The 118,899-nt window shown below is 45.6% G+C and overlaps 2 protein-coding genes across 5 annotated transcripts; one reads left to right on the forward strand and one right to left on the reverse strand.

The window, feature by feature from the left end:
- The first annotated feature begins 13,092 nt into the window (after positions 1-13,092).
- SLC4A5 (solute carrier family 4 member 5) lies at positions 13,093-92,142 on the forward strand. Of its 3 annotated transcripts, XM_074341345.1 has the most exons (26): positions 13,093-13,171; positions 18,125-18,295; positions 26,162-26,291; positions 46,103-46,263; positions 47,089-47,244; positions 47,958-48,053; positions 51,215-51,270; positions 54,496-54,653; positions 55,079-55,166; positions 55,978-56,132; positions 56,454-56,660; positions 58,353-58,527; positions 60,356-60,489; positions 61,155-61,426; positions 65,808-65,866; positions 68,281-68,481; positions 72,293-72,406; positions 73,685-73,846; positions 74,604-74,782; positions 76,052-76,124; positions 82,125-82,193; positions 82,815-82,988; positions 85,197-85,352; positions 86,892-86,976; positions 88,074-88,141; positions 89,757-92,142. In XM_074341345.1, the coding sequence occupies exons 1-25, from the start codon at positions 13,093-13,095 to the stop codon at positions 88,106-88,108; spliced, it is 3,345 nt and encodes a 1,114-aa protein (XP_074197446.1). In that variant the 3' UTR covers positions 88,109-88,141; positions 89,757-92,142. The 3 variants fall into 3 exon arrangements, with proteins under 3 accessions (XP_074197446.1, XP_074197447.1, XP_074197448.1); XM_074341346.1 differs by lacking the exon at positions 73,685-73,846; XM_074341347.1 differs by lacking the exons at positions 13,093-13,171; positions 18,125-18,295 and adding an exon at positions 22,774-23,148.
- A 399-nt stretch (positions 92,143-92,541) lies between these two features.
- MTHFD2 (methylenetetrahydrofolate dehydrogenase (NADP+ dependent) 2, methenyltetrahydrofolate cyclohydrolase) lies at positions 92,542-105,021 on the reverse strand. 2 transcript variants are annotated; one of them, XM_010952440.3, is made up of 8 exons: positions 104,862-105,021; positions 99,259-99,443; positions 97,955-98,077; positions 97,385-97,537; positions 96,671-96,778; positions 95,376-95,468; positions 94,858-94,983; positions 92,542-93,687 (listed from the first exon to the last, which is right to left on the reverse strand). In XM_010952440.3, the coding sequence occupies exons 1-8, from the start codon at positions 104,972-104,974 to the stop codon at positions 93,524-93,526; spliced, it is 1,065 nt and encodes a 354-aa protein (XP_010950742.1). In that variant the 5' UTR covers positions 104,975-105,021; the 3' UTR covers positions 92,542-93,523. The 2 variants fall into 2 exon arrangements, with proteins under 2 accessions (XP_010950742.1, XP_074197449.1); XM_074341348.1 differs by lacking the exon at positions 104,862-105,021 and adding an exon at positions 103,506-104,151.
- Between the last annotated feature and the right edge of the window lie 13,878 nt (positions 105,022-118,899).

Consider the following 118,899-nt stretch of genomic DNA (forward strand, 5'->3'; position numbering starts at 1 on the left):
GCCAGAAGCACTCTCCTCCCTGTGTCTCCAGATATTGCCAAGTGCCCCTGGGGACATGTCTGACTGAGAACCACTGGGTCCAGCTTTCCTCTTTCCCCAAAGCCAATGCGTGGTTCTCCGCTGTAACCACTGTGGTGTGAGGAAGGCCCCCAAGCATTTATCCTGATTCTAAAGCCAGCTGGGTGAACCAGTCTCCTTGGCAGTAACATGGAAAGAGTTCAGAGGGAAAGGACGGGAGAGAAAAGGGATGAGCAGAGCTGCTCTCACCATTTTTTGGCTCACAAAACTAAATCATGGGGAAGGGGAGGGACAGAGTTGGCCACAAACATCATGGGGCTAGGTCTCTCTCTCCTTCCCCGTTCTGTCTCTCAATCACTCTCTCTCTGTCTCTCTCTGTCTCTCTCTGTCTCTCTGTCTCTCTCTCTCTCTCATGCACACACATACACACACACACACACTTCTGCCATTCTGTGTATTGGCTTTGTTCTCTGCCCCTGAAGACAGGCTTTCTCCAGAGACAGAATGGAGCTTAGTGCTGGAGGAGAAGGTTAATTCCTGGTCTAGAATAAGAGGTGTGCAGGGCAGGAGCCCGAGGCCATGGGTGTCAGCAAGGGAGGAGTGAAGGGACTCATCATGCGGTCCAGCCCAGAACGGGGCATAAACGAAGCCACGAGGGGCTGGTGGAGAGAAGAGGAAGGAGTCTGAAGACTTGAGGTCTTCGTCGTGCTGCAAAGCAGGAAGGAGCGTCAGAGATTAGGAAGCTGTTCGTTACGAGCCACAGCCTTCAGCCCACTCTGTGAATATTTGCTCTTTCCCAGAGATGCAGACTCAGAATCACAGGATGACAGAGTCTGAAGGACACTTAGAGACCATTTAGTCCAATCAGCTCCATCGAGGCTCTGTCATCAACGTACCAGCACTGGAATCTGAGGGTGACGCTTGCCCCCAGTCCTTCCCTCTAAGCCTGGCATCCTTCTAAACTTGGAATCAAATGAGGAATAAGACACAGGAGTCAAACAGCTAGAGATGAAAATTGCTTCGTAATGGATAAAGCTGATTGAAGACTTTGGTTTAGAATGTACAATCACAATCAGGCTTCCTAATTCTTTCCCCCAGAATCAAACTTATCTTCCCGGCACTGGAAGACTCCCTACCTGCAGGACAAGAACCTGCCCTGGGACGTTTACACCTAAGAGAGGAGGAGAGGAGGGCAGCTCGGACCTTCCCTGGGGCAGGCAGTTCTCAGAAGGGTCTGAGTCATGCACACGCTCATTTTATTCTCCCAACTTCTTCAAGCCCAAGAGCCACTCATCATCCACTAAGTAGGAGTGAGTAAGGAGGTAGAGAGATGAGTTGAGGGTACTTTTCTGAAAACTTCAGAGAGGATAGAAGCTTCTTTGTAGGGAAGAGTAAAGTGCTTGGAGGGAGAGATGTGAGCTCCCCTTAACAAGCCACCATTTTAAAACTGCCAATTCTGCTCCAAGAAGACTGAAGCCCAGAGAGGTAAAGTGTTCTCTCGAGGTCACACAGCTCTGGGGACTGAGTAAGGTTCCTAATGCCAAGCTTTTATCATTTCATACTTTTTTAAAAAATTTGTTTGTTTTTTATTGACATATAGTCAGTTACAGTGTGTCAATTTCTGGTGTACAACATAATGTCCCGGTCACACATGTATATACATATATTCATTTTCATATTCTTTTTCATTAAATGTTATTACAAGATATTGAATATAGTTCCCTGTGCTATACAGAAGAAATCTGTTTTTAATCTATTTTTACATATAGTGGTTAACATTTGCAAATCTCAAACTCCCAAACTTATCCCTTCCCACCCCCTTTCCCTGGTAACCATAAGATTATTTCCTATGTCTGTGAGTCTGTTTCCTTACCATTTCATACTTGTAATCACAGAAAGTCAAGGTCATCCAGGGTCATCAGCATAATAGTAACAAGAATCTCCTCCATCATTTAGGAGATCTTCTTGCCCCTTCCTCCGTCACCACTATTGCCTCCACATCCTCCATGTGCACCTCATCACCTCCATTTACAACTCCACCACCTCCATCTCTAGCTCCACCACCTCCATTTATGCCCAAATACCATAGTGCCATTCCTACCATTCCACTTACCATTTCCACTTCTACCATTCTCTCCATTTTACTACCCACCCCCTTTTTGTTAGTAGGCACAGCACAGACCATCTGGGTGGAGAGGCAGATATGAGCTAGAAGTTTAGTCTTCTGGTCTCCAGAAGTCTTTAAGATCTTTGAGATCAAAGATCTCCGTAGCTCATGATGTCCCCTGATCCCTCCAAAAAGATCATCTTGGAAGATTTTATGAAGGCTGTGATGGTGACACATAAGTACACATGGCTATACACAAACTCATTAACCACAAGTACAAACGGCTATGATTTCTAAGCATGTCCTAATCTGAGAACTGCGGATTTAGGTACCTGCAATGTGACACATGCATCTTATTGGCATCTCAGTAGTCCTCAAAGCTCTAATGACCTAAAAGTTGAAGTCATTTGAGTGAGCCGCCAGCCGGGGTCACCCCAGTGTGGAATACAGAACCCAGGCCTCTGCAGGCTCCTAGAAAGTCTGCCACACGTCTATAAAATGGGTGGCCCTGGGGCAGGATTGGATCATCTCTAAGGTCCTTTAGACCTCCACCTCTAAGACAGAATCGGAAAGGGTCTGGGATAGGAACCATGCAGGGAGATAAACCAGCATGTAAAAATCCAGGCTGAACCAGCACGGCCGTATAAATCACCAAGTTAAAATCCAAGAAGAAACTTGGAGTGAAGTGTCTGCCTGTGATCCCGGGCAGCTCTGTTCAGACCCTGTACCACCCTGGTCTCCCAGCCAGGCAGGCGTCAGCCCCTTGCCCTGCAGGGGTGTCCCTTCCCCCACCCTGGTCACATGGCTGGCCCCGCCACTGAGCCCCGCAGGTCAATCTCCAATGCCCCAAATACTGCTCAGCCTGGAAATCACAGCGCGACCTTCTTGTCACCCAACAGCAACAGAACGAGTGACTCTGGCCTCCCTGAGATCCGGACCGTGCTTTCCAGGGCTAAGAGCGTGAAGGTAAGTTCGCAGCTTGGAGCTTCAAGACAGTAGACAGAGCTGTGCAGAAAAGGGCAAATGTGCTTTACAGTATGAGCACAGAGTATTTAAGAGTGAGATTCGTACACACTGAGAAGGAGAATACCATGAAAGCTGGTATCCTTCCAATGAGCGTTAGATATTTGCCTTTCTTTAACAAAATTATGGTATATTAATCATCCTGGTGCCTTGAGTTCATTGGTCTGGGGCACAAAACTTCACACCAGATTATCAGCAATGGTAGGAGACTCACTCTGACAGCCTGGTGAGTTAGTTCCTTTTTGTTCTCATCTGATGGAACTGAGACCCTTCTTCTTCCAGGCACATACGTGTCTATCATCTTTGCCAAAATTACAAGATGGGCTTAAATATTTATGAAATAAGCAAAAACCCTGAGACTTGCTTCTTCCCCAGAAGCTAAGGGAAAACAGATTACATCTGTGAATGTAACACCTCGGGATGGAAACGGAATAATGGCTAGCCTTTCATTACACATTTCTGTTGTTAGGTTTTTGGATATAGTACCTGGTTTGTTAATGGGTAGTTCGTTAAGGAATATTTTGTTTATTTTTTCTTTCCTCCCCTGGCGCATGCGTGGTTGGGGTCTGCTAAGCCCAGAGGCAGGGGAGACACTACGGGTGGTGAGGGTGGCCTTTCTCTGGCTTCTAGCTTAGTTTTTTAAAGCCCAGCGTGAGCCCGCGTTATTCTTGTTAATTCAGTTCACAAGCTAATCCCAGATGAGCCCTCAGGGAGGTCCTTTCCTGAACCATTTTGGGCTATCAGAGGGGGTCACTGCCTACCATGCTGGTACCCACATTCTTTGATATAAGGTCAAATGGCTTAAAAGATGAGGCAGAAGGAGAAACTCCCAAAAGGTCGACTTTTGATGAATGTGGCACAACTTTTTGTCTAGTTAGTTTTTTTCCAGAGACATGAATGTCTAAACTTGAGGCTTTATTATCATATTTTGCATTTCTTCCCTAATAATTAAGCTACTTTGTTTTGCTTGTTTCCAGTGTCTAGTGCAAATGTCTAAAACAAAGTGGATTGGTTGGAATGAATTGCTGCGCCCTTGCAGATGGGAGGTGTTGGGTGGGGCTGGAGGTTGGGAGGTAGGGAGTGGGGAGTGGGGTGGGTGGGGGGAGTGTTAAATGGCAGGTGATCCAGTCACTAGGGTTTTGATGGTCAAAAGGCGGGCTGTATTACCGCCTCCTTGCTGCAGTGGACATGAAGGCTGCTTGGGCAAGGGCCCTGAATGCTCGCTGGTGTGGTCCTTAGCCTTACAGGCTTAAGGCATTGGTTTTGTCAGTAGAGTCTGGATTCTCAGAAACCAGATTTCACGCTGGTGGCAGGGGCAGTAAAGTGAAATGAGGCCCTTAAGTGACTTGGGACAGAAGAGAATTTGGTTTGATCCCTCACTGTAAAGCCATGCTCACCCCTGAGGCGATTTATGATCTGAAGGTGGTTGGGAGAATAATGGTGCGCCAGCTGGGCAGCGGAGGGGCTGGCCTGTGAAAGACTGCGGTTACGAGTTCTTTCATTTGCTACATGCTAGGGCTGCTATGTCCTAACATGATTCTTTCAGTGACACATTGAGATGGATGATTGCACTGGTTCATGCTCCTTGGATGCAAGAAACTCAAATCAGCTGAAACTAGCCGAAGAGAAAGGGGCGTTTTGTATAAGGCCATTGAGAGGGTTTGTGGGCAGGAATTCAGCCAGACCTCAGGAAGGGTCTGGAGCCCAGAAGTGGATGGCTTCTTCCAGACCCCCTCTATCTTTTGTTTCTTTCCTCTTCTTCCTCCTTCCCTTCCTCTCTCCCTCCCTGTCTTCCTTCTTTTCTTGGGTCCCAGAATTAAAGAATCCAATTTGAATCTTGGCTCCACCCTGCCTGGCTTTGTGACTCAGGGAAAAATCACTTAATTCTCTGAATCTCCGTTTCCTCATCTAGAAAATAAGGTTCAAAATTATGCACATCACTGAATTTTAGTCAGGATTAAATGAGATTATGGAAGCAAAATATCTGACATTCAATTAATCTATATTATGTGAAGTGGTGGAGACGGGACTTTTTTTAAAATTTATTTATACATTTATTTTATGATATCATATTTTTAAATTGAAGTATAGTTGATGTACAGTGTGATATGTTACAGGTATGCAATATAGTGAGTCACAAAGTTTTAAAGGTTATAGTCCATTTGTAGTTAGTGTAAAATACGGGCTCTACTCCCCACGTTGTACAGCACAGCCTTGCAGCTCATTTTATACCTGACAGTTTGTACCTCTTAATCCTCCACCTCCATCCTGCCCCTCCCCCTCCCCTCTCCCCGCTGGTAACCATGAACTAGTTCCTTCTCTACATCTGTGAGTCTGTTTCTTTTCTGTTATATTCACTAGTTTGTTGTATATTTCTTTAGAGTCCACATGTAAATGGTACCTTGCAGTATTTGTCTTTCTTTGTCTGACTTATTTCACTTAGCATAATGCCCTCCAAGTCCATCCGTGCTGCACACCAGAAACTAATACAACATTTCAAATCAACTGTACTTTGATTAAAAAGCAACCAACCAACCAACCCACCCATTTAAAATATGGGAAGAAGAACTGAACAGAAATTTTTCCAAAAGAGGAAATGCAGGTGGCCCACAGGAACAGGAAAAGTTGTTCAGCATCACTATTATCAGGAGAATGCAAATCAAAATCACAATGAGGTATCATCTCACACCGAGACAGAACTTCTGTTTCAAAGGTTAGGTCATGATTGGGAATTTTTCTGATGGGCCATGCAGCTGCCAATCATAGCAGCAGTTAATCTAAACATTTCCCATATGGTCAACACTCTGATTGAGTTGTTTTAAGTGAATGGCTTCCTTGGAAGATGATCTGGGGCAGCATGGGTTCTTCTGCACACTCCTGGAAGGGCCTCTCTCAAACTGTGAGGAGGTGGGATCCAGCACAGAGGAGGTGAGGGAAAAATGGTCTCAGCTAGTACAGAACTGGGAGGTATGCCTCTGTCTGAATTTGAGCTACATTGTAGCACCATCCTTCTATCGTTCTGTAGTCTTCATCTCTATTTGCGTCTGTATTGTCATTTTGTGTTCAGTTTTTTGCTTAGTTTCCAATCTGAAAACCCACAGAACTTCAAATATGAAAAAAAAACATATTTTTAAAACATGCTGGAAAATTCTATTTCATTTATATTATTCAGGAACTGTTGATTGCCAATGTTTGAAACCCAATTCAAACAGGAGGAAAAAATTAAGTGAATTTATCAGCTCAACACAAGAGAGGGCCAGTTCAGAATTAACTGACTCAGGGCGTTACAGTGTTATCGGTACTGCATCCCTCCATAAGGCAGGCAAAATAACAACCGCCAAGCTTAGCAACTTCACGATGCCACAGCCAGAGGCAGGGCCAGGCAGTGTTTGTGGCTGGCTCCAGTGGGAACGTCCTGGGGAGAATTCTGATTGGCCCAGCTCTGGGCGTGGAGATCGTCCCTGAACCAATCCCCGTGGCTGGGGACTGGGGCGTGTTTAATTGGCCAGCCTAGATCACATGACCTTGCCCTTTGTGCTTGGAGGCTTCTCCACAAGAAAGAGGTTTTGTTACTCAGCGCCTCATGCGACGTCTGATGAGAAGGATACCAATTTTCAAAAAATCTCCAACATATTGGAGTCACTGGTGAGTTCTCACTAAGCTTACCAGTTCACAGTGCCCAGTTTGAATGGAAAGATGTGATTTGTTATGTGTGTGAAGCTCATGTGAAGCAAACTAACTCCATGTACGGTGATTCAGTTTAATAGAATATATAAATTGGGAGTTATTTCCTTAAAACAGTGGCTTCTCAAAGTGTGATCCCTGGATCGTTAGCAGCAGCACCAACCGGAAATTTGTTGGAAATACAAACTGTCAGCCTCCACCCCAGATCTAAAATCAGAAACTCTGGGGTGGGGCTGAGCAAGCTGGGTTTCAGTCAGCCCCCTACGTGGCTGTGATGCCGGCTTAAGTTTGAGAACCACTCTTTTAAAGATTTTTGTTTTGTTTTGGTAGTTCTTCTGAATAGTTTAAACATGATTCAGTTTGAACAAATAGATTTAACCATAGATTTTCAGGGGATACAATTATCACATAAACTGAGAGCATGTATTAAATTATTTGTCATATTAAATTATTTGGCCTAAAATGCTGAAAGTAAAAATAATATATAACCATACATTTAAAATCAAGTAACACATGTAAGAGCTTATAATAAAAGGCAGCAGAGCTCCATCCCAGGTTTGCACACACCCTTCAGTTCCAATTCCCAAAGGCAATTATTTAGAATTATTTTTTAATTGAAGTATAGTTGATTAATTTCACGTGTACAACATAGTGATCTGATATCTTTACAGATTATACTCCATTTAAAGTTATTATAAAATATTGGTTATATTCCTTGTGCTGTATATTACATCCTTGTATTTTATTTATTTTATACCTAGTAGTTTGTACCTCTTAATTCCCTTCCCCTATCTTGCCACAACCCACAACCCATCTCCGTACTGGTAATCCATCTCCCCACAACCCATCTCCCCACTGGTAATCACTAGTTTGTTCTCTGTATCTGTGAGTCTGTTTCTGTTACTTTATATTTATCTCCATTTGTTTTACTTCTTAGCTTTTACATATAAGTGAAAGCATACAGTATTGTCTTTCTCTGACTTTCTTCGCTAAGCATAACACCTTCCAGGTCATTTCATGTTGTTGCAAATGGTAAATTTTCATTCTCTTTTAGTGACTGAGTAATATTCGATTGTTTGTATATCTTGGCTATCCAAGGTAGCTTTCATATCTTGGCTGTTATGGACAGGGAGGTGCACATATCATTTTGAAATCTGGGGATCTCAGGGCTTGGAACCGTGCTTCTGTTTCACTCTTCCCCCAGTGTGTTGGTTTTCACTCTTTCCCCGGTATGCACACCTTGGTTATATGTTGGGCTGGGGCTGGAGGGATCGGTACCACACCACTGAGATGGCCTGCCTCCTCCCTGTGCACAGGGATGTGCGCTTCAGCATGGTGGTCTCTGCCCTGGAGCTGGCTTCACTCCCTCTAGGTGTGCAGGTCCTAAGCCGACTGCTTCTCTTCCCTTTCTATTGGACTCCATGTGGAGCTTTCTTTACAACCTTAGTTGCAGAAGAACTATTTTGCTAGTCCCCAGGTCAAGTTCAGAGAGATTTACTCTATATATAGTTTTAGTTTTGATGTGTTCATGAGGGGAGGTTAGCCAAGAGTTCTCCTACCTGCCATCTTGATCTCTCACTTGGAATTCTTTCAAGTTTTTTGGTTGGTTACCTACATCATCATCATCATCATCATAAATCTTTTGTTAGTTATCAAAGTTAGATATCAGCCACCTATAGGTGATTATTTAACTACCTTATACCACAACTATCTCCTCTTCTTTATCCTCCTAATGTAGATATATTATCACTGTTTTTAGTTAAAAAATTAGTGTTTATATTTTTATGATTATGTACCATAATCACATTCTTTTTTTGCAGTTTCAATTTTTCCCTGATGTTTCTAATTGCCTTTCTTTTTCTTTGCACTTTCTTTGCCATTTCCCTACGTTGTTCCAAATTCTCAAGGAGTGTTATCAAATGTCTTTAATTTCATCTTTTCCTTGGTGGTTCCTTTTGAAGCCTCATTGTTAGCTCTTTTGAGAACTGACTTCCCCCTAGGGCTACATTACAGCTGTCATCCAGGGACCTCCCTTCATCAGCCTCCTGGTTGGGCCCTTCTCTCCTGGATCCCATGGTTCATGGAAGTAACATATTTAAACAACTTCCTAGGAAGTTATGAGAGAGAAGTCAAATTGTTTCTTGCATGTCCAAACATGTCTTCCACTCTGACTCTTGACTGGTACCTTGGCTGTGCAGAGAACGCTGGGTTGGAAACCATCCTCCCACAGAATTTTGAAGGCATTGGGCCATCATCTTCTCTCATATAATTTGCTGGCGAGTAGTCATCTGATAGTCTGAATTTTATTCATTTTTAGGTGATTTGTTCCTGGTCCTCTAACTCTAAAAATTTTTAGGATTTTTCTTGCCTTTACACTTAGTATTCTAAAATTTCATAATGACATGTCAAAGTGTAAGGATTTTTTTTTCGCCCAATCATCCTTTCCTTGTGTAAAGTAGTCAGTTGGCCCATTTTGTTTGAGACTTTTATGTCACAGTATTGGGGAGTTCTCTTATTTATTTACAAAAATTAAAAATTTAATAGCAACATATTTAAAACCTATAGAATGACAGCTATTCATATATTACTGTCCAGAATTAGCAAATGTTAACCTTTTATCATATTTGCTTCATAACTATATCTGTGTATCCAAAATATCAAAGGTACAGCTAAAACATCACAATTAAACCTTACCTCTCCCCAGAGTAACCTGAAGTTAGTATGTCTCATGCCCCCTGCATGATTTTATGTTTCTATTACATATAAATGTGGCAGTAAATAATATTGGTAGTGTTTTGGTGTTTTTAATTTTTATATAAATAACATCATTTTGTCTGTATCTTTTTACAACTTGCTTTTTTATTCATTGTATTTTTGAGATTTATACAGGTTGATACACAGAGAGGTAGTTCATTCATTTGAACTCCCTAAAGTATTCCATTATGAATCAGTCAGGAAGGCCTTCCGCTAAAAGTAACAGAGAACTTGGCTAGCAGTTTAAATATACTACGTAGATTTTTTTTTTTTAATTTTCACATAACGGAAAGCCCAGAAATCAGCAGTCTGGAGCACAATGATTTTATCAGGAGCCCAGGTTTATGCTAGCCTTCTGCTTTGTCCTTAGCTCGTGACTTTGGTCCTCATATCTGTCACATTGTTATTGCAAGATGACTCCTTCATCTAGAAGTCCCATGTCCAAGGTCTGTGCAGGAAAAGGGGGAGGCTAAAGGGCAAAATATGCCTTCCAGCTGTCTGTTACTCTTTATCAGGAAAATAAAAGTTTTCCTGGAAACCCTGCCCAGTAGACTTCCATTTAAATCTCATTGGCTTGGTAGGGTCCCATGACTAATCCTAAGATTAGTTACTGGCCAGGGGCCATCAGATTGTAATGAATGGTTTAGACAGATCACCTGAGCAAAATGGGATTCTATAAACAGGCAAGAAGAAGAGGGGATGGATGTTGGAAAGCGTAGCAGACGCTGCTAGATGAACACTCAGTGCCCTTGCGCACTGTTTTCCTTACTAACAGAACCCAGTCTCATTTGCCCAGGAAATACTTACTTTCCCAGATGTCCTGGGCCACACAGGGAGGCCTGTCAGTGGCATGGTGATGCGCAGTTCCATTAAGGAATTTACCAGAGGTGAAGTATGGGAGTAGAAAGGAGTTTATTAGGGTACGCTGTCTTAGACAACAGTGGGCCACACAGGCGAGAGGTGCCTGCATGAGCACTGAGGGCCAGGTGTTGGGGTGTTTTATAAGGTCGGGTCACAAGGCTAGACTTGTTGAATGATAGACTCACAGTGGGCAATTGGGTGGAGTCTTCAACATTTAGTTGGATGTCTCCAAAACGTCAGAATCTTTAAGTCGTCCAGTCTCCTTCATGTAAGTACCATTAGGATATTCTAGGAGTCAAGTGGGCAGAGGGATGAGTGGCTAACTGCCATACTTAATCCTTTCCCCCCAGTAAAATGACTCCTTCTTGCCCTCAGCTATCCACAGCCTCCTGATTTAATCCTTCCGTCTTCTGGGGTACGCGAGGCCTTGTAGGAGACTGAGCCCAGGAGAGAGATCTGAGAGTTTACCTTACATCTCATGAAGATTTTCAACCAACTTTCCTGTTTTCAGCCCCACCCTCTGTCCTGGTGTTCAGATGTTTTGACTGCCTCCAATGGCCCTTTCTCTACTTTTGAGAACAATTTTATATGTTAGAGACTATGTCATCCTTGAAGGATCATATAAAATAATTTTTTTAAAAAACTATCTGCTTCTGATGTTTATTTTTCCTTTAATTATAGAAAATTTTCTTTTCACATAATAAAATAGAAAAAACGTGATGACCCTTTTGTACCTATAAAGCAGCTTCAACAATGATCAACACATGGCTGGTTGTGATGTCTTTCCCACAACCATTTTAATTAATTGTTATTAGTTACTCCTGGTTTTCTAATTCTTTAAGGTTTTTGATGATTTCTATTATTTTTCTGATAAAGTATCTGTTTATTAGCCTTGTGGCTAAGAGCTGTAGTTTCAGAAACAGACAGTCTGGGTTTGAATCTCTGTTCCCCCATTTTGGCAAGTAATCAAGTCAAGTAATCTCCTTTTTCTCAGTTTATGTGCCTCAGTTTCCTCATCTGTAGAATGGGAATAATAACGTTACTTATCTCACAGCAATGTTGAGAAGATTCAGTTAAGTCACACATGCAGAGCAGAGCATTTAAAACAGCCTGCACACTGCGACAGTAGCAATCATTATTATCTAAGTTAAAGTGTATTGAGATGGACTTTTTCATGGTATTCACTTATAATTTTTAAATTCTGTACTGTTATTTTTAGTTACATTCTTTTTCATTCCAAATGTTGTTTACTTACAGATATTCTCTTTTCATCTTGATTAGTCTTGCACGGTTTGCTTATTTTAATAATCTTTTCAAATAATTGCCTTTGTATTTATTAACCATCTCTATGTGTGACTGTTTTCTCTTTCATCTTTTATATTTACATTCTTCTGCTTTCTCTTCCCTCTTGCTCTTTTTCTAGTTTCTTTAGTTGAAGGCTCAACACATCTACTTGACTTCTCCTTCCCTCCCTCCTTCCCTCCCTCTTTCTTTCCTTTCTTCATTTCTTTCCTCCTTTCTTCCCTCTTTCTCCCTCTAAGAATGTCACATCCCACACGTTTCAAGTTGTAATTGTTGATTTAAAAATATTTAGTAATTTTCATTGTGGTTTCCTGTTAAACCCATAATTAGAAATTACTTTTAGTTTTCAAATATATATAATAGATTTATTACATACATATTTATATATTTATTTATAAATACTTACGTATTTATTTATATGTACAGTCATTCCATGGTATCTGTGGGGGATTGGTGCCAGGGTGGCCCCTCCATACCAAAATCTGCAATGCTCAAGTCCCTTAAATAAAGTCGCATAGCATTTGCACGTAACCCACCGCACGTTTTCCAATGCGCTCTAAATGATCCTTAGATTACTCATAATACCTAAAAATAGACGTACTTTGTAAATAGTTGCCGGTGTACAGCAAATTAGAGTTTTGCTTTTTGGTGCTTTCTGGAATTTTGGGGGAATATTTTCGGTCTGTAGTTGGTGGAATCCATGGGTGCAGAACCTGTGGATAATAGTATACAGTTTTCTTTAAATTACAGAAGTATGATATAGATTATTTGAAATTTACTGAGGCTTTTCTGTGACCTAGGAGATGTGTTCTCTTCGTAAATGTTCCATTTGTACTTGAAAAAAAGGTGTGTTCTCTTATATATATATCTCCCCAACACATCTGTATCTGTATTGATATCCACATCTATATATATCTATATATCTATCTTTATATATTTGAGCTTGTTCAAGTTATTTATCCGTTCTTTTTAAAAAATCTTTTCAGCATTACTTTTTGTTAGTTTAAATGCTTACTTTTTAAAAGTTTTTTAAAAATAGATTTATTTCATTTTTATGTTATTCACTTTTTGAAGAGGGAAGTTAATTAGGTTTATTTATTTATCTATTTACTTACTTATTTTTTTTAATGGCAGCGCTGGGGTTTGAACCCAGGACCTTGTGCATGTTAAGCATGTGCTCTACCACTGAGCTACACCTTCCCCTTCTATATGTCCTTTTGACTCAGTTTTTTTCATCTGCATTAAGGTCTTCCACCATGAACATGGAGTTGACCATTTCCCCTTGAAATGTTACCTTTTCGTGTCGTATACATTTTGAGGTTGTGTTCGTCTTTTTTATAGTTATGAAGGTGGAGGAGGAGAAGGCTGGGGTAGGGAAGCTGGACCCTGCTAACTACAGGAGGCGATGTCAGGATCAGGAAGGTAAGGTCACCTTGAGAACTTGATGCAAATTCTGGGAGGGCTTGGGAATTCCTTGGATATTCTTATAACAGCCCTTCCAGCTGGGGAATTTAGAGAATCAGCCCCTTTCCCTGACCCACTCACAGTGTCTCTTCTAGATCTGGTGGGACCAGCCTTCACCATGTCTTAAAGGGACCACATGGTTAGGTTAGAGGCAGGTGACGGTACTTTGCTTGTAAGGATTAGGGCATAGCTTCCCTAACACAAAATTGAACTCTCCTAATTTTGTAACATCTACAAATCATACTAAATGCTAAATATCAACATTTTATAGATTCTAAAAATGGCAGCTCAGCTAAAATTAGTGAAACAGGGTATTGAGTGGGGATGCTTTTGTTGCTCCAGAATTGCTCACTCGGAGACCCTAAGTATCTCACACTCTACAGAAAAGCGGTCACAGAGTTTATGAAGAGGCGCTACCCCAGCCCTCTCGGAGGGAGAAACTAATCTCTGTCCAGCTGGATGCTCCCTGAGCTGCGAAATGTGTGGAGTCGCTCTGGGGCTGTTAATGGGGAAGAATGCAGTGAGGAGCTGGCACTGTCCTGCCCCAAACTACAAGATGTTCACAGTGAGAGCAGAATGAAGAAAGGAGCTTGAGGGAGGGCTAGCCATTCCCCAGAGCTCACCAGCTAAACAGCCACACTCTAATAAATAACTATAATGGGAAAAAGTGGGACAAGCTAGGTCCAGGGCAGAAAGTAAAATATTTCCCTGATGGCCATCTCCCCTGATTACTGTAATAAGGATGCTTTTATATGTGTAGCCCCTCAAAATTTCATAATCATGTTCCCATTCACCATTCCATTTAAATGTCTCAAAAATTATGCCCAGCCAATAGAGAAAGGCTTTTTATTCCTGCTTTATAGGTGAGGACACTGAGTCCCAGAAAGGCAGATGTGCATGGCCATCGAACAAGGGAAGAACAAGCAGGGAGCACCCAGGACAGCTAACTCTTAGGTAGAGGACTTCCTGATATGTCTGCTGCTTCTCATTTCCGTCTTTGGCCTTAATGGTGGAGAAGAGGCATTCATCACTGGAACAACCAAGTGGTCTAAGCATTTAGAGTTGAACTACTTACTTCTAAATATTGGTGTCCATAGCTTACCTCCAATTACAGCTCACTTAAGAGATGTGGTGTAGAACAAGGGAGGTCACACCATGCCTGGGGGAGGGGAGAGGAGGAAGGAGGAGCATCAGTCAATCTGATACTGGGTCACTAGGAAGTGAGGCGGCACTTCACAAGAACGTCAACCTCACATTCCTCGTTACACTCAGAAGAGGAAGCAGTGAGGAATGCACTAGTCAGAATGGACTCTTACAGAATCTACTCACCACAGTGGACACTCAGCGTGTCTCTGAAAGGCTTAGACATGCTTCTCCGAGGTTCAGCTTCACATCATTCCAGTGTGGTATGTGGTCAGTGATGCCCCGGCATCTAGCATCTGAATTTCAGGAGTTTGAGTCAGGAGGCAGCTGTCCTCCAGTGGGGGAGGGGGGGGAACCAAAGTTAATGTAAATCTTAATGTAAGAACACAAAGTCTCATTTCCCAGTCTGCCACAGCCTTTCAGATTTTAGTTGCCGTTCTTGGGCTTTAAAAATAGTCGTAGTAATCAATAGTTGTTGGCCAGCACCAGGGAAAATTGTCATCACAAATCAATCAATGTGATGCACCACATTAACGGAATGAACAATAAAAGTATGATCATTCAATAGATGCAAGAAAAGCGTCTGACAAAATTCAACATCCATTCATAATAAGAAACACCCAGCAGACTGGGTGTAGAGGGGATGTACGTCAAGGCAGTAAAGGCCACATATGACAAGCCCACAGCTACCATCATACTCAGTGGTGAAACGCTGAAAGCTTTTCCTCTAAGATCAGGAGCAAGACAAGGATGCCCTCTCTTGCCACTTTTATTCAAAATAGTACTGGAAGTCCTAGCCAGAGCAATTAGGCAAGAGAAAGAAACAAAAGGCATGAAGAAGTTTTAAAATTGAAAAGGAAGAAGTAAAATGATCTCTATTTGCAGATGACATAATGTTATAAGTAGAAAACCCTAAAAACTCCACCAAAAAACTGTGAGAACTAAAAAAAAAACATTAAAATTGCAGGATGCAAAATCAACACACAAAAATCAGTTGCATTTCTATACACTAACAACTGTCATAAAGAGGAATTAAGAAAACAATTCCGTACAATTGCATCAAAAAGAATAAAATATCTAGGAATAAATTTAACCAAGGCGATCAAAGATCTGTACACTGAAAACTGTAAGACACTGATGGAAGTAATTGAAGACAACACAGGTACATGGAAAGATACTCTGTGCTCATGGAGTGGAAGAATTAATACTGTTAAAATGTCTATCCTACCCAAAGCAATCTACAGATTCAATGCAATCCCAATCAAAATTCCAGTGCATTTTTCACAGAAATACAAAAAACAATCCAGAAATTCATATGAAACCACAAAGGAGCCCAAACAACCAAAGCAATCCTGAAAAAGAACAAAGGTTGAGGATCACACTTTGTGATGTCAAGCTATATTACAAAGTTATAGAATTCCAAACAGTATGGTATTGATATAAAAACAGACATATAGATCAGAACAGAAAGCCCAGAAATAAACCCACACACATGTGGTAAATTAATTTACAACAGAGGAGCCAAGGATATATAATGAGGAAAGGCTATTCTCTTCAATAAATGTTGCTGGGAAAGCTGGACAGCCACGTACAAAGGAATGAAACCAAACCCCTAGCTTACACCATACAGAAAAATCAACTCAAAATGGATTAAAGGCTTAAATGTAGGCCCTGAAAGTGTAAAACTCTTAGAAGAAAACATAAGAAAACTTGACATCAGTCTTGGCAATGATTTTTTGAATTTGACACCAAAAGCAAAGGCAACAAAATAAGAAAGAAACCCAAACAAACAAGTTTCACTACATTAAGCTAAAAAGCTTCTGCACAGCAAAGGAAACTCTCAACAAAACAAAAAGGCAAATGTCAACAAACAGGCAGTCTACAGAGTGGGAGAAAATATTTGCAAATCTCCTATCGGATAAGGGTTTAATATCCAAAATATATAAAAAACTCACACAGCTCAGTAGCAAAACAAACAAAAAAACAAAACAAAAATCAAAATAAAAAAGAAACCCAGACAATAAAATTTTAAAATGTTAGGAAGAACTGAGTAGAAATTTTTCAGAGAAAACATACAAATGGCCAACAGGTACAGGAACAGGTGCTCAGCAGCGCGAATCGTCAGGGAAATGCCCGTCCAAACCACAGTGAGGTGTCACCCCACACCTGTCAGAATGGCCACCGTCAAACAGACAAGGGCTAACCAATGCTGGCAAGGATGTGGAGAAAAGGAAATCATGGTGCACTGTTGGTGGGACTGCAAATTGGTGCAGATACTGTGGAAAACAGCATGGCGATTCCCAAAAAATTAAAAATAGAATTACCATCCAAAGGAAATGAAATCACTGTCTTGAAAAGCTATCTGTACTCTCATGTTCATTGCAGCATAATTTATAGTAGTCAAGACCTGGAAACAACCTAAGTTTCCATCAGGGGATGAATAGATAAAGAAATTGTGATACACATATGAATATTATTCAGCCATAAAAAAGAAGGGAATCTTGTCCTTTGCGACATGAATGGACTGTGAGAGCATCATGATAAGTGAAATAAGGCAGAAAAAGACAAATACTGTAGGATCTCACTTATATGTGGAATCTAAAAATCCAAACTCATAGAAACAGAGAACAGATTGGTGATTACCAGAGGCAGAGTGTGGGAGGTGGGCAATTGGGTGAAGGTGGTCAAAAGGCACAAACTCCCAGTTATAAGATAAATAGGTCATGGGTTTGCAATGTACAGCATGGTGACTATAGTTAACAAGACTGTGTCATATATTTGAAAGTTGCTAAAAGACTAACTCTTAAAAGTTCTCATCACACACAAATAAATGGCCTGTAACGGTGTGTGGTGATGGATGTTAATTAAACGTATTGTGGTAATCACTTTGCAGTCTATACATATATAAAGTCATTGTGCTGTACACCTTAAGTAATACAGTGTTATATGTCAATCATATCCCAGTTTTTTTAAATGATAGGGGAAACTATGGAGGTGGGGGTATTGTGGGGGTAGGTGCATGGAACTTGATTTACTCTCTGCTCAATTATTCTGTAAATCTCAAATTGTACTAAAAAAATCTATTAATTATTTTTAAAATTGTTGATCAACTCAAGTCAACACTGGTAAGAAACCGGTAGCAGAATGTCCTTCCTGAGAGCCGAGGGAATCCTAGCTGCCTCTTTGCGCACGGGCTTGGTGGGGCTATACACAGCAGTCAGGCTTCTTAGTGGAATTCTGAATGAGGGTTCTTGGCAGCCCTAGCTCTTGAAAATTCTAGTTTACAAAACCAGCTCGGAGAAACCCTCAATAACTCACTTACAGATAAGTAGTTCACGTAGTCCTTGGCTGTTAGTAAAAATGGCCCTTGGTGGAAATGCATACAGCTTGCCCATAACAATCAAGGAGGGCGCTTGGCATTTTAGACTAGATTGGTGACCCACTGAGGGCCTCTCTCTCCTGGACCATGTGTCAAAAATCATATGTGGTCATTGCTGCTCTGGATAAGCAAGAATGGGGAGATGGGAGTTCTGCTCATTCTGACAGAATTCTAACCATAGCTCCCAGGGTCTCCCTTCCAGTAGCTGCTGAGTTGGTTCAGAATTGAAATTCTGTCAAACCCAAGCCTTGGGACAGTGGCCCTGTCCAGGAGGCCCATGTCTTCTGATTTGCTTCTGTGACCTCAGCTCTTTGTAACTGGAGGACATTAAGGAGAAATGCCAGTTTTCAGTAACCCGCCCTATCCTCTCTTTTATTCTGCACCCACAGACTGCCGTTCCATCCACATTGGGCTTTCAGTCCCCAGTTACCCTCAAAGGAAGAGAGACCAGAAGGAGCATCTTTCAGACCTGCAAAAGGTCCGCTGGGGCCTGAGGCCGGATAAGCCACAGCAGGGACTGGCAGGTGCCAGCAGCAGTGTGGACCATGTCAGCAGGACACGTGAGTTCTCTTGTTTTCATATTTTTTCATTAAAGATTATTATTATAAGATATTGAATATAGTTCCCTGTCCTATACAAAAGAAATTTGTTTTTTTAGCTATTTCTATATATAGTAGTTAATATTTGCAAATCTCAAACTCCCAAATGTATCCCTTCCCACCCCCTTTCTCCCTGGTGCCCATAAGATTGTTTACTATGTCTGCAAGTCTGTTTCTGTTTTGTGGATGAGTTCATTAGTGTCTTTTTCTTTTTTTAGATTCCACATATGAGTGATACCATATGGTATTTTTCTTTCTCTTTCTGCCGAACTTCACTTAGAATGACAATCTCCAGGTCCATCCATGTTGCTGCAAATGGCATTATTTTATTCTTTTTATGGCTGAGTAGTATTCTATTGTGTGGCATTGCTTTATTCTTTTTTATGGCTGAGTAGTATTCCATTGTATAAATATACCACAACTGCTTTATCCAGTCATCTGTTGATGGACATTTAGGTTGTTTCCATGTCTTGGCTACTGTATATAGTGCTGCTATGCACACTGGGGTGCATAACATCTTAAAACCTGGATTTCCTTGAGTTATCAACACATAAAGCATTCACACAAACAAAAACACAAACAAAAAACCGAATTAGGAGAGAATTCTTAGTTAGTGACCTTAAGAACTTAAGGGAAAATTAGGATTGAGAGCTCAAGTTTGCAAGTGAACCAATGAAAGTTCTAATAAATATGAAGTTATTATAACCTGTACGCTAGCTGCGTTTACCTTATTCCTTGAGCATTAGTGTCCTCGCTTCTGCCTAAATCTCTGTGAATGTCCAGAGGCTTCTTGTCTCAGTGTCACTCGGGCTCCAAGCCCTGCCTGCTGGGCTCACCGTCCCGCTGTGTTTCACCTTCTGTACGTGTTCTCCGCCTTCACCTCCAGGCCAGCTCAGGCGTGGAGTCCAGTCCTTCTGTGGTCTCCCCCACATGGGCCACGTGCCACATAGACGTGAATAGCAGTTTTTCTTGCGGTTCAGAACCATGAGCAGTTTTACCTTGCAGAGATAACATGATTTTTAAAGTGCGGTACCATAGATATCCTTTCTTAAAAATCCTCTGGTCCCTGGAAATTTCCCATTGGCCACTTTTCTCTGCAGTTTCAGCCTCCTACCATATTTTTGGCAATTCCCACCTCACCCCACTGCCCCTTCCCAGGCCCCTCGCTTTCCAGTCACATTAATTTCCCTCTGCCCCGACTTTGGCTCACAGCCCATTTTTGCGCCATTAAAGACACGCGATGTCTTGAACTAAACACAAAGACCATCTCCTCTAAGTCTAGCCGTTTAGCTAGCCTTAATATTCTTTTATAACTGTTAACACTTGCAGTTTGGGAAATGCTATGCAGAAGAAAACCTCTATACCCTAGAGTCTTATGTAAGGGGGACTCGTGACTAAGGTCATTTTATCACAAGTCTCCGAAACCTACTGAGCCATCTTCAGCAAGGTGGAGTCGGGGGAAGGGAGAAAAAGAGAGGGAGAGAGAGAAAGTTGGTATTACAAGAACAAGGTCGGGGGAGGGTATAGCTCAAGTCGTAGAGTGTGTGCTTAGCATGCATGAGGCTCTGGGTTCAATCCCCAGTACCTCCATTTAAAATAAATAAGTAAATAAACCTAATTACCCCCCCACCCAAAAAAAAAAAAAAAGAACAAAGGAGTTTCTCACAGTCCCCACAGAGCCACCAACCAGGCTCAGCAGGAGGATGCAGCGACTCACTCTCGGGGACTCATGACCTTTTTCCTGCTTCCCCTGCGGTTCTGTCTGCTTTATTCCTCTTCCTCTGTAGCCTTTTCTTCCTCTCTGTGTCCTCGGCTTCCAGTTTACATGTTCTTTCTCTCAGAATCCACCAGGAGACGCCCAGCTATCTCAGAAACCCAATTCAAACTTTTCCAGGCTTGGGTCCAGTGTCCAGTTGACTGTTCCTGGTCCACTTAACTGCGGCCAGGCGCTTCTTAACCGGTCAGGCACTCCACAGACTCGGACACCGGAGAGGCATCATTTGGCTCAGGGCTGCCTGGGCCGGGTAGACAACCCCAAAGCTACTGGCGACAGGAGGTAACCCCAGAAACACTTCAACCCTGCAAGTTCCCTTGTCTTCCTTCCCAGAAAACACATGTGGAGTTTACGGACCACTTTCCAGGAAAAAAAAAAAACAAAATTTTACTGTCTGCGGAGCTAAGACTTGGGACCTTCGAGTCCCCTCTTGAAGACCCCCTCACACGACCACAAGCGTGAGTCCGTGTCTGTCTCTCGCTCCCCAGAGCTCAGGGACCTTGGCTACCCTTGGTCCCCTGCCTAGCTCTGTTTCCTTGTTGGTGGCTTTTTTCTTGCTGAGGCGAATCCCAGCTGATACACTCAGGAGGAAAATTGATTCACCAGCAGGTATGTATTGCGTCCCACGCTGTGTGAGCCGTGTGCTGGGGGCCAGCAGTGTGATGTGAGCCAGACAGACCCCGACCTCACCGGGCTGGCTGTCTAGCAATCTGTGCAGAGCCTAAGACAGAGGGAGCCTCTGAAAGGACCCAGGGCTGAGGACCCCAGGCCCAAATCCTCATGCTGATGGTCCCAAACACCTCCTGGATCTTTACTAAGAGTTGAAGACTTGCAGGTTCACAATTCACTAGGTGATTTTTGTAATGACTGTACAGGTCTCCTCCCACGCCCCGAATAACTCCACTGCTAGTAAGAGCACAGTTCTGTTTGCTTCCGTCAGTGAAGTTTCCTGAAGCTTGCTTCTGCCCATATGTGTTTCTCCTAGCACCTGCTGGCTGAGCCCGTCCCTACAGCTGGCCCAGAGCCATGTGGCTGTCGGCCAGAGGGGCCGTTATCTGTGGCCTTGCTCCTTGATGGGTCAACTTCTGACCTACTGTGGGGGTGCAGTGCATTACTGACCACTGAGACCCTGATGCAGGAACCCGGCATCCAGTTCTAGGTTCTGTGGGCAGGATGGAGGGGCAGCATGGGAGTAGCGTGGGTGTTTAGAAACTGAAGAGGGTTGAGTGTTTGGAATGTTTAAAAGGGCCATTATTAGGGAGGAAGGTGTCAAATCTGGGGGCAACAGCAATCATAGCGATGTTTCTTGATGGGCAGAGGCCAAGCACTGTGCCAGCCACACCCCATGTGTTACCTCCTTACTGACCACCGCAGTCCAGTTAGGTGCTGTGATTATTCCCTCTTTACGGGTGAGGAAACTAAGGCTCAGATTGCTTAATGCCTTGCCAAGACCCCACTAGTAATTAGCAGAGTCCAGAGTTGAACTCTGGTCTGGGCTCTTAAAGAGCGGATAGCGAGCATCCTCTGGTGTCCTTGGTGATGTCTCTTTGGGTGCTACTCCGGGGTTTCGAGGTCACCCATGGCCCCGGACTGTGTGTAGTGTGCAGGGCCTGCCCAGTGGCACTCAGGAGAAAATGGGCCGAGGCCAACTGTAGAGCATGGGACCCTTGGAGGGGCCGTCTCCTCCCTGCCGTGCCTGCAAAGCAGGAACTCCTCGGTGGTGGGGTTGGCTTGGGGCCCAGCACCTAAGCACACATCCTTGACCCTCTGCTGCTGTGTTCTCAGCCTTCAAGTTGGCACCCTTGATCCGAGCCTCCGGTGTGGAGACGTGGTAAGGGAGCGCCGGGGCCTCGCGGGGGCGCAGGGCTTCAGCAGACCGCTCTCCTCTGAGCTCCCCTAACCTGGGGCCTGCTGGGGCTTCGGTGCTGTAAACTGGGTCTCAGTTTTCTCACCCGTGAAATGAAGGGTTTGGACTCAGCCACGGCTAAGCCCCCTCCCAGCTCTCAGACTTAGCAAACTCAGGGTTCACAGCTCCTTGGAGCCGCAGCCACTCATGACCTCGAGTCAACCTTGGCACATTCTAAGTACTCAGTAAGCAGTTGTTGAGCCGAACCCAGGAGATTAGGAGTTTCTCAGCTGAGAGGAATAATTCTCTCGGGGGCTCACCACACACCCTGAAGTGACCAGTTCCTGCAGTCCGTGGGCTCTGAGAAAACACCCACTGAGTGATGCTATTTGGCATTTTGTCTTAGACGCAGACTAAGAGAGAAGGGATCAGGAATTTGGGCTTAAAGTTGGGGAAGGAGAGAAACCAGCTCCCTGGGAGATTATTGACTAGGTGCTTGTGGTCAAACGTGAGACCCTCCAGCACCCCTCCTCCCACAGCCCCACCCCCACCCAGAGAGAGCCCACCCAGCCAGGCCCCTCAGGAGGCCCCCGGGGGTCTCAAGGCAGAGCCCACTTCTGTCTTTATAAAGGGGCGGGAGAGCCCCGGGGTGTGGTGGGGAGGGCTCATGGGGGAGGGAGGGGGCCAGTTCTGCCTGTCCTCAGGGCTCCCCGTCCCCCAGCACACCCCCCTCCCCGCACCCCTGCCTGTGGGTGCTGGCTGCCTTTTGTGGGGGGAGTGGCTTCTGCCCAGCCACTGAGACTGTCCCTCCAGTGCACCTGAGAACGCTCTCTCACACAGTTCTCTTAAATTCACAGTATCTTTAATTCACTTTCAACACATTTTTTCTTTCACACTACATCTCTTTTCTCTCACATATAACCCTCTCTCTCCACCTCCCCAGTCTTTCACGCATTCCTTCTCTCTCTCTCTCTCTGTCTCTCTCCTCCCTCGCCACCCCCTCCTCTCTCTCTCCTCCTCTCCCCACACCTCCCCTGCTGCTTAACTGGAAACAAAAGTGAGTCTGTTGTGCCCTGCCAGTGGGGAAGAGGACGTGTGGAGGCAGCAGCCAGGGCGGCGGCAGCAGGAACAGGCTGGGGCCAGAGGCAGCGCCCACAGCCGGAGACCCCAGCGCTCGGCTATTCCAGGGAGCAGGTAATGCCCCAGGCAGGGCTGGTTCAAGCATCCTGCTCTCTGCCCTGTCTCACCATTGCACGCCTGTCCCACTTATTTGGTCTGGCCTGGCCTTGGAAGGGGAAGGGGATACCAGATTTGGGGAGTGGTAGGCGCAAAGGTCCAAGGAGTGATGTGCCCTCCTCTTGGGAGAACTGCGTGTGGTCTGATGCGGCCAGGGTCCAGGGCGCGTGGGGTCAGGGGTGGCTGGGGTCAGAGTGTCTGGGGTCCAGGGTGGCTGGAGTCCAAGGGTGCCTAGTGAGGGACACGATAGGACCTACCAAGGCAATTTAGGGCCAGATCACAAGGAATGCTTGGAGCCATGTCATAGACCCTAGGCTTTAGTTAACAGAGAGCTACTGAATGTTTTTCTCCTGGAGAGTAGCATGACCAAAGCTACATTTTAAAAGGGTAGTTCTTGAACTCTGATCCCATGGGGAACTGATGTGCCTTCTCAGAATCAAGCAGTCCTAGTCTTCTCCCAATTTAAAGAAAGAAGGTTATGTGTTCAGTTGTTAAATTTTTTCTATAAAATATCCTTAAACTTTTGATGTCTGTTAGCAAGTGTCTGCAATCAATAAGTCAATCAAAGGATGTATGTTTAAGGTAGTAGAAAAACTCAGAAATAAAGTCCATTTAAATAAATGCAGTCCATTGAGCCATATACAGATAAATTGATAGTATTTTCTGCTAGTAAAATTATTTCTAACTCACATGTACAACAGATGCTGGTGCTGCCCAGAGAGCAGCATGACTCCTTGGAGTTGGCCAGGCGACCTGGATGGACCTGGAGATTATTGTCCTAAGTGAAGTCAGCCAGAGAAAGAAAGTAAAATACCATACAATATCACTCATATGTGGCATCTAAAAAAAAAAAAAAGACAAATGAACTTATTTACAAAACAGAATCAGACTCACAGACATAGAAAACAGGAGGGAAGGGGATGGGAAGGGATAAATTTGGGAGTTTGAGATTTGCAGATACTAACTACTGTCTATAAAATAGATAAACAACAAATTTCTACTGTATACCACAGGGAACTACATTCAGTATCTTGTAGTAACCTATGGTGAAACAGAATATGAAAATGACTATATGTATGTGTATGTCTGACTGAAGCATTGTGCTGTACGCCAGAAATTGACACACCATTGTAAACTGACTAGACTTCAACAAAAAATATATATCAAAAAACCCCTCAAAAACAAACCAAAAGCTGAGGCTTGAAGAGAGGAGCAAAGGTTGGGGATGGCATCGAGGGACCTGGGAAAGGGTGCTGACAAGGATAAGCGGGAGTGGCTGCCTTCGGAGGCCTGTGAGACAGGCACCCCCATTTGCACAGTTGGGCAGTTTTCTGCAGAAGGGGTCATGAGCCCAGGTGCTCGGGGTGGTGGCAGGGGGATTAGCACCCATTACATCCCTGACCCTGTGTCACATGTGTTATTCTCCTTGTCTGATTTATTTCCCCCAGCAGTCCTGTTCACTCGGATTGAGTTTATTCATCAGTAAGTAGCAGCTCTGAATTCGCACCCTTGTCTGGCTGGATTAAGCTCACTGTGTACCCTGCATCCCCCATCCACTGTACCACGCTGCCTCTCCCTCTACCCCAGGACACACCTGCAGGGGCAGAGACTGGGCCAGTGATTTCCTGTTTGGGCACTGGCTGCTTGGTTTTATCAGGAAATCAAGGAGTAGGAGTGAAGAGCGTGATGACAGAGTGGTTGAATTATTGACCATTGGGATCCACGGAGAAAAAAGTGCGGACTGAAGGGGATGATAAACTGGGGGTCAGCGAGGATTGATGAGGAAGGAGAGTATTCTCAAAAACTTTTCATGTGGGAGTGGAGGCGAGAGGAAGAGGTGGGGTGCGGGTGACGCCAGGGAGCCTAGCCTGTGCAGCTGGGCGCACAGTGGGCCCAGCAAGGCGTTCGACGTCGGGCGATAGGTCTCTCTCTTGCTCACACGCTCTAGACACACCGACAGCACATCCCCACCTCGGTCTTCGGAAAACTCGGAGCACTTTTCTTCCAGATATGCAGAAGTGGCTTATTCTCATTTGTCAAGTCACAATTCAAAGACACCCTCCTCAGAGAGGCCTTTTTTGACCATGCCATCGAGTATAGCTTTGTGATCTGTTTATTGAATTTATTCCCAGAACACTTATCAATTCCTGACATGATTGTTTATGGATTCGCTTACTTGTTTATTGTCTGTCTCTGCTGGGCCTTCTCCACTGCTTTGTTTTCCAAATAAAACATTGTTCTTTATTTAGAACAATGCCTGGCACATAGTAGGCATTCATTAAATATTGAGTGAGAGAAAGAAGGAAAGAAGGAGAAAAGGAAGGAGAGAAGAAAGAAAGGAAGGAAGGGTGGGAGGGTGGAGGGGCATGTTTGGGGAAGGATGTGTGTTCTGTGTCGGAATGCTGACTTTTGAGGGGCCTGAGGGACCTCCAGGAGGTGAAGTCCCCTGGGCAGCTGGACAGCAGATGGGGAGCTCAGGAACAGGCTGTCCCCTCGCCCATGAAGATGGTGGGCCCCTGTGACACCCTGGGGCAAGCACACCCTCTCACACGGCCGGTTGCCCCTTCAAGGCCAATGTTGGGAGGTGACTGGTTTGGGGCCAGTGGGGAAGGGGATCCCTCCGGGTTTGTTGTGCTGAAGTTGGTCAGGGTTTTTCTCACTTCGCTTCCCTGTTCTCTTCCCTGTCCTTGATGCTGGCCTGGCTTGGGCCATTTTCCATCCTTCCTCACGGTCAACTACAAGACCCTGGAGTCTGAATGCCAACCAAATCCTTTCATCTTTTTTATCTCTAGGACTTTCTCACCCACATCCAACCACAGAGGCTTGAGTCTAGCTTGGGCCAGAAGCTGGACTTTTACTGAATTAGGAAATACTTTCCCCTTGCACCTGGCTTCTGCTGCATTTCAGCCGGCCTCGCAGCCCTGCACCGGCCACGGGGCACTCAGCAGGGCCTGCCGCCCTCTCTCTGCAGGGTCTCCAGCTGCTGAGCAGCTCCAGGACATCCTGGGGGAGGAAGATGAGGCTCCCAACCCCACCCTCTTCACAGAAATGGACACACTGCAGCATGATGGAGACCAGATGGAGTGGAAGGAGTCGGCCAGGTGAGGCAGAACCCCAGGAGGGAGGGAGAGGGGGCTTCCCACTGTAGTCTACGTGGGCCCACGCTCAACTGACCAGTGGCATCTGGCACCTTGAGTTCCGCCAGCGCACTTCCTGGCCCCCAGAGACACTCCTACCTGCCTTTCTTGGTGTCTGGAATTGGATTGGACACTAAGGAGCAAACAGAAACTTAGGACATTGTCTTATCCTCGAAGAAATTAAAATCCAAGTGGGACGGTACACAGACATCCCTGAAACCATGAGAGAATAACACAAGGGCATATATTCTTTCATGTCAAATGGCTCAAACTAAATGCTGTAGAAGGGAAGGGACCAAGCGGGCTGGGGTAGACAGGGCGGGTTTCCTGGAGGAAGGAGACCGTGCGCTGGGAAAACTCCAGATGGGGTGGTCCAGTGGGCCACTGAAGAAAAGGGGTGGTGGGGAGGGTACAGCTGAGTTGTAGAGCACACGCTTAGCATGCACAAGGTCCTGGGTTCAATCCCCAGCACCTCCATTAAAATAAATAAATACCTAATTCTCTCCCCACAAACAAAAACAAACAAAAGAAAAAAATTTTTTTGAAAAATAAAAAAGAAAAGGGACTTGGCGGAGTTTGGGGCAGGACAAGCAGAGGGGAGCTCTGAAGGCATGCATGTGGGGGGTTGGGTAGCAGAGAGAGCGGTGTGTTTAGCGGCAGTAGAAGGGGAGGGAAGAGCCTGAAGCCTGGAGGGAACCCACATAGGGAAGTCACGGGAGCCAAGGGGGAATCAGGGTAAGGAGTGATGCTGGCTGTACCCAGTGCCAGAGACTGGGACAGAGCGGCCTCCAGACTGACCAAGGCCATCAGCAGGGCCAAAGCCAAGGAGCCAAGGAGAAGGAAGAAGACAGTAGAAGGCAGCGGGAGGGGCTGGGGGAGGAGGAGGGGCCCTGGGACGGAAGTTGAGAGAGTCTGTAAGACCGAGTGTCCCAGTGTTTCTCAACCTTTTTTTGTATTCGCCCCACCCCAACCGCCTAGAAAATTTTAATTTAAATTAACCTTGTTAAATTAGAATTTAATTTATTTCTAATGAGAGCAATGAAATACTAAAGAATTAGATTTTGTCAGGTAGGGTTGAGCTTTGGCGTGCCACGAACCATTGTAATACTGTAAACATTTTTTGCTCTGCTAAGAACCAGTGTTTGCCTCCTTGGGGCTAACATTGCCCCAGCTGAGAACACATGGGGACCAAGTGCCAGCTGTGCCCAGGACGGGGGCCACCATGACACCCAGAACCTGGAGCTGCCCCCTCACGGCCTGGGCTCCTTCCTCACCCACCAACCTCGCTCATCTCCGTATTTACTCTATAGAGCGAGAAGGAGCAGGTATCCCCAAGCTTCTGCCCTCCAATCTCTCCCTTAAAAAGAGGCCATTGGGTGACTAGCAAATCCCTGCAGGCCTGCAAGAAAGAATGGACTCCCAGCCTCCTGGCTGGGCCCAATCCATGTCTGGAAGTGAGGGCAGTGAGCCCTTCCTCCGTGCTAAACCAACAGTTCGCAGCTCCATCTCATTCCGCTGCGATTTGAACCCTCAGGAGACGGGAATTATTATTATCCCTCCTTCACAGAGGAAGGTAGTGAGGTTTAGAGGGGCAGATAGCTTGCAAGGGTCAGACCGTGCAGGTAGCCGAGTGTGGACTCCAGCCCAGGCCTGCCTGACCCTCCAGTCGGAGGGCTTACGCACTTTGCCCTGTTCCCGCCCATTTTCTCAGCCACTTCCGCCCCCTTCCTCCATCTTCCAGGGACTCTGTTGATTTCCACTTGAGGACATAAGTCTGGAAGCAAGTCTACTGGTGTGAGACATACCTGGGGACAGCCGCAGAGCCTAGGACATCTACCCAGGGCTGGTAAGGGAGGGGAGGACATCTCAGATGACCAGGGCCCAGACTGGGCTGCTGTGGCTTAATGCCTCTGCGGGGCTCGTGGCTCCCTCGGGCAAGTGCCCTTCCTGTCCAAGGTGGGCATGTGGAGAGAAGGGACGTTGAGAAGGTGCTCGCCAAGGCCCAGCAGGGAGACGGCGCCATCTCCCCACCTGGGCGAGCTCTGCCTTCAGAGCCCCCTGGCGTGGTTACCAGGACCAGATGCTCCATGAGGGCCTCTCACTGGCACCTCACGGCCTTAGAGACACAACTGTCGCCAGAGACAACACACCCAGCTTCTAATCTCTGAGCACGGCTCCCCAGAGCCCTGGGCTCTGTAGACCCTACAATGAAGGTGAGACGCTGTAGATCACGGTGTTTCTGAAACAAGTATCCCTGTAAGACACAAAGGGGCCTGGGATTACCCTGGAAGGGTCCCACTGTAACCCAAGTGGACCCCAAACTGACAGTGACAGGAAAGCGGTGACTGGAAGAGGTTAAATGGCCGAACCCAATTCCAGGCAGAGCTGAGAAAGGAGGAGCGTGAGGGCCAGCGCCGGGCCGGAAGCGGTGGAGGAGAGCCGCTCAGGCCTCGTCTCTCAGCTCCTTTCTCCACCCCAGCCTCCTTTGACCTTCCCTCCAGCTCACCCTGCCATTTTGCAGCTCACTTTTGAGGTCTGAGCAGTGAGCCTCTGACCTCAAGGGTCTGGCTGTGGGCCAACAAGCCCACCTTGGCCCGGACAGCTATGCTGGGGGCTCCTTCAGGCAAACTGCAACAGGAGAGGTGCTTGGGGCCTGTGTGGGGCCTGTCACTCCCACCAAAGAATGGGAAGAATTTCCCTCAGCTGACAGGCTGTGTGATCTATGCTGAGAAGCCAGAGGTCTCAGAAGTTTCCAGAACCCAAGAATCAGCGAAGCCAAGTGGGTCTGGGCCTTCTTGGAATAACAGGAGAAAATGATGGGAGGAAGGGAACAACCCCTGACAGACACTCGGGCCCTAAGAGGGGTGCAGGTCTACACCAGCATCAAAGGGGATGGGGGAGGGGACCCTTGAACACAAGTATTTCATTTGTTGCAGGAGTGTTTGCTTTATTGAGTTAGGAGATTAACAGTGAAAATCTCAAATCCGCAAGGAATTTTCCCCGGCGGTGCTTTTCTAGGGGTTATTAGTTTGGGGGATGTTTCAGGCCCTTGGAAAAGGAATCACCCCTGGACGGATTTAAATCGCCTTTTGAGCTCCACTGAGCCTTGCCCCTGTGTGCACGCTGGGAACTGTGTGTGCGGGCGTCATTCTGATGTGATCAATGCTGGTAGGTCAGGCTGTTAATAAGATAGATTTTTATTAAGTCTGTCTCTTTAGCATTCCCGGGAGGGGAATGCAGCTGGCTGTTTGCTGATACTGACCTTGCCTGAAGGGAGGGTTGGGTCCGGTGGGGTGGGGCGGACCCCCTCACTACCGGCAACCAATTTACCCAGAATTCCACCTTCTGTCAACCTTGAAGGTGCCTGGCTGCAGGGGAGGAAGGGAAGGAGACTGATCTGAGCTGGAACTCGGCCAAGTGTGGAGGGCCCTTTGGGATCACTCGAAAATAACCAAAGCTTAGAGCCTTCCATGGGCTCTGAAAGCAAACTCCAAATCCAGGCTGCCTCCGATCTCAACTCAGAGCAGACCAAAAGCATGAACTTGCTGGAATGTTCTTTTCCTATGAGACACATATGTCCTAAATACATCCCTGCAATGACCAGGAAAGGGCAGAAAGAGAGGCAGGAGAAATAGGTCAGCTTAGTCGGGTCAGACCAGATCAGCGCGTTTTCAAGAGCCCTGAATGGTTCTCTGCACATAGGCAGGGATGCTTTCTCGCTCTGTGCAGGATGGAGGAGACAGCCGGAACTCTGTCTCAGCCCTGAAACCGCTCCTGTTCACAGTCCTGCAGAGTGCTCGCCCACCACCATTTGCCCTCTTAGCCTGGGGCAGAAGGCATCCTAGCCCTCTGGTCTCACCTCTCACCCGGGATCACCCTTGTGGGGCCAGAGCTGCCCTTTCTATGTAGAAAGCAGAACAGAGAGCTGAGAATTCTTAGCACAGAAGTCCACAAACCTCACTCATTCATGCAACTACTCTTTACTAAGGGTTTAATGTCTGTAAGCCCAGAGCCAGGTGCTTAGAGATACCAAAAACATGTCAGAATCCATTCCTGCTCACTTGGGTCTCAGTCTAATAGGGCACAGAGGTGATAACCAGACATTTGTTGATGGGGATGCTGAAAAATCACAGCATAGGGGGACCTATCCCAGACAGGAGGGCTCACGGAAGGCGTCCAGGAAGAAGAGGGGTTCACACAGACACCTGAAGAATGGCTCAAAGTCAGGCAGGAGAGGGTATGGAAGGGGGAAGGGGCCCCTAGAGCAGAAGAAACAGACATAGAGGAAGGGGCGGAAGTTCCTGCAGCTGGACCACAGAGGGAGTGGCTGATCTTTGCAGGTCCTACGCAGACCATGTTGTGGAGTTTGAGCTTGATGCTGAGAGCTTTGGAGACCACTGAGGGGTTTGGAGTGAGAGATGGACAGGACCATCTGCTTGGGAGAGATCACTCGGGTTTCATTGTGAAGAATGTACAAAAGGAGACAATACTGGGCCAGTTAGGAGGCTGGTCCAGGTGAAAGGTGATGAGATTTTGAGCCAAGATGTTGACAGTGGAAATAGGGAGAAGGGGTAGATTTGAGACAGCTTTTTTTTTTTCAAACATGTACATGTATATATTTTTTTTTCCTTTTAAATATTCTTTATTATTTAGAGCAGTTTTAGATCCACAGCAAAACTGAGCAGAAGGGACGGAGTTCCCATGTGCCCTTACACATGCACAGCCTCTCCCATTATCTGCATCCTCCACCAGAGTGGTACTTTTGTCACTACTGATGAGCCTACACTGACATCATTGTCACCCAAAGTCCATAGTTTATTAGGGTTCACATTTGGTGGTGTGCTTTCTGTGGGTTTGGACAATTGTGTAATGACACGTATCCACCATCATAGTACCATACAGAATAGTTTCACTGCCCTAAAAACTCTGTGCTCTGCCTGTTCACCCCTCTTTCCTCCCTGACCCCTGGCAACCACTGGTCCTGGATTTGAGTCGCATCTTACCAGGTGGGATTGACAGGACTTAATGACAGAGGGCACGTGGGGAAGGATAGCCAGGGAGATGCCCCATTTCCCAGCTTGAGCAAGTGGGTACCTCATGGAATCCATTTAGGAAACACAAGAGGAGTAGTAAGGTTCTGTTGTGTTGGATATTTCATTTTGTTCTGTTTAGGGGGGAGGTTGATGATGAGTTCCATTTTGAACATACTATGTTTGAGAAAACTCCAAGTAGGGGTGTCCAGCCGGTCACTATGTAGACATAGAGGTCTGGAGCTGAGTGGAGAGCCATTGGACAAGGATAAGGTTGCCCCCAAGGTCTGTGAAGTGAGGGGAGCGCCCAGGCCAGAGCCCCCAGGAACACCAACTGCCCATTTGCGGGATGAGCAGAGGAAGCGGGACCCACGATGGAGACTGAGGAGCAGCCAGAGAGGTAGGAGGGGGTTGAGAAGAGTTTTGTGTCCAGGAAACCAGAGGCAGGAGACATTCAAGATGGGGAGAGTGGCCAAGAAGTGGGGGAAGAACTGAAGAGTACCCACAGGATGGAGGGACGCAGCAGTCTTGGGGGAGGGACAGGGACAGACGGTGGAGACGAGCATCAGGAGGACAAAGGTGGGTTCCTTTGGACAGTTCTCAGGCGCTTGCCTGTGAAGGTAGGAGTCTGTCAAGGCAAATATGGGTCAAGGGAGGCTTTTGATTTTTGTCTGAGCATACTGAACGCTGAGAGAAAGGGGCCAGACAAAAGACCGTGGTTTAAAAATGCAAGAAGCAGAGAGGGGAGGGAGAGTGCAGTTTGAGGGCTCCCCCAGCCAGGAAGGCCCACCCCTCTCCCCTGCGCCAGGCCTGGATGAGCAGAGGGCAGGGCAGTTACAGCGAGGTTTGGGGGCTCCTAGCCTGGGCTCAAAGAGTCCTGGGCTGATGATTTCCAGACTGGTCTCTCGTTTGAAGAGAGAGGAGAGTAGAAGAGCTGACTTGGGGGAGTTGCAAGCGGTCCTGAGGCCGGGAAGCAGCTCCAGGCCCTGGCCGTCCCGTCTTACTGTAGTGGAATCATGCAAGGAGACTTCCGGTCAGATCAAAGATCTTACGGCTGTTTGACTTTGACTCGATGCTTACCTGTGGGTCTGAATGATCATGCTATTCGCCATTATCAAGCTGCTCTGACACCCAATGTCTAACATGGTCTTTCCTTCTCTCTCCACTAGTCAGACACTGATACCTGATGCTTATGCTGCACAAGCTGGAAAAAGTGGTTTTTTTTCTTCCAGTTTTATTGAGACGTAATTGACATAAAGCACTGTATAGGTTTAAGGTGTTCGGCGTAATGATTTGGCTTATCTATGTCATGAAATGATTATCACAATAGGGTTAGTGAACATCCATCATCTCATAGATACAAAATTAAAGAAATAGAGGGAAAACATTTTTTTTTCTTGTGATGAGAATTCTTAGGATTTACTCTCTTAACAACTTTCGGATATAACACACAGCAGCGTTACTTACTCTGATCGTGGTTACGTTGTATCCCAGTACATCTATACCTTATAACGGAAGTGTGTCCCTTTTGACTGCCTTCGTCCAATTTCCGGCCCCCCCACCCCCTGCCTCTGGCAACCACAAATCCGATCCTTCTTACTATCAGTCTGCCTGTTTGGTTTTGAAGTATGAAGGACCTACAACACTGTGTCAGTTCCTGTTGCACACTACAGCGATTCAATATTTGTCTGCGTTTCACAATGATCACCACGATAAGTCTAGTCACCAGTTGTCACCATACAAAGTTACTATGCAGTTTTTGACTGTATTCCCCACACTCTGCATTTCACAGCTGTGACGCATTTATTTTGCAGCTGGAAGTTTGCATCTCTTGACCTCCCTCACCTATTTCTCTCTTCCTTCCACCCCCACCTCCTTTGACAACCACCTATTTGTTCTCTGTATCTGTGATTCTGTTGCTGTTTTGTTATGTCTGTTCATTTGTTTTGTTTTTAGGTTCCATATGTAAGTGAAATCATACAATATTTTTCTTTCTCTGACTTACCTCACTTAGCATAAAACCCTCTAAGTCCATCCATGTTGTTGCAAGTGGCAAAATTTCTTTTTGTGGCTGAGTAATATTCCATTGTGTATGTGTATGTGTGTATATATATATATATATTCCATTGTCTAAACATACCACTTCTTCTTTATCCAGTCATCTGTTGATGGACATTTAGGTTGCTTCCATATCTTGGCTATTGTAAATAATGCTGCAATGAATATAGTGGTGAGGGGCATATATCCTTTCTAATCAGTGTTTTTATTTTCTTCGGCTATATACCAGGAGGTAAAAAGTGATTTTATATGAATCAGAACCTGGACCAAGTCCCAGGGAGAGGTTCCCCCAGGCCTCAGAGGCCCTGATTCCAGTGGAAGCGCTATCCTGTGGATCCAGGACAGCTTCGGAACATTTGTCTTATCCACCACACCTTTCTTCTTTTCATTCGAAAAACCTTTTAGGGGACGTTGTGTTAGGTCCTGTGGGAGAATTAAAAAGAGTAAAGTATGAACCTGTTCTTGAAATGCTTACCATCTGGTGCAGATGTCTGCAAACTTTTCTGTTAAGGGCCAGCTAGCAAATATTTTAGGCTCTTTGCCCATACCTCTTCCTTTTCCTGTTTATTCTTCTTTTTCACAACCCTTTAAAAATTTTAAGATCACTAACTAGCTAGCCATACAAAAACAAGCTGTGGTGCACTTTTAACTCTCAGAGGGTGGTTTTTCCACCCCTGATCTAGTGTAAAAGGCAGACGTGTGCTCATACACATAGATCACTAAAAACCAGGGCAGTGCATGTGAAGTGATGAGAACGTGGCGCTCATGTCAGAAGACTTGCCCTCAAAACCCGTTTTGACCACGAAAAGCTCCTCATCTTCAAAGGGTCTCCTTACCTACACAATGAGAGAGGTAGCAGACCTACTTTGTGGATGGTTATGAGGATTTGAGAAGAAAGACTTTCGATCACAGGGAGTTAGTCAACCACAGAAGGCTGTGGGGTTCATTCCAGAACAGTCTAAGACAGAGGTCTGCGCCTGTCTGGTCCCGGTCCCAGGCAGATCTCATTTGCAGAGATGGGGGATCTCTTATCCTGAGTCTGTTAAACATTTGAATCACTTTGTTAATAAGCCGCATTTTGATCCTATAACTTTCTGATGTTAACTAGAACATTTCCTGTATGGTTGCCTATAAGGAGAGAATGCAAGGACTAAAAGACAAGAATAACCAACCTCTATAACTGTTATAAATTGTATTTTATATTGTGAATTAAATAAATTGGCCTTTGGGTTTATATATCAGCCTTATGAACTTGGTTAGTGTTAGTCAGTATCCCTGGACCTAATCATCTCTGGGACAATAAAAAGACAAATTTCAGAGTCTAGTCTGGGGTTGGATAACCTAAGAGGCTTGGGGGGCCTTTCTGGTTTCACGTTACTTCTAAGAAATGAGTATTTTAGAGTCCCCAAATTTATTACAAACAGGCCTGAGGCAGAGAGCAAAAACTTGGTGTCTTGATGCTTTGTAAGTAATACATGGATGTCAAGTCTCTTAGGATGACGGATGATGTGGAGGGGATGAGAGCATTACAGAATAAAAGTCAGCGAAGCGTTACAGAATAAAAGTCAGCAAGGCCACACAGATGAAGAATTCCCACAAGGGGGGTGTGTACTTTACAACTTTTCTATGAGGAAACTTCATCTAAGAAACAAATTCATGCAATTATAAGTCTTAAAGCAACTGTTTAGAGGCAACACAACTTTAACGTTAAAGGTTGCATTCTATAGGAGATTACATTTTTAAAAAGCTTTAAAATCAGGGTGTCCTAAGGGGAACTTTTACAAACAAATTAGCCAGGACATAATTTAATGATAATGACATGCAGAATAAGTACAGAAAGAAAGGACCTTGGCTCTAATTGCTATGTATGTATGTATGTGTATATGTGTTTGTGTGTGTGTGTGTGTGTGTGTGTATTCCAGACTTTAGTGTTATCTAACCACATATAATGGTCTGCTCATTGCTTTGGCTTCTCAAAGACCTATGTCTTCCTTTTAAAAAGTATTTTTTAATTAAAAAAAAATTTAACACCTTTATTGTGGCATGATTCCTGTGTAGTAAACTACACATATTTCAGGTGAACAATTTGATGAGTTTTGATAGACGTATACACCAGTGAGACCAGCACCACAATTGAGATAGCTAACATTTCCATCACTCCATCACTGTGCCAAGAGGCACAGATTTTGAATTCCCAATTTATCGCTTCCCACCCTCTTTACCCGCTGGTAACCATAAGTTTGTTCTCTATGTCTGTGAGTCTGTTTCCGTTTTGTAGGTAAGTCCATTTGTGTCCTTTCTTTTTTTAGATTCCACAGCTAAGTGATAGTGTATGATATTTTTCTTTCTCTTTCTGACTTAAAAACTTCACTTAGAATGACAATCTCCAGGTCCATCCATGTTGCTGCAAATGGCATTCTTTTATTCTTTTTTATGGCTGAGTAGTATTCCATTGTATGTGTATACCACATGTTCTTTATCCAGTCATCTGTAGATGAACATCCAGGTTGTTTCCATGTCTTGGCTATTGTAAATAGTGCTGAACATTGGGGTGCAGGTGTCTTTTTGAATTACAGCTGAGGTTCTGATGTCATTAGTCTGGGGTCAGCCTGGATGCTGAAATTGTTTAAGGTCCCCAGATGACCCTACTGTAGCTAAGGCTGAGAGCCACTGGTACATATGCTGGCCAGGGCAGCATCAGTGGGAGTTATAACTTGCTTCCATCTGAGGGTGGAACTAGAGTTCAAGTCTCTGTCTTCAGCCTTTTCTAGATCCTTAAAGGACACCCACCCTCTCCAACATCCTGTGGTTTGGCGGCGCCTAGTAACTTGCCCCATGGTGCTTTCTACCACTCTTGGTATTAACTGAAAAGCAACTTCCTCTAATCGTATCAATGACCGAGTTACTAGTTACAGAGAAGGCCTCAGTTCTAGATCCCCTTTGCATGACTGAGAACTGCTTTCTGTGACATGTGACTCTTTGAGGTCCCATTCAGCTCCATCCCAGCCGGGAGGGGCCCCTGGCGCCTGCCCCTGGCCTGGACAAAAATCTCTGAGAGTCCTTTTCCAGCCCAGAGATTTTCTTTCCATTTGACCTGCTTCTCCAACTCTAATTCCCCACTTTCGAAGCCATCTGTGGTATAAAGGTCACTTTGCAATGAGTTGCTTGGGATTACACATTAACCATCTTATCAGGCTTCCAGGAGTTTTTAAGCCTGGCTTTGGTCAGAGGCTTTTTAAAGAGCTCATTCCTTTATACATTCTGAAAAGTGGTTAAACGTTTTATTACGGAAAATTCAAAGTGATACTGTTGCGGAAAAATGTGTCACAGCTCGGTGTTACAGCTCAGTTGTGCCAACAACATGGATCTGGGTGAGAAACTAAACAGCACTTAGAGAGTTGAGGAAATCAGGTTTATTACGCCAGCAGGCCCAAAAGAGTTAACACTCCAAGCTCTGGACCCTGTGTATAGGTTTACACAGGCCTTTATAGGCTGCCAGTTTTACACTTTGCAACATCATATGCAAATAAAGTACAACAGAAGTTGACCAACCAGGAACAAGCTTTGTAGAAATAGACCAATCAGGAGTGAGCTCCATGCAAATGAAGTACTACAAATGGACCAATCAGGAGTGAGAGTAATAACCAATCAGAAGTGAGCTCAGGGAACCAATAGAATTCTAGGTGTAAGTTAGCCGCTTTAGAGGCAAAAAGTGAGATAGAGCCTCTGGGCCAGGGAACCGGACGGTGCTAAGAGGAGAGCAGTGGCCCTGCCTAGGGGTCTTGCTGGTCTTTTTATGGGGCTTCCCACCTCATTACATAGTAGAATGACCTCCCCACAACATACCCATCACCCAGCTTCAGCGGTTACCAGCTAACTCATAGCCAAAGTTGTGCATCATTTCAACACACTGCTCCAGACACACACACTGGATTCGGCTGACACAAACCCAGACACCACGTGAATCCATCTATAAATATGTCAGTAGGTGATTCTAAAAGATAAGCCCCTGGAAACCAACGTTCTACTTTCTGTCTGTATAATTTTAACTACTCTAAATGCCTCATATAAGTGGAATCATATAGTATTTGTCTTTTCATAACTGGCTTGTTTCACTTTGCATAGTGTCCTCCAGGTTCCTCCATGTTGTTAGCTGTATCAGAATTCCCTTTCTTTTTAAGGCTCAGTAATATTCCTCTATGCATATGTACCACATTTTGTCCATCCATTCATCCACTGGTAGACAGCTGGGTGCTTCCACATTTTAGTTACTATGAGTAATACCCCTGTGAACATGGATGTACAAAAATACCTTTAAGACACTGTTTTCAATTCTTTTGGGTGAAGGCCTTTTTCTTTCTAATACAAGCACAATATTATTGTCACATCTGAAAAAAATGATCATAATTCTTTATTTTCCTCTAATTATCCAGGCAGTATCCATATTTCCCAGATCATCTCATATTTTTTGTTATTTTTATTTTTATTATTATTATTTTTTACTTGATTTGAATATGTGAGTCTCAATTCATTTTCTTGAGCAATGGTTTGAATTTATTTGCCACCCTAAAGCATTGAGTCCTGACTTCATGGAAATGTACACAACATGAAACATTCAGATAGTAATTTTGCAAAAATTAGTAAAATTTATCCATCATTATATTGTTTAAACAACCACATTAATTCTCAATGTAGAGATAGTGGCCAATTGAAGATGACTTGAGGAATTAATCTATTTACAGCGCCTTATTGCTGCATTTCCTGAAATTTTTACAAGCAATATTTTGTTTGCTTTTAGCCATTGTAGCCTTCTGCTTCAAATGAGAGCTTACCTCCTATGGTTGGAATAGTTTATTGAGAAGGAATTACACAAAGAAAGCTTAAAATATGAGGAAGACTGACATAAAGATGATGTGAATGATTGTGTCACCATGCCTGAGATAAAATAATTCTTTATTTTCCACTAATTGTCCAGGCAGTATCCATATGTCCCAGATCATCTCATATTTTTTAATGTAACTGGTTCACACATTGCATTTGGGAGATATATCTATTACATCATTTTTAATCTAGAGGTTCCTCCTCCTTTATCTTTCCCTTGCAATTGCAGCTATTGCTAGAGAAATTGCATCATTTGTCCTGTATGGTTTTCCACATTCTGAATTGTGTTACTTGCATCCCTGTGGTGCTGTGTAACACGTTCCTCTGCTCCTGTCTTCCCTGGGAGGTGATAGTTGGGTCCAGGCTTGCTTGATTACTGTCTGACTTTTTCACAAGACTAATTCATAGATGATGGTGTCTGCTGCCATCAGAAGGCAGCTCCTGCCCGGCTGATCTCCGCGTGTGTGTTTGTGATGTTACTAGACTCTGATGATCATTGCTTAGATCATTCTGAGTATTTTAAAACACACTTAAACCCCACAGTTGCTGAGCTCTCTTTTTCCTAGTCATTTCCTCGCAGCCAGACTTCACCCCAAGTAATCAGAAAGGCCTCACTGCCCTCAAGCAGGATAGTCTGGGCAGGGGACCATCAGGAAACAGTGCTCTCTGTCCTCAAGAAGCTCTATGTCTATTTGTGGAAGCAGGTATTTACCAAAACATTTGGAAAACACAATTGACTACAATTAACTGTTATTTTAGACCCTGAGCCCCAGAAGTCAGGAACTTTACCCGGAGCAGTCTGTAGCAGAGTTTCCTGGATCCCACCCAGACATTCTGATGTAAGTTGGTCTAGGGCATGACCTTAGGCTCATCAAGATTTTAAAAGTATCTGAGGTATTTTTGTGTGCAGCCAAGTTTAAGAGTCATCGTCCGAGGATAGTGGTTCTTAGAGTGTGGCCCCTGGCTGGGCAGCACTGGCATCACCTGGGAACTTGATAAAAGTATCCAAATTCTTGGCACTCCCTCCCTTCCACCCCAGACCCATGGAATCAGAAACGCTGGGGTAGGACCCAGTAATCTGTATTTTCACAAGCCTTCTGGGTGACGCTGATGCCTGCCTAAGTTTGGGAGCCTGATCCTAGGTGTTTGTTCTAGGAGGATAAGTGGGGTAAGTAGGAGAGCCTATGCAGGGAAGTGGCACTCTTGCCGGGCGATGGAGAAAGAAGGGTCAGATCTAGAAAACAAACAGAAAAGAGGACATTCTATAGTGAGTGTGGAACCACGATCCTGGCGACCTTCAGACCTGCAGCGACAGCATGCCTGGGGGCTTGTTAGGGATGCAGAATCTTGCCCTGTCCCAGACCTGCTGAATCAGAATCTGCACTTTAACAAGCTCCCCAGGTGATCTGTAGGCACATGAAAGTTGGAGAGATGCTGGTGTAAGTACGTACCGTAGTCATACAATCAGAGAAATGAACGCATGGAATGGCCACACTAGGAAGGAGGCTCCAGGAATTCCCCCACCCTTTCAGCTGGTGTTCTCGGAGCCATCCTAAGGGAGAGAGGCCATGTCCTCTCTTTTATAAAAAGAATGGGACCCATGTGCACAGAGCTGTTTGCCTGCACTGGGACCCCAGACAGGCCAGACTATCCCTGAGCCACACGGTTCTCTGTGGCTACAGAGCAGAGGCTCATCAAGTCTCAGGGCACAAATAACCTGGGGGTTCCATGGCCAGGCCACCCTCCTGGCGGGGTGACCATCCAGGCATCAGTATTTTTAAAAACCCCCCCGGGCAATTCTAATAGACTCTGAAGCTGAAAACCATGACTGCAGATCTCGGGTCCTGCACGTTTCCATGTTCCACTCCAGGTGACAGGGAGCTTAATGTCCAGCTGTAGCCATTAAAAGCACAAAATTAAGCGCCTTGTCTTGGGCATCCTGTGTCAATACCTGGATTCCCAAGATAGTTGCAAGGAAGACAGAAGAGGTAGCCCTAGTGAAGCTGTCGAGTTTCCTGGAATTTAATAAATCAAGTTCTCACAGGATGCTAGTAGCAGGGGTCTGATTTGGGACTGCCTTGTATCTGGAAACAGGTAAGTTTGCTTTTCTGCAGACTGTGCTTAGGTGGGTTGATGCCCTGGGCTGTTTGTGTATGGAGCTAATGTTTTGTGGCTGCTTATAACAGTACAAATAGTTGAAGTCCTGGGAAGTGAGGAGGACTGATCGTCCTCGCTATCTGGGGTTACTAGAAGGATGCTGCAATGAGGTGTGAACTCTCACCTTTTCAGGTGGAGTTGCATTTGTAAGGCAGGGAGCTGAAGGATGGATGCATGGGAGAGAACTGCCTGCAAGTCCACCCAGGATGCTTGTGAGACACTGTGGAAAGCAATCAACCCAAATGGCCCCATGCACTGGGACACATCACAACTTTGGGTGGATGGGGTGAGGCTGTGGAGCAGCAAAAGGGTCCTTAATGGCAAGGAGACAGTGTAATTTATCTTGTGTGTTTTTAGAGGAAAAGGGGGGCAATTTGAGTGATTAAATAGGAGAAAGACTCTCAAGGAGAAGAATGAGCTGCTTCTGACCAAAACATTTGGACCTGTCCATTCATCTCTTCCTTGCAAACCCTTATTTTAATACAACTTTTAGAAAACCTTTGTGTTGATAGCATACGGACTTGGATCTATTGTAACTTAAACCGTGTTCTCCCAAATATATTTGCCTGGTAAAAAAAAACACCAACTACATCTTGGTGAGTTTCTGAGGCAAATAGATGCTTAACTCCATGTTTTAGGTTTTTACCTTCCAGGCCTCCTCTAATCAAACCTCCCTATCCTGGGTCCATCCAGGCCCCCAAGGCCCCATCAGGCTCCTGGTTAACTGATCTCAAGTAAATGTATTGAATCAGGACGTTAAACACTGATAATGCAAAATACTCACACGATTGTGTAAAGAGGAAATCTGACAAAGGAAAAGGCGTTCAACCTCACTCGTAATCAAAAGAATGCAAATATGATATAATTTTCCAATGACCAAATGAACAGAGGCGAAAAAGAATGACTAGTTTGAGAGACTTCGAGAAAGGCGAGGTCTCCTGTCCACTGGTGCAAGTATGAATTGGCACCATTTTTCTGGAGAACAGTTTGACAATGTGCATCATACACTCAATAATGTGCAGACACAGCAGTTCAACTTCTGAGAATTAATTGTAACGAAATTTATCAAGCAGAGGCCAGAGATTTTCAAACCAGCCTTGTTTGTAATAAAGGGTGTAATTAAAGAATATATAGGGGGGAGGGTATAGCTCACGTTGTGGAGCACATGCTTAGCATGCACGAGGACCTGGGTTCAAGCCCCAGTACCTCCTCTATTGTAAATAATGCTGCTATGAACATTGGGGTGCAGGTGTCATCCTGTAGTAGGGTTCCTTCTGGATATAAGCCCAGTACCTCCTCTAAAAATAAATAAACCTAATTACTCCCTCCCACCAAAATAAAATAATAAAATAATAAATAAATAAAAATATTTTAAAAGAATATAAATAAAGAAATAATCTAAATGATCACCAACTAAGGATCATTCATATCAATGATGGTGGTCCACTCATACAGTGGAATACTAAAGAGTCTTTAAAATGATATGAATATTTACAGACATGAAAGGATATCCATTAGATATGGTGTCATTGGTGTAAAATTGTGTGTCTGTTGCGTGCGCGGGTATGTCTGTACACACAGATCTACAACGGAAGTCATTGGAATATCACTTGTGTTGTCTTCTGGTTGGGAGCACTTTGAATGCCTTTACGTTCTCATTTTCTTGTTTCTAAAGTTACAAAAGCCATATTCATTATTTTCACATCAATAGTTGACACTAGCAAAGTGTGCGCTGTGTGCCAGGTGCTTCTCTAATTGCTATGAACTATGATTACTCCTGAAGGAAACAAGGGTGCTGAGAGATTGGGTAACTTGCCCAAGGTCTACAGCTAGTAAATGGTAGCACTGAGATTCAAAGCCTAGTGGTCTGGCCCCACGGGCTGCGCCCTTACTACACTAATTAACTCAAGTAGAGTGAGAGTCTCTTAACCCGTACCCCCACCAACGACCCCACCCCTCCCCTCAGAAGTAAACATTTAAATCCACTTGACAGGGATCCTTCCAAAATTTATGCCGGGCATTGTCAGACCCATGTGCAAACACACAAACGCATGCATGTGTGTGTTTTTCTTTTTTACATAAAATGAGGTGTTACTGTGCATCCTGTTAGTACACATAGTTCACCCTCGTGCTTTTTTACCACTGAGGGGTGTTCTGCAGCATGAATGGATGGAACTGATGTGACCATGCCCCCTCCTACTGAAAACTGATGGTTCCCAGTTCTTCATCTGAACGGACAAAGCTGCAGTGAGCGTCTCCTGGTACACACAGTACAGTGTGCAGATGTGGAATGCTATTCCTGTAACAATTTCTGAGAAAATCGAACTGCTGGGTCAAAAGACACGTATGCCAAAACTGAAAAAGACTCCCCAGTTCCCCACTCCAAGAAGGCTGTGTGGCTACACTGTATACACACATATGTTTCATATACATACATACAGTCTTTGAGTGCCCATATATGTACTGTTCATTGTTTCTAAGAACAGTTTAGAGTATTAGCTTTTTAAACTTACATAATTATCTAAGGAATAAAGCCAACCACAAAATAAGAATCAACAGAATTCAGTAATCCAATCATAAAGGAGAGTCAAATGTGCTCACATATGTTCAAGAAATCAATCATCTTAGTTATAAATAATAAGTAGTTCATTTGTGTCCTTTTTTTTTTAGATTCTACATATAAGCGATACCATATGGCATTTTTCTTTCTCTTTCTGGCTTACTTCACTTAGAATGACGATCGCCAGGTCCATCCATGTTGTTGCAAATGGCATTATTTTATTCTTTTTATGGCTGAGTAGTATTCCATTGTATAAATATACCTCATCTTCTTTATCCAGTTATCTATTGATGGACATTTGGGTTGTTTCCATGTAAATGTCAGTCCACTGATACCCTGTTGGTTGCAAATATTTTCTGTATGTGTTGCACTTCTTTGAATTTCATTTATGTCTTACTGTTATAGAGAGATTTTAGCTTAGTTTATTTATGTAACAAAATGTGCCCATTTTTTTCCTTTATGGCTTTACATCTTGTTTAGGAATTCTTTCTCCACAACCAAGAATATAAGAATACTCTTTTCTCTTCTAGTATATTTATATTTTGTTTATAGATTTTAACATTGTTATTTATTTATTTTGATTGTGGTAAAAAATATATAACATAAGCTTTACCATCTGAACCATCTGTACGTGCACAGCACGGTAGCACTGATACATTCACACTGTTGTGTAACCATCACTATCATCCATCTCCTGAACTCTTTCATCCTGCAAAATGGAAACTCTATACTCATTAAGCAATAACTCCCCTTCCCTGCTCCCCTGAGCCCCTGGCAAACACCATTCTACTTTCCGTCTCTATGAATTGGACTCCTCTAAGTCCCTCATATAAGTGGAATCTTATCACAGTTTTTGTCCTTTTGTGACTGGTTTATTTCACTTAGCATAATGTCTTCAAGTTTCATCCGTATTGTAGCATGCGTCAATATTTCCTCTTTTTTTAAGTCTCAGCAATATTCCATTACAGATTTATTTTTGTATTTGGCCTTTAATCCGTATAGAATCTAACAGTGTTTGATGCAAAGCAGGGACTTAAGTTTTTTATTTTTAGGTTGGTCATCTTTAAAACAAAACCCAGACTCCCATGGGGGCTCAGGTCTGTTTCTGGACTTTTGTGTTATTGATCCCTTTGTCTGTAACTGGACTGGAATTACACTGCTTTAATTACTGAAGGTTTTCAGTAAGTTTTTATAGCTGCTAAAATCATGTTCCATCCCCATTCCTGTTCTTTTTTAGACTTTCCCCAACCATTCTCAGACATTTACTATTTCAGAGGAACTTTAGAATTACATGGTCACAGCCCAAAAATACTCCCTTGCGATTTTGACTGGGCTACCTTGAAGTCACCCATTAATTTGAGGTTGACATCTTATAAAGCTGAGCTGCTCGCTAACAGATCTCCAACCAGGAGACCTTGCTTCCCGGTGGCTCTCCAGGCTGTCCCGTGCTGCCCCCTACAGGGCTATCCGAGGACTTCCCACTTGCCCTGCCACCCTAGCCTGTGATTCCAAGGCTTCTAGAAGGGACAGATTCCTATACATCCTTGATTTAATTTGTGAATGAAAATACTGCAACCATATCAGTAAACAAAGAATGCTGAAACCAAGTCATCAGCGGCTGCCGCCCTCCCCCAGTAAGGACAGGCCTGCAGCCCAGCCTCTGCAGCCACTCACAATGGTGCCCTCTGAGCACCATCAGTCTTATTCTGAGACTCAGAATAAGAAAGGACGGAATGCTGGCCCTAGATAGCCAGATGCTTGTCAAAGGAATGAATTCAATGAACCCAAATGTTTGCTTCCTCCCGTACACAGAAAAGCACTAAATTCTTTAACTTGAGATGCCTGGTTTTCTTTAGATAACAAGCAATCTTTTATTGTTCCAACCACCTGGTCTTTGTTGTAAAGCTCCTATATTTCCTAGCTCCTCCCCTACCTCTTCAGAGCTGTCCCTCAGAGTGATCTGAGAGGCTGTCACCCCAGCCCAAGTCCTCCTGCCAAATAAAACATAACTCTTAACTTTTAGGCTGCGCATTTATTTCAGTTGACAAATTCTTTCCTTCCCCAAATGACATTTGGATTTTAACCTGTCGACTGAAATAAAATGCACAACCTAAAACTTGAGGTTTTATTCGATGGACATTTCTGAGGACTCAAACCCTTCAAACCCAGGATGACAGCCTCTCAGATCGCCCGGAGGGACCGCTCCGAAGAGGTAGAGGAGGAGCCAGGATATATAGGAGTTTTTACAACAAAGACCAGGTAGTTGGAACATCAAAAGATTACTGTTAATTAAAGAAAACCAGATAGCTCTGGATTTTAGTGCTTTTCTATGTATGGGAAGGCACAAAGGTCAGGGCTGATTGAAATCACTCCTTTGATGAGCACCTGGCTATCGAGGGCCAGCCTCCTGTGCGTCCCATCCTGAGTCCCCGCAGGGGGCACTGCTGGGGGTGGCTGCAGAGGCAGGGCTGCCTGCTTGTCTGCATCCTGAGTTGGCTGATGACTTGATGGCCCAGCATTCTTTGTTTACTGATACGGGCGCGCAGTATTTTTCGTTCATAACCTGAACTTTCAGAGCCAAAATCCAGAGTGGGCCTTGCAGAAACCTCAGGCCCTGCAGTAGACCCGTGGGGAAATACTCCCCTGCTCCCAGCAAACTACACCCCTAAGGCCGACGCTGAACACACGTGTGACCAGTTGACAGGTGACTAGGGTCCAGCTGACAATTTTCTTAATAGCTCTACTATTACAGGATACCATAAATTTCCCTTGTTTTAAGTGTATAATTAAATGATTTGCGCAACCAGCCCAAATCCAATTTTGGAACACTTCCACCACCCCAAAAGTACCCCTCATGCCTATTAGGGTCCTTCTCTGATGCCACTTTGTCTTGAGCATGAAAGCATCGGGAGGAGTGGGGGACAGAGTGAGGGAGTCCCTAGGAGATCCTCTGCCAGTAAGTCTAGAATCAATGCCCCAACAATGTGCATAACACAACTTGTGAGCCAGCACCCCTCTCCTGAGGAGACCTAGCTGGGGGCTCCTCCTGAGGACACTGGCCATGCTGAGCCCCATCCCCACCCTTCCAGGTGGATAAAGTTTGAAGAAAAGGTGGAGGAAGGAGGCGAACGCTGGAGCAAGCCCCACGTGTCCACACTGTCCCTGCACAGCCTCTTTGAGCTCCGGACCTGCCTGCAGACGGGGACGGTGCTGCTGGATTTGGACAGCGGCTCCTTACCGCAGATCATAGGTGAGGTGGGGACCACTGTGACCCCCTCAAACTAGGGCAGCATCCCCCCCTCCCTCACCCCATCTCATGCCCACCCTTGGTCTGTGTGACATGCCCACCTCTGATGCCCACCTGATTCTGCAGAGACCAAGCTTTGGATCTGAAGCTCCCAAGGCAGTGTCACAAGTTTCAGTTCCATGTAGGGAAGGAAAGACCAGCCTCTGAAATGCAGCCAGCAATATAGCCCAAGGGAGACATGGTTGGATGGGGTTTGTAGCATGGTTGCAGACATCTGTTGCCATGGCAACCTGTTTCTCATCAGAGTAAATGGAACATCATTCATCTTTAGGAAACTAGCTCTCATTTGATGGAGTGGCAAAGGGAGGCAGTGGCTTGCCTTATCATCCTTAAAACTTCTTGCGAATTTTGTTCCAGCACATTCAGTTTTGCCAGAACTATTTTGCCCAAAATACTTTTCTAAAAAGAATCACGTTAGGACTAAACCCATTTACCATAGTACTTTCATGCTTCTTAGGGTACTTTCATGTGTGCAATTTCATTTACTTTCCACAATGTTACTGATAGAAAGAGCAGAGACTCCTGCACCCACACAGGCACCCACATGCACCAACACCCACAGATATGCTCACACCCTTTTACACACGAGGAGGCTGAGGGTGCATGACTGATCCAAATTTCCAGTTTGTGGCAAAGGTAGAACTATTTCTATATCCTCTGCCTCTTTTAGCTCGCTTTTGATCCCACTAATAGCAGATGAAACTGAAGACCCCCACATCCCTGGTCATGCTGTCCCACGTGGACGAGGTGTGTTTGTTTCCCACTTAGATGATGTCATTGAGAAGCAAATTGAGGACGGCCTCCTTCGGCCAGAGCTCCGCGAGAGGGTCAGCTACGTCCTCCTGAGGAAACACCGTCACCAAACCAAGAAGCCCATCCACCGCTCCTTGGCCGACATCGGAAAGTCGGTCTCCTCCACCACCAGTGAGTAGGGCTGTTCGCTGCTGGCTTGTTCTGTGCGCGCATCTCGAATCAGCGTCCCTCCACCCTTGCTGTCCCAGAGCTGAGATGCCCAGACGCTAGCCCTGCTGGCCCCGTCAGATAAGTGCAGTAATCTGTACAAAGCTGCTAAACAAAGAGCCTTGAGGAATCTCTTTAGACGAGTTATTTAGAAAGTGTGTATTTAGCAAGTGGTAATGACGGCGGCAGGGACTTCCAGGCACTGTCTGAATGCTCCCCGTGTGTTAACTCACTTCGTCCTCACGGTAATCCCGTGACTAGGGGCTGCTCTCATCATCCCCATTTTACAGACGAGGAGGCTGAGGCTCAGAGAGGTTGAGCTACTTGTGGAAGGTCACGTGGCCAGTAGGTTGTGGAATCAGGGCTGAACTTCGGTAGTCTACAACGCCTAGGGCCTGTTTCATCAATTGTGTCTCTCACTTTCAACAGTACAAATATTTCCTCTGATCATGTTCAGACTATTCATTTGCTTCACACACACAAGAAAAAAAAACCTTGAAAAACAAGAACCAAAACCAAAACCACCAAAACATCCTTTCTTCCTGGAAGGGGAAGGCATGTCTTGCCGCCCATTTTTATTTAGGTGAAAGGATTGTAGACGTGGACTGCGCTAGTGCACGAAGCGGAGCCACGCCGGCGAGTCTACCGAAGCCAAATCCCTCTGTCCCTCCTCCCAGATCGCAGCCCAGCGCGGAGCCCGGCGGCGGGCCCGAGCCTGCATCGCTCCACCGAGGACCTGAGGATGCGGCAAAGCGCGCATTACGGACACCTGTGTGAGTGTCTTCTCTGCGGCTGCGCGGCAGCTCCGTTCTGGCTGGGGGCCGCCCTGCAGGCTGACCTGACTCTCGCAGACTTTCATAGCAGAGGAGGGAAAGCTCAGGCTCTGTCTAGAATTCTCAGGCATCAGGAGAAATCTGATTTTTCCCCTAAACCGGGGCTGCCCTCAGGTTATTAACAAATTACTACCGTAATTTTCTAAATAATCACTCCAAAAAAAAAAAAATGCAGCTCTAAATCAAGTCCTGTCATAATCAATATGCAAGCCTAGGTGCTAAACATTTTTAACCTAGCTTACGCCTTTGTTTTCACCAAACTGATCATTAGTCCTGTTTTTGTTAAAAGACTTCTAGAAACAGAGTTAAAAACAGTTCTTTCCCCCAGGACAGTCAGAGAACGTTCCCCTCCGGGATGACAGTCTCATGCCCCCGAGACAGTGGGGCTCTGGCCAAGCCGCAGCCCCTGAGTGCTGGGAGTAGGTGGGCTGCGTGGTCACAGACTCGGCCTTTTCAGGGACGAACAGACCCGTGAGCTGTGAGGCAAAGGAGAGAGGAAACTTGGGAAACGAAAAGGAAAAGCAGTGGGAAGGAGTAGTTCCCTTTTACTAATATGCCAGGATATAAGCAAGACATCCCAGGGCTGTGGTCCTGATCAGGCCTGAAGAATGCATGGCAGGAGGGCAGGTGGGGAGTGTGGCCGACATGACCTCTGCCGGGTTTGCTGCAGACTTTTCTCTGTTCTTAGTGACCCCAGGATGCTCTCAATCTCCCCTGGTCTTGGTTATTCCACAGAGGGACGCCAGCAGTCAGCAGGCAGGGACTGGCTTTGGGACGAGCCTTCTGCTCTGTTATTCACTATATATGCAGTGCCAATGCTGTGTGGGGACCCAGATTGAGTAAGGGATTACAGCTTTGTGTGCTATGTCGCCCCACCCCAAGGTGGCGCCTGGGAAGGCTCAGCGAGGACTAGACTTGCTCCTGAGTCTTGCGAGAATAAATAGGAGATTTCCAGTAGCATGGGGAGTAAGAGGGTGTTCTTTACAACAAAGGAAACAAACAGCAGGTGAGGAGAAGGCGCTGTGAAGGGTGTCCCATATTCTGAAATATACATTCATAATTCTGGGAAATACATCGATTCAGCTCACCAGGAATGTATTCTAAGGGAAGGAAGGTCCAATCAAAGAGGGCCTATGTGTCCTGCAAAAGGATCCAGCCTTTATTTTGAGGGTGGTGGGGACCCCTGAGAAGTTTTAAGCAGCGGGGTACCATGCCCAGACTTTTATTTGAGAAATAAACTAAAAGGGGCCAAACGACTGGAAAAGAAATGTTGCAGAAAAACATGTTACAGCTTAGTATTATAGCTCGGTGTTACAGCTCAGCTGTGACAGAAACCTAGATCCCTGGTGAGAGGCCAAGTGGCACTTGGAGAGATGAAGAACTCACGTTTATTACACCAGCTGGCCCAGACGAGTTAACACTTCAAGTTCTGGACCCTAGCTGTAGGTTTACACAGGCCTTTTATAGGCTGTCAGTTTTACACTTTGCAACATTGTATGCAAATCAGGCATAACAGAAGTTGACCAACCAGGAACAAGCTTTGTAGAACTAGACCAATCAGGAGCTAGAGAAGTAGCCAATCAGGAATGAGCTCCATGCAATTGAAGTACTACAAATGGGCCAATCAGAAGTTAGGGAAGTGGACCAATCAGAAGTGAGAGTAATAACCAATCAGGAGTGAAGGAAATAACCAATCAGAAATGAGCTCAGGAAACCAATAGAATTTTAGGTGTAACTTAGCCGCTTTAGAGGTAGAAAGTGAGGTAGAGCTTCCCAGCCAGGGAACCTGATGTTGCTGGGAGAAGAGCAGCAGCCCTGCCTAGGGGTCCTGCCGGTCTTTTTATGGGGCTTCCCGCCTCAAAGAGATGAAGCCCACATTCGGGCAGTGAGAGCAAGAATGGAGAGAGGAGGGCCCTGTTGGGATTCAGTGACTGGTGGGGAGTGGGAGGTGAGGAAGAGGGTGGAGTCGAGGCTGCTCTTATGGGCTCGAAAGCCAGTGGATGAGGGAGGAGGCATTGGGTCTGCAGAGGGGGTCATCTGATGGAAGACAATGAGTTTCATTTCCCAGTATGTTGACTTTGAGGTGCCAGGTGGGGCTCTCAGAGGTGTCTGGAGCTCAGGAGAGACATCTGGACTGAAGACTCAACCTGGGCCTCCTCAGCCCAAATGTGGATGGGGAAGTGGGTGTGATTGACCAAGGAGGAGGCAGGGAGGTTGCTGGAGGGTTTGAGAACAAAGCAAGGCCCTGAGGAGGGCCCATCAGGAGAGGCTCCTGGGTGGAAATTAGAAGAGGGGAGCCGAGGGAGAGCATAGGTCTGGAAGTGAGGGGACACCACAGGCCACAGAAGGCCAAGGAATAATAGGTGTGAGGGTGTGCACTGGGTCTGGCCACTGGTGGGAAATGACAGCTCAACTTCTTCTGCCTTAATGGAGAAGGGAACTGTCCGCAGTTCAAATAGTTCATCAGCACTGCCCCCCCCCGGGGGCCCACCTTCCTTCCCTCTGCCAGCCGCATCCCCAGCCAGCTTTAAAGACTCGCATGAGTCATAGAGGACACAGCTGAAACTGCTCTCTCCCCATCAAAGTCCAAGCTTAGGGACACCTGGCTCCTCACCTGGTAGTGTGGCTGTGTCCCTCCGCATCTCCAGGGCCTGGTGCAGAGCAGACTGCTTGGTCTCTGCCCAAGAAGGTGGGGCGGGGCTCTGGGACTGGGGCGCAACAGATTGAGGAGTGAGAAGGAAGCCGTAGAACCTGGGCTCCAGCAACTCTCTTAAGAAAGCTGCCATCGAGGTGGGGAGAGTGTAGCTTAAGTGGTAGAGCACATGCTCAGTATCCAAGAGGTCCCAGGTTCAATCCCTGGTACCGCCTCCAAGCGGACATCAATGAAGAAAATGAATTACCTTCCCCTCAGAAAACAAACAATACAAGAAAGCTGCCATTGAAAGGAAGGGAAAGGAGGATGTTAGCTCAAAGGGGCTGCAAGATTAGGGGAGAGGGTTTTGCTTTGGTTGTGAAGCTGGGAAAAGCCTCTTAGAGACCGAGAGAAAAGGACCCGTGAGACCTGGTTTCTCCTGATGCACCTTCTTTTCTTTCCCTCCTAGGTCACGCCCAGAGCAGAAGCATGAATGATATTTCTCACACCCCAAATACAGACCAGGTAGTAAAGCCCTGCACTTGGCCAGGGCAGGACGAAGCCTTTGGTTGCAGGGGAAGGGAGCCCCTGCAGGCATAACTCCATTCTCATGAAAAAGTGGGAGTCCCCAGGAAGGGCCCGGGTGGGGCTCTGGGCTGCCTTGGTGACTCTGCCCTGTCCATCACTTGGGTGCCGGCTCTGTGCCAGACCCTCTGTGCCAGGACAGGGAGATGTGATCAGATGAGATGCTGGCTATCCATGAACTTGGGATTTATGGGAGAGAGAAGACCACCACACAGTCTCACCTCCTCCATGACCCACGAGCACTTTTAATGATGAAGTGGGAACGTGGGCTGATAGAGGAAAGCAGTGGGGCCTCCCTGTGGGGGCAACAATGATTGTGAGTCAGCTGGACTGCCCAGCAGGGTATCTGCTCGTCTGGTGCAAGATCAAGCCAGTTCTTGTCTCCCACTGATGAGCTCAGAATCCTACAAACAGGCTGAGTCCACGTTCTAAGGCCCACAGCCCGGGAACCCCATGACTGTGCCCCAAGGGGAGCCCACAGGAGGCTGTCCTCACTTCCAAACACTGCACATTTCAGGGGCAGAGGGTCCCATGGTCCCCTTGCCTGTGCCCCCAGGAGTAGGAAGAAAGGTGATAAAGGAAACCTGAAATTTGGCATAGATGCCTCAGGAGCTCAGGTGACCTCCAGGCCTTCAAGGCACTCCCTAATCGTGGAAGGCAGAACGGAAGTGTTCCTTCACAGGAGCATCAGCCAACATTTCAGGTCCACACACTGCGCGCACGGCACCGTGCAGGGCCTTCTCTGTGCAGCACGACGGGACAGTTAGCACCTCCTCCCCGCAGTTAACAGGCTTAATGCAGGTACATAACTAGCCCAAGTTCCTGGGGCTGGAGGATGCCAGAACCATGATTGGTCCAGAAGGTCTGACTCTAGATCCCCTAACTTGGGAGTGAGTTAGGAATGAGTGAGTATTCTGGGATGTTATTTTGAGAAGAACCCCACATTACTATAGTCACGTGCACAGACAGTGGAGCCATGATGACAAAGCATTTACTGGTAAAAGTCTCTCACGGCCTATTTCGGTGACTGTCTGAGTGGCGCTAAGAAGGGTCCTACTGCTCTCCGCAGGCACTGCCGCCTTTGACTTAGGGACCGGGGCCCAACACCAGGCACCAGCGTCCAGCTCGCCTGACTGGTTGGGAGATGCTGCTCCTCAGTATTTGCAGCGGCAGTGGCTTGTTGTGGGGACAATTTTGTACAACAGGGGTGTTCTTTTAGGTGTATCTTTCTTCATCACTCCACATCGGCCCTGGGCAGCGAGTTCCCAGGGAGCAGAGCATGGATTCAGACGTGTGGCTGGGTGCTGTGGCTCCGCAGAGCTGCGCCAAAGTCCCCTGGGTTCAGGCAGTGGGGTCAGCAGGGCCCTGGTGGGACAAGCCCACATCCAGATTGTTGCCAAGCTAGGGTGGCCAGAAGGCCAGCAGGGCCCATTTCTGGGATGCCTCCACCCTGGCCTCCTTACTGGGGTCACAACCTGCAAGGGAGGACCAAGGCCCCGTTTCACTCCTCTCTGCTCCTGGAATATAAGGGGGCTGCCTGGGCCACTCAGAGCATTGGCTGTTTTCAAAGCCTTATTCTCCAGGGCACTCCTGCCAGCCACCTCTCCTCCTGCCCCCCGGACCTGCTCCCTGCCTGATGCCCGGGGACACGGAGTTGGCAGGGGGACTGTGCAGCCCTCCATCCTGAGGAACCTGCTTATGAATCAGCTGACTGCACCTGGGACAAAGGGACTCCATGAGCTGTGGGGACTCTGGGCTTCCCATTAACTCGTGCCCTTGCTGCTTCTCCCTGCGTTAGGGTCCTTGGGGCTGAGTTTTAGGGTTTTGGTTTTTTTTTTATATAGATTTATAAGATTATAAGTGTGCAGCCCATGCTCACAAGCCTTTTCCAGTGCTGGTAGGCCCCTGACCCAGTGGGTATCAGGCCGCCATGAGTCAAATCAGGAGATGGCTGTGGGCCCAAAGGGGCAGGACCTGTTGGCCATGCCCAGGCCCACAACTGACCCCTCCCTGGGGCCTGAAGGAGCCCACCTTCACTGAGCTTATGAGAAACAAACATGTCTGTGCCCACAGGAGAGCGTCCCACCGAAGGGGAGTGGGTGGCAAAACTGTGGCGTCCACAGGATCTCTCTGCAGCCCTCACCTCCACCTTCTGGGCCCTTTCTTCCTTTGTTGGCCACTGTGGGCTTCCGCCAGCCCTGTCCTCCCCAAACGCTCCCTCTCCACCTCTCTCTATGAAATTGCCTCTGTCCCTTGCCCATCCCCTTGCTGTCCAGAGGGAAAATGATCTGAAAAACTAATGCGTGTTAAATGTCAGATGTTAAAGACTAAGAAGAGCACGGAGGTGACCACCCCTGGGCACTGTCATTGTCAAAGTGGACTCGGGAGGAGTCAGCGTCTTAACCGCAGGGTGGACGTCATAACTGCAGAGGGTGGGACTGCCTAGGGGCAGAGGGCTCAGTTCCAGCATCTCTCACGTTGGACCCCACCCCCTCTGCCTGTTTGACCTTCCTGCCCTGGACAGACACCAGCCAGAGGGGCTGGAGGGAAGGCATTTCCAGAGTTTCAGCTGGAAAGGCTCAGAAGCTATGAGTTTCCCAGGTGGTCCCCAGAAGTCTCCCACTGACTTGAAGTCATGGTCCTGGGGGTCCTGTCAACCAGGAAGCTGGTGGCAAAGAGAAAACAAATCATGTCCTCTCTGGCCATCAAGCTGGCCTCATTCCTCCCACAGCCACTCAAGGTGAAGGCAAAGAGGGAGGGCTGGGTGGCCAGAGTGTAAGAGCCAAGACTCCTTCATGCTTGGGCTGCCGGAGGCTGGGGATGAGGCCTGGTGTCCAGCAAACCTGGGCTCACTTCTCTGACCCCTCAGCTCCCCTTAAGTCAAAGTTTCCACCCATCAAGAGATGTCTTAGGGGTCAAGTCATTGCCTGTTTCTTCCCATCTACAAAAGGCTTGGTTGGTCCCTGGGGTTAGCCAACGTTGAGTGTCCTCATCTGCAGACTAGGGGAGTGTTGGGTCATTTCCTTCAGTCTCTTAAACGCTGGGAAAATTTTTATAAATTTAGCACCCACTCCGCAGCACTCTGAATGGGGGGGGCGGTGAGTGAGAGCGGAAACCACTGCCTGTGAGTATGCATGGGTGTCTCCTGTCCCCCTCACTGACCAGCTGAAAAACAAATTCATGAAGAAGATCCCCAAGGACTCAGAAGCCTCCAATGTGCTAGTGGGTGAGGTGGACTTCCTGGACCAGCCGTTCATCGCCTTCGTGCGTCTCATCCAGTCTGCCATGCTGGGAGGAGTGACCGAGGTCCCTGTCCCCACCAGGTGAGATCCCTTGAAACCTGCCCACCACACCCACCCTTGGGTGGCCATCTGTCCGTGCACTCAGCCAGCAGTGCTGTTGGAGACACCCCTAAAATGAAGACGAAAAATTAGGGAATTGGCCAGGGAGGACAGTCTGACTCGGGAAGAGTTTAGAGCGTTTATTTAAGATAATCATAAAAAAGAAGCAGCCAACAGCTGGGCGAGATGCTGTTGAGGGGGCTCTGGGACACCAGAGTGCAGGGAGGGTGCTCAGGCGGGAGTGAAGAGGAATGTCTCCCAAAGCACATACGGGATTCAGAGGCGGGAAGGGACATGGTTATGGCCAGTTAAAAAGTGAAGAGTGCATATTATTTAGGGCCAGAAAATCCTTCTCTTCATCCGCTTCTATTTGTCCTTCTCCCTTGCTTCCTCCTTCTTCCTGGCAGATTTTTGTTCATACTGCTGGGACCTTCTGGGAGAGCAAAATCCTACAATGAAATTGGCAGAGCCATTGCAACCCTCATGGTAGATGACGTAAGTGCACGTGCTCCTGAATGTCATGGCTCCTGCATCAAACACTGCATGCATTCACTCATCCAACAGGCACGTTTGAGCACCTGTTGTGTGCCAGGTCCTGTGCAGAATGTGAGGACTGTAAGAATGAGGGGATAGTTACTGCCCTTTAAGAGCACCAGTCAAATGGGAGAGACAGGCCTATAATCCTAGTGTGAACCAGGTGCTGACTGCCCACGTAGTCAGGGGGCCCTTTACACATGAGGGGGCTTTAAAGCTAAGGATGAGCAGGAGTTAGGTAGACCCAGCCCAAGCCTAGGAGGCAGGCATTCCAGGCAAAGAGAACAGGGGCCAAGGCTCGGAGACGGAGAAGCTGGATGGAAGTGGTTTGATGTGGACTCAGTGTAAGATCTGTAAAGTCAGGAAACACTCTGGAGACAGTGTGAGATGATGCAGCCTGGCCCTCCAAAGATAAAGGGCTAGGATGTTACCAACAGATTTGAAATATCTGAGCTTCGCCAACTGGGCTCTGCACAGGCCTCCTAACGCACTTGCTCCGTGGGAAACTGAGGGCAGAAAGGTTAAGTAACGCAACCCAAGTTGTCCAGCTGGTGCACCAGACCTGGCCTGCAGGTCCGCGAGGGGACCCAAGGCCTGCTGTTCCCACTGCACCGTATTTCACCTGCCGCGCTCTGTTCTCATCTCAGAAACTCAGAGCAGGTTGGCAGCAGGGGCAATGGTCCAAAGTGATTTTCTATGGAAGTGTATGTGGTGAGCCTCCCGGGAGGTGGATGAGCGCAGACCTGTCTCCTCTCCTGTCTCTCGCTGCCAGCTCTTCAGCGACGTGGCCTACAAAGCCCGGAATCGGGAGGACCTGATCGCCGGGATCGATGAGTTTCTGGACGAGGTCATCGTGCTTCCCCCTGGAGAGTGGGACCCAAATATCCGAATCGAGCCACCCAAGAAGGTCCCTTCCGCCGACAAGAGGTGTGTGTGAACGAAGGGGCGGCAAGCGGAGAAGTGGTTCGGAGGGACCTTTCAGTCTGTCTGTTTCTTTTTTTGGATTTGAAAGTTGTCAGCATACAGGGTTTTATACTTTTTTGTCCCAGTTTCATTTTATTTCTCTAAGGAAAAAAAACAGAAGCAAATATGCTGACTGTGCACATCTGTAAAATCTGAGTGACCTGTGTCACTGCATTGTCCTCTGTATTTTCAAGACAGCTGATGACTTGAATTGGCGAGGTAAGGGGTGCTGAGCTATTCCCCGGGCTGGAGCCCCAATGTTCCCTGTCCCCTTTCTCCTTCCAGGAAATCCGTGTTCTCCCCGACTGAGCTAGGCCAGATGAACGGCTCTGTTGGGGGAGGCGGTGGAGGGGCCGCAGGGGGCGGCGGCGGAGGCGGAGGCGGAGGCGGCGGCGGCGGCGGCGGCAGCGGGGCCGCCGGAGGCAGCAGCGGGGATGACGGAGAGATGCCCGCGGTGCACGAGATCGGGGAAGAGCTCATCTGGACAGGAAGGTGCCCGCTCTAGGCCTGTCGGTGACGCCAGCTGGCTTAGATTTCTCTTCTTCTCACCCACCCTTTAGGAACCCGCTCCCTTTCCCGCTGTCTGCAGCGCCCCCTCCCGGCCGGGGCGTCTGGCCACCGCTCTTCCTCCCCGCCCCTCAAAGCCCCTGCTGGATCCCGCGAAAGAGTTGCCTGGGGGGAGGGGGAAGGGAGAACCCGCGCTCCAATGGGGGGAACCCAGGCTTTTCTCAGGGCTCCCTTCCAGGGATGCCAAAATGAAGTATTTACAAATTGGTTGGCTTAAACCGCAGAAATGGATTCTCTTGCAGTTCGGGAGTCCAGAAGTTCCAAATCAGGCAGGGCAGGCTCCCTCTGGGACTCTGGGTGGAATCCTTCCTCGCCTCTCCCCAGCTCCTGGTGGTGGCAGGCAGCCCTTGGGGTTCCGTGGCTTGTCGCTGCCTCACGCTCATCCCTGCCCGTGCTACCACACGGTGTTCTCGCTGTGTCTCTGCCTTCCTATAGCGTTTCCTCTCCTTATGAGAACACCAGTCATGGATCAGGGCCCCCTCGAATGACCTCATCTTAACTTGTTTTCACGTACAAAGACCCTGTTTCCAAATAAGGTCAAAAGCACAGGTTTGGAATTTTGATGTATCTTTTTGGGGGACACAATTCCATCCATAACAGTAACTTTTGAAATTTTTTGCACCTTATGTTTCCTAGTCAATCCCCACCCCCCACTTTTTTTTTAAAAGAAAACAAGAGAAATTTTTCCTGCCTTGGGTTTCTTTGCCAGCTCTTGGAATAACTTGGGTTGATCTAAATTTAGGAAAGGACATGATCCTGAAAGCTCTGTGTAAATCATGGCTTTGAGAAGGGAGTCATGTTTTGCATGCCCTTGGCTCTCCAGCAGCCACTGGTTCCCAAGTGGAGGCAACTCCACTCACCCCTGCCCCCATCCTCACCCAGGAGACATTTGACAATGTCCAGACACATTTTTGTTTGCACGACTCGACAGGAGATGCTGCTGGTCTCTAGAGGAGAGGGACCAGGGATGCTGCTCAGCATTCTAAAATCCAGGAGGACTTCCTCCCCACAGCAAAGGCTGATCCAGTCCAAAGTGTCAATAGTACCAAGGTTGACAATCCCTACTCCATGCTAAGCACGCATCAGGAGCTATGGAGACTAGCATCCCCGATAAACACTCTCCCTAAACCTAAAATTCCCCACTCGTTTGTTCCACGAAACCAAGTAACCAGTTAAAAGGTTCAGAATCTGCCTTTGATGAATCTGTTATAAACCAGGATGTCTCCGTCTCCGGAAGTTGGACACACCTGTGTTTACCAAGCACAGGTACACTGCAGGTGATCAGGGACATGAGGATGGCCATCTGTGGACCCCAGGATTTCCATTCCCCGTGGAATGTTGGGTTGACCTCAAGATATATTCCCACAAGGGCTTCCCTCTCCCACCCAGGCTGTCTATGACCACTCTTCCCAGTGGGGATGGTGCCAATCACAATCCTCCAGTCTAAAAAGAGAATTGTCCCCTGGTCTTAAATGTTCTGGTGGAACGATCCCTTTCCCCTCCCCCGCTAGTCAATTTCCCTTCCTCACCCAAGACTCTGTAGCCCTGGTGTCAGTAGCCCTGGCCCTGCCCTGGTGTCTGTGGTGAGAAAGTAGTCTCTGGGCCTGTCTCAAGCAGGTTCTTCGGTGGCCTGTGTCTGGATGTCAAGAGGAAGCTGCCCTGGTTCCCCAGTGACTTCTACGATGGCTTTCACATTCAGTCCATCTCTGCCATCTTATTCATCTACCTTGGCTGCATCACCAACGCAATCACCTTTGGTGGGCTTCTGGGGGATGCCACTGACAATTACCAGGTGTGTGCAAACAGGGGCCATGAGTGCAAAGCTCAGAAAAGCCTGCTGCCACCAAAGGGTGGTAAGGAGTTCATCCCGTAATCCCAAAACTGCGGTCTGGGTTTCGTCTACCATCCAGGTTCAGACCATCGCTTTTGGTAATCCTTTACCCTTCAAAAAATAATAACAAGCTGACATAATTAAAAGATCTAAATCTATATCATGTTGCTAGAGACGAAATTTAAAGATGATGTAAAAAGATCAGATGTTTATGGGGAATCATCTGCTTTGTTATTTGAAACTTTTCCCACTGATGCTTCAGTGAATTTAATCAACCCAATTAATCGAGTTGCTAATGGTGGAAACTTCTTCCCATAGTTTTTTTAAAAAAACTAACCTTAAATTCTTAGCTTGAAGTTGAGATATTTTAGAAAGATAATAAGCCACTACCATGGCAACAACACAGGTCTCCCTGGGGAAAATAAGGGTCTTCTCCAATGGGGTCTTCAGGATAGAATCACTAGAAAGCTTAGATCACCAAGGTGAAGACCCATTTTTCCAGATAAACTGAGATGAATGCCTGTCTCCAGCCCACACCAATCTGGTTCAATACCCAGCTGCCTCCTGGACATGTCCATGTAGCTGCCCTTTGGGATATCCCAGCTCACAGGGACATTATCTTCCCTCTAAACCTGCTGTTCCTCCCTGCCAATGAGCAATGATACTGTGGTTGACCCAGCTATTCACACATCATCCTTGGCTCATAAACCCCAGCTTCCGCGAGTAGACCGCATAACATGGTCCTGCTTGCCTCTCAAGCCTCATCTCCCTGTGTTCCCTTTCTCAGATTCCTGCCCTCCTCATTCGTTCTGCTTTCTGGTTCCCATCCACCCTGATCATCTTTCAGTTCTTCAAAGGCATGCTGCCTTCCAGCTCCAGCCTCTGTAAACACTGTTCCCTCTTCCTGAGACATCCTTTCTCATCACTCCCCTTACCCTGTTCTCCTTGTCAAGTCCCTGCTTGATTCTGGGGCCTCAGCTTCCATGTATCTGCCTCTTGGGAGGCTTCCCTGATTGTGCCTTCACTCCTACTGTGCTCTCCTATGACACCCTCACCTTATCCCAGCTTACCACACCCTTGACAGTGGTTCTTAACAAGAGACGACTTTGACCCCTAGGAGACATTGGGTAACGTCTAGAGAGAGCTTGAACTGTTATAACTGGGAGGTGAGGTGATGTTGCTGGCATCTTGTGTGTAGAGGCCAGGAACACTGCTAAACGTGCTACAATGCACAAGACAGCCGTCCACCGCAGAGAATTACCTAGCCTGAAATGTCAGTGGTGCTGAGGTTGAAGAACTCTACTGTATGGAAATTGCCAAGTTACTTGTCTGTTTCTTGCACTAGATGTGTGGTCTTGTTGACTCGTGGGTCCTCGGTATCTAGCACAGTGCTGATACATAGTAGGCCCTTAATGGATTTTGAGTGAATGAATGGACTGACCTCTAAGAGCACCTAACATGTTTGAATGAATAAATAACTGGCTGGACGAGTGGGCTGTCCTTTGGGAGTAGAAGGGGCATGGAACAAACACAACCGTTGGCGGCCCTGTTTTCTAGGCCCAAGGGTGCCAGATGGAAGTCATGTAGGAAGTGAAATTAGAGAGAATGTGATGCTGGCAATTGTGGGGAGTTGTGGAGTCAGAGTTGGGGAGCAGAACTTGGGGAGGAGAGGGCCTAGAATAAAGGGTGAGCGCTGTGGCCTGGGCCCTTGGGAGATAACTGGGTTCTGGCCTGTCTGAGAGGCCCCTTCTTGCGCCTCTGCTGAGCCTCGCACTCCTCTTGCCCCCAGGGAGTGATGGAGAGTTTCCTGGGCACCGCCATGTCTGGCGCCTTGTTCTGCCTCTTCTCGGGGCAGCCTCTTATCATCCTCAGCAGCACAGGGCCCATCCTCATCTTCGAGAAGCTCCTCTTCGACTTCAGCAAGTAGGTGCCCCTCGGTACTCCCGAGCCTGCTGTCACACCTGGGGAGTATGGGAGGCCAGGGTAGGGGCAGAGCCCCACGGGGAGGCAGGGGTGAAAGCTGTCTTTACCTATAGGAGGCCCTGCCACATGGTCCCTCCTGACTCCCTCTGCTCCCTGCCACCTTAGTGCATGTTAGCACGGCCCAGACAGAGAAATCCAGGCAGGACAAGAGGAAAGAATTCGCGCCACTCTGCTCATTAGCAACTATGACTTGAAACTCAATGCAGTGAATAGAGTCTGAAGCTGGAGGCTGGAAGGCTGCAGCCTGACTCAGGCAGCTCTGGGCTCAGCTGACTCGCCTATAGCATGAGCCCATTTCTGAGGCCTGCTCCAGCTCTGTCATTCTGAAATTCCCTGTTTGTCATTCACCCTGGGTGTTTGTTACCAAATACATAAGAACTGAAGTGTGTGAGCATCTTCCCGCCACCCCATGAGATCCTTCCCCAGAATTCTCAAAGACCAGACAACCCCACCCCGAAATTGTCCCTGTCCCCAGTCCTCTTGAAGTTCCTAGGAGGGTATCTGTGCCACAGGAGGGGCAGATGAGCCACTCAGGGTGGGTCTGGGGAGCCGAGCACAATCAAGAGCCCTGGGCTGGAGGCCCTTCACTTCCCTCTGCCTTCCAGAGGCAATGGCCTGGACTACATGGAGTTCCGCCTCTGGATTGGCCTACACTCAGCCGTCCAGTGCCTTATCCTGGTGGCCACAGATGCCAGCTTTATCATCAAGTATATCACCCGCTTCACTGAGGAGGGTTTCTCCACCCTCATCAGCTTCATCTTCATCTACGATGCCATCAAGAAGATGATCGGTGCCTTCAAGTACTACCCCATCAACATGAACTTTAAGCCTGACTCCATCACCACCTACAAATGCGAGTGCGTCGCCCCGGATACAGGTGACCGGTAACCCCAGAGGTACCCTGGGCCCTCACCCACCACCCTTTCCCCCCACCCCATCCCCCAGCTCTCTGCTCAAAGGCAGGAGAATAAGCCTGCTTTGGGGGGGCTGTTCAGCCAAGGGCTTATTGCCCCAAAGGGTCAAATACATCTTAAACCAGTTTTTGGAAGGAAACCAAGGGGACAGGAGCTTTAATGAGTGTCACAATACCAGAGCCCAGGGTTATAATCAGGAGGGAGCAGTGGTAGTGATACCCCAGGTAGGGATGAAGCCATGCTTTACCTCAGTGTAGGGTGATGTGGAGGCCACACCTGTCAGGAAGGCTGCTCAGGGTTCCTGCTCCAGGCCAGAGGTAGATCTGATGGGGCCTAAAGTCCCTCCCAGCTCCCTGAGTGCATGACGTGTGAGCTCTCCCTGACATACCACTGCCAATGTGTTCACACCAGAGGGATGAAGACCTCAACAGATGGGGATGTGTCCAGGGTGGAGGGCTGGTCAGGCTGGAAGAGGGCCTGGTAATCATGTCATTGAAGAATGGTTGGAGAACCTGGGGTTATTCAACCTCTTAGAGAGGTGAGAGAGGACTGTCATGTCACAGAGGGGCTGGATTCACCCTGTGTAACTGTAAGAAGCAGAGCAAGGGCTGAGGGGCAAAAGCTCCAGGAAGCCAGATGCTGGCTGAATTCAAGGAAATACTTACAGTGGTGGGAGCAACCATCCTGAAAGGTATTGGCCCCCTCGAGTGGTAGCAAGCTGCTTGGACACTACCTGGATGTCCACCTGCCAAAGGTATTGTAAGAACAATTCTGGCTCTGGGTGGGAGGCTGAATCAACCAACTGGTCAATGTGGCAATACTCAGTGCCATCCCTGTGGTTTCATTCTGACCAAAAAGTGTCATCTGTAAAGTTAGGGCTTCCCATAGATGAACCACCGGTTTCCTTCATGGTCATAATCATGCCCCTAAGAGCTTTCAGTGGGATGTGCCCAGGGTGCCCAGGATGCTATGGTACAGGGGTTGGAGAGCTGTCCACGTTACCTGCTCCCACCACCAGGCTGGACTCACAGAGCAAACAGGTCCAGAGACCCCCAAGGTCACACCAAACCTGTCTCCCTAGCTATAAAGAGGGCTGTCAGTGCTGGCCCTGCCAGTCTCATGGAACACTTGTGAGGTTTTCATGTCTATCCTCAGATTGGGTTGGAGTTTGGCATAAGTAGATTCTGTGCCATTCAGCACCTAAATACATACTATTGATAAAATATTGATAATAAGTCAACCAAAAATATATGTTGCACAATTATTGTGCAGCTACTTTAGACCTCGTAAAGGTAAATGTAGTTTTGATTGTGCCCTTCCACCCTCTGTCACTGAATTTGTAAAGCTGTTGAGACTTAATTTTTTTCTTTCTTTTTATTTCTGTCATTAATTTTGAGTTATTCCGTTATAATCCAGCACAAGACGAAGCTGTCCTTTGTCCTGGGCCAGAACATGCTGCTTGCTCAGGGGGCTGAGGAATCCTATGTGCCATGTCTTGTTGTCACCCTCCAGAGCAAATCCCGTCTCTGTGGGCCAAGCTGCATCCATCAGGGCACTCCCGTTTTCTGCTCAGACCCTCTGGCCTGAGGAGCCACTGTGCTGAACACAGATGTTCCCACAAACATGGCTTTTGGAAGTACATGTCCCTTGATCTCTTTCAGAAATGGTCCACATTCTGGAGGCATAGGTGGAGCTTTGGCCATTTTGAGAATCATTTGTCCGCAAGACAAACCAAGGAGAGGGGTGCCCAAGGGGCAGGGGATGTACACATAAGAGCATATAAGGTAGGATTTGAGGACCATAAAAAAATCCACCTGCCTCTAAGTAGCATCTCCTCTGGCCTCACCCAGGTGCCTAATGTCACCTCCTTCTGTTGGGTCATACTGTTGCCGTGGTTCTCAAAGTGGGGTCCCCGGTAGCAGCATCCACCTATCTGGGAACTCGTTAGAAATGCACATTCTCAGGCCCCACCGCAGACCTGCTGAATCAGGACTCGGGTAGAGTTGGCTGTCTATGGACAAACCTCCCAGGTGATTCTCACGCATGCTTAAGTTTAAGAACGACCGCTCTGTTCAACCCAGTCATTATTAGCAACCAACCCTAGTGAGATTCGATTGTCAGTTTCTTCATGGAGAGCTTTGATTAGGAGACCAAGAAAAGGAAAATTCGAGATGTTCTGGAGACTGGAGAGGGGGCTGCTGACTGAGGAAGCTCTCCTCCCCGGTCCGCGGGCCACTTGCTTACTAACTGCTCCGTAACCCTAGTGTTACTGCAGTTTGATTACAGCGCACTGTCACTCTGTGTCACTCGCTGTCATAAGAGCTTGTTTGGGGGCACTCCTTTTAACTTCATCTTGTTTCCATTGTAACTGATTTGTATTCTGTTTATGGCTGCTGCACACACTGACTGGGCTGCTTTCAATCCCAAGTGAGTACCGCTTTGTAAACACTAGAATTTTTCAATATTTGATACTTGGACACTTTCTGGGAGTTTTCATGCTACAGTTCTTCCTTCTTCAGCTCAAAGTGGCTTTCAGATAAACCCTACAGAGTTCTCCTTATGAAAGAGTGGCTAAGTCTAAGCAGAAGACGGCAAGGGGATGTCTGGTCCGGCGACCTTGGGCAGTGGAAGGGCGTCTGCCCTCGCCAGGCTCGGGCGCTGGCCGGCAGTCCTGTAGCATCTGCGTGGGGAGCCCCGAGCAGCCTTCTTGCCCCGCTTCTCTGCTCCGCTGTTACTTGTGCATCGTGTTCCTTTGGTCTCCAGTGTGAGAAAAAGCAGCGGATAGATGGCCCTGATTTCTCTTAAGTGAAGCGTTCTTCAAAATAATTGTAACAGCGGAGAGTATATAGCTCAAGGGGTAGAGCACATGCTTAGCATGCATGAGGCCCTGGGTTCGATCCCCAGTACCTCCTCCAAAAACAGATAAACCTAATTACCTCCCCCGTGCCCCCACCAAAGTAAAAAATAAGTAAGTAATATAATAGTAAATGAAACATTTAATTAAACAAAAAGAATAATTATAACAAATCTCTGAGTTTGTAGACCTTCCCTGGGTCAAGACCGAATTCCTTAGCCACTCCCAGCCCCACTGGCCCGGAAGTGAGCCACACAGAAGGACCCTGTGATCTATTGTCCTGTGACAGTGTGTTGGAGGTTAAAGGAAGCTTCAAGAATGGCTTCTTCTTCCCTCTGGGTTCCTAACCACAGCCAGCAGGAGCCAAACGAGGCCTGCAATGCATTTCAGGTTACTGCCAGCAAACTGACTGGGCCTCCTCCCTCCCTCCTCAAATCGGCTGCGGAGGAAGAGCTTAGCCTTCACTTGGAGGAGGAAGGCAAGGAGGAGCTGGCCACGTGGTGCCGGAGCAAAAGAGAGGGCAACCAGCGGCTCTCCAAAGCTGCCTTTGCCATGAATGGCCGCAGCCCCCAGGGAGGGGATTTCAGTTCCTCTCAACTCGTCTCATGGCCCCTGAAGGGCACCCTCCTCTGCTCCACTTACACAGGGACACTGAGGCTGGGGCAGGGGCACGCAGACAAGGGGTGCGGAGTAAACAGCTGAGAGCAGCATCTTTGGGTTTCTGATTCTCCTTCAGATCCTGGGCACAAGTTCAATTTTCCTCAGCTTGCATTTAAGGGGCAAATTAGGGAAGATAACCTACAAGTTCTTACAGGCCCAGATGACCTGAAAAAAAAAAAAAAAGCACATATGGACAGAGCAGGAGAGAAGGGAGGTGTATATGAGGGGAGCCGCGTAGGGAAGGAAGCTTGCTGTGTAGAGTGCGGAGGTGCACCCGCCTGGGATGTAGGGAAAATGGCTCCTCCAAGTGCAAGTTGTGTGACCTTGGGCGATGGGCAGGTTACTTAGCCTCTCTGGGCCTCAGTTACCTCATCTTTAAAAGGGGGAGACTTCTTAGGGATTTAGGAACTTAGCAAGGTGACGTGTGTAAGGGTTTGGGCACAGTGCAGGGCAAAGAGTAAGTTCTTTGAAAATGTTCTTTAAGTCTAAGAACGCAGACATCGGTCAAGTGGCTGGTGGGGATTCACGAGGCACATTATTCACCAACTGTGTTAGTGTTTTGTCTTGGCGACAGATTCCTTACTTCAGCTTTTAAAGCCAGCCCTTCTGCATCAGGCAGGAGCTGTCCTAACCGGGCCCAGCTAGTCTGTCCGAGCCGTGGCCCGGGCTCCCTCCCACAGCCCTGCCCTCCCGGGGCCAGGTGAGGAGAGCTGCTGCCCTCACAGTGAGAGCCAGTCCTTGGCGCTAAGGAACTGGATGGAGATGGGGAAGGGGCGTCCGGGGGTGTCACAGGCTGCTGACCCTGCCCCATGCCCTGTGCTCCTCCACAGCGAATACATCTTCATTCAATGCTTCAGCCACGCTGCCACCAAACACCAACACTTCTCTGGTAAGTCCTCTCTTATGCCAGACATTCGAGAGCTTTTGTTTGTGGGGACAGAGAAGAATGGGGAGACCAAGACCATCTTGTTGTGACCCAGACTGACAGAGGTCAGCCCCACTGCACACCAGGGTCACCTGCAGAGCTGTGTAAATGCAGATTTTTATTTTAAGAGTATGCTGTCAAAATCCCATTTTGTGTCATTCTATTCAATCCATGTGCATAAATCTTGCCCTCCTGCATACACACACACACACACACACACACACACGCACACATCCACAGGACGGGAGGCAGAGGTGAGGAATGCTAAGCAGGGCTGTACAAAGCTGTCCACAGTTTCCCATCCATCTTTCTGCCTTCTTCCTTACCTTTCCACTTAGGACTCCCAGTTCCTACCAAAGCGATGCTACTTCCCAGCCCGGGAAGGTTTACTAAGGCTCCCCCCTACTCTGAAGCTGCCCTGTCCTTTGCACTCATGAGTCCCCGTGGGCCCCGGCTCTGCTCTGCCTTTTCCAGTCATGACGCACAGTGGCCCTCAGGAGACAGCGCCTAGACTAAGTGGCACTGACGACGGTGGGAACTCCGAAACCAGGGGAAGGGTAGCACCTGGGCAGCCTTGAGGGGAGACTCGGGGACTTCAGTGTCCCTAAGGTCGCTCCTTAGGTTACCCCTGCACAGGCAGCTGACTGCTCAGTGGCCATTTAACCTAAGATTTTTCAAATATCTGATTTTGAGGGAGGGAAGATGGAATCAGTCAGTGCCTGTGTCTGAATACTTACTACGTGTAAGGGGTTGTGTGTGTGCGCTGTAAGGGCTCCAAAGACAGCTAAGACACAGATGTGGCCCCTCCCCTCCCACCTGCTTGTAATGTGCGTGTGGGAGGTTAACCTGAAGGGTAAGGGGCAGCACAAGTAGAGTCAAACACAGGTCAAATGCATCCGTCCAGCGGTGGAGGCACAGTGTACCCTGCAGATGGGAGAGGAGCGCCTCCTAGAGGAAGCAGAACACGATGTGGGCTTGAAGGTTGGGAAATTTGGTTCCATAGAGACAAGCACAATCCAGGCTGAGGGACCAGCATAGACAGAAGGGCACAAGAGGAAAAGCAGGAAAAGTGTTCTGAGGAATGGGTGGACCAGTCCTGCCGAGACAGAGGGAGGGTGGGGCATCACACAGGGAAGTCACGAGAGAGAAGCCAGGGTGGAGACGCTGGCAGACACGGCGGCGATGGAGGCTTCAGTGACTGAGGGAGGCAGCTGATGGTCAGTAGATGCTGTGGCTGTCTCTTCTTGTCTGATCTTCATCTCCGATCCTGAGCTTTTCCACAGCATGGTGGTCTCAGAGTTCCAAGAGGGTGAGAGCGAAAGCTGCAAGGCTTCTTGGGGTCTGGGCTCAGAACCTCTCAAAGCCACTGCCTCCCCAATCTATTGGTCTATTGGTCTATTGGTCTAAGCAGGCCTAGGGCCAGCCCAGATTCAAAGAGGTAAAGAAATAGACTTCACCTTTTGATGGGAGTGCTGTTGATGTCACATTGCAAAGGAATGTGGACACAAGGAGCCATTCATTGGGGACCATTATTATATCAAAGTACCACACTTCTTTTAATGCACACATATGTTATGGCTGCTTGCAAGCATCTGTTTACTTCATTATGAAAGTTCCAGAATATTTGCACATTAATTTTTCAAATTATATATTAAATTTTATTATACATTTCTCTCCTTTTATTATACTTAGAAAATATATCTATGAAAATACATATGTGAATATACATATATGAATGGATGTACATATATACTTAGGAACATATATATAGGACTATATACAGAAATATGCATATGTAGAAATACATATTATGTATATTAGTTATATATATACATATATATATATATGTATGTGTATATGTATATATAATTCTTTTGTTTGCCCTGGCTTTTAAGCATCTGGGACACCAAAGGGCAGGTGACTGACCCAAGAGAGTCTGATAAGGGTGGGGTGTGAGCCCCAATATGTAAAAGGCTGTGCATAGGTGAAGGAAGGGGGAGGGTAAATGTGAGACACGAAGGAGGTGCAGACAGGGCCCATGGTTGATTGGCTGGGATGGGAGCCAATCCTGGGCTGAGGACGGAGTCCCACCCTCTGCGCTTTTCCCCCTCACTCACAAAGCAGAACATCCTAGAACACAACGAAGAAACACATGTCAGCTCCTAATCTTCCCCAGGAGCCTCCTGCTTGTCATTCCTTGAAACAGCTTGTCCCCAAGAATGTCATTCTGTTGCTGGGGGGCCACCATGGGCAGGAGGGCTGGGGCCCCTCTGAGGGTGGGAGGGGTGTAGGGGCTGCCTGGGGACTGTGGAGGGAGGGACTCACAACTGACCTGCCAGGAAGGCCCTGACCATTTCTCTCCTGTCTTGGTCCCCAAGTACAACCCCCTTAACCTCACAGCGCTGGACTGGTCCCTGCTGAGCAAAAAGGAGTGTTTGAACTATGGTGGGCGCCTACTCGGGAACTCCTGCCAGTTTATCCCAGACCTGGCACTCATGTCCTTCATCCTTTTCTTCGGGACATACTCCATGACCCTGACCCTGAAGAAGTTCAAATTCAGCCGCTATTTCCCTACCAAGGTATGTTCAGCCTTCAGTTAAGATGGAGCCTACGGACAGACAGCTCACAGGGAAGCCCCCTCGGGGAGTCTGAGAGGGTGCTGGTCCATCTGCTGGGATGGACACCGCATCAGCTCTGGCTCGCTGAGGTTTTTTCACATTAAGAGCACAGACTTTGGAGTCAGAGAGAACTGGGTTCCCTTGTTGTCAAGGCCCCACAGCAGCGCTCGGTATTGTCAGACTTTTATCTTCAGCCTTTCTGTGTAGTAGTATACTGTGGATTTTTTTTCCCATTTTATTTCCCCAATGACTAATGAAGTTGAAAATCTTATCATGTGTTTATTGGCCGTATGGCCATCTGACTTTCTTCTTCTAAGTGCCAGTTTAAATCTGTTAACACGTTTTCAACGGGGTTGCTTGTCTTTTTCTTTCTGATTTGCAGTTCTTTACGTATTCCAGATAGAAACCGTTTTTGTGATCATATGTGTTACAAATATCTTCTCCTGCTCTACGACTGGCCTTTTTACTCGCTTAATGGTATCTTTTGATTAATAGGGATTCTTAGTTTTGCTGTAATCAAATATATCAAATTTTTCCTCAAGGAAAATATTAGATAGAAGATATTCTCCTATGTTATCTTTTAAAAGCTTCGTTGCTTTTCCTTTCATGTTAGCTCTCTAATCCACCAGAAGTACTTTTGACATATAGTAAGAGACAGAGTGTGTTTCTTTGTTTTTTATTTAGATAGCCAGTTGTTTCAGCGCTTTTTTTAAAAAAGACCATCTTTTTGACCATGGTTTCCAGGGGTTTGGGGGGAGGGAGGGAGGGAGGAATGAATAGATGGAGCACAAGGGATTTTTAGGGCAATGAAATTATTCTGCGTGATACTATAGTGGTGGCTACATGTCATTGCGCATTTGTCAAAATCCATAGACTGTACAACATCAACAGTGAACCCTAATGTAAACCATGGACTTTGGTTGATCATAATGTGTCCATGTTGGTTCATCGATTGTACCAAATATGCCACACTGATGAGGGATGGTGAGGGTAGCGGAGTGTATATGTGTGGGTGGGGAGGGCGATGTGGGAACTCTGTATTTTCTGCTCAATTCTGCTGTCAAGCTGAAACTGCTGTAAAAAAAAAAAAAAGTCTATTAATTTAAAAAACGAAGAGAAAAAAGAAAAAAGAGATCATCTTTTCCCCACTGCTCTGCAGTGCTTCCCTTGCCATATGTCAAATGTTCACATATGATGGGATCTGTTTCTAGGTTCTTTATTCTGTTTCACTGGTTTATTCGTATGCCAGTTTCACAGCATTCATTTCTAAAACTGATAATAAGTCTGTATATCTTATAAGCCAAACTTTCCGTATTTGTCCTTCTTTTTCGTTGATGCCTTGGCCCTTTGCATTTCCACATACATTTTAGAATCATCTTAAATTTCACCAAAATAAAAACTTGTGTTGGAATTCGGATAGAATTATATTGACTCTAAATATCAATCTGGGGAGAATTTACTCCTTTCAAATTCTGAGTCTTCTGATCCATAAATATGGTATACCTTGCCATTTATTTAGGTGTTTGTTTCTCTCCATAATGTTTTATAGGTTTTGGTCTTGAGGTGCACATTTTCTATTAGATTTATTCCTAGGTACTTGATTTTGTCTAACCTATTGAAAATGCTAACCGTTATTTTAATTTTCTGTTATGTGGCTAGAATAAAGTGTTTGTTAATCAAACAGTATTTGCATATGTGAGCAACAGGTATGAAATGGCGCACTCGGAAGAATTTTAGCAACTCTCTTCTACCATAAATCCCACGAGCACTCTCCCAGAGCCATCGTAAATAAATATTACTACTACTATCAATAATGATGAAGATGAAGAAATCTTTGATATGAATAATTGAATTTTTTCCAATATTTTGTGAAGACCAACCAAAAGGCTCTTTAGGAAGCTTTACAGTATACAAACTGAGTGAAAAATAGTGTACTTGTAACACAAATGCATCCTCAAGACTGAATGGGTGCACTGTTATTTCTTAAAGTAGGAGGGAATTCACAGCTCTTTATTACATCCATCTTTATGTTAGGCTGGACCATGTGAAATTACCTCTATTTGACAATTTTTACCTGCCAAAAATGGCAAATCCGTATGGTTTAATGTAATAATTTTTTGATCCAGATGCTAGGACTATGGTAAAAAAGCCAATGTAAACCTAGCACACTGCTTGGCTCTGCTGTGACCAATATTTTATATAATCGTAATAATGGAAAGCTGCTACTGGTTTTCAACTTTTAGAATCAAATTCTAGATAAAACACAGAAGACATGTTCACAGAAGATGAGCATTCTCAGCTTTGACAATGTACAGCTCGCAGTGAGGAGTCACAAGATGGAAAGGGGTGAGGGGGAGAAGGATGGGGAGGACAGGACAGCAAGCCTGAGGGAGAATGAGAGATATTGGTAAAAGTTCGTGGAAAAGAGATTTAATTATGTAACTTGAAAGCGCAAAGGAAAACCCATAGGAGTTTAAAAATAACTGTCAAAAGAAAAATGCCATACGATATCACTTACATGTGGAGTCTAAAAAAAAAAAGACACAAATGAACTACTTATTATTTAAAACTTGGATGATTGATTTCTTGAATATGTGTAACTATATTTGACTGTCCTTTATTATTGGATTACTGCATTCTGTTGATTCTTGTAAATAAGTAAAAATAAAAATAACTCTCAAAGATTGGGAATGAGGAGAGGGCAGGAGGGATAGTGCAAGTAAGCTAAATCTTTATCAACAGACAGTGCCTTAAATTAGTAGATCAGAACAGAGAAATATAACATATTAGTTAATAACCCAGGGGAAGCCACCCAAACAACTAAAGTCAAGTAGATGGAATGGGTGTATCTGGAAGGGGGGACCAGAGTGAGGAAAAGTGAGGAAGGGGACTATGCTTTTTACATTATGTGGGGTTTTAATTGATTATATATGTTGATTAACAATTTTAAAGGGGAGTAGGGGGTACAGGGAATGAATTAAATGTGCTGTCATCTGCCCTCGTGCTCCCTAGCCTCTTCCCCCGTTGTTCTCTGGAATTTGCTATCTCTGAAGAGATACAGAAAAGATGGCAAGATAGAAGGTGAGGTCTAAAACCTGGCCTAGGGTGGGCCTCCTAAAACAGGGAAGCAAGAGGTGGAGGACTTAGTGGACAGAAGGTCTGAGAAGGAGCCACGGGTCCCCAGCAGAGTTGGGGGCCTCGCTCCTGGCCCAGGTACCAGTGCGACAATCTGTCACACGTTTTTTGAAGCTAGGATTTCCTTCAGAGTTCAGCCCTTACCCTCACTACCCCGATGGGTGACCCAGTTCAGTCTGTCACCCCAGAAAATGTCTTCAGCAATGGCGGCCATGCCACATGAATAACAACAATCCCCACTTTTTTTTTTGAAAGCGAAATTCTTTTACTAAGTCAACAAATATTAACTGATCATTTACTTTGCGCCGTGCTCTGTACTAACTACTAGATATTGAATGCCGAGTGACATAAACACGGTCCCTGCTCTGGTGGAGAACACACTTTAAAGGGGAATGAGTCCCACTTTGACTAATACATGCCAAGCCCTCTGAATGTGTCACAGCTCACATGTGCCTATGAGGCAGGTGCTGTCATGCCTCCATTTTACAGAGGAGGAAACTGAGGCCCCAAGGTCACCCAGCTGGCAAGAGCAGAACCAGGATTTGAACCTGGGTCTTCTGACTCGGGAGCTTAGGCTCTTAACAGCTCTCCTCTGGGCAGGCGCTTGTCTGACTTGCTCATCTCTTTTTTTTTGCAGGTTCGGGCCCTGGTAGCCGACTTTTCCATCATCTTCTCCATCCTGCTGTTCTGTGGAATTGACGCCTGTTTCGGCCTGGCAACCCCCAAGCTGCTCGTGCCCAGCGTCATCAAGGTCTGCCCCCAGCGCCTGCCCTGGCGTTCTCTCTGCCTGCCCACCCGCTGCAGATCCTTCCCCTCTAAGCTGATCAAACTTTGATATATTCAGCCAAGCCACCCTGTGGGTTCTCTGTGTGTGCTACACCCTTCCTCACACAGCCTGCCTGGGGGCAGTCCTTTGAGATGCTGGTTTGGGGATATATTCACGATGATATAGTCCTGCTGTGTAGCCACAGGATGGGGAAGGTGCTGGAATCCACCCTCCAGCCCAGCTGAAGCCCTTGATTTCCACTTCTGGGTCTACCATTCCCTCACTGCTGGCAGTCTCCAAGTTGGGCCACCTGGGATCTGTTGAAAATGATCCTTTAAAACAGGGATCCTCAAAGTGTGCCCCCCAGACGAGCATCACACCATCTAACGGGAACTTGTTAGGAATGCAGATTCTCAGCCCCACCCCAAACCTATGGAATCAGGAAGGCTGGGGCTGGGGCTCAGTGCTCTGCATTTTAATAAGCCCTCCAGGAGATTCTGGGGGCTGCTTAAGTTTGAGAACTACTGCTTGAGAAATTTCCCTTTAGTCCAGAGATGGTGCTGTTTGCTTGTAGCTACCCTTGAGCTCTGCTCCCTCACTGGAACACCACCGTCTAAACTAGACTGGGAGGTACGGGTTCTCCAACTGACCCTCCCTGCCTTTGAGGGGTTGACCTTTGTAATATTATTTCTGCTTAAACATCCCATAAAACTCATGTTGGCCTTGAAATTTAAAGTACATCTTTCTTTTAAATAAAACAAAAGATAAACTTCAGCCCAGCTCCCACAAGGATAATCCCTTATCCTCAATATGCAAGCCTGAATTACTGGTCTTGTTTTACAGACAATTCTATAATGCTCCCCGGACAGGTGACTCGGAGGAGAGGCAGAAAGCGTCAGGCACTGGGCCCATCAATTTCTTTATTCTTGACTGTTGGGCCTCATTTCTTTTCTTGTTAACATAGTTTGCAATTAGTGACCACAAGCTGCATCCCAGTGCCCTCTGATTCGGCACCTCCCTATCTCCCACACAATCCCCGGGGCAGCTGCAACAAAACATCTCCTTTGCTCTGCACACACCACGCCCTTCCCAAGTCTGTGCCTGCCGGGATCTCCTTAAAGTTACAGGTCTTTAAGGAAAAAGACTACACTTGAAAAGTACCCCAGGTGGGGAAACGGCGGGAAGGCTGGGAGAGTGGGCCGGACCGCAGGTGCCCTGGGACAGGGGAGAGAGGAAAGGGCCCTCTCCGTTTGCTCCGCTCAGCCCACGCGGCCTGACCGAGGCTGGTTCGTGGCCCCCTTTGGGAAGAACCCGTGGTGGGTGTACCTGGCGAGCATCCTGCCCGCCTTGCTGGTGACCATCCTGATCTTCATGGACCAGCAGATTACGGCCGTCATAGTCAACCGGAAGGAGAACAAGCTGAGGGTAAGGCTGGTGCTGGAAGCAGGGGCACAACCTCTTTCTTTCCACAAAGTTGGACGGAATGAAGGAGAGAGGTGGTGCTTCTTTCAAAATTTGGGGTCATTTGTGAAGCGAAATATGGGGGCAGAAGACTGGAGTTCAGGGTGTGGGCAGAGGGGAATGTGACCTCCAGATGTGGGTAAGGCCAGCAGGGCCAGGGGAGGCTCCAAGGACCAGGGCCAAGCCCAGGGTTGGCCCCTGCACTTCTCCCACAGTGACCCTCCTGCTCTGCATCCCCTGACAGTGAACTTGGGCGTCTGAGCAGATCCCAACAAGAGGATTTTGACCAGGACCGCAAGGCAGAGGAGCATCCTCAGCCTTCCTGCCCTCCCTGCCCTGGGGTCTGAGGAGACCCAGGCTGCCCTCTCCCCCATCCCGATCTGGACCACTCTAGGCTTGATCTAAGCTTGTCCCACCTGGGGCCTCTCGTTCAGGAACTGCAGAGACACTGTGGCCGCTAGGCAGGATACCTTCTTCCCAGGGACCCAAACCCAGGGCCTTTCCCAACCTGAATACCCATCTCCTCCCTTGCCCTGGGGTCGGTGCGGCCTGACCGCATCAGGGTGGCAGCCCCGTCGAAGTGCTGCCTAGAAGGGCAAGGGGAGCCCTCAAGCCGTGTTCCACAAGCAGCTGCCTCGGGGAGAGCTCTGTCCGCCCGCCGCGGAAGGTGGCTGGGAACAGGCTCCCGAGACAGCTTCCCCCCTCCCACTGTCCCCTGCAGAAGGCTGCTGGCTACCACCTGGACCTGTTCTGGGTGGGCATCCTCATGGCTCTGTGCTCCTTCATGGGGCTCCCCTGGTATGTGGCTGCCACGGTCATCTCCATTGCCCACATCGACAGCCTCAAGATGGAGACGGAGACCAGTGCCCCTGGGGAGCAGCCACAATTCCTGGGGGTCAGGTAGGTGGAGGGCAGGGCCTGGGGGCCACCTGAGCGAGAGTGGTCAGGTCGGGGGTCGGGGAAGCCGGTTTTTCTTACCATCAAGGCCTCTGGGTGAATAGGGCTCCTCTGACTGCCCAGGAACCTTAGGGCTAGAAGTGATATCCTTGAAGGGAGGGAAGCAGGAGACAGCAATTCAGTTCTAAGTGGTGCTTTTTTCTTAACAGATTCCAAGCAGCGCACCCCCATACACTCACCTCTCACCTAGGGAGGCCACTCAAGCATTCCCACGGAGCCCCTTCTGACCTGTCCCTCTGTCTCCTCTTCAAGACTCCCTAGCCATGCCAACCCCCAACATTTCCAAGTGAGGGTTCAGGTCCTGCTCAGTCTCCATTCCTCCAGAAAGCCTTTCCAGGACCACTCCCACCCCCAGGCTGTGGCCCAGGGCCTGTCACTTCTGTGGCTTTGCTCGCCCCCCCTCTTACACCGATGTCAGGTCCCTGACCTGTTTCAGGCAGAGAAGCTCGCCTTCCACCTCTGAGGACCTCTGGGCTGAGTCCACATCAGACGTTGGCATTTTCATATACGGCTGTCCTAAGCGCTGTGCCCCGCTGCCTCGGGGTCCGTGGGCTGCCCAGCTGGCCCTGCGCAAGGGTTTTCCGTGATCAGGGTAGGGTCCCCTTCCAGACCTTTGAGCCCCAGATGGCTGGGCCCAAGCAATCCGCCCCAGAGCCCCCAAGCTCCCACCAGGGTTGTCCTGGGTCTGGGCACTCCAGAAAACATACCTGCCTCCAGCCCCTGCTCCCTGCTCTGCCAGCGGCCATGCCCTCTTCCCCCAAATCCTCATCGGTCATGTCGCACAAACGCGGGGGCTTATTACAGTCGAAGGGCGGGGATCATAAGGACATCACATGCCACTTTGTCCTCACAACAGCCCCTGAGGTGGCGCCACGAGCTACGTTCTACTGGTGCTGACGACGTTTAGGGCCTTGCCTGATGCTATATGGCAGAGCCAGGATTCAGCCCAAGTTGGTCTGGCCCAGGCATCTCTCTGTTAGCCACTGCACTGGATGGCCTCCTGAATGCACCTGTCAAACGCCCTCACCTCAGTGCAAGTTCCCTCTCTTCCCATGTGCCAGCCAGCTGGTCTTCCAGTCCTGGTTTTCCGTCCGGAATGGGGCAGCGGGCAGGGGCCAGGGCCTTGACCACAACCTCCAGCTGCCCAGAGAGGGCTGGAACGGTTGTGAAGCATCTCCCAGTCCATGCTGACCACGTTCTCTTCTCTGCCAGGGAACAGAGAGTGACGGGCACCATCGTCTTCATCCTGACAGGGATCTCCGTCTTCCTGGCTCCCATCCTGAAGGTGAGACTCTGCACCTGAGGAAGCACTGGCCTGATGCCTCGCAGGTGGGAAGAGGGCTCCCGTGTGTCCCCTAAAAAGGCAGGGGATCCTATTAGGCCAAAGAGATGTTTGGTCACCATTACTGTTTTCTGTGATATTGTGTCTTTTACTAAAAGCACCGGCCAATCCTCACTGCTCTTCCCCAGCCCTCCCAGGGGGCCACCCTCACCTTTCTGGAGGTCATTCTTTTCTCAGGAAGTTCCATCAAGTTCCATCCTTGCTTCGATCAGGAGCTTCCCGAGCTGGTTGTGTTTCCATGTTGTGGTTGAGGGCTTGCTAGAGGCCTCCTTGCTCACCTATTTTTCTGAAATTTAAAACTTACAGGAGGAGGCTTCTGTCACTATTCTTGGGGCCTGTTTTCTGCCCCTCCGTCTTGCACGACTTGGGCACGTGAGTGACTTTTCTCACTGTTTGAAGCTCCTCTTGCTCCTGTGCCTGCAGATCAGCTGGAAGAGATGGGTTCAAACAGGGGTGCATTTGGAGCCTGCGTCCCCTAGAACAGTCTCTCCACTCCAGACACGCATCTGCTCTGGGGGCCAGAACACAATACCACCAACTGAGGGGCGTAAACAATGGACGTTTATTTCCGCTCAGTTCCAGGGGCAGATCTTGGCGTGGGCAAGTTCGGGTGCTTCCGAGGCCTCTCTCCCAGGCTCGTGGGCGGCGCTCCTCCTCACAAGGTCTTTCCTGTGTGTGTGCACAGGTCTGCGTCCCGACCCCCTGCTCTTAAAAGAACACCGGTCATATTGAATTAGGCTTCACCCATATGACCTCGTTTTTACCTTAATTACCTCTTTAAAAGACCTATATCCAAATTCAGTCACATTGTAATGGACTTTAACATAGGGATTTTGCGGGGACAGGGCGGGTGGGTGGGATGGGGACCAATTCAATGGTCCTCCCCTTAATGCCTGTGAAAGACTTTCTTTTCTTGGATGAAGCTTACTTGTAGTTGCCCAATTTTTTGCAGATCCCCACCACCACCACCGAATACCCCAGAACAGCTCATTCAGGGCTGACTAACGAGCTATGATCTTAACTGATTTGTTTAGTTTAACTGTGCGAATTACTTCCGGCTTGAGAACTGGTGCTGGGCACAACCAAACAGTAGGTTTGAGGGGGGATTTTTTTTTAAGGGTTGGTTACATTTTCCAGGAAACAGAATACATACAAGTGGGCAGGCATTTTGTTTATTTAAAAGGGTATTTTAAATGGCCAGGGAATAGTTACTTTTGCAGAGCAGGTCCAGCCTGCCTGTCAGTCCTGCTACTGTGTAACAGCCAAGCGTGCCTGTAAAAACACTCCAGCCACAGAACAGGCACTTCGGGGGCCAGGAGTTCCTGTGCAGAGCTTGCCTCCCTGTGAGACAGAAGCCGGCCTCGGGCAGCCCAGGCCCGTTGCCCCAGCTGTGGGGCTCAGTCCTTTCCCACAAGCTCTTGTTGGTATTTGGATAGAACACAAAGCAGTTAGAACATTCCACTAGTTTCCTTCCTTCTGTTCTGTTTGCATTGTGGTCAGTTATCTTACAGACACATTTGTTACATTTTCTAGGGTTTTGCACTCCTGTTTGACATACCTGATATTAGCAAATTTTTGGTTTTGCCCTAACAGTGCCTGTCTTCTTAATAGAAATAGCGTGGCCACAACGTGTACTTAACGTTACTGAAATGCAGAATGCTGCATATAAGATTCGACTCTGCTAAGGCCTTTGATGGTCATCCTTTAGACGGTGTGTGGTCACATCACTCTTTCTTCCGTGGGATGTAACAGTCTTCTATTTTAAGCAGTAACGGAAACTCCTTTCTGCTGCAGTTTCTGGCACAAATGTTAACTTTTCCAAGCTATGGTCTGTATTTTTGTATTAATTTATGCAATTAATTTAGAAAAGATAAACGGGCTCATTTGCAACAACGTGGATGGACCTAGAGATTATCATAGTAAGTGGAGTCAGAGAAAACAAATATCATATGACATCACTTACATATGGAATCTAAAAAACAATGGCACAAATGAACTTTTACACAATAGAGACTTACAGACATAAAAAACAAACTTACGGTTGCCAGGGATGGGGGGGTGAAGGGAGGGTTAAATTGGGAGTTTGGGATTGGCTGATACAAACTACTATGTACCAAATAGGTAAACAACAAGGGCCTACTATATATGTACAGCACAGGGAACTACATTCAATGGCTTGTAGTAACCTGTAATGAAAAATATATATATATATGTATATTTATATATATAAAATTGTGTATATATATATAAAATTGAATCACTATACTGTACACCAGAAACTAACACAACATTATGAATGAGCTATACTTCAATTTTTAAAAAGTTTTAAAGATAAATAAATAAATGGGCTCTATAAACAGATTAAGTTGCCAGATATGAGAAAATGTTCATTACTGCTTTGGCTGTCATGCAAAACTTTATGGGGCCACCAAATGCTCTGATATTGTCTTTGCCTTCAACCACAAAAGGATCTGAAAAATCTGCCTGCTCATGTTTTTCTACAATGAGTGGAAAAAATATATAATCAATTTATTTAACCACAAATTAATCTATTTGATAAATTTTATAGCCAGGAAGACATATAAATTTTTACTGAACGTAAGGTTTAAGATTTCTGGTTTGATTATATCAAGGCTTTCAAAATTGTTAGGTGGTTAAAGCATTATCACTAGCTGACAGCAGTACTACGTACTGGATTGGTTTTAGGTTATTATTATTTAAGAGATATTTGGTATAGCCAGTTCAAGAACTTAATCCAGACCCGAGGTCCTAGATTTAATCCCAGAATTTATTTCCAATTAAATTTTTATACCAATTCTTCCAATAGAGTTCTGTTCCAGGGCTTCTCAAATTTTAATGTGTATAAAAATCTCCTTGGAATCTTGTTAAATGATGATACTGACTCAGTAGATCTGGGTGGGGCCCCGAGTTCTGCATTTTTAACAAACTCACCAATGGTGCCAATGATGCTGGTCCAAAGACCACAGTTTGAGCAGCGAGGAGCAAAATCCCCCCCACCCCTCTCTGTGTGTCAGTGGGTGGTTGGGCTGATATTAGACACAGAGATGTTTATTAAAGGATCAGTGAAGATCAGTGATCATCTTCAGTTCTTCCATCACCAAGTTGCAAATGTTTGGTTATCTTGGCAAACGAGGGCACTGGAGGATGAAATGGCCATGGCCGTGTAAATGACGGGCAGCATAAATGTCTCACACACTCAGCTGTGTATATTCTCAGTTCATCCCAAACCCCGAGGGTTTTTTTTTGTCTTGTTTCCTTTTTTGCTCACAATTCTTCAGGACTGTGGATTTCTGCATTCTGCCTCAAAGAAACTCCTGACCGTGTCAGAAGCGCCGCATCTGGTTCTCATGTTGTTCTCGTGTTCTCAGCCTCAAATTATATCATAAGGCTGTGATGTCCTTATGTGTGTAGGACCGTGGTCCTTGCTCACTGCTTTCACAGGAGGTATAAAGCTGACACTAAGAGCCACCGTTTTGCCACTTTATCATGTTAATATTTGCAAAGGGCCATTCCCCAGAGATCCAAGAAAGATTTGCACTGATTAATCTAGAATCCTAGATCACAGCCCCATCACTGGTCAGAGTGTGGTGTCACGGGCCGTTGGGATTTTCTGAGAAAGCTGCTTGAGCAAATGACAGGACTGGAGACAGTTTCCTAGACTTGATAATGAGGTGACTTGATGTAACTGGTAACTACAAACTGTCTAAGACTTAGCCTAGTTCTCGTGTTTGATGTGGTTTTCATACTCATTAAGGCAAAAGAGAAGCTTTAAGACATTTTAAATTTGTATTATAGATTCTAGCTTAGTCTTTTATTTAAGATTTTATTTCTCTCTTAATTGCTCCCACACTAATTAGGACAATATTGTTCATTGAAATTTTAAAAATATATACATGTATTTTTTTCAAATTATTTTCCATTATAGGTTAATACAAGATATTGAATATTGTTCCCTGTGTTATATAGTAAATCCTTGTTGCTTATCTATATTATGCATAGTAGTTTATATCGTTAGCCCCATAGTCCAAATTTATCCCTCCCCTCCTCCTTTTCCCCTTTGGTAACCCAAAGTTTGTTTTCTATGTAAATCTGTTTCTGATTTGTAAATAAGTTCATTTGTATCATTTTTTGGATTCTAATTATTATTATCTAATCATCTGTCAGTGGACATTTAGGTTGCTTCCATGTCTTGGCTATTATAAATAGTGCTGCTATGGACATTGGGGTGCAGGTGTCTTTTCAAGTTAGAGTTTCCTCCAGATATATGCCCAGGAGTGGGATTGCTGGATCATATGGTAACTCTATTTTTAGGTTTTTAAGGAGTCTCCATACTATTTTCCATAGTGGCTGCACCAAATTACCTTCCCACCAACAGTGTAAGAGGGTTCCCTTTTCTTCACACCCTCTCTAGCATTTATTGTTTGTGGATTTTTAATAATACAGCCATTCTGACCGATGTGAAGTGATACCTCATTGTAGTTTTGATTTGCATTTCTCTGATAGTTAGTGATATTGAACATCTTTTCATGTGCCTCTTGGCCATCTGTCTTCTTTGAAAAAATGTATGTTTAGCTCTTCTGCCCATTTTTTTGATTGGGTTTGTGTTTTTGTCATTGAGTTGTGTGAGCTATTTGTATATTTTGGAAATTAATCCCTTGTCATTTGCATCATTCGCAAATATTTTCTCCCAGTCTGTAAGTTGCCTTTTCATTTTATTTATAGCTTCCTTTGCTGTGCAAAAGCTTGTAAGTTTGGTTGGGTCCCATTTGTTTATTTTTGCTTTTATTTCTGTTGTTTTGGGAGACTGACCCAGGAAAGCATTGCTACAATTTATGTCAGGGAATGTTTTGCCTGTGTTCTTTTCTAGGAGATTTATCACATCCAATCTTACGTTTAAGTCTTTAAGCCATTTTGAGTTTATCTTTGTGTATGGTGTGCGGGGGTGTTCTAACCTCACTGATTTACATGCGGCTGTCCAGCCTCCCCAGTACCACTTGCCAAAGTGACTGTCTTTTCTCCGTTGTATATCCTTTGGATTTGCCGGCATTCTTAAACGGCTTCTAAAAGTTGGACGCAGTACTATATGTTCTCCCAGGTGTTCAACAAGGCAGCCGTGGGAGCGAGTCCGAGCAGCCTTGCTGGCGGTGCTGAGTCACAGGTGCAGGTGAAGGGAAGGATGCAAGAGGCAGAGACACAGCTTACACAGGCCATGGAGACACACCGCGAAAGGCTTCCAAGGAGTCACAACAATGACTGTAGAGCAGTATGAGTGATGTGATCCTATTTTGAAAAAAGCAAACCAACTACCATGAGCATGATGGGAAGGAAAGACACCCACTAAACCAGTAGCAGTTACTTGTCGACCAGCAGTGGTTACATCATACACTCCTGTTCTGCTTCTTTTTGTATCTGATTGTATATGATGCGAGAGTTGTATTCATCAGCAGGTACTCCTCGCTCATTAGCAGGTCAGCTCATCAGAAGTCCCCACCTCCTGCGAGCTGAGCAGTGTAGTTTAGGGGGGCTCTCAGCTGGGGCTGGAGGTAGGAAGGGGAGGGCAGGAATGAGCAGGCTCTGGAGATTTGCCATGTTCCAGAAGATGTGTCTTCAGCCAGACCACGTGGCTTCTGCAGGGTCTAAAGGGCCAGGAGAACAGCTGTGCACTGGGCTAGCTCCCCCGGCCTGAGAAGGGGGCAGGAGAGCCCCAGAGACCATCTCCTGCCCCACTGACACTCTGGTTCCACATCTGCCCGCAGACACTTCGTTCCTCTAAACATCCAGCTCTCTCATCACTTGGAGAAAGCTGAGGCTGGCCAGGCTGCGTCTATGGCTTGGCAGACACTGCCATCCAGAACGGGGTGGCCAACAGCCTGCCTTGGGCAGAGGCCCCGGCCAAAGCTCTGCTTCCCTCTCTCATTCCAGTACATCCCTCTGCCCGTGCTGTATGGAGTCTTCCTCTACATGGGTGTGGCCTCCCTGAATGGCATCCAGGTAAGGCCCTCCCCTGCCCCCCAGGCTGAGCTGATGGGATCAGCACTCCACGTCTGGTTGCGTGCCGCAGAAACCCCAGTGCTCGCTTTCCCAGGGCAATGAAACCACAGCAGTGATACCGATACTACCATCTACTGTGCGCCGGTATGAAAAGTGACTACACCAGGCGCTTTATAGGTGTTTTATAATCTAATCTATTTTACAGATGAGGAAACTGAGGCTCAGCATTCAAAACCCAGATCGGGCTGACTCCTATGAGCATTTTACTCAACTTCTCTCTTCTCTAGGGCAATCTGCACAGAAGAAAACATTTTGTTTTGTTCTTTATTTACCGTGAGACACCAGATGTCTTGGATAGCTTGTGCTGCTGTTAAGTTGCATTTGCCTTGAATATGGACAATGTTCACTGGGGCCAGCTCCAGGGCTGTACCCCTTACCCAGGGCTCAGGCCCTCCCCACCGTAAGATCTTGCTATATGTCCCCCTAGACCTCCAGTCCCCCTCCTTTGCATCCTTAAGTCCTGACCAGACCCACTGTGGCACCCATTCCACCAGTCCCAAGCCCCCAGCAGGGCCACCGGGGTGCCCAGGGCCTGGCTGAGTCTTGCGCTATCCTTGCCAGTTCTGGGATCGCTGCAAACTCTTCCTGATGCCAGCCAAGCACCAGCCAGACCATGCCTTCCTGCGGCACGTGCCCCTGCGCCGGATCCATCTCTTCACCCTGGTGCAGATACTCTGCTTGGCTGTGCTCTGGATCCTCAAGTCCACGGTGGCCGCCATCATCTTCCCAGTCATGGTAAGATGGGCACAGGCTTCCCCTCCTGTGGGGCAGATTCAGCCAGGGAAGGTGTCTACGGGGAGATCCGCCCTCGCCTTCTCCTCCGCGATGCCCAGACTCTCTCGGGGTCACAAAGGCAGGCACTGATCAAGATTCGGGTTGTGACTCCAGGCCAGATGGTGGCGGAAGGAAATGGAGAGGATGCAGAGGAGTGAGGAGGAGGAAGGGTCTGTGCAGTGGGGGGATGCTGCTGTGACAGCCCGCCCGCCCACCGCCACCCAGCTCAGGTCAGGGCGGCTCAGCGAGAACGCAAAAGCCACCCAATCTCCCCAACTCTGGGGCACAATGGAGAAGCGACAAAGAGACCGAGTTCCCAACTGTCAAAATTCACTGAGTACAGGTGTAGATCCGTACTGAATAGAAATCTTTTCATCCTTCAAAGTAACTGAATTTGAAAAGATAAATGGGGGGATGGGGGCAGGGAGAACTGGAATCAAGAGATTTAGAACGTCAGAGTCCAATGTCATCAACATGATGTATGGAGAAGCGGGGGTAAATACATGGGCGTTCTTTGACTTTTCTTGAAATTGTATGTAAATTTGAAATTATTCCAGAATAAAAAGGGAAAAGAAGAAAAGCCAACAACAGTGACCTCTGCCCCTGCTGGGGCATGGGGAATGGGGGAGGGGGGACTGTGGGCTAATGCTTGGGGGAAGCCCTCAGTGAGCCGCAAAGCCAACAGGGCTGGATTAGGGACAGAAGTCAGATTTGAAGTGGGCCCTCCTGGGAGGGCTCTGAGTCAGTGATTCTTGACCCTGGCTGCTCATAAGAGTCACTTGGGAGCTTTTTAAAACTACATGTGCCCGGGCCTTACCCCAGACTAATTAAATCAGGATCTCTTGGAGAAACCCAGGCATTGGTTTGTAATAAGTCTACAGGTAAGCATAAATGTGCAGCCAAGGTTGAAAACCACCAGCCTAGGAAAAGTGATGTGGGTCTTCCCCAACAGTGCCCTCATGGGGTGCAGAGGTATGAGGGGAAAGAACAGTCACCACTGGGAGGTACTGAGTGCTGTCTCATTTAATCTACCCCAGCCCTAAAGTACTACCAGTAACCCCATTTTACAGACCAGAAAACTGAGGCTCAAAGAGCATGTGTGAATGACTCAAGTCACACACCAGAAAGGAGCAGAGCCTAGGTTCATACCTTCCCCGACTTTGATATTTTTTAGTTTACACGCAGTCAAATTCATTCTGTGGTTCTGAGTTTTGACAAGTCACAGAGTTGTGATTTGCACCACCATAGTCATGAAACAGAACAGTTACATCATCTCTAAAATTCCATGTTGTCCCAGTGTAAACAGCCCCTCTTCTCGCCCTTGCCCCTAGCAACCACCATTTATTTTTAGAGCCAGGAATTTTAGACTCCAGGTCTGTCCAGCTCCTGAGCTCTCCCTGCTCCCAAGATGCAAGGTCAGTGAGGAAGCAGTGTTAAATTTGCCTGCATGGTTTTCTCCCTGACCTCATTTCATGGCCAGTTCTTGGTAGTAAGAAGACAGTATTTATAACTAGCTACCTGGACCCGTTGTGTTTATTAAAAAGTCACTGTAAAATCTCCCCCAAAGAGCATGTGTTTTTCCCTTTAATTTGTTTATCCTGAACAGAACCAAACTTTCTAGGCTTTCTTTTAAAAATTCCAGCTATGCGAGTGTGTTTTATTCAGATTTTGTTAGCAGAGAGATGGGCAGCTCTCAGAAACAGGGGCAAAGGGACAGCTACTCTCCAAGTGTGGTCCGTGAATAAGGAGCATCAACACCTCCTGGGAATCTTGGCAGAGAGGCAAATAAATTCTCAGCTCCCCCCGCCAGACCTGCTGAGTCAGACACTCACCTAGCACCTAGCAGCTTGTGGATTAACAGCCCACCAGGTGATCTGATGCCAGCCCAGGTCTGAAAGCCACCCATCTTCAGAATAACTAATTCTCCAGCCCACATCCCCACCTCGCTCCCACCTCAGCCATCACAGGCTCTGTCCCGCCAGGTCACTGGTAGGCACTGCCCCTCAACCGAGGAAGGGCCAGACGACGTGAACCAAGGCGGTGGGAGGTGAACACTGGTCTGTGGGAGCTTTGAGAGGGTTCTAAAGAATAAAGTCGACTGAGGGAGGAAAACCCTGTGCCCAAGTATGAGGCCTTGAGCCCGTGGTTTCCTCTGTACTCTCACCACAGATCCTGGGCCTCATCATTGTTCGAAAGCTTCTGGACCTCATCTTCTCCCAGCACGATCTAGCCTGGATTGACAACATCCTCCCAGAGAAGGAGAAGAAGGAGGCAGATAAGAAGAAGAAGAGAAGGAAAGGGGCCCAAGAGGACAGTGATGAGGAGGTGGGGAGGGTGTGAGGCCTGGGCTGGTGGGAGGGATCAGGAGCCCCGCCCTCCGCTTCTGCCGGGCCTGGCAGGCGGGGGCTTCTCAGGCGGCCTGGAGCCGAGGTCTGGGCCCAGGACAGGAGGAGCTGAGGCTTCTGCTTGTCTTGGTCTGGGGCGCTAAAATCATGTTTATGTGAATGTCCTCGAGCCCCGCCTACCCAGGGAAGGCTTGGTCGGCCTCGCCTACTTTTCCCCATTCCTGGGGCCCTTGGGACCATTATCAACCTCAGTGCAGGCCCCTGAGGGAGCAGGGTGAAGACTCAGCTCCATCGTGGAGGAGGCTATGAGGACTGACCGCCAAACATGAGGGCAGGCCTGGGGGGAGGCGTCTAATGGGGACTCGTTAGTAGCCTGGACTCCTGGACAGGTGGGAGGACTGGGGAACAGGGTCTGCTGGGCCTGCCCCTCGGGTACTGGGAGGTAAGTGGAGGAAGAGGCATGTGACCTCACTGAAAGGGAAGTGACTCCTCTCCCCCGATGCCTGGGACCGCTCAGTTGCCCCGTCTGCCCCTCCCTTCTCCCACGATCCTGCCCCATCTCACCCCCAAAGGCCTCAGGGAGTCAACAGACCAGAAGCCAGCCCAGAACTTACAGCGAATCACAAAACGCTAGGCAGAGAGGTCGTCTGGTGCAAGTGCTCATTACAGGTGATGAAGCTGTCCCCCACGAGGGAAAGGGACTCACCCAAGACAGAACAGAGCTAAATGTCTAAGAGGGGTTAGGAAAACCACTCCTGACTGAATCAGTCATTTCCGATACGCTAAGCTGCCATGCCACTCCTACCACCATGGCTGGCTCCCGTTCCCCCAAAGTGACCCAAGCCCACATCCCTGCCTCGGCCTTAAACTGGCTTCCTGGCTATCTTGCCTTTTGCTGACTGGCGACTATTAAACCATCTTCTGATGGTAGTCATAGGCCAGAACTCCCCTGGTCCTTAATTACTGTCCTTTTCCAGGAAGGTAAGAAGCTCAGAATCCCCATTCACGTGTTTTTCATTGATGATTTAGATGATTTGCAAAGGTAGGTTCTAAGAACAAAGAAACTGAGTCTCAGTGCCTTTTAAAAAGACAAATACTTACTCTTTCATTGATTCATTCGGTGAATATTTGAGTCACTACCAGGTGCCAGGAACTGCTTCAGGGGTGGGAAAAAGCATCTCTGGATTATATGATATATTCAATGGAAAAACGGGATTTGATTTACATAAATTTGTCTGGCGTGTAAAATGACAACACAGCTACTGTGTGAGGTTCACTCTCAAGTGACTGGTTACCACGACAGCTGAGCCTGGTCTGATGAGTAACGTTCCCAGAAGAGTTCCGTCCTTTCTCGTGTCCTCAGGGGACCCCGGGTGTTTGTGGCACCCCCCCCCCATTTAGCGTGGGTGTGAAGGGGATGGTGGTTTGCGTACTGTGGATGCATGTATTTTCCATCTTGGCAAGAAAGCCAATTTTGTATTGGTGGTGTTCACCAGCTTTTCCCACTGTTTCTCTCCAGCCCCAGTTCCCTCCTCCCTCAGTTATAAAGATTCCCATGGAAAGTGTCCAATCAGATCCCCAAATCGGTATCCACTGCATTACCAGTAAGTAAAACACATGGTGCCTCTCCCTTCCTACTTCCTACTAAAGCCTCCACCTCTTCCTCAAGGAACTTCCATCTTTAACTCAGAGCTGATGGCCTTAGATACTGAAGGACTCCTGTGCTAGGCAGAGTTCAGAGAGAGCCGGGCTAGAGGAATTGGGACTCCAACCAGATGGAAGCCCCAGGTCGAACCCTGTAGACGTCAGTGATCAATCTTCGCCTTAGTTCAGGCAGACGCCCTGGTTCCTTCCTTACCCCGGGTGCCCCCAGATGCCTGTGACACCACCCGGCCCTCTCTTGCACTGTTTCAGGCCACGTTGATCCAAACATGACCCGCTGAACCTCTCAGGTTTGCCGGTGGTTGCTGAAATGACTGACAGCTCAAATCCAAGGCCGAGTTGTCCCCTGTAGAGAAACGCGTAAGCAGTGTCACAGCGGGACTATAGCTCAGTCAAGGTCCTGGTGGTCGGGCTGTGCTTCTGCGTGGACCACAAGCTCCTCCCACATGCTGAAAGGGAAGCTGCCTGGAAATCAGCATCAGACGCTGCTGATGAAGATTATGGGGTGTTTCACTGCTGTCTTTACCCCCTCCCGGCCTCAGCTCCCTACTGGTGGACAGTCTTGTCATCAAGACAAACACAGTCTATCCTGGGAGTCGTCTGAGATCCCAACTTGAGTCCTGACCCCAGGGCTCCTAATATAGGGCTTGCCACTTTCCTCAAAGACCCAGATCAGGGATCCCGCCAGCCCCCCGCCACGTCTACCTTAGGGCCTTTCAAGGAAGGGATTCCCGTCACTTTCTCCATCAGAAGTACCTCTCCCTTCTGAGTTTCTCATTCTCCTTCCCTTCCCGTCTGTACACTTCATCCCCTTTCTCATTCTTGCCTGGCCCCCACCCACCTCTGGGTGAAGGAATAACTGAACCAGAAGCCACTCATCTCTGAGAGGCCCCTGAATTCTCTTGTGTAGCACTGGCCGTGGGCTTAATAAGAGAACAGAAAGGAGAAGAAATGGGTGAGGGAAGCACTGGGGAAAGAGGTGTTCTCCAGAATAGTTCTCAAACCTGCTCCACATCTGACACTTTAATTTTCCTACCAGGAAAAAGATCTTCCAGTTGGAGTTACTCACTCTGATTCTTCCTTCAGTGATTCAGAACTCGACCGAAGGTAACAACCCTGCGGTAGGCTCCTTGGGTGTTTGGTAAGAGGCTAAGCAGCGGCCGGGAAGGCTGAGGGGCTAGGATTTCCCAGGCTAGCCAGCATCTTAGTGAAAAAGCCTTTGCCGGTCCACAAACGTATCAACCTGATTACTGAGTGTCAAGTAGCAAATGTGTCCTCCTACTGATAGAACATGATTGTAATATACAAAGGTATTCAACTTTGGAAAAGGAAATTATTACCAAATATTAACTAGAATGAAAATTGAAAGTCAACATTGAAAAAAGAAAACAGAAATTAGACATGACTTAAGTATACATTACTGAAAGCCAGGATAAATGAACTTTAAGGATCAAAACATCAGGTACTCTAATACCCTTGTGGAATAAAAAAAACAGCATCGTTAATTAGCAAAGGTCAGAAAAGGTGTCAAGGAAAGCCAACTAAGGCTCAGTGATCAAGTGGAGATAGAAAGTCAAGAAAGGCTTGAAGGCCAGTTTCCAGGAACTCTCATGCCAACAACATGATTCCCTGCTGTTCCTAATGAGAAGCCACCCTCAGAAAAGGTGGGACTACTTGATGATTGAAAACAAGGGTGGCGGGGGAGGGGTAAAAAATGGAAAAGAGGAATGCAGAGGCCAGAAAGTCTGCCTGTCATTTCTAGGGGAGATGGTGGGGGCAGGCCCGCTCCTACGGGGGGCCCTGAGCTGCACAGGAACCGCTCTGTGCCAGATCTGACAGTGAGAGCACGGGCTACTCCAAGCCCAGAGGCCGCTGCGTCCAGACGCAGACAGCACTCACCCGAGAGAGTTTAGGAAACATGCATGGGATCTTCTGAGCTCAGTTGGAGCTGTTACCACATCGCCAGGATGAGAAGAGACTTATCACCAATAAAGCTTCCCTAAGCAGCCGGCCCAAGGCCACTGGAGTCCAAATTACGTCTCCGCCTGCTTTCTCACCCCACCTCCCCGATCAGGGCTCCTGGGCACTTAGTGCCACTGATCTTTAACATATAAATGTGTTAGAGGAAAAGCACTCTTGTCTTGATTTATTTTCATCTTAAAGTAGCCAACACAAGGCCGGAAGGTATAGCTCGCGTGGTAGAGGGCATGCTTAGCAAGAATAAAATAAACCTAATTACCACCCCCCCACCCCCCCGCAAAAATAATAAATGAGCCTACACAAATTGTTCCAGTTTCAGCTAATGGAGAGAGAATTTGTACCAAGACATTTCTAAAAACCTGTTCCAGTACGCAAAGCTCGGGACAAGGTCAGAAATGCAGACAATGTGGTAACTGGTGTTTTACCACATCTATGAAAGGAGATGGAAGGAAAGGCCACTAAATAATGGGATTCTCTCTTTGAACAGTGGGGGGCCACAGTCAGATTCGTGATCCAGAAAGTTCACATTGGCAGCAGTGTAAAAAATAGGTTGAAACAGGGCGAGACCAGTCATGGCCACAGCTGAGGGCCCAGCAGATGGGACACTGCTAGTTCCAGCGATGTGCTAAGGGTTTGAGAGCAAAGACAGAGCTCTGTGCACTGCAGCCCTGCTCTGGCGGATAACACTGAAAACACCGCAAACTAGATAAACCATTCTTCCTTCCTTCTTTTCCTCGTTCAGCATCACCCTGCACTTCAAAATTTCCTGTCCGGCTTCGCCTGCCTTCAACTACGCACAGAGCCCGGTCTTCATGGTGCCGCAGGTGAAGATCGAGATGGAGTCGGACTGTGACTTCACAGACGTGGACAGATTTGCAAGAGACACTGATGGCGAGACAACCCTCTAGGTCGGAGCTTCCCCCAGGTGGGGCGCGATCTGTCCTCATTGTGAGCTTCTGGGCCAAAACCATTCACTTTTCTGAGCCTGTTTCCTTATTTACCAAACAGAGGGAGTGATTTCGCTTGACAGAAAACTGGAGATCTGTTGACAAAAAGTACTGCTTACGTGCAAAGCCCTCCGCTTCCCTTTGTAGTTATGAAAATAACTAAAGCTAAATGTTACATCTAATTTTAAAATGCAGTCCAGCATAGAAATTATAACATTTCTTTTGAAATGAAAAAAATGCTTGCCTCTTAAAACTGTAGCTAAGATAAAGGGGCAATAGTCAATTTTTCTTTAAAACAAGTATCAGCTAAGATTTTTTTTTAAAGCTTAGATTTTAAACTATCTAGATGGTCTTGAAAGAACTGTTAAAATACTTGTACTTCAATAGACCAAGTTTGGAAAATTTGTTTTGCAATTCTGCATATTAAGAAATGCTAAATACGTCCCCTTTTCTCTCCATCTCATTCAGTTTTCTAAGGGTCATATGAAAAGTTTGAACTATCTGCATTATGGGTCTTACTTCAGCACAGAAGCGTGACTCAGTCTTTCCCAGATTGAAAGCCAGTTCTAAAAGTCTGGTAGTGAAAGAACCAACACATTTGAGTGGATATTTTTAAAACAAAATAGTTCTCGTTAAAGTGAAATCTCAAATCACATAGTCAATCAACAAAATGATCCTTTAAATTAGTATCACTGGTTTTTCAAACCCCAACTCACATTTCTTTATGCATTTGGGAAGATCCTTTCTGCAAGTTTTCAATGGCCTGCTTTCCAAAGTCAAACCTGCAGTCACACGAACACTGCATGTTAAGCAGGGCTAAGTGGAAATTTTGAAAGATTATACCTCCACAGTACTAGTCAGACTAGTACTTTAAAGGAGTAACTGGAAGCCAATTGGGTAGATTTAAAACCCGTTAATAATGAAGCAGACACTTTTCCTCATGAAACTTAAGATCAGTCTTTTTATCTTCAATCCATATTTAACAAACACCAACCATGTTTATTTACCACCTATGGTGTGCCTGACAGTCACAATGCATCTGACATTTACCTTCCCCAAAACAACTATGGATTTGAATCTTGATTAAATCACTTTGGTTACAGTTACATTTACTCAGGATGACAAATGGAGGTGCTTCTTCTTTATTGCTTTCTGTTTTTTAAAGATAATTGACTGTAGATCCTTAAACACCCTGAGTAAGGAGACACTTAAATTGTAATCCCCAGAGTCAGTGCAGTGCCTGATCCATAGAAAGTTCTGTGTTTATTAAATTAAATCTCAGAGCTCCTTCCAAGGAATACTGCATGAGATAAAGCTCTAACCCTCTATAACTTCTACTGAGAGCAGAATTACTTAGCTGCTCCCTAATCCAGAACGATTGCCTGAATATAAGTATAAATTCTTTATTTTCATCTGCACCAGTTCTGGGAGAGCTAGCAATCTACCCTTAACATTTCTGTTTTAAAACCTGGCTGACTACCAATAGCACTTTGTCCAGACGGAACTGTAGAAATGTTATGGATTCAGGACTAAGTGTGCTTGATTAATCAAACAAGCTGGAAAACTACAATGTTAATTTTTTGTTGCTGTAAATTGATCACTGTAATTTTCACCTTACATGTCATTTCTATCTTGTATATATATATACGTACACACACAGACACAGACACACACACACGATCGCGGGTGCCCGCACGAACATTTTAATATCCATAGCTTTTAACAGGTTGACATATTGTTCCTTCTCCATGCAGGTCAGTACTTTTTTCCACTTGTAACTACAATTCAATAAAACTTAATCCTGTCTGCTCATCTTGCTCCGTGATTAATCATTTAGGTAAGTCAGCAGGCACGTCTTATGGACAGGAGCTATTCCTCACTTTCAAAAACATCTCTACCAAACTACCACCTTCCTTCGTCTCCAGAAAACTATCAAAAGTACAAAGGCAGCTGGCAGAGGAACAAGGATGGAGGTTCTCCTTTCTCTCTTTGCCTCCAGCTGCCCGGAGCAGGGGCTGCTTCTGCCTTCATGAAAGCTACATACCCAGCCCTCGACCAGAATCCACGGGCCCTATCCTAGCCTCAAATGTGCCACAGCAAATACCTCAGATCTGTGCAATCAAACAGATGCTTTAAACATACACACACACACACACACACACACACACACACACACACACACACACACACAGAAAAAAAAATGTATGGGGGAGGGGGCACTTGGCGAAATATATCAAGAAGTCCTGTGTAAACTGAACACATGGTGTAGAAAACACTCAGAACAAGAGTAGCCACTTAAATGAGTCTTACAGATTAAGGTCCTGGCTTGGCACCACCTGTTGGGATATAAGATTAAAAGGACTAGGCTGGTTTCTCCACAGCTCTTTAAACCGATTTGTTTAAGGCACAGGACTGGGTGTTACCAAATTCGGAATATGTAGACTGATTACATCCGATGAGAAAAATTAGGTCACAACAGGATAGTAGCAGGAAGAGACAGTATTTCAGAAACTCATTCCATACAGTCAGAAGTGTTTTATTTTAAAAACAAACAAACAAACAAAAAAAAACAAACCAAAGTGAAACGAAAAAAAAAAATCCTTTAATCAGAAAGTCTGACTAAATTCAGATTTAATCCAAACTCTCAAAAACCGATCAGGGAAAGCAACAGGTGCATCAGAGGAAAGCAGGCAGCTGTTGACAGTTCTTTGGCGGAAAAGCAAGTTGCATACGTATATAAGCTTCGCTAATGATTATCAAGCCCAAGTTTTGTTTTTCAAAAACAAATCTCAAGATACACTGAAGAGACCAAACAGACAAGCCCAACAGTACAAAAATATGATAATGAAGGATACAGGAAAGGCCATATATGACAATACACATGAGTAATGTGTAAAATAAGCCCTTCAATCCTAGAAAACTCAAAAGAGGAGCCCTCAGGAATGGTGACATACATAAAACAAGGGCGAATAGCGAATGGAACCACCCTGAACATTTTCCCCATGACTAAGCCACAGAATGACAGCTTAAGAGACAGGTGGTTTTTCTTCTGGTTTTCAATCAATATGTATATAAATGAGGGTAAATTTCTTCTACTCAGTTATCATCATTTCTTCCTTTCTACCTTTTCCGTAATTTTCTCTAGCAACATTTTTTCTTTGGTTTGACCAGTTGAACTCAAAAGGTTTGGAACCTAAAGTGAGTATCAACTTATTACTGGAATAGCACTTGGGAAATGCAATCCTAGAAAAGGCAAATTTTAACTGAAGTGGACTGACAGAGTTACACAGCCGTTCCCAGTGTGACCATGCTCCCCACACTGTGAATTGCAGGGTCAGTGGCTTCTCTTGGCTAGATCACATGACCCAGCATGACAGTGGCGTGTTCCCTGGTGAGTTACCGCAGGGCTATGTGCACAGACACCCATCCATTTTAAGCTTTCAATAAATACAATGTTTTAAGCCACTTAAGTAGAATAAATAGAGAATATTGCATTTCTGCTGGCCTGGTTTTCCTCTTGAACTGGCTTGGAGTGCTCTTCATGATACAGAAGACACAATTGTTAATTCCTTGCCACTCCGACCTCCTTCGACTTCAGTGCATCCCGCTCTTCAAGCCTCAGCACTTTTTTTGCAGCAATAATGGTATTCTTCATTAGCATCGCCACTGTCATTGGACCAACACCCCCAGGGACTGGAGTGATGTAACCAGCTTTCCTCCTGACTCCTACACAGAAAGACAGGCAGATTGCTTTAACTACGGCCAAGGAAATGTATATATTTTAACATATCATGGAAGAAGCATTAAAAGAAAAAGCAATAATATACATAAGCACCTTCGTAAGCCTCAAACTCATTTTTTAAAAAATCACATCTACATTATTCAAGAGTAAAGGCTTTTAAACATACTAATAAAATAACATGCATATATAAGAAGCAAGAGTTGTTCGATGAATACTTATACATCTAAATAACCTGTAGGGGGAGAGTATAGCTCAAGGGGTAGAGCGCATGCTTAGCATGCATCCAGGGTTCAACCCCCAGCACTTCCTTTACAAATAAGTAAACCTAATTACCTACCCCACCCCCACCAAAACTAACCTGTAATTTACCAGTCATACTTTTCCTCCATGTTAAATTAACTTAAAAAGAAACATCTCAGTAAGTTAACTGCATGAGATGTATAACTGTAATAAGTATTATCTCAATTAATACATACTTAAAATATTTTCGTAATTTTACCCTATGTATTTACTATATTTAACTATACTGTTTGCCCAAAGCACCAAGCAGAGTAATTTTCTGAAAAGTGAAAAGTAAGATTATTTTTAATCCAATCTAAAAGGAAAAATACTTGGATAACCTAGGCTTCAGTCTGACTGCTTGAGAAGAAACAGAAAGCTAGAAATGGGATTATCAGTATTAAATTCAGATTCCGAACTGAAAGGCAAAATCTACTAGCAAATTCCAAACTCAGGAATATGGCTTTTCTCTGGACTTTTAACATTCTAGGTCTGTGATCTCTCCTTTCAATATGAAAATGAGAAATCTATAACATTTTTTAGGAGACTTAGTGGTTTAGGAAAATCACCTTATTAAATTTTCAGGCTTGTTAAAGGGCTTGAAGTTGTTTTAATTATTAAATAATCCTAGGGGAAAAACCAAATAATTTCTGAAAACTATATATCTGTTCTCCATAATTTGATGATACAAACACCTAAAATAATTCGATGATGACTATAATTTTAAAAAAGATTTCCCTTAATTCTCACGGAAAGCATTCCAAATGGTATGACCAAGGTAACATAAATTTAAAAGTTAAAAAAAAAGTAATCTGTCGTAAGTGTCCAATATAGTATTTATTGATTTTTTATTTTAAAAAAATTATACCATTTACCTTCAAAATCCACATCTCCAACCAACTTGGGTTTAGCAGTTAAAGGATCCTGAATTCTATTTATTCCCACATCAATGACAGCCGCTCCTTCCTTGATCATATCTGCGGTGATCAGATTTGGAACGCCTAGAAATGGAGACAGAAATGATCGATGGAGTACTGTAAAGAAGACTGCACCTGTCAGATTCTTATCTAATTTCAACTTCAAGAGACCTGGAAGAATGAATTAGCTTGTTTTACAAAAACCTGTTAAAAAAAAAAAAAAACTATCAACCAAGGAAACATTTAAACTTGATATAGTAAAAAGAAATATTTTGAGCCTGTAGAAATAACATTCATCCATCAAGAGTCTAATGGAAGGCCAGAAACCAGCATGCCAACCATAACTCTCCCCTCCTCTTTGTAAGCAGCCCACGTTAACAGTCCCAGGGGGATGATGACCGGAACGGCAGCGTGGCAGGCGGTCCGTCTTCACCCTCTGAGCGGAGGTTCTTCCGCCCCCTCCCCGGTGCCCTTACCTGCAGCGGAGACCACAATGTCCGCAAGAGCTGTGTGTTTCTTCAGCTGCTCCTTGGGAGTGTATCGGTGGGCTATTGTGACAGTGGCATCACCTATGATTAAAAAAATAGACGTCTTGGTTTCTGAATCAAAGCTGCGGTTGGATTAGATCACAATTAGGCAAACCAAGGTAGAAATTAAATATCTCTTAAAAAAATAACTGACTCGATTCCTGTGCCATATTTTCTGGGCAGCCAAATGCATTCTTTAAAAAAAAAAAAAGATATACTTATGTGGAATCTAAAAAAAAGACAAATGAACTTATATATAAAACAGAAACAGACTCACAGAAATAGAACACAGACTTGTGGTTGCCAGAGGGGAGGGGTTGGGAAGGGGTAAACTGGGAGTTCAAGATTTGCAGATACTGACTGGTATATAGAAAACAGATAAACAAGTTTGTACTGTATAGCACAGGGAAATATATATATATTCAATATTTTGTAATAGCTTACAGTGATAAAGAATATGAAAATGAATATATGTACATTTATGTATGACTGAAGCATTGTGCTGTACACCAGAAATTGACACATTGTAAACTGACTATACCTCAATAAAAAAAAAAAACCAAAAAAACAAATACTCAATTTCTTGTAAGTTTACCTGTTGGTCCTAGCTCTATCCTTTGGTGTTATATATAATTGGATTTATTCCTTATCCTACTTAATAGCCTTTCTAAACAAAGCATCTCTAGAATTACTCAAGGATTTTTCTTAAAAGGATGATGAAAGCTATCTGGAAATATTTAGCTTTGCCATTATTTCTGATATAATCATGTACGGTCATATAATGATAATCACATACGCTGACTCTGATTTGAGACTTTTTCTCAGACAAATGAACAGGGCTCGACATGATGACACATTATAGTCATATCAGTTCAATCCTTTGCAATGGTCTAAGATTTTTTCTACCACATATGCAGAATAGGACACTAACTCTGAATCAGTACTGCTTCCAACTCTCAAAGCCGTAACTAAAATTTCGAATTGCCTACCGCCATACTTATGCTCAAAACTCAAACTGACTTCTGAGGCTTATCTATTTCTGAACTAGCGCCATACTACATAAATATAAATAAACTCTCAGGTGACACTGAGTACAGCTTCTCCTACAAAGATCCCAAATACCTGTTAACAAAATCACAACAAGTACATAGTTTACCAGAGTTCACACTTCATACATCCACCGGGCAGTCTTTCAAGATGCTCACATAAAGAAGAGGACACGCCTCTGAAAGCAATTTCCTTACCTCCAGGTCGCTCATGTGCCCCATCTGTGTGTAGTAACATTGCAATGGGCATTCCGACATTTTTTGACCTTCCAGCCACAACCACATTCTTTCCTAGGGTTGGAATACCTATAAAGAAGAAATATATTTGCATTTAAGATAGGGGCAGATTATCTTAGAAAGAGCAGCCCAAGAAAAAGAAGGCTGATGGCCCAGGATGTGAATCTAATTGTGACAAAGAAGGAAGTCACCGAGCTTACTGCCTCATCTGTCAACTGGACTATCACTTGCCACACACAGTGAAGGCTAAAAGGAAACATTCTGTGAGCTACAAAATATTATATGAATGTGCATTATCACCACTGTTAACACTGAAGTCTCCTTCAGGGGTTTCTGGAGTAAACAGCAGAGACAGTTGTAGGTAACTGCTAAGAGTTAGGCTCTGCGGAACAGGACTAGGGGATGCAGGGCAGAGTTTTCATTCTTTGCTACTGTATGAATCTTCAACATTTGCAAGAACTGCTTTTGACCTTTTTTTTTTTAAATTTTGTTCTTCTTATTGGGGGGAGGAAATTAGGTTTATTTATTTATTTGGTTTTAGAGGAGGTAGTGGGGATTGAACCCAGAACCTCATGCATGCTAACCATGTGCTCTACCACTTAAGCTATAGCCTCCCCGCTGCAAGTACTGCTTTTAAAACACTAAGACAGACATACAATTATGGGATATGCCTACCAGTTCGCTTAATTATTTCCCATACACCCCATGGAGTAGCCGGTAACATGGAATACTGGTCCAAACACATTCGCCCTACGTTAATTACATGAAAGCCGTCAACATCCTTGTCTGGAGAAACAGCATTGCAGATCCTTCTCTCATCAATGTGCTCTGGAAAAGAAATCGGAGCAGTGGTTTTAAGTCCCTGTTACGTAGTCAGCATCGCCTGACTCCAGCTTACCTGGTTTGCCAAAAAAAACCGGCTCCCCTTCTACAACTTGCCCCCATGACTTGCTTCTTCACCTGTGCATCAGAAACATACATCCAGCAAAGCCAAATGCCAAGATCAAAGCCAGTGTCCTCTTGTACAGCTGCTCCCCTCCACTGTCCCTCGCATCAAGACCTCAATTCCAAGTCAAGGAGTAACTGGTGCCCTCAGTAGGTCTGTCACAAATCTAGTAACATACTCACTCAATCTTGAGTTTACCTCCCCTTGAAGTCAAATCCACACGATGGGCCGGTTGTATAAAGTAAACAGCCCTCTCCACTCCTCAGAGATCACTTTAAAGGGTGGTGTCCAAAACTCACCTGGAAGAGGCAGCTGAACAAGGAGGCCATCTACATTACTATCATTGTTTAGTTTACTGATTAAGTTCAACAGTTCTTCCTCTGAAATTGAAGCTGGTTTCACAATTGTCTCACTGTTGATTCCTACAAGAAAATTCCAAGGTTTAAAAAAAGAAGAAAAGAAGAGGCATCTGTTGAGAAACGCTATGTTGGCCAGCCATGTTCACACCCTCCCTAGTAGCTGGAAGAGCTGAATCAGCTCACAGGGAACCTTAAGTAACTTCTAAAATACGGACACTAAAGAATACTGGCTTGATACTTTCTATACATTATTCTACATAATCCTCATCAACCTCATTTTACAGACAAGGAGACTCCAAAGTCCATGTTCTTCCCACTGTACCATGCTATCTCCCATCCCGATGTCTTAAATACTCACGGCGTACTCCTCTCTAGAGGTTCTAAAAGAGGTTTTTCAATGAAAAGGGCAAGAGGCCTCAATCCTCAGTGATGAAGAATAGAGTATGCCAAGGGCTCCCAGACTGGTAACACTGCCCAGACACACCAGGGGCTTCACAGCCCTTCGGAAGGGTGGGGCATGCGGTGCTTACACCCCTGACCCACAGATACGCGGGCAGACACCCCGCTGAGCCTACCTCACTCTGGCCTGCAGCCACAGAGAGTCTGCAGCATAGCAAGGTCTGGAACACAAACCGCCCATCACTCAGACCTGTGCCTTCTGCATTCAAGCCTCCAACCACTTTTTTTTAAAATAGATTCTTAGGTTTATTTATTTATTTTTAATGGAGGTACTGAGAGTTGATTGAACCCAGGGCCTCATGCATGCTAAGCACGTGCCCTACAATTGAGCTATACCCCTCACCTCAACCACTTCTGAACTGCATGATCTAATTAGCTTTGGAACCAATTGCAGGAGAAATCAAAGGTTATTTCAAAGAAGTCGGAGTCATTCCTTCAAATCCAAGACTGTGTTCTAGGCCACATCCTTGAGGTTTCCTGGACCAATGCTCAAACACCTCAGACAAAGACACATTATTGCTCAAGGAGAGCAGATGTAAACTGCGTTGAGGGTCACCTAACAAAGGTTAAGACTAGCACAGAAACATTCCAGAAGACACCACCCTCCCTAGTCTGTAAGCCTCCCCCACCAGCAGCCTGATTTCTTTATGACAAATATTTAGATCCAGTCCAATCACATTAGCCTCCTCTGCTTGGGTTTTCTAATAAGAAAAAGGAATCAGAAATCACAATAAAATTTGCCTTGGATAAGTGAACAGCAGTCAGGGTCTGAGGCTGACACATACCCACATCGGCAGCCGCTTTGGTTTTGTTGAGGACATAGGAGTGACTTGCAGGATTCTCGCCAACCAGAACCACGCTCAGGGACGGCCGCCTGTTGCCAGCCGCCACCCACTCCTCCACCTCCCGCCGCACTTCCTGCTTGATCTGCTCGGCAAGTTTCCTTCCAGAAATGACAACAGCTTCATCGCTGCAGAGGGCAACAGTCACAAAGACCAACTGCGTGACTTTTCGTAGACAGTAAAGATCGGACTACAAAGAGGCGGAATTAAATACCCAAAACTGCGTGGGGTCGGGGAGCGGGGGACTGGAGGAAGGTGGTCAAAAGGCACCGCGGGCCCTCCTATCCACAGGTTCCCCGTTGGATGATTCAATCAATCACGGGTCAAAAATACTCGGGAAAAAATTTCAAAAAGTTCCAAAAAGCAAAACTTGAGTTTGCCCTGCACCTGGCCACTATTTACATAGCATTTACGTTGTATTTACAACTATTTACATAACATTTACGTTGTACCTACAACTATTCACATATCGTTTACATTGTTATGGTACTATAAACAATCTAGAGATGATTTAAAGTATATGGGAAGATGTGCATTGATTACATACAAATACTATGCCGTACATACAAACGTTTTATACAAGGGAGTTGAATATCTGGGAATTTTGGTATCTGGGGGTTCCTGGAACCAATCCCCCTCAGATACGACTGTACAAGCTTCCATTTGTGAGATAAATAAGTCCTAGGGATGTACTGTACGATGTGATGACTGTAGTTAACGCTGCCATACGATATATAGCAAAGTTGTTTTGAAAGTGGATCTTAAGCGTTCTCATCACAAGAATTAATTTTCTTTTCATTACATCTATATGAAATGATAGATTTTAACTAAACCGTTTGTGGTAATCATTTCACTATGTATGTAAATCAAACTATCATGCTTTACACCTTAAACTTATACAGTGGTTATGTCAATTATTTCTCAACAAAATGACAAAAAGAAAAAAAAAACACGTAAAGTTTAGATTAGAATGCATGGTTCCTAATCTGAGGGACAGCTGAAATCTGAAGGGCGGGTTCAAAGTGGCACATCTGCGTCCAGCCACATATTTAGGAGGATAAAGCTGATTGAAATATTACGATCATTAATCTGAACCTTGGAGGGTTTAAGTAACTGATAGCTAGTACCTGACAGAAGCTGGGTCTTATATCCAGCTCAGTCTGAATCCAGAGTCTAGGCTTTTAACGCTATACCATCCTGCCTCCAGATCACTGACAAACTGATAGGCAAAAAAAAAAAAAAAAAAGGTTTTCATTGTTTTAATTTTGCATTATTTTATCTGATCCCTCACCACTATGAAGTTAGTTTTTCCTATATGTTTATGTGCCATTTGTGGTTTGTGTTTTGCCCACATTGTTGGCAACCAGTCATATGCTTCAAATCATTTCCCAGTTAGTTACTTGGCTTTTAATTTATACATGCTTTTAAATATATAAATTATGTTATGCAGTTAAGCCAATAGGCAATACATTGGATAGACCTCAAATGCCTACCACTCCCCACAGGCCCTCCTGGAAAAGACTTTCCTGGTGAAGAACAGGGATTGGGGTGGGTCAGGACTAGGGAGGTCCCATCTCGCAGGTGGCAGTGTGCTCTACCCTGAGACCCCAACGCCCATCCGCAGCTGACAGATCAGGAGTGAGTATCTGATGCCAAGGTAACTTCTAGGCTGGCCAGAGGTCCCGGTGGTGCCAAAGCTTATGCAGCAGGAGCAGTGGTAGTGAATTGAACCAGTAAGAGCTTCTCTCGGAACTACATTCACATGCTAGAACCACAGGGACGAGAAACTGCTTGTTGGAGGTGAGGCAGTGAGAAAACTCAGGGTCTAGAAGCATCTCCAGTTCCCCAAAACATGTTTAAATATCTGAAAGCCTCTCTCTCCCTAGTAAAAACTGGTTATGCACCACTTCCTGGATTCCAATGTGGAAGATCCCGGGTTTTCTTACTTCCACACATATCCTTACAATGAAGTTTCCATTACTTAAAGAAGGATAAGCATTTGTTCCTTAAGAAAAAAAGACTCTGCTGAAAACAAGGCTTTCCCTTTAGGTTTTTGTCCCCAGTGTCGTGAGGGATGCTCCAACCTCAAGAACAATGACGCATACAATTGATTCAAACACTGGAACAATCTGTGTCCCCTTACAGTATGTATTTAGTTCTCAGGGATAACATCAGGGTACTGGATATCTTGTCTGGTCAGATATAATTCTCAAGGCCACTGTTAATTAAAATGGAACTTTACAGCTTTAGCAATGTTGAAGCCTTGAATGCTTGCTTTTCACTTGCTTTGTGATTTAATACCTACTTTAAATGAAAGCTCAATGTCTCAAACATAATGCAGTAATTTTACAATCTAAACCTTCTATTAATCTGTATTTGCATCTTTCGAGGTATTAAGGAAACATCACAATTTTATAGCAAAACCAAATGCTTCTACCCAGATTTGATGTGATGACACTAGCATCGTACAAAATATGTAATAGCAGTTCATATATATTCATGGTATACTGAGGAACTGAGGACATGTTAATATCTACAAATCCATTTCAGGGTTGGGGGGGGACTTCGTTCAAAGGGTATTTGCTGATACAAATACCCCTGGCAACGTTCTTGATCTACAGTAATACCAGGAATACCTGTCCCAGGCCAGAAATATATTCCCAGTCCTAGAACAGAAGAGAATAAAAGACTACTTTAAGCAGGCTTAGGACAGTCATTTATATTGAATGAAATAACTCACATAAAGTGCCAAGTACATGTAGTCACTAAAAATTAATTTCTAACTCTCTTCCGTTGGTTAGATTTATACACATACATATCCTTACTATACAATATATATATATATTTATCTATTTATACACTCATAAGGATATCCATACAAATATTCAGTGCGAAGGACTTAGATTGCATTTCATTAAAAAGTTCCTTTTAAAAGCAGTAAACTTAAGATAAACAAGTTTATACTGTACAGCACAGGGAACTATATTTGATACCTTGTAGTAGCTTACAGTGAAAAAGAATATGAAAACAAATACATGTATATTCATGTATGACTGAAGCATTGTGCTGTACACCAGAAATTGACACAACACTGTCAACTGACTGTACTTCAATAAAAAAAGATTTAGAAAAATAAAATAAAAGCAGTAAACTTAGAGAAAATGGTACCAGCACATCTGGCTAAGCATGATATAATAAAGACACAGGGTTCTGGGAGAACTTGGTGTTCCAAGCTCCAAAGGCAAGTTCTGGATGTTATGCCAATTTACTTCAAAAAAAAAAAAAGTCAAAGAGTAGAAAGAACCAAAACAGAGCCACAATGCAAGGAGTTATCTTTCACAGCATAACTGTGTTGTAGCCCTCTTCTGCATACAACTTTGCTAAATGTGAAACACAGTCCTCCAAGGCAACTCCCTAATTGCCTAATTTCCCAACATTTTTTTTTTTTGCCAAAGGGCGGATAAAGTTACTGCTACTCCCAAAAAAACAGAAATGGAGATAGATCAGTCCTACAGGGAATCCAAAATTTATTAGCCATATTAGCTAACACTTATTTACAAGTGCTTTCACAAATGTGTTTAGAAAATTTTCCATTAAAACTATGAATCAACAGCCTAGAAAGTCAAGAGGTCTGTCCAAATAAAATTCAAAACTGAAATCCAAGTCAGCGGCGTCTTCACTTTCCTCCTAATTCAATAGTTTACAGTACTGTAATTTCCCATGAAAATTTAGTATGGGGTGCATTTTACAATTCATGATGCAGTTTTTTTGGAAAGAGTGCTGTTATCGACTAATTAATGGAACCAGCAATGAGTGAACAAAGACACAAAGGGGGATGGAACTAACATGTACTAAACACTAGGTATTTTGCTAAGAGTTTTACATACATTAGTGAGTTACCTTAGGACTATTGTAATAAGTCTGTTACACAGAAAGGAGAAACTGAGGACAGTATAAACAAAATTCAACACAAAATTGTGCCCCCAAAGTCCATTTTTTCCTATACCCCATCTACACTACAGTACTATCTCTCTAGCCATGAAAACTCTCACACCAAACAAATAAATACATGCAGACTCATAGTTTCATAAAGATAGTTTTAAACTTACCAGCCAGCAGTAATTCAAAGTAATACACTGGAACCCTGAATACCATATGTACTTACTACCTTCAGAGACGTGGAAACCTACATTTTCATTTAGGAGAGGAGGTGAAAGGAGGGCATTTGTCACTGGAGAGTGTGAGCAAACTGGTCCAGTTCTTTAGGTGATGAATTGAAGGATCTTTATAAATCTCTTTTCAACCATGAAAGCAACAGGTACATATGGCCAGAACTCAGGGAGAAGAAATGACAGCAATGAAAGATGGGGCTGGAAACGTAGGTCAGGGTCAGACTAAGGAAATCCTCTGAGGTCTTCTTTCAAAAACTTACTAATCCCCATCCTGTGCTCCAACAGCACCTTGGAAATGTCTCTAATAGTATTTTTTACACTGATTGGAAATTACACACGTGTTCTGACCCTTGACACGTACGGCAGTGCCACTAAGGAAAGAACCGTTTTTCCGATCTCTGAAGTTGCACAGCCTAGCACAGTGCCTGGATAAAAGGGGCTGCTGTTTCAAGGCTTAGGTCTCTGCAGTGCAAAGGTTCTAAAGATTGACAGCAAAGAGGGCGCACAGGTTTAGGGAGAGAAATCACAGCTCCTCCTCCACTCCCACCCATCAAAAAAGATTCTTCAATCTAGGTTTAGCGTGGCAGTTCGAGGTCCAGAAAGATCAGGAGATACTTATTACCGCCCTAAGAAAACGCAAACAGAGCTTTCCCTCTCCTCCTCCCGGGTGTTTACTCCCTCAATTTACTTGGCCTGGCACTAACCAACTCGGGATGGGCTGACTCAAAGTCCTGCTGACCACAGCACAGTAATCCCCTTGAGGGGGAAAGGGGCAGGTTGAAGAGCAGCGCGCGCCACATCCACGTCGGGGAGGAGGAGGAGGAGGGAAGTGCTGGTCCTGGGCGAGCAAGGCTCGGGGATTTCGTCAGACTGCTCCAACCCCGCTCCGCCGCTAGGGTTCCGGGGACGCACGGCTCGCAGAAGGCTGCTCACTCAGAACTCTTCCCAGCGCTCGCCAAAGCGGCTCCTCGGCTTTCCCCAAGACAGCTCCTGGCATCACCATGGCCAAGGGCGGCCGGTGACCTCCGCATGCTCCCACGTCAACTGCGGCGCCCCAGAACCCATCTGCGCCTTCGCTCCGCACCGTGGGCCCGTCCCGCCAGCTGACCGGCCTCGAGACAGGGCGACTCCCCGAACCTACCGGAGACTCGCTCCTTCCTAAAGGCGGGCTCCGGGTCTCAGCCCACCACCCCGCGGAGCGAGGGCCCTGCTGGCAGCCTGCCGCCACGCTCGGCTGCCACGTCGCCCCGCCACACCCCTCTCGGTGGCCACCACCGCCCGGGACGGAGATGCTGGGGAAGGGCGTCCCTGGGCGGGCACCGCGCTGGGTTCTTCTCGGCTTTCCGCGTTGGCCCAGCTCCCCAACCGTCTTACCGAACTGCCGAGAGGTGGAAGGGGCGGGGGAGGAGGCGGAGGCGGAAGCTGCAGCTCTGTGCCGGCCGGAGCAGCCATGTGGCCAAAGTAGACCCGAGCGACGCTGCAGCCATAGCCAGCGCCGGGAGGGTCGCGCGCGCGGGCAGCCTAGTTATACCGCCGCCGCTTGGCAGGCCCCGCCTCCCGCCGGCACCCACTGGTCCCTGCCGCACTCCTCTTGAAGTCTATTGGGCCGCTGGAGCTGAAGAAGCCAATCGAGTGTCTTTATTAAATGCAAGCGAAGACCAGTAAAGCCCTGCTTGTGATTGGCGCAAAAAGAGCCAGGAGCGAGACTTTGGAAGGCTCGGAAGAAAGGTTCGGTAGCTCCCCGAGACTGGCTGAGGAAGGCAAGCCCCTGCCACATGCAGCTGTTGTCAAGGAAGCCAGGCCAACTGGAGTTCGGTCATGTATTTCTCAAATATATGAGCATCTACCATGTGCCAGGAAATATAAAGAGTGGATAAAAAGTTAGGCAGATGGAATAGCAATGAATAAATGAATAAATGTAGAAGAATGATGGAGTTAGAAAATAACTATTTGGCAAAAATCATACTAAAAATTGATTCAGAATCAATGGCTGTCAAAGCAACTGGGTGAAGTTGGATGAGGAGTAAGTTATTTACATATAGCTTTGCCAGATCTTGCAAATAAAAATACAAAATGCTCAATTAAATTTGAGTTTTAAATAAATAACTTGGGAGGGGGGGTCATATTTTAGCAAAAAAGTATTCATTGGTTATCTGAAATTCAAATTAAGCTGGGCTTCCTGTATTTTATCTGGCTGGCCACCCTATTTGCATAATCTCAAAGTATGTCTCCCACAAAGTATTTTTGTTAATAGCAAAGGGGGGAAATGGCACATTTACAGTGGAGAAACCTGATAGTCATCATTTTAAACAAGTGATCACAAACACATTATGTGCCCTCAGATATAATGTTACGGAAACGACAGGCCAGCCAAGAAACAAGCACCACTCGGAGGGTTAGAGTACTCAGATGTATTATGCCGGCTGGCTCAGAGGGGCGTCTGCTCCGAAGCTCTGAGAACCTCCAAGACGTGCGCATGAGGTTTTATAGGGTAAAGTACAAGCTTGGGGTATTCGACCAATAGGCATGGAACAGCTTTAGCATCATTATCATCACAAAGGTGGAGGCGGGGAGGCAGCAAACCAACATTCCAAAGCCAGATATGTATCTTTGAAAACCCAGCTGGCTAGCAAGAAAACATGAACAGCAAACCAACACTAATTAACTTAGATTTACAAGTTAGTCCAGCAGAAGTCAGATCAGTATTCCAATACTTAGATTTGTGAGTTATCTTGTTAGACCAGCCCGGCTTTTCCTTCACAATAACACACTGAGGAGGGCACATCACTTCATAACTCTTAGCAAGTCTGAATATTGGATGGAGTGATTTTTCTAAACCATTGAATTCCAAAAAATTCACACATTGAGAGGAGAGATTACAGATCTGAAATAGTAAAACAGTCCAGGAAAAAGCCACATTCCTGAGATTTTGGAATACATTAGTAGATCTAATCACAAGAAAATATCAGATAAGCCCAAACTGAGAGACTTTCTACAAGAAAGCAGTCTGTACTCTTCAAAAAATGTCAAAGTCATGAGAGACAAAGAATGACGAACTTTTCTAGATCAAAGGAGCCTGGACATGGCAATTCAATGTAATGTGTGATTCCAGACCAAAAAAAAAAAAAAAAAAAATATATATATATATATATATATATATATATGGATGTATATGTGTGTGTGTATATATATATATAATTTTCTTTCTTTTCCCCTCATTCTTCTTTTCTCTCTCTCTCTCGTGCTATAAGGGACATTATAGGACAACTGGCAAAGTAAGAATAAACTCTGTAGATCAGCTAATAGCATTGTATGAATCAATTTCCTATAACCAATCATATCATGATTATGTAAAGACAGTGTCCTTGCTTTAAGAAATAAATATCATGTCTACACCTTACTTTCAAATGGTTCAGAAAAAATATATGTATGTGTGTGTATGCACATATATATATAAGTGCATACACACACACACATCCATTTGTGTGTTAGAATTGCCATAGCAAAATACCACGGACTGGTTGACTTAAAAAACAGAAATTATTGTATCTATAAGAGATGATGGATGTTCACTAAACTGATTGTGATAATCATTTCATGATATATGTAAATCAAATCATTACGTTGTACACCTTAAACTTACACAGTGCTGTGTATCAATTATATATGTATCAATAAAACTGGAGGAAAAAAATTAATTTTCTCTCAATTCTGGAGGCTGGAAGTCCAAGATCAAAGTGTCAGGAGGTTTGCTTCTCTTGAGGCCTCTCTCCCTGACTTGCAGGTGGCTACCCTGTCACTGTCCTCACGTTGCCTTTTCTCTGTGGGAGCAAGGACACCAGTCAGATTGGATTAGAAGCCACCACGACTTCCTCATTTTAACTTTATTACCTTTTTAAAGGCTCTGTTTCCAAATATAGTCACACTCTAAGGTCCTGGGGTGGGAAGGGCTTCATATGAACATATGAATCTGGGGGGTACACAATTCAGTCTATAGGAATGTATATACATAGAGAGAAACTGGTAAAACAGATGGCAAATGTAACATATTGACAACTGGGGAATTGGATGAAAAGTATGCAAGCATTCTTTGAACTTTTCCTGCAACCTTTCTGTGTGTCTGAAATTATTTCAAAATTTAAAAAGAATTAGTAAGATTTCTGCCTTCATGGGGCTTGAGGTAGACATACAGTGAACAAGAGAAGAATGTGGTGCTGAGAACCATCAAGACAATAGATGTGAAAGGTTGTACAGGTCAGAGTGTGCCCTCAGGTTATATGACTGGAATAATGACTCACAAAAATCTGTCCCCAGCACGCCGTGGTGGGGAGGACCTTACAGTTCCTTGGACCTTGCAGCAGTGGCTCTGAAGAAGGAAAGGAGCCAGACATGCCCAGGTTTTAGGATAAATAACCCTCTCACCACTCTGCAGAATTTTGGAATTTCTGTTTTCCCAAAATGCAAACTCTTGAGAGTGAGACCATGAGAACATTATTATGTATTTTTACTAGGCTTAACAAAAGGATTTGCTTATAAGCTCCCACAGATTTATACTGAAATACTGTTTGTTTAACAAAAATATTTTATGCTCCAGTTTTTAGTCCACATTCTGGGAGATTCTGTGAGGGCCCTTCTACACTTGGGCCCTCAGTAGCCTTTCTGCCCACTCTGTCCTTGCCCGGCCCTCCGCCGAGCACATCCCATGCTTCCCCCTGCTTTTTGGTTGCCCACCCCTCTCTGCTCTCCAGAGCCACTGCGACTCACCCCACAAGGCTACACCCCCCCCACCCCCCACCCCGACTGCCTAACTTAACAATGTTGCCTCTGAGCCTCCACACTGTGGCCTCCAGTGTTTCATGAACACATAAGGAAGCATTGGGACCACACCCAAGGGCAAAATAGCATTTTTACTCCAACCCAACACTGACAGGCAGAATGAATTGCCCTCTCTTCTGGGCTATCCTAGCATGGAAAAAAAAACTCCTATTTCTGCCCTCAGAATGACATCTTGATATTGGCCCACCTGTCTATCTCATCTAATATGATGTGCTTATTAAATCAAGACAATTCAAGGGGGGAGGGTATAGCTCAGTGGTTGAGTGCATGGTTCAATCCCCAGTACCTCCATTAAAAACAAACAAACAAACAAACCTAATTACCTTCCCCCCAAGACAATTCATATCTCATGACTTATTTGTGTAAGCACAAAGCACATTAATAACCAAACATCTGTTTATAATCATTCTAATAATAGCTAAGATTTATTGAACAATGTATTGGGCACTGTTTAATGCACTTTGCGTATATTATCCTGTTTAATTTTCACAGTAGCCCCCTGAATAAGTGCTATCATCATCTCCATCGTACAGATGGGGAAAATGAGGCACAGGAGGTCTTAGGAGGTCCAAGATCACAGAGCTAATAAGAGAAGGGCAGGGACTGAAGCCAGACAGGCTGGCTCCAGGGGGCTCTGCTATGAGCTACCATTTATTAAGCACTTGTTCTGTGCCAGGCACTGGGTTCAGCCTCATCTTCTTTAACCCCATCAGCTCTGTGAGGTACATATAATGTTCTCCTTTTCAGATGAAAGAACTGAGACTCGGAGAAACCTGGCCACTTGCCTGAAGTCACTCACCCACAGCAAGACGAGGCAGATGGGCCGGACAAGAAAGCCTTGAGTTTAGCCCTCCATTTCACGTGAGCCTGGCTATTTAATACATAGGTAAAGAGGAATCTGGACCACGCACAGGCAAAATCACTTAAAACTACAAACTGGTGAGAGGCAACAGTTGGGCAGAGGAGGCCATGGTGGTGGAACCCACAGAGTTGGCAGCTAAACTGTAACAGTGTTCCATGTCTAGAAGGAACCACAGAGCTTATGAGCTCCCACCCATTCCACCACCAGACTTCCCTTGTAACTCATTTATCTGAAGAAATCAAGGACCCTCTATTTATCTCAGAGCAATTTCTAAGTAAGAATTATGCTGAGCACTCCTGTAACCTGGAGCTCATTAATGGCACCAGGATCACCACTGCAGAAGTGAAAATACTGAAATATCTCTGTACCAGTTGGTAAAACCAGCTCTTCTCCTGAGCCCTCTGATTGTCTACCGCAGCCTAGCGTCTCTCCCTAGGGAAACCAATCAGTACTGACAGCTGGACCGCGATCCTGCTTCCACACCAGGCCGGCTTGGGCCGTGCCTATCCATTTCATACTCCCTGAGTTTCTCCCATCTCAGAGCATTCCGTTTTCTGGCCAGTGTGCCTTCTGTTTCAGTACCACTGAAGCAGACAGCACTAAGACAGGATCATCCAGTCTCTGAAACACCCAGCCAGACAGAGCTGAGTGTTTTCTCTTACTATAAAAGTAATTCATATTCTTTGTTTAAAACAGACACACATACACATTCACACTGGAAACTCAAAAAAAAAAGACTAAGAAACAGAGACAAAATGACACCCACTGCATCACCAATCCGAAATGCTCAGGATTAGATACATGGCACTGTGCTTCAAAGTAAAGATATTTTTAAAAAGTTGAATAAGACGCAAACTGGTCCTAACTAGGTTTCTAGCCTGGTGGGGTAGGAGACAAATCATGTTAACAGTTGAATAGTTAAGTGGCAGAGATGTGCCCAGGGGGCTCTGGGAGATTAGTGGACGGACTCCTGAGTCTTGTCCTTGCCTTTAGACTGGAATCACCTTTATGGCCATAGTGAAAGTGTAGGCTGGGGAAGCAGGTTGAAGAGAATGTTTAGGCTTTTTTGGCAGGGTCATAGGCAAACAGGGAAATGGAGAGCTTGCAGCTCACAGGCAGTCCATCCCAGCTTCTAAAAAGCTGGGAACTCAGTGCGGAAGATTGCACAAAAGCCTCCAGAGATTTACAAAGCTGTTTTGCGCATCTCTTTCATTAACTCTTACGGAGTGAAAGGCAGCTGGTTAAGGATCCTGTGGTTGGAAAAATACCAGCCTCAGAATTTCCAGGATTTGGGTTCTTTCTTCAATTCTTCTACTTCTTGTCTTTGAACTGGGGGTGCCTTCTGTTTAAAGGGCTCTGGTTCTTGGCAGAGTCCGTGTGGTACCCTGAGGAGACGCAACTCAGTTTTCCTCTAATTTCAAGGAGAAGTAAGGGGACCTTACTTCCTTGACAGGATAGGAAAGGGGACAGGGAGTCAGAGTGTGGGGGAAAAGGGAACTAAATTTGTAAACCATTAACCATGTGCCGGGAACTATGCTAGATATTTCCCCTACGTTTGCTCATATAATCCTAAAGTTCCTGTGAGGTCAATATATTATTATATCTGTTACAGAAGAAGCAATAAATTCACAAAGTTAAAGTGATTTGCCCACGGTCGCCAACTACTAATGGAAGTGCCAGGAATAAACGTAGATCTGCTTACTCCAAAACCCATGTTCTTTCATGAAACATACCCATCACCATTGCGCGAGGTCAGGTTGAAGAGAGGGCATTTGGCAGGATGCAGTGGCCAGCATGGAGCAAGTCGAACAAGGAACGCTGACGAGGTTACAGAACACTTAAGGACATGACCCTCCCGAAGGTTACACTTTACAAGTCTTCTTGCCTTTCCTTCTTCTCCTCTTCATTTTCCTCCTTTTTCTTCTTTTAGGCCTGCTAAAAAGAACTCTAAATTTTTACCATTTACAAAAATTTTGTATAATTAAAAAAAAAATAGAGATGGTGTTTACCAAAGTGATTAAAAATACATGATTCTGACAGCAGCGCCAAAAATTGTTATGGAAAATATTGTCTGTCTTCCACACTGCAGTACTTAGATGCCAACCCATTACCTTCTTGATGGATTACAAATAAATATACATATTATAAGTACAAATAAATCAACACTTGTATTTTATTGTGAAAAAAAAAATTCTACACACTTTCTAGCTGACCTCATTGCATTACATTCAAGGTTAAAGATGACAGCAGTATTAAGGGGCATGATCAGCTGCAGAGAACAGCGTAACCAACAGGTAGCACTTACTATAAGCCAGGCTCTGTTCTAAATGCTTTGTGCTTAGTAATTCATTGAATCCTCATCCTAACTGTTGTGGGACACAACGGTGGCCAGTCGGTCACTCGGTGACATCGCTTGGTAAAGGAATTTAGCAGAGATGAAGGAGGAGAATAGGAAAGGAATTAATTAGGTTAAGCTGCCATAGACAACAGTGGGCCACACAGACAAGGGGTGCCTGTGTGAGCCCGGAGGGGCTGTTATTGGGTCTTTTACAAGGTAGAGTCACAAGGTGCCTGACCGGCTCATGCACAAGTCTCTGATTGGTTGTAGGTGAGGTAAGAAGTTTAGTGTCCGAGAAGGGTGGGGGGTGGTTTATGACTCTGATAAGGTGGGCTGAAACAAGCCGGCCTGAGCTACTGTGAGATTAGGCATTACCTGGGGCTATTAGTTTATGCCCAGTAAAGAATGTACTTTATCTGTTGAGGGGTCACAGGCAGACAACTGAGAGCCCAGGAATGGGGGTCGTTGGACTTGGAAGGATGTCAGGTGGCCCCATAATAACCCTTTCTACAGATGAGGGAAAGAAGCACAGAGAGGTTAGTAAGTTACTAACCCCTGAGATCACACAGCTAATAAATTGCAAATCTAATTTTTATTAGATTTAACTTTTTTTTTAAGGAAAAAGAAAAAATAGTTTTTGAATTTTAGGAGAGAAGGAAGGAAGTCAACAAAACAAACTCTAGTTTTTGAAAAGATATGTGCACCCCAATGTTCATAGCAGCACTATTTACAATCGTCAGGACATGGAAACAACCTAAATGTCCATCAACAGATGACTGGATAAAGAAGATGTGGTATATTTAGACAATGGAATATTACTCAGTATATGTACATGTATAACTGAATCACTTTGCTGTACACCTGAAACTAACATTGTAAATCAACTACACTTCAATAAAAAATTAAATAAAAAAACTTTAGTTTCTGAGACCAATAATAATAGCCAACATATACTAGCACTCCTCTAAGTATTTTACATATATTATTCAATCCTCTTCTCAGTCCTATTACGATCCCTATTTTGCAGATGAGGAAACTGAGTCTCAAAGAGGTTAAATAGTAAACAGTGGCAGAGTAAAGGCAGCAAAGGAAAATGGCAAAAAAAAAAAAAAAAAAGAGAGAGAGAGAGAAATGGCATTAAAAATGTTTGAGTCATTGGGGTCTCTTCATGACTGAAGGCAGTATGACCCAAATTCTTGGCATAATTTCTCACCCAAGAGTACACTTTCAGAGAAGGCTACTCTTCAGTGATTACCACAGGACATGCCTGGGTGACAAAGGTTGTCACCAGTACATCTGGTTCCTGCCTGCCTCTCTTCCCCCACACCGATGGCAGATTTACAGAGCTTCTCTCCTGAATCACCGGAGGGGAACACGAAGATGAGAACGTTGTCAAACTCTCCCACGGTCACCACTTGCATAAATCTTCCCTTCAGTCTTCTTACTGCAACTTTCAAGATCATTCTGTAGATCTTTTCAAGATCATCCCTCTCTTATTCTTCAACACCCTTCTCTTGCTTTTCTAACCTCTCCTCCAAGTTGCCCTCCTAATTCTCTGGCTGCTCCTTCCCAACCGCCCTTGCCAGTTTCTTCTCTTCTGTGTGGCCTTTTAACTATCAGGGCTCCTGAAAGTTCTATTGTTGCACCTCTCACTACCTTCCCTCCCTTTGGCTGTTTTAATCCACTGCTATGGCTCTAAATATCTATAGGATGAGAACTCCCAAGTGGATCTCCATCCTGGTACCTTCTCTGAGCTCCAGACATGAATATATCTGCATCATAGACATTTCAGAGTTCATACACTCAAAACAGAACTCCTCGTCGACCTGCAAAGCTGCTTTTCCTCACATCTTTTCTTAGTAATTGTAAACAATCTGCTACCAGTTAGTCGCTTGTGCCAGAAACACAGTATCAGCCTTGACTCACATTCAGCTCATCACTGAATAGATCTCAGTTCTATCTACTCTCTCCATTGATCTAGTCCAGGTCAACTCCATCTTCTGCTCAGACCATCACAATAGCCTCTTCATCGCTTCAGTGTTTTAAAGTGTACCTGGCATCACTCTTCTCCTGAAAACCTTTCAATGGCTGGCCACCTGGCTTCAAATGAGATCTAAGATTTCTGGTGGCTGGTTTCAGCTCCCTTCATTTTCCCTTTGTCTACCACATTCTCATCACACTGGCTTCTTTCAGTGCCTTGATGAAAGCAGACTCTTAATCGCTGCAAAGCCTTTGCACGTGCTGTTGACTCTGAGCAGACACTCTTTCCTCTTCTTATTCAGCTCGCTCACCTTCTGGGGTCTCGACTTAATTGATATCTCCTGAGACTCCCCAGTTTCTCTAGGTCTCTCCTGTTACACTCTCTTAATGCTCTTAATGCAGACTGTGCTTTTCCTCCTAGTAGTTAGTAATTAAGTAATTATTTGATTAATATCTTCTCTAGTTGAATGTAAGCTCCAGGAGGGCAAGGGCCGTGGATTATATTCATGGGTGTGACCCACAGGTCTGACCTTAGACTTCAGACATTTTCAAAGTAGAAACTTTCACATGGCTTTTTTGCTGAGTGAGTTTTTCGTGTCTCATACATTGGGAGTTCTCTTTCACAACCTTTGATTTGAGTCCTAAGATAACGGGCAGGGACAGCTTAGCACTTTTACTGTCTGTCAGTCTTTTTTCATCCCCCTGTGACAGGGGTTAAGACATAAGCTGCTGTGGAGAGCACCGCTAGATGGGAGGGACAGGAACCTTGCTGTGACCAAAGTGGAAAGAGGAGTGGGGCATGGGTGAGGTTGTTTGGGTACAGCTGGAGTTTTACAAATGATGAGACAGGACACTTACACAGAATGAAAATGCAAGGTTGCAAATCCTGCCCAAGGGAACTGGAAAGGGGAACTGCATGATGAATGGGGGTGGGGCAGGGGGTGGGAGAGGTTCAGAAAAGGCAGTGTTGGTTGCCTTATAATTTGCTGCTTAGCTTCTGCTTTCAGCATCTGCTGTGACCAGATGGTGTGCGGTGATCTCTCTGGCTGACTGAGCCAAGGAAGAGTAAAACCTCCCCAGTATTTGTAAACCATAGGCTGTGTCTGAGGGGAAAAAATTGCCCTGCAGCAATTAGCAACTCCCCCACCACTCTCTCTCTCTAGTCCTGTCTTCCTCTCTCTCAGAAATCTTATCTCTTTTTTTTTTACTTTTCCCTTTAACATTTTATTATTTTTTTAATTGAAGTATTATTGGCTTGCAATATTATATAAGTTTCAGGTTGATATTTTGACATATAACAAAATGATCACCATAAGTCTGGTTACCATTTCTCACCATTATTTACATTATTTAATTATTACAATATTATTGATTATATTCCCCATGCTACACAAGTCATTTTAACTGAAAGTTTGTACCTGTTAATTTTCCTCATTTATTTCACTCACCGCTGCCCATCCCCACCGGCAACCACCAGTTTGTCCACTGTATCTATGAGTCTGTTTCTGTTTTGTTGTTTGTTCATTCAGAAATCTTATCGTTGATCCCTAAGTGGTCTATATTGATATCCTGGTCAAATACTGACCTGGGATATTTCCCAAATCCCTGAGGCTTCCCGCCTTCCTCTCCACCCTGATAGCTAGCTATCTGGAAAAGTTTTCTAATAAATAGCTGGACTTTCATAGCCTCAGTGAGTCTCCAACTTAAATAACAATCATCAGAAGGGAGAAAAACTTTCATGAACTCCTTCCTCCCCATGCTCTCTGAAAACATTTTAATGACAACTACATTATTTAAATAACATAAACTATTATAAAAGTATAAATCTCTAAATATCCTTGTGTTTACAGCTTTTTAAACAGCTATCCAATCATACAGTTATAAGTTAAACACCAACAAAATGAGCAAAGTCAATAAAATAAAAATAACATCATTACTTAATGTGACAGGTAATATTTGGATGAAATAAAATCACGTGCTACTTGAACGTGGCAATGATAGGTACAGGGCAACTTCCCTTGCACTGGGCATCCTGCATCACCATTTTCTGAGCCATCACTCGATTCTCCCACAATCTTCCTTTTTCTTGGTCTCTGCATTCCACCATGGTGTCGTGTGGCTGTCAGTTGGTACTATCGCCTTATTTTCACATTGTTTGCTTCTGTTAATGTTTTATTAGTTCACAGCAGGGTGGCACTATGGCACCAACAAGAGCAAGCACAAGTGCAAGTGTGCTGGGGGAGGATCATGCAGGTGACCTGAACTGCACTGTCTGCACGGCGGCCACTAGCCATGTAGGGCTACCGAGCACTCGAGATGCGGCCAGTCCGAAATGAGCTGGGTGTGGACGTAAATACACTCTCATCAGATATTGTGAAAAAAATACATAAATTATTAAAAATTTTAGATTGCGTCCACATCAAAATCACATTATTTTGTATCAGTACTATCATGTTTAACATTTGCAATTGTGGAGAATAATCTAGAAAACAACCCTCCTTTGACAGGCTCTTGTAATCACAGAGCATGAGGGTACCGACCAAATTTAAATAGCTGTTGCATTTATATAGCTGTCTTCCTCGATCATACTGTAATCTAAATTACTTGGGTTTATACTTCTGAGGACCGTTTGGCTCTTTAGATTTTATTTAGGTATCTTGAAGATAGTGTAGAACATAGAGATTAATCATAGTAAACATGAATACTAAATTCAAGAAGTTTGCTTAATGACCAGATGGCTGTTTGGCAAATAGTTTACTGACCCAGCAGACTTAATTCTGCTCCTGATGGAAGAAGAATCTGTCTTGATTCTTCTGGCTTTCTGCTGGTTGTAAAAGAATAACATGTTTTCCTTGTTTAAATGGTAGTTGAATATAGAACTTAGGTATAATACATGGCTTTTTTCTTTTTGGAATGTTTTGTATTTGAAACTTAATAAAATTTAACATGCAAAAAAAATTAAATAAATAAATAAAATCACATTATTTTGGATACATGAGGTTAAATAAAATATGTCATCAAGATTAATTCACTCCCCCACCCCATACACAAAAAATAAACTCCAAATGGCTTAAAGACTTAAAAAGACAAGACACTATAAACCTTCTAGAAGAAAACATAGGCAAAAATTCTCCGACATAAATCTTAGCAATGTTCTTCTAGGGCAGTCTACTAAGATGACAGAAATAAAAGCAAAAATAAACATGGTGGGGCAGGTATAGCTCAAAGTGGTACAGTGCATGCTTAGCATGCAGGAGGTCCTGGGTTCAATCCTCAGTACCTCTTCCAAAAAGTAAATAAATAAACCTAATTACCTGCCCACCCCCGAAAAAAACTAAAAAAAAAAAAAAAAACCAACAAAAAAACAAATCAACAAATGGAATCTAACCAAACTTATAAGTTTTTCCACAGCAAAGGAAACTATAAACAAAATGAAAAGACAAACTATGAAGTAGGAGAAAATACTTGTAAACGATGCCACTGACAAGGGCTTAATTTATAAAATATGCAAACAGCTCATAGAGCTCAGTAACAACAATAACAAAAACAACCCAATCAAAAAATGGGCAGAGGACCTAAACAAACATTTGTCCGAGGAAGACATACAAATGGCCAATAGGCACATGAAAAAATGCTCAATAGCACTAACAATTGGAGAAATGCAAATCAAAACTACGATGAGGTATCACCTCACACCAGTCGGAACAGCCATCATTAGAAAGTCCACAAATGATAAATGCTGGAGAGGGGTCGAGGAAAGGGAACCTTGCTACGCTGTTGCTAGGAATGCAGTTTGGTGCAGCCATTGTGGAAAATAGTATGGAGATTCCTTTAAAAAAACTAAAAATAGACTTACCGTATGATCCAGCAAGCCAACTTCTGGGCATATATCTGGAGGAAACTCTAATTTGAAAAGATATATGCATCCTCCCAGTGTTCATAGCAGCACTATATACGATAGCCAAGACACGGAAGTAACCTGAATGCCCATCGACAGATGATTGGCTAAAGAAGTGGTGAGAGATAAACACACACACACACACACACACACACACACACTCACAGACACAGGAATATTACTCAGCCATAAAAAAGAATAAAATAATTCATTTGCAGCAACATGATTGGATCTGCAGATTGTCATACTAAGTGAAGTAAGCCAAAAATAGAAAGAAAAATACTGTATGATATCACTCATATGTGGAACCAAAAAAAAAAAAATGAGACAAATGAACTTACTTACAAAACAGAAACAGACTCACAAAGAAAACAAACTTGTAGTTACCAGTGGGGAAGACATGGTGGAAGGATAAGTTGGGAGTCTGAGATTTGCAGATACTGACTACTATATATAAAATAGATAAACAGCCAGGTCTTACTGTATAGCACAGGGAACTATGTTCAATACCTTGTAATAACCTATAATGAAAAAGAATATGAAAAGAAATGTATATATATAACTGAATTGCTATTCTGTACACCAGAAGTTAACACAACATTGTAAACTGACTACACTTCAATTAAAAAAAAAGATTAATTCCACTTGGGTTTTTTTGTTTTGATTTTTGCTTAAAAATTATATATATATTTGCTTATAAAGTATATATATAATATTTTATATATATATATACACACACACACTAGACAAATCTAAATTACTTGTGTGGCTACTACACCGTTCTAAAATAATTGTGTATGTGAAACAGAGAATGTGTACAACAAACTGAAAATACCATACCAAAAAATTCTCATAGAAAACAAAGACAGTTTCCAGTTTAAACCACCACTCTAGCATTTAATGGCTGCATTCTTTCTCAGAAGCCAAGGTTACAGAACCAGCATGGGACTTTCCTTGTGGCTCTCACTCTGGTACCCTAGTGATAAAATATCTCTGGTTTTCCCACATGGTTTTCTTGTAAAAAAATGTTTTGGGGCAGGACCCAGGCACTTCCACCCCTCCCAGAGAATAGGTACTGCCATGTCTGGTCATTTCACTGCCATCTGGCCAAAGCTTGCTCTCCACTGGGGGAACCCGGGGTAGATAAAGGATAACGACAAAAAGTGAGAATGTACACGCTGGACAAACAAATGCAACTACTTCCCAAGCTACCCAAGAACTACTGAAATTCAGGGACTACATCAGTTTAAAAAAAATGGTCTAAAATAGTAGTTAGCCAAATATCCGATTGCATTTATTTAGCAAGTATTTCCTAAGTATCTAACCCCAATACAAGGCTCCACGGTAGGCACAGTTAAAATATAAAGACAAATTAAGTCAGGGATTTCCTTTCAGGAAGCTGGTCATCTAGCACACATGATAAGACGTGCTACCTTTTTAAATAGCGAATGTTGATTGAGTAAATTTATGTTTCAGGAACTGTCTAAGTGAGTTCCGT

This window comes from Camelus bactrianus, chromosome 15, assembly GCF_048773025.1.
Source record: "Camelus bactrianus isolate YW-2024 breed Bactrian camel chromosome 15, ASM4877302v1, whole genome shotgun sequence".
In the NCBI taxonomy this organism is placed as follows: Eukaryota; Metazoa; Chordata; class Mammalia; order Artiodactyla; family Camelidae; genus Camelus; species Camelus bactrianus.

Bases quoted from the DNA above. Each gene is read 5' to 3' on its own strand.
- SLC4A5 (XM_074341345.1), top strand. From the start codon at position 13,093: ATGAAGGTGGAGGAGGAGAAGGCTGGGGTAGGGAAGCTGGACCCTGCT. The intron at 47,245-47,957 runs GTGAGTAGGGCT...CCCTCCTCCCAG, and splicing joins GTCGGTCTCCTCCACCACCA to ATCGCAGCCCAGCGCGGAGC. The intron at 48,054-51,214 runs GTGAGTGTCTTC...TTTCCCTCCTAG, and splicing joins CGCGCATTACGGACACCTGT to GTCACGCCCAGAGCAGAAGC.
- MTHFD2 (XM_010952440.3), bottom strand. From the start codon at position 104,974: ATGGCTGCAGCGTCGCTCGGGTCTACTTTGGCCACATGGCTGCTCCGG. The intron at 97,538-97,954 runs GTGAGTTTTGGA...TTTCTTTTCCAG, and splicing joins TGTTCAGCTGCCTCTTCCAG to AGCACATTGATGAGAGAAGG. The intron at 95,469-96,670 runs GTAAGGAAATTG...TTTTAATCATAG, and splicing joins GGCACATGAGCGACCTGGAG to GTGATGCCACTGTCACAATA.